We start from the raw sequence: 144,179 nt of genomic DNA on the forward strand, positions 1-144,179 counted from the left end.
CATGCATTCAAGCCTGACCTGGGTATAAGAGATGGCTGCTCATAAATGCAGAGGAATAGTCATGAAAACCATTTTTGGCAAATAATAAGTGATGGGGCTGAGCAGAACTGCAATCTCTAAGAGGAGAAAATCAGCAAAAAGGAAATCGACAGATTTATCCAACCCTAGTAATATTCAGTTGGTAAAAGGTAAAATATATACATTACTCCAATGGTCATTTATTTCTTTCCTTTGTTTCTGTTATTTCTTTGCCATTTTGATGCCCCTCAAATCCTGCTATGCTGCATCATCAGGGTGGCGGGAGGTGGGGTATTCCTGGGAGGGATGAGTAAAGAATGCCAGGAGTGTATGTAAAGAGTATATACTTTCTTCCTGCACCTATGGCATGAAAATTTCTTTCTTCCAGCTGCCTTGCTAAAACTAGCAGTCATCTATATCAGCCAGCAGTGATATAGAAAGATGTTGGAGGGGGATAGCCATTTTACTGACAAAGCCAAAAGGATAATTTCGTACTGTGCAGGAAAATACAATTGTAAGCCACTCTTATATTTTAGCAAGAAAATCACATGGATAGACAAGATAAAGTGGTTGACCATATAGTACAGGATGATATGGCACTCAACATGCTACTGAGAAAGAGCTGAGGACCTTTCACAGCACTAATGGTGTTTATGACATGGATAGATTAAAGCCTTTGGGATGTCTAGTTGCTGATGTTGCCATGCAGGAAAAGAAAATCCAAAATCTGCAAAGACAGAATTACAATAGACACATGGAACATAAGGAGCATGAACATGAAAGCTCAGCACAGTGAAAGATGAAATGAATCCACTATGCACTGACATCTTAGGCATCAGCAAATTGAAATGGACTGGAATTGGACACTTTCAGCCAGAAGATCATACAGTTTACCACTCGGGATACAAAAAACAAAGAAGGAATGGTGTTGCTTTTCATTAGGGAAGAAAACTATTTTCCCCTCTCTGTGTTTACTTACAGTGTAATACACTGCAAAGTTAAGGGTTTTGGTCTTGGGGAAAGAGCGATGCATGTACATATTATGACTTGTTATGATAAAGTCGGTAGGGTTTCTTTCTTAAATGTTTGTATTTTGTGGGCCAGGCTTTCCATATCATAATCCTATTTTTTATTTGGGGATTTGCTTGTTTTACACAATTTTATAATCTTACCTAGCCTTATGAGAAAAACAAAGGTATAGTAGAACAATCCTACAAATGTCCTTTTCAGATTCTGCTAAATGAATTCACTAAGCAGATTCCTCTTGAGAAGAAACAAAAACAGCACTCGTGTTGAAGGTGACCTTCAGAAACGGTCCTACCATTGGACAGAGGGAGGTACCTATCTCAGAGAACAGATGTTAGGAGGGAGGCAGGCAGAAGCAGCAAAGTGTTTTGCCCATCATCGCCCCTGCCCCCTAAGCCTGCTGCTTTCAGGTGCCGTAGAAAATGATGTTCCAACTCAAGGTTGGAAAGATTCAATTGTCCGTCTAGTTCATTTACACAAATGGAATACAGAAAGGGCTGCCATGTTGCCTTTTGCATTAGCTAGAAAAATGTCTTTGGTCACTCCTGCCTGCTGCTGAAATTCTACTTTGACATTAATTTTTGCCTTTATGCATTTAATGAGAATGGGCAAGTCTGTTTTCCTTGCAACGTCTGAAGCACTGTTGTTTCAACATACTTTTGTTAGAATTTTTTAATTTCCTTACCAGGTTGGCTTCTGAGCTGGGATCAAAGAAACAGGCAGTTGCATGAAATCAAGTTCTTTATTTTTCACCCAAGAGCAAAGGCATTGACAGCAAGCTGTTAGGTGGGCGGCCGTGCAGGACCCCCTCCTTACAGCACATTATGTACATTCCATTCAACTCTTCCTTTAGAATACCACCCTTTACTCAGTTACCCATACTCCACCTTAACCTCATTCCATATTAGGAACTTCCTTCCATCCTTGCTAGGGCCCCTTGACCGTCATTGAACAAAGCTTTCCTCTGGAGAAGCTATCCTTGGAATGTACACCTTATCTTTCTATGGGCATAGCTATCTATCAAGGTCTGTTACAAAGGAAGAGTAAGAAAGCCAACAAAACTCTTCAAGGAAATAAAACATGGTTTCAGAGCCATAATAAAAGTGCAAATGTTTCTAATATATTAATACTAAATATAAAATATATTTGTATGTAAGTTCTATATATGTACAATCTTCTATCACTTTCCAGAGGATCCACAAATACATTACTGGCAGAGGCCATTAAAAGCAAATGAGTAGCTGAAATCACCAAAAGTACCTGTGACATTTTTAATTCTTGTCATGTTCTCATTCTAATGTCTGGTTAACATTGTAACGTTTCACATGTCATTCTCTGTTCCCTATCCCTTCACCCGGGGTTTTTCCATTCTGTTGCCCTCCCTTGTTTTGAGGGCTTGGAATGCATGTTTGGGTTTGCGCTCCTGTTCAAGGTTACTTTCCCAGGCGCGTCTACCGGCATTCAGCACCTGGGAGGGGGAGCGTCCTGACGGGCGACGGGGCGGGACCTGCCTACAAGCAAGGCTTTTAAGTTTGTATTTGGCGCGCTTTTGCTCATTCTCAGCTTTCTCTGTATTTGCATACTATTCCTTTAATAAATCAGTTATCTTTAAGCCCGAGCTTGTGAGACTGAGTATTTGGGTTTAGGCAATCATTACATAAAGCTGAGAATCATTTTATCCATTTTCCGCTAGCCCCATCCAATCATTGGATAAGAGGGAACGCTAGCGATGACAGAACCTCAACTTCGCGCGAGTGAGGGAAGCGAAGAAGAGCGGGAGGCGGTCAAAAGCCGGCCAGTGCTAACTTCGAGAGCGCAAAGAGCAGCCCGTCGGGAGTTGCGAGATATCCAATTGAACGAGCTGCTGATATCCATGCAGGAGAGTCTCAGGAGTGAACATAGAACTGTCATGGAAAGAGCACAGGGGAGGGGATCTCCACAATTGACCTGGGAGCACGAAGTCCCCTTGTCACCGAAGGTGGTGGTAACCAACCAACCCTCGGAGGAGCCGGTCACTCCGGCCCGTATGAGGGCATTAGAAGATAAAATGGATTTAATAGTGACGATCCTCAAGGATCTACCCAAAGAGGATCTACCCGGAGAGGCAGAGCCCACCCTGGAGGATTGGGAGGAAGAGCCGTCACAGTACCCCAGGCATAGTACCATGGTGACCCGGGGGAGAAGCAAGACTCGATCAGCCCGTCAAGGGGGGGAGCGAGAGGCAAGACCTCCTAGGGATCGACCACCCATGGGGGCTCGGCGCACGCTGACATTAGCGGCACCGCCACAGCCAGCTGAGCCGGCAAGATCCTTCCCACCATTTGGAGTGAAGTTCGATGGGGATCCCACCACGATCTCCTTCTTTATTACTAATGCCAAGCATTACATAGAAGATTGGGGTCGAAATTTTCGGTCTGAACATGGCAAGGTTAATTTCATTGCCAACAAGCTGAGAGGAAAAGCAGCGGATTGGTATGTGCAACTATGCCAAGCTGAGGCCACGGAGTTAGAGGACTTCGATGAATTCTTGTGGGCACTTAAAGAGCATTTCGAAGACCCCCTAGCTCAAGAAACGGCCAAAAATGACCTGCGGAAACTTTACCAAGGGTCCCTCTCAGTTGCCAAATATGCGTTGGAGTTTAAAGCTTTGGCAGGAAAAGTGGAAGACTGGTCTGAGCCAACAATCATCGAATTGTTCAAGCAGGGGCTTGAACCCGAAATCCTTCGATGGGCTCTGGGCAGAGATGATCCCAAAACGCTATATGGGTGGATTCAGTTGGCGGGAAGCGCAGAAAATGCCCTACGAACCTATGCCCATACCAAAGAGCTTAGACAAACCCGCCTCGCTAGAGGAGCGCGCACATCTGGACTTGCCAGCCGCCCCAAACCGAAAACCTGGGAAGAAGAGAGGGAGCAACGGTTCTCCAAGGGTCAGTGCCTCCGATGTGGGAAAGAAGGGCATCGAGCCACGTCGTGCCCGAGACGCCGTCCAGAGGAACGACAGACGAAACCCGCGATAAAGACGCCTGCTCCTGCTCCACCGCGAAAACTGAAGGCAGCCCTCGCGGAACTGGACCCTCCAGACCTACCCTTCGGAGAAGAGGAGGAAGAGTTGCAATTCGAGCAACCGGCGGGAAAAGCCTACCACCTGCCCTGAAGGGCGCCCTAGGGCAGGTGGAAGAAACCGGGCGTAACCATGATTCGGTGAGTGGAAACTTTCCCACACTGACTGTTAAAGTTAAACTGGGTTCACAAACCAAAACGGTGGAAGTGTGGGCCATGCTAGACTCGGGTTGCTCCCGTTCCCTAATGCACCCTGATGTCGTAGCAGCTCTAGAACTGCCCACGTTCCCTTTGCCAAGACCCATGATTTTCACCCAGTTGGATGGAACTATGGCGGGAGGGAAAGCAGTCAATCTTTCCACGGGACTGGTCGCCTTGCAGATGGGCTCCCATCAGGAAAAGCTGCCATTTGTGGTAGCTCCAGTGGGGGGTCCTCTGGTAATCTTGGGGATGCCTTGGTTTGTGCAACAAAACCCTTTCATCAACTGGCTGCATAGAACTGTGACGTTTGCAGATGGATTTTACAAAGTACCCGAAAAGGACCTATTGGAGGACATGGAGGGTGGAGGGGTAGCGTATACCACTGTGCAAACGCTTCAACCTCTTGAGGGGCTACCCAATCAGTACCAAGATTTTGCTGAAGTATTTGGGGAAAAGGAAGCGGATCGCTTGCCACCCCACCGAAAAACGGACTGTGCCATTGAGTTTTTACCAAATGTAAAATTGCCTCACCCAAAAATATACCCAATGTCTCCCAAAGAGCTTACCACGCTAAGGGAGTTCATTGACAAAAATCTGGCTAGGGGTTTCATTGAGCCGGCTAATTCCCCGGTAGGAGCTCCTGTCCTATTCAGGCCAAAAAAGGATGGGTCATTAAGGCTTTGTACCGATTTCCGCGGGCTCAATGCGGTCTCAATATTAAATAAATATCCTTTGCCCCTGATCAAAGATATGTTATCACATCTGGCCAGAGGCAAAATTTTCTCAAAACTGGATTTGAGAGAAGCTTACTTTCGCATTCGCATAAGAGAGGGGGATGAGTGGAAAACGGCGTTCAACTGTCCTCTTGGGGCTTTCCAATATAAAGTCTTACCATTCGGTTTATCTGGGGCACCCGGGGTTTTTATGCAGTTAATCAATGAGGTCTTGCATGACCACCTATTTAAGGGGGTACTGGTATATTTGGATGATGTATTGATTTATACTGAAACCATGTCAGAACATATCCACTTGGTGAGTCAGGTATTGGCTAAATTGAAAAAAGCAGAGTTGTACGCAAAACTCTCAAAATGTGCATTTCATCAGTCGCAAATTGATTACCTAGGCTACCGAATTTCAGCTCAAGGCATTGAAATGGACCCTGCAAAAGTAGAAGCTATTGTAGCATGGGAGCCGCCCCGTACCAGGAAACAATTACAAAGTTTCCTTGGATTCTCTAATTTCTATCGGGCATTCGCCCAAAATTTTGCAGAAATCGCCCTCCCCCTTACTGAACTGTTAAAAACCAAAGGACAGGGGGATACGCGACGTTCAAAGAACCCAGGCGCGCTCCTAAAATGGACACCAGCCTGTCAGCAAGCGTTCGAAACGCTCAAACAACTTTTTACCACAGAACCAATTTTACAGCATCCACACCCCTCTAAACCCTTCGTTGTACAAGTCGATGCTTCTGATTTTTCCATAGGCGCAATTTTGTTACAATCTGACCAATCTGGCGCTTTAAAACCCTGTGCCTACCTCTCTCGCAAATTCACTGAAACAGAGAGACGATGGCACGTTTGGGAAAAGGAGGCTTTTGCTGTAAAAACGGCTTTAGAGACATGGCGACACCTATTGGAAGGTACTTCCAACCCTTTTGAGGTCTGGACTGACCATAAAAATCTGGAAGCTCTAAGCACCAGCCGAAAACTCAGTCCCAAACAGCTGCGCTGGGCTGAGTTCTTCAGCCGCTTTGACTTCACTCTTAAATTTATACCAGGCAAGAAAAACTTTTTGGCTGATGCACTCTCGCGCAGACCCCAAGATGCTGGCCCAGGGCCAACGGTCCAAGGCACCGTCTGGACCGACAAACAATTAAGTCTGGCAGCGGTGACTCGCAGCCAGACCCGAGCACAATCGACTCCGCCTCCAGTCGCTCAACCTTCCAGCGACCCGCCTCCCTTGTCAATTCCCTCCGATTTGCAACAACAGTTGCTCTCCCACCTTAAAACAGATACTTGGTTGCAAGCCAACAGACACATGTTAACTTTCACCGATGATCTTGCCTGGCGCAACGATCGCCTCTATGTACCCGAAGCAATGCGAAAAACCATCCTCCAGCGCTGCCACGATGACAAGCTAGCGGGGCATTTCGGCTACGTGAAAACTTTGCACCTCGTTCGCCGCCAATTCTGGTGGCCAACTTTACTCAAAGACTTAAAGGACTATGTCACTGCGTGCCCTGTATGTGCGGCGATAAAGCGCAAACCGGGCAAGCCCCAGGGTCTCCTTCAACCCGTGGCCACGCCGTCTGTCCCTTGGCAGGATATCTCCATGGATTTTATCGTTGATCTACCCCCGAGTCAACGCAAAACTGTCATTTGGGTCGTCAAAGACTTTTTCTCCAAACAAGCCCACTTTATCCCATGCGCTTCTATCCCCACCGCACAACAGCTGGCACGCCTCTTCCTCATCCACGTGTACCGCCTCCACGGTATCCCCGCCCGTTTGGTGAGTGACAGAGGCACACAATTTACGTCACAATTTTGGCGGGCATTTTTGAAACTTTTGGGTACGAAACAATCACTTTCTACTGCTTGGCATCCGGAGACGGACGGATCTACAGAGGCGGTTAATTCTACATTAGAACAATACCTCAGAGCTTTTGTTAACTACCAGCAAGACAACTGGGTCGATCTACTCCCATTTGCTGAGGTCGCTTACAACAATTCCATTCATCAAACCACTGGTCAAGTTCCCTTTAAAACAGTCTTTGGACGTGAATTCGTTCCGATTCCTGAACTTCCTCATCCTCAACCACTCCCAGCCACCCTCGCTGGCTGGGCAGACTCTCTCAAAGACTCTTGGTCTAATATTCTACTCGCTCTCCACCATGCCCAAGCTACCTATAAACGCCATGCTGATGCAAAGCGTTCCCCAGAACCATCTTTTGCAGTCGGCGATAAAGTCTACTTATCAACTAAGTTTATCAAGTCCCCACAACCCTCTAAAAAGCTTGGCCCTAAATTTGTCGGTCCTTTTTCAATTGTTGCTCAGCTCAACCCTGTTACGTTTAAACTTGATTTACCTCACAACCTTAAACGTTTACATCCTGTTTTCCATTGTAGCTTACTCAAACCCTGCCTGTCATCGGACCGTTGGCATCCGCAACCCACCCCTCCACCTCCCCTCATGATTGACAACCAGCAGCACTTCGAGGTGGCCTCTATTCTTGATTCCAGACGCCAGCGCTCTACTCTACAATACCTCGTCCGCTGGAAACATTTCCCTCATCCTGAATGGGTTGCTGCTCCGGACGTGCATTCTCCTCGTCTCGTAGCCCACTTTCACTCTGCCTATCCTGACAAACCGGCTCCCTGATTTCTTTTGGGGGGGGCAATATGTCATGTTCTCATTCTAATGTCTGGTTAACATTGTAACGTTTCACATGTCATTCTCTGTTCCCTATCCCTTCACCCGGGGTTTTTCCATTCTGTTGCCCTCCCTTGTTTTGAGGGCTTGGAATGCATGTTTGGGTTTGCGCTCCTGTTCAAGGTTACTTTCCCAGGCGCGTCTACCGGCATTCAGCACCTGGGAGGGGGAGCGTCCTGACGGGCGACGGGGCGGGACCTGCCTACAAGCAAGGCTTTTAAGTTTGTATTTGGCGCGCTTTTGCTCATTCTCAGCTTTCTCTGTATTTGCATACTATTCCTTTAATAAATCAGTTATCTTTAAGCCCGAGCTTGTGAGACTGAGTATTTGGGTTTAGGCAATCATTACAATTCTTTTCTCTGGATGATGCTAATGAAATTGCAATACTTAAAGGTTTACTGTTGTTTGTCTGTCTGTCAGTCAATCTCTGGCCTTCAATTCCCACTGGTGCACAGCTTGTTATACAGTATTTAACCCGGTGTCCAACCATGAGACAAACTGAGTTGAGAATATTTTTATAGATTATAAAATAAAAGTATTAGGCTCTGAAATGATGGATATGAATCTGATGGAGAAATGTTCCAAACAAGTTTTCATCAACAGTAATCCTTCTCAGCCCTACAAAGTATGGATGAGGAGGAAGAAGAATGAAGAACTGGAAGGTAAAAATAAAAGAACCAAGAAAAAGATTGCAAATAACAGATACCAGATGCATGAATACGGTATATACAGACACAATCATAGACATACACACAAATATATACATACATATATACAGTATACTGTATGTATGTATACACACACACACACACACAACTATCTGTGCTCTTCACTGGAGGCACACTGAAGTGTCAGAAGGTAAAATCAATCAATCATTTCCAACTATTACCCAGTTTACTAAATTTTTTTCCCTTTTTGGTTTGACTTGCCCTTGATGAATTTGTTGCTGAAAGTTGCTGAAAGCTTTAGAGGTAGGTAATAAATGTAATTTTCACTAGATTTCTCATTTCATTGACCAAAGTTCTTTTTGATCCTCTTTTTTCTTTTTTGGTACATGGTTTGTTCTGTTCTGTTCTATTCTATTTATATAGCTGCCCATCTCCTGCAAGTGACTCTGGACAGTTTACAAGATTAAGAGCAAAGAAATACCTCAAACATAATCCCCCCTCCCAAGGATAAATTGTTAGCCATCAATAGGAGCAGAGCTCATCTCCCCCTTGACGCAAATGCCTTGGGGAACAGCCAGGTCTTCAAGGCCTTGTGAAAGACTAACAGGGTTGGGGCCATCTGAATTTCTGTTTTCTTCTGGTTGAAAAAAGGTTACAATATATTCATATATGTTTATCCATGTCTATACCCTAATGTATGCATTTTTCTTTACACTGCTTACATGCACATTTTTGCAAACAATTTTTCTATAGTAAAATCATTTCTTCTCCTAATGGATATACATTTTATGTGCCTTTTAAATGGTAAAATTGTATAAATTTTGAAAAGGTCAATTTTCTGTCTTCATGTGCATTCTAAATTCCTCTATATAACCAAAAGATTTGAAAACTAATGTATTTGTCCAAAAATCCTAATGGACATTTCTGATCCATCTCTACTTTACAAAAATGCCATTGTTATGTTGATCATTTAGTGACTAGAAAAATGAAAATCCTACGTCTTAATGGTAACTCAGCCCATGAATTTTAAGATGATTGCTCAGCAATATAATTCCAGAAAAAGAAAGAACTTAGGAGTGTCCATTTTCATTTTATTCAGCTTTTATCTCTACTAAAATTAGATTTCTTTTTGGCTTTTAAATATATCTCCCTAGAGGAATCTTTTCTTAAAATTCTAATTTTTTAAAAATCCATGTGATTTTTTTTTCACCAAAAAACTTCATTGGAAGCATAGGAATGGTTAGCCAACTAAATTTTCATTTATGAGTTGGTATGGGGGGTGATGATCAGATCCTTTCACATAAGAGTTCATAAAAATCTGATTTCTCAAGTTTTCATAAGCAGATGTAACTTGTTATAAACAAGATTACACTTCCTAAGCCAAGGATCGGCCACATGGAGTGCTGAGAAAACATGATAAGGAAAATGTCTGAAGAACCCAGGCAGAGTTAATACAGTGAAGGATTCTCTAGGAGAATGAAGACAGCAGAAATCTGTGAAAGCCTACAGAACAAAGCCACAGGTTTTTGGACATATGATGACACTAGGAAATCCCAGGTCAATAGGTTAGACTAGGAATTCGAAAAAAAATCTAAGACAGCAGGGACAAATCACTTTTGTAGTGTAGCCATGAAAACTACATGGATGTGCCTACAAAATAACCAGTAGCTTTAGACTGTTTTTTTGCAGATAAAGGTAAAGGTTCATATGCTGGAATTGGGGAGAGATGGGATCAAATAATGGTGCTCAGAGCTGCCGGTATGTCTGTCAGACCCTGAACGATGCCATAAAAGACCCCATTAAAAATAGTAATTATAAAAATCACTTCAATCTTGCAAGATCCCCCAAATCTCATGCTATCCCATGAGAGAATGCCAACTATTTTGGCAATCTGACATAAGACATTACATACCTTTGGGCCATTTTTATTAATTTATTTGCTTTACTGCCTAGGCCATTGCATGACAGTAACTGGGGCTAAGACTGTTGACCCCTTGAGTGATTTAAGCACACAGAATGGATAGTCTGGTAAACTCCCATTATAGTTGTTTGTAAATCATTTTTCTGTTAAGCAGATTCCTAATTAATAATACACGTTGGTCAGTTCAGATTTCAGTCAGAGAAGATAATGACTCAGATAAAACCTCTTACAATTGGAAAAAATATATTTATTTTGAGTGAGAGTTTGGAAGACGTAGCACTTGTCCAACTGAGGGAATGGTGCTAAAAGGAAAGGAAAAAGAAGCAGCTGGCCATTTTTGATAATGCTGATTCTTTTTATCAAATATTAAATAAAATTAGGGTGCACCCTTGGAGAGCTGTCCCAGTTATTCTCTGACGGTCTGCCTGGCACAACTCCCTGTTTGCTATACCTGTATGTTTATAAATGAAGCAAATATATTACATTTTCAGACTCCAGTGGTCTCTCTTGCAAAGGAGCTTTTCATTGCTTGGGGAAGTTGGGGAAATGTAACACTTGCTGTTCTGAAAGCCACACTGGAATGAGACTCTGTGAGTATGAGTGTGTGTGTGTGTGTGTGTGTGGCTGTTGTTCAGTTAGAATACCAGGGACAGAATAGTAACGTTCTATTCAGGTTTCACTTATGCGTGTTGCAACTTTAGAACCATCTAGGGATAAGTAGCTTGTCAGCTAAAGGCATTTTCTTATGTTGATGAGGAGCTGCTCACATTGTCAGCTATCATTGCTTTTGAGCCTCATTTTGGCATGATGGAAATAAGGCAAAATCTAACATCTGTATGAGAAATGAACGGCTGCCAGAAGCCTGGCACTCACAGAAAATGCTGCAGTAGGAAGTTATGCAAAGAACAACATCCTCCTTGAGACAGACCTTCCTGAAGGTATCCAGAAAATCAAAGACCTAAAAATAGAAGAAGATGAAATTATGGTTTCATTCGATGTCATAGCACTCTTCGTGTCCATAGATCCAGAACTAGTGAAAGAATCTGTGGCAGAAGTATTACACAATACACCCAAATACACCAAAGATTGAAATACCCACAATCATGGGCCTCATCAACTTCTGCCTCACAACCTGCTTTGATGGACAAATATATCAGCAAATCAGAGGAACACCCATGGGATCACCACTCTCAGAACTCATAGTGGAGATTGTATTGCAGCATCTAGAAACTATAGCGCTCCCATGCATGCTACCAAAAGTATGGATCCAGTATGTAGACGACACCTTCATCATCATAATAAAAACAACAACAACAACCAGAGAAGACACATGAAACAATCAACAACATCTTCAAAGGATTAAAATTCACAAGGGAAGAAGAAAACAACCACACACTACCCTTCCTGGATGTCCCCATCAGCAGAGGAAATGACAGCAAATTAGAAATGAAGGTCTATAGAAAAACAACCCACACTAACCAAGTTCTCCACTACCAAAGTAACAACCCAACCTGCCACAAGAGGAGCTGTGTAAGAACATTATTCAAATGAGCACAAATGCAGTGCAGCAACCTGAAACACCAGAAAAAGGAAACAGATTGCCTGTACAACATTTTCCAGCAAAATGGATACCCACACAACTTTATCAAAAGTGCCTGACCACTCAGCCTACTACAGCACAGCCAACCCAAGCTATGCAAAGGATACCACTGCCATACATCAAAAATATCTCAGAAACAACCAACAGACTATTACAACTACATGGCATCACCGTAGCACATAAACCAACTAAAAGTCTTCAAAACATCCTAAGTAACCCAAAAGACCCAGTAGCCCAAGAAGAAGAAACAGGAGTCATCTACAACATACAGTATAAGGACTGTAGCAACCACTGTGTAGGACAGACAGGCAGAAGACTAGCAGAGCGCATCCACAAACACCAACTGGCAGTCAGAAGACACAAGGAAAACTCCTCAATCTCACATGGACAGACTCAACCACAGTTTCAACTGGGAAACTGTGAGCATCCTAGAACAAGCCAAATCCAAAAATGCCAGAGAATTCCTGGAAGCCTGGCACTCAGACAAAGCAACCATCAATAGACATATAGAAATAAACCATATTTACACACCATTCAAAAGAGACAACAGAAAGTTAAGAAGAAAACAAAAAGACCAGAAAAATCCCCTCCAGCAACCTACACCCAGATAAACAGGGATTAACACCAGACAAACAATCAAGCAGAAAACAATTCCCTAATCAAGGAACTACTAAGGAAAAAAACCACACCCCCACAAACACTGGCAGGGCAAGCTACTGTATATAAACAGGGAGCAAACCTCACACTGACTAGCACTGATGATGTTACTTAGTTGGGCAATGAAACATCTGCAAGCAAACAACCAAGCTCAGAGAGCACCAAGGACTCCACAGTTCAACCTTGAGCTACAGACATTCTCTTCTATTATCCTCTTCTATTGGAACAGACCTTCCTGAGTTGACCAGTCAAAGCTTCCAGTTGCCTGTCTGAGAGTTGTTGCTTAGGCTAAGCTTCATGTCTAACAGATCACACAATATTTGGGCATTCAGAATAACATGGGCAGAAAGTTCATTTGGTCTGCATTTTTAATGGATGTAATTCCCCCTTTCTAAACTAATGTGTGCACTGAAATACAGTTGTGTCTCTAAGATGTACTTTCCAATTATGTGATTCATTTTATCAAGTAACAAAAACATAAAATCTACAGCAATATCTATTGTAATTAAAATAATATACACACAGGCACTGCATTAGAGAGTATAGAGAGAATAGTACGGAAAAAAAGTGCATTATAGGAAAAATGTTTGTTCAGATACCTGTATATTAAGAGCAATGGGCCTCAAAATTTGAACAAATAATTATTTCAACTTCTTTTTTAAAAAATGCAACTGGACACAGAAATTAGACAAAATAAACTTAAAGAGCAAAAAATGGGGATTGAATGAAACTTGTAAATTTTCAAACTATCCTCATCTGAAATTCTGCCTTTTCCTGAACTTCTGGAGTGTTTACTTCATCTAAGCTTTTGAAGCTTCAGAAATACAGCTAGGGAATTTAGGTTTTATTTCTTTTTTCCATGTATTTTATATCCAATATTTTTCGCTAGGTAAAGCAAGCCACCCCCCGCCATATGTGCTTCTTCTATTTCCTTTGGGGGGGATTTACCATGATGTCAAAGAATCTCATTCTACTTCCTTGTGTTCTAGATCAAACAAGATGAAAGAAAGAATTACAAGGTGACAATAACTAGTCAGCATGGATATTTCAAGAACATTTTTCTGAGTAACTGCCTTTCATTTTCTTATGATTAGGTTATTTTCTTAATAGATTGTGGGAATGCTGTAGATATAATTCATCTTGATTTTAGGAAAGCATTTGGCAAAATGGTAGGTGTTCTTTATTTGGGTGATGGGATCACTTGTGTCAAAAGCAAAGCTTCTTGGATGCTAGTTCAAACCAACTTTCCATGTTCCAGCTTTGTTCTCGCCCATTCCACTTTCACTACAAACAAAAAAGCAGTGTATTAAGAAGTTATTCATAATGGTTCAATATGGGCTAGTCACTTTGGCCACTTCAAAGGTATCTGAGTTGCTCTCTTATTTGATGGAATCCATGACAAAAGTAAAACCAGTAACATATTTCTATTAAAAGCTCAAGATATTTTTAAAGTAGACGTTTCTGGGATGTTCCAGACATGGACTAAAGAACTAAAAACTCCAATAATGCCCCATGAATAGCTTCATGTCCTTAAAAATGTTAAAATGGTATTAACAGATTTGAGCTTAAAATTGATTTATCAAAACATTGTATTTAGAGTGTATTGGACCCCGCAGATTATGAATGTGAAAGGATGGACATCAGATTTTCTTTGCTGGAAGTTTAGAAAATTAAAGGCTTAATTGACCCATATGATAGGGTTCTAGGTTCATTTGGTATTTTTGGAATGGAATATTAATGTATATAAGTAGATTTATGGTGAAATCTTTAAATATTAGAGATGTTAATGTATGTTGAATACAAAGAATTCCAAAGCTTTGGAATCTGTTTATCTGGAATTATGGTTGCATTGTGCATGGGAGGGAAAGGTAGCTAAAAGAATTATATTGAAAAACTGGAAAAATGATATTATTTCGGATGTTAAGGAATGGTTTTTGTAAATGTGTAACTGAACTATATTAGAAAAGGCAATATTCTCTACTAATTAAAGGATGAAGCAATATGTACAATTTGTTAGAGATTCTATGACCTTTTCCAATAAGGTTTTGTATTTGATTATACTATATATGGTATTTATTAGCAAACCAGTGACTATTGGTTAGCTGAATACTGTATATAAGGTAGAATTTTTTTTCTTTTCTTAGTCTGATTTTTTTATATTTCATTTTTGTTTTGGTTTCTGTTTTTTTTTTTTAAGTTTCAGGATTGTTCTGTTTAATTGTGCAGTTTTTAAAGTATATTTTGGTGTTTTGCCAATATTTTGTATTTTGAAAACAATCTTTTTTTTTTTTTTTTAAAAAGAGAAGTTTTTCATGTTAGTCTTCAGTATTCAAGTATTTTACTAAATATGTTATGGTCTGAGAATATGAATATATATGAGAAGGTGAAAATGAATATAAAATATAAACGTAGAAAATGCCTCACTGACTAACTAGGCCAGCATTCCATCTCCAAAGCATTTGGGCCACTTATAAATAAGATAGGACAGCAAGCTCTTTCCCCTAAGTTCTGAGATACACTGTCTTTGTACATGCATGTTTTATTTAATCATTCACATTTTGTTGTGTTCAGTTTCAGGATTTATAAACTCAAATGGGGATTCTTATTGCTGGGAATTAGGCAGTGTGATGACTGACAGACAGACAGACAGACAGACAGAGGTATTATGTGGAACATCCTTGTCTGAGCCTTTGTCCTCAGCATGTTTGGACAGTAGCTTTCGGCAAGTACATTTGTATACAAGCACATACATTGTATGTGAAATGCACACATTGGGGTGGGAGAATCCCAGGATTAGATTCAGTTATAGTTGACAACCCTAGGTTGAAAAGGTGAGGAAGTATTTATTTATGAATTTATAAACCATTTCAATCATGGCTTGTCTAAGTGTTGTACAAAAGGAACAGCCAGTGCAATAGTAACTATAACATGCAATAGCTTACAATAACAGAAAAACAATCTATCATTATGGTAAAAATTATAATTAACATAGTATTCCTGGCACTGGGTGCTCTTCAACACCCTATTCCCAAAGGCCTTCTGGAACAGCCAAGCTTTTATGAGCTGAATGGCCAAGAGAATAGGAGCTATCCCAGCTATTCTCTTGGGGAGAAGCTCCACAGAGACTGCCCATTTTTGGCTTTTCCCATCTCACCTCTTGATAGGTGGGGACCTTCAGCAACACCTGTGTCTTCAGAATGGGCAGGTAGAATCTATATGGGACAGGCGATCTATATGGGACAGGCGATCTTCAACATACCCAAGCCCTGGGTAAATTGGGCATTGCATTCTTTGTCCGTATAATTTTTCCCCATCTCCTCTTCCTTTTGAAAGAGCAAATTATCTTAAACTCAGGGTCATGTAATTCATCCTGAATTACAGTAGAACTTTTTGTGCCTAAGATCCTGAAGGCAGGCTAACAGCCTTAGAAATAAAGGCTAACACTGAATGTCAGCATTTTGTTTTCCTTCCATCTGCTTTGAAGTAATTTCCATAGGATTTTCATAGTTTTTCTCTATTCTTGGCATCAGATGCACATTGACATATGGTTAGGTAATATCTTCTGTAATAATTCATTTCACAGTTTACACTCTAATTAAATGTTTTTTAAAAAAAAAAACTAGCAATATTTACTATAATAAGAATCCTACCATTTCTCTATCAGAATCTTCACTTTTAATTATTCAATGAATATTGTTTAATATGCATGACAAAAGGGAATTCCTACAATGCTGATACACACTTCAGAAAATGGGACAAAGGCAATTTAAAAAGAAATATTTCTATATTTTTCTCTTGGAATAAAAAGAAGTTAAACAAGTTCAAAATTTGGTAGTGGTTAGAAAATATACAGTACGTAATGATATAATTCAAGATCCAAGAAACACAACCCTCCTTCCTTAACTGACAACTGCATATTTTTCAAGGATATCTTAGGAACTGAAGAATCTCATAGACGTTTTAGAACAATATACTGAAATTTTGAAAATGTTTTCCAGTTATGTGCATGAAAATTCCATGCAAAATATTAAGTATCATGGGAATTCCATTCATTCTTAAAATTTATTGTTCCCCAAAGGGTGAGGTTTAAAGGTTCCCATGTATTAATACCCAGAATGCATCACAATTGATGTGGCCTATGAATTCAGATTAAAAAAATCTGTATATATATCTTATTCATTTTTAATGTAATTTAATTTGAGAAATATGAAATAAAAATAAAAATAATTAAATAATTAATCAGTACCATATAGTTACCTGATATGCATTCAGGTACGTGGCGCTGCAGGTTAAACCGCTGAGCTGTCGATCGGAAGGTCGGCGGTTCGAAACCGCGCGGCGGGGTGAGCTCCCGTTGTTAATCCCAGCTCCTGCTCACCTAGCAGTTCGAAAACATGCAAATGTGAGTAGATCAATAGGTACCGCTTCGGCGGGAAGGTAACGGCGTTCCATGTCGTCATGCTGGCCACATGACCCGGAAGTGTCTATGACAACGCCGGCTCCAAGGCTTAGAAACGGAGATGAGCACCGCCCCCTAGAGTCAGATTCGACTGGACTTTACGTCAAGGGAAACCTTTACCTTTACCTTTACATCTTTCTGCTATAAAGCAAAATATCTTTATCTAATATTTCATATGTTAGATAGGAAGGTCATTTTGACTTACATCATTTGGATGTTTCAGGAAGGAGGAGAGGGGTTTCAGAGAGACTTAAGCGACTGAAGGTACAAAACACATGTTGGAGACATTGTAGACTTCCCCCTCCATTTTCCCCATTTCTTAAATTACACCCATACCATAGATTGACCCCTTTAGTCTCAGCGTGGTCATAATTCAGCCGCTGTAACCATCCCAGCACCAAGTTCATAGTGAAAGAGCGAAGATTGGAAGCAAAGCATAAGAAGAACTACAAGGAGCAACAGACAAGAACTTGTTAGGGAGTGGAAGGAGCAATAAGCCATGGAGAAATTCAGATTGATTACCCAACAAAGAATGCAGGATAAACCGAGAAAAGGGGCTTAAAATGTTTTGAATGATGAATATGTTGTGCATGTAGTATACTGTTAGCAACTCTCATTGAAGTAAATAAAAATACATCAGAAATGGAAAATAATGGCAAAAGCAGCTTCCCATTGTCAGTATGGTGATATAACATCTTTGTATGGATACAAGTGGAAAACCTCCAATGAGCAACTGCTCCTGGTGTTAGACAATGTGGAGCATCTCTTTCCTTTTCTATCTGTACATCAATTATCTATCTCTATAGTAAACAAAGAAGAAGAAACATTTAAAAGGCTATGTGGCATTTTCACAAGGAACAAGACTGGAAAGTTGTAAGTTTTAAGGTTGTTTCTTGCTGCCCTTACTTTTTTTTTTGTGCAAATGTATTTTTAAAAGAACTTTAGGAAGATTTTATAACTCTTTCCCTGGGACTGTAAATCAACTGTTTCCACTCTCTACAATATTAAGAGATTCATCTACACAGACCATTATTTCCCTAGATTGTACACTAGTGAATTGAAAAAAAAAATCACAATTATTTTCAGAGAACATCAGTTGTACTTTCAAGGAGCCTTCTGGCACATATAGCTGGATATGGAGTAAGTTAATATGCTTGCCATAAGCAGAAGTAGCCATGACCTTTATGCTAATGGACCATTGAAGCATGCAAACCCCCTCTAAACTTTCGTAAAACTCTTTTAATAAGGTCCAATCCAGTACCTCTACTAGACTCTTCACTGCTTGCAAGCCTATACACCAGAGTTTTAAGGATCCAAACAGAATCAAGGAAGCTCCAGGGAGGGCTTCAATGGAATGCAGAAGATCCTAGAAGAGTCCTCGTTTGAAGTTCCTCAAATCAGATGGACCCTCATTCTTCTCTCTCCTTATTCTACTTTTTTCATTAATAATCTTTCAGGTCAGACACAATCCTCATGATCTCATGGATATTCTATGCATACTCTATGCAAGCCTTTTTCAACCTTTTTACTCTGGAGGAAGCAATAAAATTTCAGGTTTCAGGGAACCCCCTGCATAAAAATAACAAAAAATTCTATATCTTCACAATATAATTTGCTTCTAACCTACACGTTTTACAATGTTCACAACAACAGCAAAGCTGAGTTGTAGACAGCTGAGTGTAAAAATTCCCACCACTGTAGGTGCTAGCATTGCATGGCATGTGAAATTTTTTTCCAATAATGATCTCTCACAGAACCCTAGTTCCACAGAACTCCAGTTGAGAAAGGCTGCTTTATGACCTTTATGTTTTCTTGGCAACAGTATAGAAATGGTTGGCTACTGCCTTCTTCCTAGATCTTTTTTTCAACTACCTTGTCTAGCCACTACAGCTGGGATTTCCTGGTGATATTAACAATTCTGACCCTGCTCAGATTTAATTTCCTTTAATTCCCAAGCACTTTTCTGAGACAGAAGTATCTAACAATAAATTTAAAAATTGTTCTATTTACTTTTTTTATAAACACACTCTTTTTTGCAACTAGAAACTGAAACTAGAATATACACCTGTACCAATATCAACATATTTCAAAATGTTGTGCCAACATTCAGTTTTAAAAATGCACAAAATGTCCATTCTAGAGAGAAGTATGCACAAATATATATCTTATTAGATAAAAATCATTTGTCAAAAATGTGTTTGCTAGGAAAAAGTGCATTGAAACATGTCTATGGAGAGAACCTGTCTGAAAATGCATAGATTTTCATGCAGATTTTTTTATTCAGATTTCATACTGAAATGAGGCTAATCAAAACTTGGAGTTAGTCAGTTCTTAGAGAAAATAAAAATGACAATTTCAAAGGGATTTTGGAATGAGAAGAGAAGGAGAAGCAGATTAAAATGCAAACAACTGTTCTTTGATTCCTTATATACTGTAACTGACATCACTGGCCTTTCTGCTGGCCTTTTTACCATCTTATACTGTATTTTATGGTGTCTTGGCATGTGACCTGTAAATAAAGATCATTCATTCATTCATCTCTCCCCAAAGAAATAGAAGAACTTTTGAAACCTCTCACAACCATCAGAAAAAAATGTTTCTAAGGAATACCTCTGATAGGTGGTTCAAAGCATAGTTCCAAAGAGAGAGATAATCTACCAAAACAACAACAATTATACAGTTGACCAGGTAATTAATAATCCTCAACACTTTTGAAGGAAAACTTTTAACAATGAAATCAAGTACAAAAAGAGGTATTTTAAAATGCTGTCCTTCCCTCCATACTGCACTATAATAAACTTTATTAAATAGATTTCCACAATATACATGAGAATTAAACTTATATTCTAGAAACAAGAAAATAGCATGGTAGCAATTTTGTATGTGTACTAAACATGGTTCATGGCCAAATGTATGATACTTTACTTCAGAATTTCATCGATTCTCCAAAATATGGCACGTTAGCAATACATTAGCAAATGATTTTGAATGTGACTTTATAGGAATTATGCCTTCCTGCATTGCTTTTTTGCGTTGGAGTGGAAATCCTATCCTATTGCTCTTCCCCAAATAGTTGCCCAGCCAAAGCAAAGCAAATTCTAGAACCCGCCAGCAGGCTCTGAGACCCCAGTTTTGCCTCCCTAAACTCCAGAAAGTTGGAGGCATCTGTGGCAAAATGATAGTCTTCATAGTCTGGCTGTGGAGCTTTGCTTGAGTCCAAGAAGAGTCAGAAGTGCTGTACAGTAAGTGGAAAGAAGATTTCACTGTTATAGCAGCCAGGCCAAATCTGGGCTGTTTTCTTTAGAAGGCAGATGATTTTACAATTGGCTTGATCTGCAGTAATGGAAATTACAGAGAGGTTGCTGGAAGGCTACAAACCCTATCTGCATACCTTTCATCTGAAAGGCTGAAAAGTCATTCTGGCAAAGAAATTTAACAGGAAAAAAAAAACATTGGCCTGCTACTAAGCTACAGACCTTCCTCCCTCCCTCCCTCCTTCTTGTAGGATACAGATAATATTGTAGATACAGAATCTATGGAGGACACAATGGAAGTTAATAAGCTGTGTCTTAGCAAGGCATTTCCAGAGTTTGCTATCTCAAATCAAGGCTTAGCCAGCCCCTAAAGTGAGCTGTCTCTGGAGCTTCAGAAGCAAGGGAAAGAGGCAGAGTCCGCCCTTTGATCTATATTTAACTTCTGATTACCAGATCTGATTACCTAATAGCTGCTATCATGGTTAACAAAGTTTTATTTTTGAGGTTACTGAAATGGCTTTAGTTGGTAAATTTACTGTAGCAAAGGTATGAACATATAGTTTCTCTGAGGCCTTTATTCAGACCTTCAAAATATATTGATTGTGTGAATTATGGTGATGGGGACTGCATTCAGTGCGAATGGAGTTTTATACCTATATGGCTCTTCTACACAAAGTGCACATTCTGAGTTTTTTTCTGATCTGTGACATGTTAGCCTTGCTTTGAAGCTGATGAAATACCTACACTGAAGATATCTCAGTCCCAGTTGCAGAATCTTGTGTATGATCAAATTTGGTGTTGACAGGAAGGAGTTCGACTTAACAAGTGATCTGACTGAAGAGAGGAAATTTTCCTCTGTCCCGATGAATAATTTAAAAGTGTCTTAATTTACACAATTCTAAGCTTTTTAACAGCTTTGGATTCTATTGGAAATCCAAAGAAAAGTAACCATTTCCCCTGACATAGCAGTGAGGTAAAGACCCTTTAAAGCAGCTGCTTTTGAGCCTTTGAGAGGAGGCATAGGTTTAATGCTCTGAAGAACAATGCTTTGCTCATGCTAATACATTTTCCAATGCTTTGCCGAGCCCTAACTCACAGCTTTGCCATCATTCATTGGGGATTAATTTGTGCTGTGTGAGACAGCAGGCTCAGTCACAGGCAGTTGGCCTCATAAGTGTGTTCCTTCTGTCAACTTGTGATCACAACTGAAGAACAAGTGGCTGCCTTAAATTTTACTAGGGTTCATGGGCACAATCTAGTACTGCCATCATCAACTTTTGTGCCCAGAGCATATGTGATTTCCTGAGGCATTCAACTATGAGAAAAACTTACTTAGTAACCCTTTTAGATTTATTTTTCGATACCTGACTTGGAAATGACTTTTCGAGGTTTTCAAAAGCTTATCTCAAGCACATGGTCGGCTTTGAAGCCCTTCTGTCTTGGGTCAAAATCTGAATCAAGAGAGTTCGTAGCTTGCCTGCCTCGTGAGCTTTCTCCTCAGTTGTCTTTCATTTCCATATGATGCAATAGCTGCCAGAACAGTTGTGGGAAAAGCGACAAGGATAGCGTCGGGCACTGGAGCAGTTTTATTCCCCGTCTTCATCTCTTCCGTCAACATTGCCTTGCAATGTAGTGCAGTACCTCATTAAACTCTGGGAACAGATGGGGACCTTTTCATATTGGAAGCTGCTTATTTGATTCAGGCACTGAACTGATTTGATGCAGATTTTGTGGAGAAAAAATACTATTTGTGTCATTCCAAGGAAAGCTGGGCTAGGACATGAGTTCACATATGTCTAATCTTGTATAATTTGTTTATGTGAACATCATTCCAGTGATATACCACAAACACTAGTCGAAAAATCCATGTGAAGTAGAGAAATATTTTGATTGCCTGAATAGCTGCCTTCTGGGCTATTTGATCCATTTTGCCCTGGCTACAATTTATCCGAATTCCATCCAGTTCTGCTCAATCCAGTTTGCAATTCCATACTTTATTTTTAGCATTGGCTGCAGACTTCTAAGGACTGGGGCTTGGCCCATCTTCTCCTGTTTTTCCTTTCCTGGCTTCCAACTCCTCTTTAGACCTTTGATTATAACATTATTTGCCTCTGGATATCGACTTTGTTCTGTTGGCATGACCCTTTGATTGTTGATGCAGCCCAGCCTAGCACTTGGCCTGTTTGATTTTTTAAATGTTTTTTTTCCCCAAACATCTACACATTTCATGTTTGCCTCTTTGTTCAGACTCTTCATCTTTCATCCTTTCATCTTCCCCTTTCTCCTTATTCTCTTATTTCTATTCAAATGGCTATTTCAAAGTTTACCAGCAGACTTATTTGACTACTTCCATTTTCTGTATTTTCAACAATTATTTCAGGAATCTTTGCTCCTTCTTACAAAACATTTACCAAAACATGCATTTCAGTCTCAAGCCTTTGGCCCTGTAGTTCCACCAATTTATATTCCATTAATTAAGTGAACATTTGCATTTGTCCCCCATGGGCTGGCTCACAGTGTTTTTCTAGGATACAGAGAACAGAGTTGAATCCAAGATACCTGGGCTGTTTTCCTAAGTTACTGTATATTAATTGAGCAAGTTGCTTGATGCCTTTCTGTTTTTATGCTAACAATTTGTTTAGGATTACACAAGCAGCCATCCATGAAGATTAATTCTGAGTTGGCAACAGGTCTGAGCCACAATGGTCAGATTAAAAGTTTTATCCTGTCTAGTTGAGAACATTTTGCCAATAGGCCTAGGGCTGGTTTCCACTGATTTGTGGGAGGAACTTTCCATTTTTTTTTTCATAAAGCTTTATTATTTTTTCAGAATATAATTAAAACACAAAATAGAGAATATAGAACAGATAGAATACAAGTCTAAAAAAGAAACAAGAAAAACTAAAACAGTGCAAGAATTAGACAGAAAAACATAAAAGACAGGTGACTTCCGACCTTCTCCAACACAGATATAAAAGCACATAAAAGTTAATCTCTTGCTATTAATTAAACCTTTATCTAACATTATTTCTCTAAAATCAAACCATTTAATCATCAAAACCCAAAATCAGAACTTCATTTTTTTCCGTTACAAGCAAATAGTCCAAAAGCCGCTCCCAGATAGAAGCGAATCCAGTTACAGTATTTTCTCTTATCAATGCTGTCAGTTTAGCCATTTGTGCTAGTTCTATTAACTTAATCATCCAATCCTCCATTGAGGGAATTTGTGCATCCTTCCATCTTTGAGTGTATAAGTCTTGCTGCTGTTATCATATACAAGAACAGAGTTCCATGTTGCTTCTCAAGCTGTTGCTCCATCAAACCCATGAGAAACAGGAGGAACTTTCCACTTCTCATCACTTGATGACTTACAGCTGAGCATATTGTCTAACCCTAATCAAAAGTTCTGGACTGGGCTACTCACACGGCTGACCACATTGTTAGTGGGATTAAAACCAAGATGCCCAAAGTCACCCTTTAGGTATTCTTGTTCTATATGACATGGATTAGACTGCTTTGCCACATGCAGGATTTCAATCTCATTGGAAGCAATTCTATGGCTGCATCATTCAGACCACACTCATTGCTTTATAGGTCCTACTCTTGAAAAAGTTGATCCCATTCAGCTCCAGGAACATTTTAAAGTCCCTCTTTCCTCCAGTCAGGGGAAAAAAAGGGAAGCTAAACATTGTGAGCATGAATCTTTATTAAACAAACTTGGGTTGCCATTTTAAATAAGGTTTTAATCACTTATACCTGTGCCACATTAATGTTCAACTATCTTTTCTGTTGTTTGGATAGGAAGGCTATAACCCTGATCCAGCCAAAGTCAAACACATTGGTGAAGCCAGACAGTTACGTTTCGAATGGATCCACTGAAATCAGTGAGACCAATTAGTCATAACTAATTTAAATCCCATTGCTTTCAATGGGTTTTGTTTGAGCATACATAAGTTGAAATGTAACAAGCTGGTTTCAGTGCAAAGATCAAACAAGTGTTTGGCTCTCCCGCAGAGGCTGATGACATTTCTACGTGTTCATTCAGATTATGCTGCTTATTAAGAATAATAGACGTGTTGTCCATGGATTAGTACAAAAGGAATTATTCTAGATTTTTAAAGTTTTAGTTCTATTTGTCCTTGAATATAGTTGCAATTTTACATTATACCTATTCTTGTACCTAGAAATGCATGCACATGCTATTAAATAATAGTCCAGTAAGAATATAAAATATTCTACAGTTATTTTATGTGAGCAGAACAAGACCTATTTTTTCTACAAACATATAAAATACCCTTTATATAAAGTTATTTAAAAAGAGAGGGAGAAAAGGTTACAGAATATCAGTATGTGTATGTGTTTATTCTTAAAAGCATGGCTCAGTTGACAGATCTGCAATTTCCATCCACAAGGGAACAGAGTGTATTATTCTCCTGGTATCTTCCCCCACACACCCAAACAGATACACAGCCTTAGATGTTTTGTGCTAAAGGCCATAAAACTAAATAGGAGAGCCAAGGTGATTTTTCCGTGTGAAGTGCAAACCTGTCATGGGGTTTGTGTGCCTGTTAGTTCATGAAAGGGCTGGTGTTACTCAGGTGGTCCATAAAAGTGAGATGATTTGGCAGCAGACCAAGGAATGTGCTCATCCAGCCATTCTGGCAACAGAAGCCAAACAGCCATTCTTCCCAACCTATTATTAGATTTGCTGCACTTCTTAGTGGCAGGAGACCTGCTAAGATGAACCAGCTGGCTATCAGTTTCAAAGCTCACCCAATTTCCTTTCAAATGCCTTGGAAGGCCCTCTCTTTTTTGTGTTTAAAGACATTGTGAGATTATACAGACACAGATCCACCCACATCCACACACACCACTCAGCTTGAAGCAGAAGAACAATGAAGTACTGTGCATCCAGAGTATTTTATCCTTTTCAAATGGGTTAAAAATAGAGGAAAGTTAACAACATCTATGTTGCTTCAGAATATTTCTATTCATTGCAATCCAGTAGATGCCTACTCAGACTGAAGACTTTTAGAAAGCCTTCCTTGTAGGGCTGGGATTTCCATTTTGATGGTGGTTGGAGATGGAAAGAATAACGCATCGCTTCATGCATGCTATGCTCAAAATAGCAATTTAAATTTATTCATTTAAAATGGGGGAGAGGGGGATCAAATAGGCATCTGCCTGCTGCACGTTTTGTATAATGTGTAGTTTATACAATGTTGGATCTTATATCTCACAATGTTAGATATAACCATCCTGTCATTTAAAAAAAAACAATTTGTAGCTATAAATCACTACCTATTTATGTAAGGTGTGAGTCTATTAAGGAAGCCCTGTGGAGCATAGATGGATATATTCCAAATTCTGTCACCATATGGAAAGGCCATATTGAACAACTTGGAATTAAATTGTATTTATTTTAAATGAATTGATAGATGGGTGGCTTAAACATTTCTGCAATTTTAAGCAAACTGTGTCCTTCTTAGCTTAATGAATGTATTAGAGTGCAGTTACTGTTTGGTTTTGGTTCACACATTTAAATTTTGCAAAACATTTTTTTCCATTTTTAAAATAAAAAGTACTAAAGCGTGTACAGAAATACATATTTAAGTCAAAACACATATTTAGCTATTTATTTCAGTGTAAAATTTCATTCTTTTTAAATGTTAAAACTGAGTCAGAAGAGCCTTAAATAAGGAATTACAAACACAGGTTTGTAATAGATCTGTGTAAAGAGATGACAGTTTTAAAGTGACCTATTCATAATTTTTTGAAATAATTACTTTTCTGCAAACTGAATCAAATGCTATTGGTTTCTTTCACACAAACATTGGCTTCCACTTTTCCCAATGTAGGAAGAGTAGAGGCTTCACAATATAGAGGTTCTTGGGTATGAACAATTAATTTTACAACTTTTTACCGAATTTACATTTCTAGTGGTTGCTTCCCTCTTTGTTAACTTTTTCTTGTTAGATATTTGGGTCTCCTAATTAGTGTTTCTTTCTGGGTGAATTTCTATTAGATTGTCTACTGTTATTCCTATGAAATACTTCTTGGGCTCAAGTCTATTTTTCCTAGCATAATGATTGATATTTTAAATAGAAAATAAAAGCCTTTTTCAAATACCCATATCTGATATACTACCTGCATATTAGGTTCTGAGGATGGCTAAATATCAAGCTGTTTTAATGCCCATGCTGTGCCTATTCCAATTCAATGTTCTATTATGTATCTTAGACTATTCTATCTGGGGATTCTGAAGTGGGTTTAGAAAGATGGTTTTCGAAAAAATGCTGGAAAATGGTTTTTCAAAGCAATTCCAGAAAATATTTGTTTCCTTCCTCTGTTGGCTCATAGAGTCGACAGAGTGTATGTGTGTGTCTAACAAATCATTTATTCCAATCCTTTGCCCTAAGGCAAAACACTTTACAGAGAACGAGCATCAACAACAAAGACCTGTCCAAGTTTTCCATCAGAAACCGTCTAAGGTTCTCCCAAGACAGTCTACATTCTACGCTACTTTTGAACTATTCTTATATTGGGGAGGTTTTCAATGTACTTTAGATATCAGTAGACAGGCTGGGTAGGGAGAAATGTAAATAAAAACTACAGGATTCTTAGCAAAGTTGCTCTTGGATATATTCCACATTAAATGGTAAAACAAAACCTCATAACTGATATTTTATCAACATGAATCAAAAGTCACTCTTAAAAGCATATAATTATGCTTCACATACAATCACGCACAAGTATTGCAAGCACATTATGCAATGAAAAGATAGGCTAGGATGGCTAAAGTAGAGTGACAAGCTGATTAAGTAAGGCAACAAGGAACTGCAATAGTAACAAAGTGCAGGTGCTAAAATACTGGGTCAGTTAGACCTGGGCCTAAAATGAAGATAGCCAATCTCTGTCACAATGTTGTTGAGGCATGCCTTCCCGGGGCACTATTTTCCCTCTGAGTCTACATTTTTTAGATATGTGTCCTATACAGAGCCGAAAGGAGGTCCTTTTCCCACTCTGAGCCCTACGACCTTATTTAGTAGGTTCTGGGAATTGATAATTGATAAATGAACTAGTTTTATTATTTGCACTGCTGGCCTAGCAATGCAACCCACCAATAGCTATTTTGTTAGAACCTCCTCTATGAAAGATGTTAGTGTGGGCTGTGCTGACCTTAGCTGAGTTCCTGGCAATCACCATTGTCCACACTAACATTGTTCATAGAGGAAGGGCTTACAAAATGGCCAGTACACAAGTTAATTAGCTTTCAGTCCCTGGTCCCGCCCATCCTCAGTGTGTGCAGAAGCATTTGTTGTGCTGCTGTCAGTCCCTGGGATGACTTCAAACATGGGTCCCTCTTTAATGACAAGCTGCGTGGCTCAAATTATGCATCTCCAAATAATGGGGCTTCAATGGGGCTTATCGCCAGGTCGGTCAATATAGGAGTATGGGCCCATTTACAAAGTATAATCCTGCATATTCCTTCTTGGAAATAAATTCTAACTGGGAATTACATTCATCAGTAAGCTGCTTTTAGAGTAACTAAAAGCTTTTAGGCCATTCACTGTAGAAGTTATAGCAGGCTAATATTGACAACTTTGAAAACTAATGGTGCTTTTTTTGTCTTGGCTATTTAAATGGCTATTTATGTATGGAATACAGTATATGAACATTTTCAGATGTTCCTACTGTTAGATGGTAAAGTTCGTCCTTAAAAAGGGCATTCTTGATTGCACATTGCAACATCTCAGCAGTTTTCTGAATGTTGCTATCACTAAAGATGCTCTCTTTCTCTTTTGTATTTCTTGCAACATAAAAATGGTTTATCCATGATGGGGGCCTCTTGGAGCAATGACAACATTATTCTGGAAAGAATGATCGATATCAGCTGATACTAGTCACCCTGATACACTGTATATGAATTAGTATCCCACTGCAATTTCAGATGTGCATGGATAGTCATGGTGAATTAGATAATCCAATTCATAGATAGATACAGATAACTGTATCTGTAAAGGATAGCAGCAGACTTTTAAAGTTTGGTAACTTTTCTTGTATACCCAAAGACATATACTTATTGTGTGTTGTTCATGAACCTACTTTTCCCATGACGCTACTGCGCATGCATGCACATGTCCTGACCTCAAGTTGAATTGGAACTACTCATCAGTGGCAAATGCTGCCAGTATTCACAGCATTTATAACTGCTTTATGTTGCGTATATATGTGAGCCTTTGGAGAGAGCTGAATCCAGTTTGCATTCTCTTTATCTTTTCATTTGAAGAATGAAGAAGAAAAGACATCCCCTTCAGAGCACACAGCTGGTAGCAGGAAGACCTAGGGGCTCTTCAGACATGGACCTGCAGGTAGGGAATTCTCTTCTGGCTTTTTTGTAGTACCTAGAACATTTAAGAAAACTTTTATCTTTCAGGATGTTTGATTTGATAGATTAGCTTTTTCAGGTATCCCAGGTGGGTTTCAAAATTGTCCAGTGCTTTTTTACTAGTTAATGACAGCACTTTATTTGTCAAATAATATATTTTCCCAAAAATGTACTGCTTGGAGGGATTCTGAAGAGAATCTACTTGTTCTAAAATTCTGCCTCTGGCTGTAAATTAAATTGAGGATATTTATCCTAGGAGCCAGTTTTGTACATCCATGGTCTGCTTTCATAAAATCAGGAACTTACTGTATATTGGTGCATGGCCAGAATGCAATTTCCTTGACTATCTATGAAACTGTAGCTGTGCAATTAGCATTTTTTGAAATCAGAATGTAGTTGCAGGACATTTTGTTGGCTCCAAACCTGGTCAAGTCACTGAATCAGGGATTTTTGGTAGTGCTCATTGCCTACATGTGGCAAAACCAATGGGTGTAAGACAAAAACGCACAACTTTGATCTGCTCAGGGAATGCAGCAGTCCATGAACAGGAGTTTGGGTGTCGTGCTCTAAAACTGTATAGAGTTATGACCTGGTTTTGAACAAGTTCAGAGTTTTTGAGGAGTAAAGGAGATGCAAGGTTTAGGGTTTTATATTAGCTTAATTGCATGGATAGAAGCATCAGCATTTTAAATAGTCGAGGCAAGGATTTCTGATAAATCTTCCACATATTTTGGAGATAGGGCAATGAAAAATAGTTTTATCAGATAAGTAAAGAGCTTAGGGAAATAAACAGTTTCATAATTTTCCTGATAGACTTATATAGAAGTATATGAGTACTTCATGAGAAAACAAGCAGAGCATGTTGACACCTACAGGCACATCACTTGACAACTGTAATGTCAAGGGATGCCCTAATTATGTGAATGAAGCCCCAGAAAGATATAATTGCAAATGGAATTTGTTCATATTTAAGCTGAATGCATATGATCAGGATCCCTATATAATTGGGATTCCTCATCACCCAAATTACACACCGGCTGCATGTGTATAATTTGTACAAGAAATATTTTTTCCTACTGCAGGCATTTCACACTCTATCACTAGATGTTGATGAAGTACCATAGAATTTTTGAGTATATACCTGTTACATACTTCTGCATTGGCTAGATACATTAATATATCTGACCAGGTAGTTAAACATCAGTGGAACTAATTCATCTATTTTGCATTCTATCATAAAAGGATCAGAGGTCCAGAGATCCAGCCTCCAAATGAAGCTGCCATGTGTAAGGATTTGGGGGAAGATCTGACTGCTGTAACAAACTTTGGTCTCCTACATGCCAATTCTGTTGGTACCTTAACATGACGTCTTATTAAACAGGGTTATGAATTCTGGAAGTATAAAAATGAAACTAAAATTAATAACTAATTAAATAATAAATATTATTTGAGGCCAAGCATGTACCGTACCAGGCATTCAAATAATCATTTGGTATTCATTGATAACAATTGGCAATTCACAGGCTAATGTATACCATCTTGAGCAGTTAGCAGTTTAAAGGTTAATACAGAGATCTCAAGCAGTTAACAGTCTATGGGGAATTTAATACATTCAATTCAGTGAGAGAAAGATGAAGAGCAAGTTAGTATGACAATCCTTGCCCAAGTGAATAAAACAAGCGGTTTAAAGTTATTAACAGTTTACACATTAACCCAGAGATCTTCAGCAGTTAACAATATAAAAGCAAACATAGATCTTGAGTAGTTAGCAGCATAAAATTTAACATAGTAATCTGGGATTATAATGGTTAATGTGGTTGACTGACTCTAGGGAAAGTAGTAAAACAAGTGATAAAACAAGTTTAAGATAAAGAAGGGGAGTGGGGTTTTGCAGACTTGAGTTCAATGACAGGGAAGACTCAAGAGAATATTACGGAGAGAAAACATTTTAAGGCTAACATATCTATGACTATAATGGTAAATGCGCCAGCCTGGTAGTAGGAAAAGTAGGAAGCAAGATAATGCAAATCTAGGAGAAAGAAGGAGGGAAGTGGATTGATTGAGCTCATGGGGCAAACTGAAGAAAAGGACCTACAGAGGAGAAGTTTCTGAATTTAGTTTCTGTATCAGTTAAGAAATAAAAAAGAAAAAGACTTACCTGTCTTTGCTCTGCATGTTGAAAGCCAGCTTAATTTCTTTGAGGTAAAAAAAGGGGGATAGAGAGAAAGAAACAGGGAGAAGAATTGTTGATTGCCTTATTCGCCTCCCACTTGCTAGATGATTGACAACCATTTTTATACTTTTCTTGAGTACTTTAGCAGACTGATAGGTGATAGACATGTTACTAGCAACGATTATCCTAAACAAAGGCTTCACTGAAGCGACCACATTCACTTAGCAACAGCTTCCTTGGTGATTATGTCTTGCCTTCAAACAATATCTGCAATTCTTTAAGGGTTAGCCAGAGTATGAGAAGCAGTTAGAGAATTCATGTATGATACCATAGGCATCACACAATGATCTCCAGCAGGGCCAATCTCTCCCATCTCCAGCTATAACCACTTGCAAGGCCAATTACTAAAGTGAGGTGAAGTGCAATAAATTGTTAGCCAAGAAATATGTTCCATCAAAAGAGATCAGAAGCTGTTTCTACTTGGGCTAAAATATAATATATTAGTACTTGATCAGCATGATCAGTTTCTAGTACTGCCTCAGTATCTAAATCTTAAGGAAGGAAGGAAAGAAGGGAACAAACAGACCAAACCCAAGAGTCAGAGAGGAATTATTGGAAGGAATGTGAAAGGCTGTATTTAGAAAGAGATCCCAGTAGGAAACTAAAATTACAAACACAGTGATTAATGAAGAAAAACATAAATTGAAAAAGGTCATATTATAAAAGATGACAGAATATACATAATAGAGTTCAGTGGTTTGGTTAATGGCTCTCCCTCTAGGCATGAACAACGGATATTGCCAGAAAGTGTTGATTTAAAAGGATTTTCCAGATATACAGTACCTCGTGAAAGTATCTTTCTACTAAATCTGCCACTGTCTTGCTATGATTCAATAATCAACAATGCAAATGAGAAGGCTGCAATAATGTTTGAACAACCTTAGGTCCTGTCTTCTTGAGAAGCTCATCTTTGGATTCTTGTTAATCTCTTGGGCTTCATGGTTCTGACTAAAGTATTATGTAAATGTCGAACCACTTAGGGGTTCAATGGGGCAGGGGAAATAATCAGGTAATACCATGTGATTATTGCTCACATTATCATGAACCTCCTTGGGGACCTGCTGTTAGAGACAAAACTGAAGATCAGGAACTATACCTCCATCAAAGCTCAGAACCATAATATGAAATGGCACAGTACACACCTACACAGGAACATGGTAGGGGTAGAACCCTGCCATCCAGAAATGTAGGTGCTTGTGAGCAAAGCCAGAGGACTGGTAGGCAAAACAGTGCACATCTGTTGAGAAGTCCTCTGAAAAAGAAGTGGTACGTTGAGGGTAGGGTAAAGTCAGGCAAGAAGAATAACCTTCCTCTCTTGAAGCACCTAACTGTCAGAGTTCATTCATGGCACTAAATTTTGGCTCTCCAGGAACTAAACCTTGCACTCAGTAACAGCAGGAAGTTCACAGACTCAGTGCGGCTAAATAAATTGCTTTATTGTATATGCCAGCAAGCAAAGCCTATACATATATCTATGCTGCATCAGAGGCAGCTTTACTGAAACACGTTTACATAATAATTCTGAAAGGGAATAATTGGTTCCTGGCTTGCCAGGTTGAGTCCTTACATCCCCTGCTTAAAACTATGCTGCAAGTAAGAACCCAAGGCTTTGTTTGTAACGACTTGTAACAACTGGAATGTTGTTCTGTATGTACTGGCCCTGAATTCTGCTCTGTATCTTGAAACCTTCTTAGGTAATTTCATTGTTATGGGACCTGACCTTTGGACTGTTGTTGGATTAGCTCTGAACATTGTGAGGCTTTTCTTGGCAAATGCTAGAACTGGAAATGGTCTAGGCAGCCACTCAAGGATTGCATTCATCTAATAAGCAAGTTCATTGCAAAAAGTAATGAAGCCTTTATGAAAAGAATTGGCTGCTATGCAACCCTAACCTTACATCTTATGAGTCTTTTTGGCAGTAGAGTAAAACTGAAAGTGATTCTTAGGAAGCTCAAGTCTAACAGCAAGATATATTGAGAAGAAAAGGAGTGGGTTGCAAGAATTCTGGCAGCTGAAGTATTTCCCTTTTGAAACTTAGGTAAAGGTAAAGGTTTCCCTTGACATTAAGTCCAGTCGTGTCTGACTCTAGGGGGCGGTGCTCATCTCCGTTTCAAAGCCGAAGAGCCGGCGTTTGTCCATAGACACTTCCGTGGTCATGTGGCCGGCATGACTAAATGGAACACCGTTACCTGCCCGCCGAAGCAGCACCTATTAATCTACTCACATTTGCTGTTTTCGAACTGCTAGGTAGGCAGGAGCTGGGACTAGCAACGGGAGCTCACCCTGTCACGCAGATTCGAACTGCCGACCTTCTGATCAGCAAGCTCAGCAGTTTAACCTGCAGCGCCACCGTGAACTTACATGTCTCTAAAGTAGATTAGGGTGGAAATTTCTTAATTTTCTCCAGGTATCTTTACTGATAATGGAGGAGCTTGCAGTTGCTTGTTTATGCAGTGGTCTCCTGAATTTTTATCATGGATATTGTCAAAACTTGTTTGGGGCTTTGTTCCTTGTTCTACTTGTCCAAGCTTACCATGGCCAGTTGTGGCACCACAGAGTTTGAGAACTCCTGGTGAAATATGGATTAATATTTAATTATGAAAAGTAAGTAGTACATTGATTCCTTAACCAAATGTAACATCAACAAAATGATTATTTTTGTGGGGGGAGGGAGGTCACAGAAGTTCAGTTTACTTCTAATTTAAGGGGACTGGGGTCTACTAAAGCTTGAGAACCCCCGGACTAAGCTGAAGGGCATGAATAAGAACTATTCATAGTGGTAAAAGATCAACTGTTCTTTATGTGTAAAATTAGAGTAACTGAAAGCCTGAATACATCCAGTGCTTACAATACATCTCTGGGGGGTGGGGGTGGGGAACACAAAAAAGAAAAGCCGAATGAAGGAAGCAGAATAATCCTTTCAGCTTTTCTATCTCAAGAGCTAATTGTTACAAAATCTCTCTGGTGCTCTGCTTTGTTCTTGTATCACTTGTCAGATACCTTGTCCTTTTTAATTGATTTTTTTTTTCTTTGCATTTCCTGGGTTAATGGTTTATGCAGTGAGCTTAAAAGGGAAAGTGGGTTTAATGACCCTGCTGAGATATAACTGAGATATAAATGAGACACTAGTGAATATTTTAGATTGGCAAAATGCCTGTCGTTATGATGAGTGGTATAAGTGTATGTAAATGTGAAAGGAGGTTTTGTACACTGCAAGGATCTCTGAGATCCCCATATATTTGTACCCTCTTGTCTACGGTACCTAACATCAAGGTTTGAGGGCAGTCTTTTTGCTAAGTCTAGCACTCATTTTGCACCCTACTAACTCCCCCAGAGTTGCTGTTGAAATTTGATAGTTGGCAATTCATTATTGGTGATGGCATCTCATTATTTTAAGTCCTAGAGAGGGAGCTTCATCTAAAATTTCTCAGTCCTTGGCATTATGACAGGGTTGACACGACCACTATGATGTTACAGTAGGTGGGGAAGCGATGATACAATGGCAAGAGCATTGCCAAATAAACAAACAAAGACCTGGTGCCTTTTTAGGGCTAAAGGCATGCTCACCCATGTGTTCAGATCTGCTCTTCCCCAACTTTGAGTGAATTACATTGTCTTATGTGCAAAGGACAAATTTTCATGATTACATATCATACTGACTTAGAAAGGAACCTGAGAAGCTTCAAAAACACTAATTTAATTGCTGCTGTTAACAGCAACAACAAAGTACTTTTCTTAAGACTAAAGTGATGAGGGATGGGACAGGAATACTGTGGACTGGCTCTATTTATCCATCCAATGATGTGAATTGCAATAAGCTAGCAATCAAATCTATGTCCTTCTATTGAAATCCAGCATTGTAAAGAATACCAAAGCAAGATGTCTTCAGCATGACTGCAGTAACTTTGTGACCTTGATTTTCTGTATTTGAGAAGGAATGTAGAGAACTTCTTGAATTGTCCATTCATCATTTATAATAAATGGAGTGTTTGCTTGAATGAAGAATGCAAGATCAGGCTGTCAGCCTTCCAGCTCATTTGGTTTAGCTTTTCTAAATTGAGTCAGCAAACTAAGTTAAATGTGGGGTTGATAACTTCACAATACTAATGTCTTAACTCTTAAGTGCAGAATTTCAGAGCTCTCAGTTAAGAAAGGGCTAAGAAATTATCACATTAGCCCAACAGAACATGGGTGATATTCTTCAGTTTTATCAGAAAACACATGTATGCTTACACACACACACACACACACACACACAGAATTTGTTTACAGGATAGCTTCCTGTATGTTAATTGTCAGCACTTGTAATTTCTTTTGATAGTTTTCCTTTTACATACTATATTTTTACTGGTTTTCTCTTTGAAATAGCCTTATGTTATTTGAAGAGTTCCCCATAACATATAAAATGTGAAGGAGCAAGGTGTGTGTGCAAACATGTCACAGTGATACAATATGTGTTACCATATTGTATGTGTGTAAGGCAGCTGCTATTGTTTGAGGTACTGATTGGTCCAGGTTTCTATAGTGATGGATACTTTTGTTGGCTCTACTTTCTATCAACATCTACTTTTGAAAAGCAAGTTCTGCTTTATTTCGACCTTCAATATATTTTTAAATCTCCCCATCCTGTATCAAAATGGCTTTAAATGTTATAGTTACCACTTCATTCCAGTTGGAAGAATATTGGAAAATATGAGGAAAGACAGCTCATTTACAAGATCCTTACTTAGAGTAGCTAAATGTGTCAATTGAACGTACTGAAAAGCACTGGGAATGAGATTATGTAAAAACTCTGCCTGTCTCTGGGCAAGCACCAGATCATGTTAGTTATTCCTTATGTCTGCACATATCAGTTTTTGAATATTCATTAATAAATCAAGCTACAGTCAATAGTAAAGGGAGGTGGTTACCCATCCCCAAACTTAAGATGAATACTTAAACATCAAAACATAAGAGGATGAGTGTAATAGTTTGGAGTAGAAGTGTTAGGAAATTATTAAGAACAACTTCATGATTAAGTAGCTCAAAAGGAAAAGTAAAAATGTTCCTTAGTTATTAAATTGCACTTGGACAAAACTGGCAGTACAGGGTCTATGAATGAATTTGCTTTTTTCAAATTATTGTCAAGTCAAGATGCAGTGTAAAAGAAGGTAATGGGTATTGTTGTGCATAATAATAAATTAGAATGGCTGGTTTGATATGGACAAGCAGCCTGTTGGTTCAAGGAAGGATCTCCTCTCCCTTTGGTAAGGAGGACAAACAAACTACAAATAGAAAGCTTCAGATGATGTTCAAAATCAGGTTTTGAAAGCTACAATAATTCTAATGTATTTCTTGCTTAGATGCTTGGCTTATTTAGGAACAACAAGCCAGGAGCCACAAATTTTCTAATTTGTGTTTTACTCATTTGTATTAACAAAGAAGTAAAAGAGGAATAAATGTGCTGTACACCCAAGCAGGCTTTCTAGTCAAGCTAATTTTGATTTAAGAATATGTATTGAACCCAGCATATTCTACTTCTCTAGAACTTCTTTTTTAAAAAGGTATTAAAAATGATACAACCCAATCCAGAGCTGCTGGCTATATTGTGGGGGGACATAGATTCTGTGTGGATATCTGATATAATAAAGTGCATAATTGTGGTTGTGCTGATTGTTGTTCCTCTTGTTCTTATTGTTGTTACCTCCTGGAGATCATCCTGCTAAGATATTGAAAGCCTAGCTGAGAAACATTTCACAGATTTGGACTCTAGGGCAGACCTGGACTCTTCTCCCCTTTCTTTTACAGAGCTGCTAAATGCCAAGATATGCAAGGAGATATCCCACTGTTGATTTCCATGAGCAGATGGAGAGCCAGGCTTGAGAGCAGTGGCATCATACCCATTGATGGCCTGTTAGCTACAAGAGGCAACGTTAGCTAGCTAGCAACCATCACCATTTAGGAAACTACCTTCTGGCTGACAGATGAGATGTCAGCACAGGCACAGCAGGGAGACTGTTTTATTGACTAGTCTGTGATGGATTACCATAGTACTTGTGGGAATCAGACCAAGGGCAGTTTTCCATAGTGGCAGTGAATTATATAGCAGGGGATGATGGATGTCAAGAGCAGCTACTTAAGAGGGCTCTCTCTGGCAGACAGCCGAGCATCACAAACACTAAGAGGTCATAACAGGCAATAAAAACAAATTCTGGGCTTGCTCTGTTTGCAGTGTTAGTGGCTAAAGTTCTGTCTCTAGCAAGGCCCCTATTTCATCTATTATATGTGGTCTAGATGCAGCTGTATATCAGCACTGTCTAATCTTAGAACCAAGCTGTTTCTTGTTTTATACTCACTGAATGATGCTATTAACCAGACCTGTCTAACTATCCCGTCCTATTTATCTATCCATCCACCCTTATGGAAACCACTGCTTACCCAAGAATAAGGCAAAATTATGCCGCTTACTTCTTAATAGACATGTTACAGTATTTGAAAATGATCAATTTCTTTTTAGTTCCTTGGGCTGCTTTTATCAGGACAACATTTCTCAAGCACTCTTCATTTAGCATCCCAACTTAATGGAAGATGCTTACGAATCAATATCTGCGTAAAATAGGGCTAAGGAAGTACTAAACAGGATGTTAGGAGGAACACTTCATACATAATTTCATAAGCATATTTCCACCATCTAGGGGACAGCAGATGTGTCAGAACTGTAAAATCCCAGCCAGCAAGAACTCGGGAACTAAAATTTTAGGAGTTAGAAATCAGCACACCTGGAGGATATCCAGCTGGGGAAAATTTTAATAACTGTTAGGAATATTGATGTAATGGAGACTATTTTGTAGACAACCTGTGCCTATTTGGGGGACAGGCCAGCCTGGATGATGTATACACATCTATTTGCAGGTTTCTTACTGCAGCTTTTGATGACTGCTGTGAAGCTACATGAAGTGTACAGTCATTTGTAGAAAGACATTGTTAATTTTTGCTCCATTTTCACAGATATGTTCTTGTTGATATTTGTTGAGCTCTGATCAGAGTGCCTGACTAAGTAGCCTTTTGTTTGGTTAATATCTGTTGTTTAGCTCACTTTTCTCAATTGCTTTTTCCAAGCATTTCATATAGTTGCTGTTCCCAGTCAAACCATGGCTGTCCTGAGAAGCTACCAAGGAACTATTCAGTAAGGAATAGATGTCCAGCTCTATAAATTTGCTTAGGACGCTCTTCTGCCCTTCTGACTACAACTTCCATCATTCCTAGATAGAATAGCTATTAGCAGTAATGGCCAATATCAATGGAATCATTGCTGAATATATTTGTAGTGGAAGGCTAGCACAAGCCTATATTATAAATTAGGAGGTAATTCTTGTGAATTGGCAAGCTTCCCCTCATTTCAAAGGTTTCCTGAGAAATGTCCTGCTCATAAAATAGTTTTGAACTGAGAAAAAAGAAGAATTTCCCCATTTTTTAAAACAGTAGATTGTAAGAAGTCCTGCTGGATCAGACCAAGGGTCTAGCTGGTTCAGATATCAAATAGATGACTCTGAGAAATCTGCAAACAGGACATGTAGGAACAGAATTGCCCTGGATATTGTTCAGCAACCGTAATCTTGATGTTTCTGATTCCAGATGTAGTTTATAAACATAGGAAGTAGATCATTCATTCATTCATTCATTCATTCATTCATTCATTCATTCAGTATATGTAGCTGCCCATCTCAGACCAGTGACTCTGTGTGGCTTACAAAAATAAAAACAATCGAACAATAAAAACTGAAATAACAAAGCCTCAGTTTAATTCTTCCCCAATAAAAAAAATTTCCAGGACAGGCTACTTGAAGGAGGAATAGAGAGCCAGTTTGGTCTAGTGGTTAAGGCAACAGGCTAGAAACCAGGAGACTGAGAGTTCTAGTCCTGCCTTAGGCATGAAAGCCAGCTGGGTGACCTTGGGCCAGTCACTCTTTCTCAGCCCAACTCACCTCACAGGGTTGTTGTTGTGAGGAAAATAGGAGGAAGAAGGAATATTAGGTAGGTCCGCCACCTTGAGTTATTTATAAAAATAATAAAGGCAGGATAAAAATTAATTAATTAAATAATTAAATATAAATATAGCCAAGAGATCTTAAAAACCATTGGTGTTAGCACAAACATGAAACAGGGCTCTTTGCACATTCAGGGCCTCAGGCCTGGGCACAAAGCCAGGTCTTCAAGGCCTTCTGAAAAGCCAAAAGGGTTGGGGCCATCCTAATCTCAGGAGGATGTTCCAGAGGGCAGGTGCCAGAGCAGAAAAGGAGCATCTCCTGGTCCCCACCAGCCGACATTCCTTGGGTGACGGGACCCAGAGCATGCCCATCCTGCCAGACCAAATTGGATGTGCAGAAACAACTGGGAAAGATGGTCCCTAAGGTAACCTGGTCCCGAGCCATGAAGAGCTTTAAAGGTGACAATCAGCCCCTTGAATTGCATCAGCAACCAATGCAGCTCCCAAAGCAGTGGTGTTACATGTGCTGAGTAGCCAACACTATTTACAACCTGGGCAGCTGCACTCTGTACCAGCTGAAGCTTCCAAATGCTCTTCAAGGGCAGCCCCATATAAAGTGTGTTGCAATAGTCCAAATGGGAGGTCACGAGGGCATGAGGGACTGTGAGTAATGCCTCCCAGTCCAGGAATGGGCTGAACTAGTGCACAACCCGAAGGTGTGCAAAGGTCCTTTTAGCCACGGCTGCTATCTGCTCTTCCAGCAGGAGCTGTGGGTCCAAGAGGACCCTCAAATTGCACACCAGGTCTGTCTGGGGCAGTGCCACCCCATCCAGGACCAAAGATGGAAAAACCTTGCCACTGGAAGGCCCACAAACCCAAAGCCACTCAGTCTTGCTTGGGTTGAGCCAGAGCCCATTGCACCCCATCCAGGCCCTTACAGCCTCCAGGCACTGAGGGAGGACATCCATGGCATCACTCAGACAGCCTGGGGAGGAGATATAAAGCTGGTATCATCAGCATACTGATGAAACCTCACCCCAAACCATCAGATCACCTCCCCCAGCTGCCTCATGTTAGGGTTGAGCCCTGTGGCACCCCACACAGTAGGGGCCGTGGACTGGACCTCTCCCGTCCTACCAACACCAGCTGGAACAAACCCCAGAGGAAGAAGGAGAACCAGTGCAGCACAGTGCTGCCCACCCCCAACTCCCAAAGCCAGTCCAGAAGCATACCATGATCAACGGTATCGAAGGCCGCTGAGAGGTCAAGAAGAGCAAGGATGGTCACACTGCCCCCATCCCGCTCCCGCCAGAGGTTATCCAAGAGCACAATCAATGCTGTCTCAGTCCCATATCCCGGCCTGAATCCTGACTGAAAGGGGTCCAGATAATCCGCTTCATCCAGAGCCCTTTGAAGCTGCCATGCGACCACTTTCTCAACAACCTTCCCTAGAAAGGGGAGCTTGGAGACTGGACGAAAACTATTCAGATTAGTTGGGTTGAGTGATGGCCCCTTCAGGAGGGGGAGCCCCCACTGGCCCTGCATCAAGGCCGGAATTCAACACAGAGGGGATGAGAGGGACTTTACTCGCCAGATGCTCAGCATATTCCTCACAACAGCCCTGAAAGTAGATCCCCGAATTACTCCCTCTACGGAGAGTCCAGGTCACCCAAAATAAGGCCACTGGGTGACTCTCTGCAGATGCAGTAAGAGTGGAGAAATACCGTTTCACTGCCCTTACTCCCATGAGGTAGGCTCTAATAGCGGCTATAGCTCGTGTTCAATAGCCATTTTACAATGTGTCTCCTAATCCTTGAAAAGAAACTGAGATCCATTATTTTACACTGATTGAGACACTTCACTTTGTATAGACTTGAGTAAGACCCACTGAATTCAGGATCTCTCTGTGATGCTTTGATTCTGAACTCTTATCTGCTTTCTTCAGTTTTACCATTCACTGAACAGGTGACTACATCACTGTGGCTTGGATGATGAAGCTGCATTGTTTATATAACAGACAGTAGGATGAGCTGAGATTGAGTGAAATTAAGTGTTTTCAACCACAAGACTTCAGCAACATGATAGCTCTTGAATTCAATACAACTTAAGTTACATTTGGCAAATAAAAAAATCAGTTGTGGTATTAATGGGACTCGTAAAGTAGCTTCCTCTGGGATATATGTTACTTCCACTCTTGTTAAAAGTTCCTTTGATAACTTATTCATTACTGTGCCTCTAAAGAGCCCTGAAATGCTTGTCTTGTTACATTAACTATGCAAGTCCTTCTGGAAATAGGTTTTAACCTAAAGTAATTTGAACTTTGGCGGTTTGATGTGTTCAGACTGGAGGTTGATGTAAAGTGTGTGATCTTTTAAAAGAAGCAGCAGAGGAGAAACAGCACAGCACAAGATTATGTGAGTTGGAGAAGAGAAAAAGATTGATGATTAGGATGATGCAAGGGGGTATCTTGCTTTTTTTAAAACAATCATACTGACAAAGCTGAGACATGGAACTCAGATTGACTCTCTTGCAGTTATAGTGGCATGTCAGATTGAAGTGATACTATCCCTTTTGGCTGGATTCACACAAGATGTTGAACCTTGAATCTGGGTTAACCAAAGAAAATTGCTATGTTTTCTCTCTATGCAAGACAAATAAACTAATTATAGCTTAATACTATCTGGTTCACACAGTATTCTAAGGCAATAGCGTTCTTATAATATGCTGGACCAGAAAGTACCGAACCCCTTTGGGTAAAACCTTTTTTTCTGGCATGTCCTGCAAACTAGCTTCTGAGGCAAAGAACAATGTAAAACATAGATTTCTATTATCCCTCTTGTTTTCAGAGATGCTGCTAAGACTAAACTACAAGTTGCAGAGGGGGAGGTGGGCAGATGACCCCAGACGAATGACAGTGATACTGTTAAAGATAGTTCTGGCCAAAAAGCTTGTACTGTAGCAGTTGCACATTTAAAAACAAAGTTCCTCAACTGAGAATTGACAGTCAAATGAAGCAGTCAGATGCTACAGCTGGGAAGGTAAAGCAAGAGAAGACAATGGAGTAGTAAGAGGCTGTCGCTGTTTACCAATCTGGTGCACTTACTGTTGAATATTTTTTAATCATAGAAGAATTTCAGAGGCTTGAGTTTTTAAAAAGACACCTCACAGGAAAAAAGGTGGGGGCTGCTTTTCTGAGTGGACCTTTGGTGCCTGGCTGTCTGGGTCTTATTCTCAGGAACCAAAAGTTATATCCTCATAAGGTCAAGAAGCTCCTGATTGGTTGATGTACATGGGACAGAATATATTAATGATGTACACCAGCTTCTTGCTGGTCGGTCTCTGTTGTTAGCTAGCTAGCTGGTAAATCTGTTTATTGTTTTACTTCTAAGTATTTTTTTTTATTGAATACAATCTTTTATAAATACATGCCTGGTCTCTTGTTCTTATTTACTTCTGCTGCATAAGCAAATCTGCCAACACTTACTAGTCCTGCTGTGCCTTAGCCAATATCTCATTGATGATGCTTTTGAGATAACTGTTCTTCCCCACACCAAGCTTAGACTTAGAAAAATATTGGACTTTGACATCAATATGATATTTCCTTTCTGGCTGGAAGGAGGAAGGTTTGTTCGGAGAACAGTTCTGCAAAACTTACTTGGGTTAGTACTTTTTGCAAGGGGGTGGGGAACTGGGGAAAATCCAGAGGAATTTTTTGAAAAGCCTAAAAGGTGGTTGACGTGTATTGTGGGGGTAAGGGCAGAACTGAACTCACATAAATCATTTTAAAATGCATGTGAATAATCTCAATAGAAAAGTGGTGCAATCATATTTCCATAGTAACTAAATCCAGCATAGGTATTGATTATAAGATTGGGACTGGAATAAATGTAAATCTCTGTGTTAATTCAGAGGTTGGGAATGGTGTCCCTCCAGATGCTATTGGTCTCCAATTCTCATTAGCCAAAGCCAGACCAGAATTAGAGCTGAGTAACATCTGCAAAGCCATGTGTTGCACACCCATTGGAATAATCAACTCTCTCATATTTATGTGTGTCAACCCTTTAATCACTAGCTTAAAATGTGTGATCACACCTATTCTAGAAATTTAAAGCATTTTTAAAAGCTGACCTCAGTCCAATTCAAGGATTTGTAATTCCGTAAAGAGAAAGCAATGTCCCTGATAAAGAATTTTGGGGATAGCTGTGATCATTAAAATGACTTTAATGTGGTTTAAAATTGGTGGCATGTGGATGGGACCTCCAAATTATCAGAACAATGCAGAGTTGACCTTTACTGTGTTCCCTGTTCTAACAGATAAAAGATTCATCTAATTCCAAAAGAGAATAATAGAAACAAGTAATTCTTCACACCCCCAGTGTGACATGCAAGTAAATTCTAAAACATAAATATTAATGGTATGTGTTGATTATAGTTTGGAGGTGAATTTTACTTTAGGGAATGTTTCCAAGATCAACACCTGTATGGGAAATGACTGGATCTCCTCCATTCAGTTCTTTAAAATTCCCATGGATTTCTCCAGCCCTACCTTAAACTCTTCCACAATTAAGTAGGTTTAACTCAGAACATTTGTAAAATGATATCAGAGTGTATACAGCTTCCAGTTTTGTCTTGTCACCAGTTCAGTTATGCTTCTCTGCCCATTCTTGCCACATTCTCTATGTAATTGCTGTTTTGATGATGCCTGTAATTGAATGTTCCTTCTCTAGTGATGAAAGTTATCCAGCTGCAATATCCTTTGTACTAATGCATGATATACAAAATGCAGCTAAACAGGGAAGCCCTGATGATATGCTCTCACGGGCCTTAATCAAGACACCTGTAGACTATTTATGTGGGGTTTCCTTTGAAGATAACCCAGAAGTTTCAGTTGGCATAGAATGAGTGGCCCAGCTGTTAGCAGAAGAGACCTGCTATTCTAATGTAATATCAGTATGTGAGTTTTTGTGCTGATTGCCAAGAGGGTTCTGAGCCCATTTGTGCTTTTTCTTACCTACAAAGCCCTACATGGTACAGTTCAAGGCTATCTGAGGGATGGTCTCTTCCAAAGAAATTCTACCTATTCTGTGCATCATCTGGAAGGGAGATGCTTAAAGTCCCTACCTTGTAAGAATAGGCATGGACTCTGAGGCAGATCTTCTCCATTGTGGCCCTGACACTCTGCAATATTTCTCCTGAGAGATATAACTGCCACCACTCACTATTAGCCTTCTAAGGTGGTGCTGAACATGATTCTCTTTAGCCAGGATTTTAATTCTGAATTTTAGTGGAAATATGGGCTGCCAGATTTTGTCCACATTTTATTTTGATTTTGTTGTATTACATGAGCTGCTTTCTGGATACTTTTATATAGACTTTGTTCAGATCAGATTTAAAGAAATTATAGTGAAAGATGAAATATATTGACTACACACTGATATCTTAGGCTTCTAATAAAATATTTTTAAAGTCCACATTAATTTTAACTTTATCGTACAATAAATATCCATGTCATTCAAACCTCAGGTTGTGACCTTCTAACTGTAAAAGTCTCTTGGTTCTCAGCAACATCCATTCTTTCATCCAGACCACACAAGAATTTTGGTTATAATATACAGATGGATCAATGGGAAAATATCTGGTTAAAAAGGTTGAAACTTACACTGTGTTATGATCTCAAAGAGAATTTTTTAAAAATGATGTATCATTGGTATATGACTCCAGAAAAAATATCTAGAATGTACAAAGGCACTTCTTTATATCTTTTTTCTTTCTTTTCTATTTTCCTTCAACTTTTTTTTCTTTTCTTATGCTTTTTGCTTTTTCTTTGATTTCTTTCTTTCTTTTTTTTCTTTTCCCTACTTTATATTAGTTTGTTTTTATCTTCTTGTTTAAAAGGTTCAGTAAACTTATATATAAAAGATATCTTAGGCTTCAGTGAATTGAATTGAAACTTGCAAGATTGATGTCAGCCTTGTGAGATAGTCTAGGCAGGAAGCATGCCCGGATGAACTAATTCTACTTTATTGTAAGGTTACATTAACAGAATCTTCCAAGCCAGAAAGTACTTTTTTCCCCCGTTGCCTTTATACCCAGAAACTAGGGAGGATCCCCTCTGAGACGTTTGCCATACTCACACACTCACATTCCTTTTGAGGGCTTTTGTTGTTTATTCGTTCAGTCGCTTCCGACTCTTCGTGACTTCGTGGACCAGCCCACGCCAGAGCTTCCTGTTGGTCGTCAGATGTTCCTCAGCCTTTCCAAAAGCAGCATGAACAAGAGATATTATTGCTGATATATGTTGGATAATTGAAAAAGCTAAAGAATACAAAAAATAAGTCAATATGTGCTTACGAAAATGGGAATCTGAGATCATCTCATTGTCCCCATGTGAAACCTATACACAGGACAGGAAAGCAGCTAGATCATGGTGAAACAAACTGGATCTAAGTCAGCAAAGGAATGAGAGAAGGCTGTATACCCTCTCCTTATTTATTCAATCTATGCACTGAATATACTGTATATTGACCAAAATAATAACAGCAGGTATAGCAACAAGCCTTAGAATTGACAGTGAAAATATTGAAATGATGGACAGCTTCTGCCTTTTAGGATCGACTACCAACAAGAAAGGAACCAGCAGTCAAGAAATCTGCCACAGACTAGCACTCGATACAGTAGTAATGAAGGCCTTGGAAAAGATATTCAAATGCTGTGATGTCTCTATAGCTACAAAGATCAGAATCGTGCAAGTCATGGTATTCCCTGTGACACACTATGGAAGTGAAAGTTTGCTTTGAAGAAGCAGGATAAGAAGAGTATTGACACTTTTGAACTTTAGGGTTGGAGGAGACTCCTGAGAATATTGTTTTTGTTCATCATCCATTAATTATCAAATGTACATGGCAACTTCTCATTTCATACTACAATGTTGTCCTCTTGCAAAGCATACATAATTTTTCATGAACTTTCTCAGCATCTCCACTTTTTTTGGTTTTCTGCTTTCCTAATGAATATATTGGCGTATTCATTGAAATCAGCCTCCATCACTCTTACAAGTGGCCTTACTTGCCTTAGTGATGTCGCTTTGTGGTCAGATCTCACTTTGCAGTAACATTGTTTAGTACACAATCAGAGATTGTTCAAACATGCATTTAGCTCAGGAAAGTGGAAGGAAAAGAGGAGTGAAAACTGTCAGGGAATAAACAGTAGTTAAGGGGAACAATGGCACTCATTTAAATCTCAGGTTCACAAAGACAATTGGGGAAAAACAGTATCACAAAATATTTTTTTTTTAAAAAAGGCCTACTGATTACAACCACAAATTGGCATCTGATGATATTCATCATTTGTATGTAGTATGATAATTTGAGCCTGGTCATTTGTGCCTTGACTGAGAATTCTGGATTGCCAGACTCAGCTGGTGCCTCAGAGCTAAAACAATGCAAATAAGAGGAGAAAGGCTGGTAAATATATGAACATATTCCAAGAAGACAAACACATAGACCATAGAATAAATCAATCCAGAATTCTCAGTCAAGTATGTTTGATCAATGGAGGTTGATTTCAATGAGTACACCAATATATTCATTAGGAAAGCAGCAAACCCCAAAAAGTAGAGATGCTGAGAAAGTTCATGAAAAAATATGTATGCTTTGCAAGAGGACATAATTGTAGTACGAAATGAGAAATTGGCATGTACATTTGATAATTAATGGATAATGAACAAAAACAATCTTTTGGGCTGGATGGAAATAAAATGAGGCTCCCTTCTGTATGAATTATTATAACCTTGTTTAAGGAGAATATCTTCAAATAGTTTTAATGTACACTGATTTCAAAATCACTTGCAAATATGTTCATCTATTCATCAGCCTTTCCCCTCTTATATGCATTGTTTTAGCTCTGAGGCACCAGTTGAGTCTGGCATATTGATTCCCCATAGAACTTAGAACATAGAAGAGTTAGAGTTCTCTATGTAATGTTGATCTCCTGCTTCAGAAAAAGTCACTTACCTTCTCTGTTCTTTTGCAATGCATTATCCTAGGCTGCATTTGGTGTCTGTCTGTTCTGCAGGTTGAGTAGATTGTGAAATATGCCACAATAACTCAACAACATGGCTCAAAGTGCTTTCGCTATTTCAACCAACCCCACTAATAAAAAAACTTAATGGTCATGATATAGAATAATCTTCCTAATGTTCAAAGTACCAGCTGAAGAAATCAACCCACATCCTTATTTTCAAGGCTCTGGGAATTACCTCTTACAAGTCTCAAATTAGTAATTTAATAATTATATATTTATTATCTTCTGCAGTTATTATCTGACTGTCGCACAATAGAAGTTTCTATTGTAGATTTTTTTAAAAAAACATTAATATCACTCTTCTCAATAGTTCAGGACTGAAAAAAGGCTTTGTCTCTTCCACACACACACGCTGTGTCAAAATTATTCATCCTATTAGGCTGAGAGAAACAAATGTTTAGGTCTGTAAACATCTGATGAGAACTTGAATCTGATTTTTTTCACTCTTGGTCCATCATTCCCAACACTGTATTCCAGTAAATTTCTTTTGAGTATGACAAGATCAAAACAGTAATTTAAAAATTCCAGTTTCAAAAGCAAGAAAGAAGATGGCCAAGTTTTCAATGAAGAATGGATAGGAATGCTTTAATTCTTGTCTGATTTGAAATTCACAGTAGTTTCTGTTGAGAAATCAAATTCTTATATGACACATAACTGAATCCAACCTTTATAAACATGCTGCATGTATATTCATAAATATCTGATTCACAGATATTTTTGAATTCAAAGGGAATAATAGAAAAGATTAAGAAATTAAATCATGATAGTTTATAACCATTAATTAACACTGTGACCTAAATGATTTACAAACTAAATCAGTTTTTTCTCAGCAAAAAGTCTAATGCTGCAAATTCTTTTGAGCTTTAATCTTTGTCAGACCTCTAGCAAATTTACTGTTATAGAAATGAAATGAAAATGCATGAGTTTTCCCTATCCCTTTCACTCCCCCACTTTCTCATATTGACAGAGAAAATGTGAAGTCATATGGTAACTTGTTTGACTGGACCCCGTTACATTGTTCCACCTGAGCTCCAATCATGTGGAGCTCTGTAACTACATTTAGTTAATTGTGGTCACAGCTTCTCTTCAAACCATCCAATTAAAGTTAAGACTGGAGTGGAATTACATTTAGCTGAATAAACAAAGCCAATTTTTCTCCTCCTTCAGTAGGCCCCCGAATCCCCCACAAAACTCTTATGAGGATCAGTGAACTCTCAATGGCAATCCACTTTCCTTAGACTCTGACAAGAAAGTCACCTTTCCCCTATTACAGTTTGGTTATTAGGTCTTTTATGGATCCAGAGTGCAGAAGTATGGAATAAAATCTTAATATGTTGCCCATATACATCATATAGTCTCATTCCTAGAAGTCAAATCCCTAGCCATGAAGCTGGTCTGCCAAGAAAGGAGCAGATATTCTATAGAGAAGAGGCTATATGATTGAAACAAATGTGAATGCAAAGTGATCTAGCAGTTGAATTACTGGCCAGTGTTTGTTCTCTTTCTCAGAAGAAATCTGTAGGTCTATTGTAAGGAGAAAGGGGTGAATTGGTGACAAATGATGATGGGAAGGCACAGTATCTTAATTTATATTTTATGTTCTGTCTTTTCTTAGAAAGGAAATAAAGCCCTGGCTGGCCATTGTTGTACTGTGAGTGGAAGGAGATGTATTCTGGTCACAAGGACCAGATGAATTATATTCTATAGTATTGAAGGAAGTAGCAGAGGTGACTACCAAACTGCTAACTATAATCTTGAGAACTGGAGAACTGGTGAGATCCCAGAAGACTGGAAGAGAGCAAATGTTGACCCAGGAAATTATGGACATGTCATCTTCAAGCAAATCATTAAACAGCATATTTGTTGGGTCAGAATGCAACATTTAACAAGAGCCAGAATGGCTGTGTCTGAAAGAAATCATTCCAGACTAACCTTATCTCCTTTTTCTTTCTTTTTCTAGCTTAATTAATTAAGGGAAGGCCATGGACATAGTGTACTCTAACCAGACAAAAGCATTTGGTGAAGTTTCTCATTATAATTAATAACACAATGAAGTATGGGCTAGATAATGTAACTCTTAGATATTTTCATATTGGCTGAATGACTATACTCATTCATAAATGGTTCTATACTGAATTAGACAGTAGTATCAGCTGGAATACCACAAGATTCTGTTTTGGGCTCGTCAACATTTTTATTAATGAACTGAATGAAGAGATTGAGTTAATGATGCAAAACTAGGAAATGACACAAAAGTTGGAGGAGTGGCTAACACTTTAGAAGGGAAAAAAAATATTCCCAAAGACCTAGACAGACGTGAAGTCTAGGCTGAAATAAGCAGGATGAAATTTAACATGGAAAAATGTACTGCAGAAAATATACATGAATAAAAAGCACCAGCATTGGACAGGGAAGATTTGGGTTGGCAATTGTATATGTAAAAAGGATCTGGGTATTCTCATGGATCAAGTCAAACATGAGCCAACAGAGTGATACAGATGCAATAAAAGAAAATGTTATTTTGGGAACATAAAGTTCAGATTACAGGAAGTAATAGTCCCACTCTATTCTGACTTATTCAGGGCCAATTTGGAATACTGTGTCAGTTCTTGGCACTACAGTATAAAAAGGACATCAACAAACAAGTAAGTCCAGAGGAGAGCTATTAAGATGATAAGGGAACCAGAAACTAAGTTCTGGGAGAAATGGTTAAAAGGTTAAAATTATCCAAGTTTATTCAACCACTCATTAAGGAGAAGTTGATGAAATTGATGAGTTTTATGGTCAGGTCCAATCTGAAATTGACAGAATATGCAAGCAAAATCAGCTGTTTCTGCTTGGTGACTGGAATGCCAAGGCTGGAAACAGTAAGGAGGAAAATGTAGTTGGACTGTATGGCCTAAGAAACAATTTATCCATTTCTGCCAATCAAATTATTTCTTCATTGCCAACACAGTCTTTAAACAACCAAAATGGTGATTATATACATTGTATATGACATCACCATCTTCTGAGGATAGTAAGGGACAGCAGCTGCCCACCTAAAAAAAAAAAATTGTGCTCCTCCTAGAAAAGCAGTATAGTTTATTGAAAGGTGAAAGGTCCCCTGTGCAAGCACTGAGTCATGTCTGACCTTTGGGGGGATGCCGCTTTCGTGACATTTTCTTGGCAGACTATAGCAGGGTGGTTTGCCATTGCCTTCCCCAGTTGTCACCTTCCCCAGCAAGCTGGGTACACATTTTATTGACCTTGGAAGGATGGAAGGCTGAGTCAACCTGAGCTGGCTACCTGAGAATCCAGCTTCCTCTGGGATTTAACTCGGGTTGTGGGAAATTTTGGTTGCAATACTGCCGCCTACCGCTCTGTGCCACACAAGGCTGTTATAGTTTAATGAACCAAAGCCAATTAGTTGCCAAATAGTCCCGGTGGAATAATGCCTAATTCTAAATGAAAGAAAAAATAAACAATAAAAAAATCTAAATTATTCTAAATAAATAAATGCTTTTAAAAGCATTCTAAGTTATTTTTTAATTTTAATTTTTTTTCAATATTTCTCCCCAACATACAAGATTACAGATAATCTTATAATAGATCTCAGGCTCCTTAGAAATGCTCTTTGATATACATGACAAGTCATGGTAAACACAGTTAATGAGTAAAATATAGTTCTTAAAAAACCTTTCCAATGTTTCCCTAACAGAAACATTATTTCCCATTTCCTATTTCCCCCTCATCAGGCCTAGTAGCGTCTCTAATTAGATCACTAATGTTTCTTTCAATTTTCAGGATATGGGAAATAAACAACATGATCTTCAACCTTTCATACAGATATACAAATATGAGTTAATACATATAATTGCAACTGGGTAGGATGATTCTCATGATTGGAATGTAGCTGATAAATGACACAACTTGTTCAAAGGGAGGAAACCTAATAGGAAGAGCAGAACAGTTGCACTATAGGTTAAAAATATCCACATCTGCAAGAAAGTCTGAGAGAACAAAGTTGGTGATCTGTTGAAATAAGTGGAATAAGGAAGAAAAACAGTACTGTTGTATAGTTTTTAACTACTCAGTTAAAGAGAAGATGTGGATGATATTTTCCAGGAACAAACTGAAGATCTTTCAAAGTGACATGAAGTGGTAATGCTAGGGAATTTTAATTAGTCTGACATCTTGTCAGAAGACAAAATATATGAAGTATAACCTCTCCAGGAAACTTCCTATTTGCTTTACCATCAACTTTTCTTAAAAGGATGTAGGAAAGTATAACAGGATCAATTTTTCTATAAGAGCCCCTGCCCTGTAGAACACCCTTCTCCTTGAGATCTGGCAGCCTCCATCCTCTTAACCTTCTAGAAAGTCTTGAAGAGTTGTCTTTTTCCCTAGGCATTGGGACAGTAGAGTTGGAGCCTGGGGGACTGTATAGATGAATGGGTGTAGTTGATGGATTGGGCATCATTTTCTTGATTTTTTGTTGCATTGTTTTTATCATTTGTGTTCTTATTGTTGTTGTTAGTCACCCAGAGTTGTGTGCCACAAGATGGGTGACAACATGCATGCATGCATGCATGCATACATATATCTATCATTGACTTGTTTCTAATCAATAAAGAATATTTAAGGCACTTCCAAACAATATGATTTCCACTTTCCAATCTCACCAAACTGTCTGAAATCAGTTATGCTATTGTCCTCATGTCTGCAAACTCAGAATACCGAGAACAGGTGGGGAACAACATAAGCCAGTCAGTGCTTTCCCTACAGCTAACTAATGGGAGAATGCAAAAACATTATTTAATCTGGCCAACTGCAGATAGGAGAAATTAACACAAAAAGAAACTCTGAAACAGTGGGTGTTCTTAGAAAGAAAATACTAACAGCAGAATCATGAACTCTGAAGATAGCAGAAGAGCCAATGTGGCTTTTCAAAAATAATTCTAGTTGTGAAGATCAGGGTGAGGGGCAGGCTTGAGTTTGTAGCCTGATTGTGACATAACTATTGAATCCTTATTGAGTGTGAATCAGTTCAAGTCTCCAGGGTCAGATGAATTACATTCCAGAATACCAAAGCAACTTCCTGAGGGTCTGCTAAATCTCTATCCATCATCTTAGAGAAATTCTAGAGAATGAGTGAAATGTCAAACTGGAGGAGAGCAAATGTTCCTATCATCAAAGGAAGCTCTAGTATGGAGCCATCAGTCTGATATTGATACATGGGAAGATTCTGAAGCAAACAGTAACAGCATCCACTTATGCTTTGAGATATAATGATTATTAGAGATTAGTGTGGATTTGTCAAGAACAAATCTTATAAAACTAAAATTATGTTATTTTTTGGTTGGGTGACTTTTGTAGTAGTGTGAGTGCTGTGGACACAATGTTTCTTGAGTTCAGCAATACGTTTGGCAAACTATCTCATATCATTCCAAAGAGTATAGTTATGTAGCTCTTTGGATCCTAAGCAGGAAAGGTATTTCGGAGATGGCTTGGGCACACTTGGTGCACCTGTTGGTGCTTCCTTAAAGAAGCCATACTTTTTCCTGGGCTTCATGATCCCAGGAAGACACATGTTTGAATTAAGGAGTCAACAACTGTCAGCCCCTCCTTCATTCAGATGCAATTTTTTCTGGGGTTGTGCAAGACCAAGAACAATGCAGCTTCTTTATGGAGATGCCAAGTGGTGCATCAACCACATTCCCTCCAAAGCATTTTCCCACCTTTGGATTAACTAGCTAAGTATAGGCTGGATGGCATATCTATTAGATAGATTGACAAGTGGCTTGAAAAATGGACTCTGAGATTGCATCAGTGTTTTCTTATCTGAGGAACTGAGTGAAACTTCTCAAGGCTTTTTAAAAAAAAATATATATTTTTTGACAATGGGTTGGAGGGATTGTTTATTGGATTTGCAGAAGACACAAAATGGGGTGGAATAGTTATATAATTACACAACATTCACATAATTCAAAATGATCTTTGGAGATTAAAGAAATAGGCTGAAAATAGCAGAATGACATTTAAACAGAGAAAAATGCCAAGGTTTTCCCTTATAAAAAAAAGTAATCTAATGTACAGAAAAAGAATGGAAGGTACTTGGCCTGGTAACAATAAATAAAAGTGTTAAATAAAATCAATGACAAAAAAACTCTATTTTTCTCATTATTAGATTTAGCTTAGTTTCTAAAAGTGTGGTCCTAGAACCCCTGGGAGTCCCCAAGACCCTCTCGGGGGTCCACAAAATCAAAATTATTTGTCACCCTATGTTGAAAAAAAATACAAAGGCACTTTTGGGGTCCTCCATAATTTTTAAAAGTGGGGAGGGGTCCTGAGAGAAAAAAAGTATAAGAAACACTTGCTTAGATTAACCATGGCCTCTGATTCCATAGGTGGTGCAGAGTCCTTGGTATGATCCAGAAAATGTCTCATTTTTGGTACTCCAGCAACAGAAGAAAGGGCAGTCTGAGACATTTGGGCCATATTGGAGACATTGCAGTACCACTGGCTTCTTAGAGCCAACACTTCCCTGACACACCCTCCAAATTGGGCAAGATGCTGTGCTTGGCTGCATCAAAATCTTAAGTTGCCAGATGAGTCTCTTAAGATACATCTAACAATAGACCTATTTTTCATAATGCAATAATATAAACTCTTCAGAGCAATGTCTAACACAGTAAGCACCATCCTTTTTCTGAACCTTTAACCCTGATGCAGTTACAAGTTCAGCGACTCTTCCTCTCACTGTTTCAAAGAGCCATGTGACCACATTAAACATGGAGGAATTCTGGTGAGGTTTTTTTGTGACAGATGTGTCTTCCCTGCATTACAGCTAGTCCAGATGTCAGCAATAAAATGGACGGTGCGTTTTTTTGCAGAAAGCAGGCACTCTAGCTTTGGCATCCCTCTTCATTTCTGCTAAATGCCAGAAGGTCTTCTGAATGCAAATTGCTTCATTAAGGATATGGTCTGTCTTCACTGTGTAGTAAAACACAGGTGCTTTTAAAGTCTCCCTTCCCTCATTCCATTCAGTTAGGGTACAGAGTCTCAAGAATCATCTAATGAAAACACTAAAACTTGCACATCACCAAGATCACTCTCAGTATGCTTTCACTTCATTGCTAAAAGAGACATTCTGGAGGCCAAATCTGCCACATAATCATGACACTGGAGTCCTTGGAAATCGTTCTCCTCACAGTATAACTATAGGCTGTGAATATTCAGTGCTGAGGAAAAGTCACTTTGCGCTTGAATATATTCAGAGACATTCTCTTTTACTATTTCTTTGCATTTGCATATAGTTTTGGCACTAATGAAACCCAGGCTTGACACCAGCAAGTGAAGAATCCAAATTGGGGTAGGGTGGGGTGGGGGAGAGGTGGTATTGCTCTTTATTTATTCACAATGTTCTCCCACTTATTCATATTGAATTCAAGCATCTCTTTCATAAACAGAAAAAAAAACACCCATTCTGGAAAGATGTTTTCCCAAATGAAGTTGGTAGTAAATTATAAGTATTCCATAAGAAAGCAGAGACATTTTCTTCTGGCAGTGCTGGGTCCCAAAACTGCATCATGCAGATATGCATACATGTATAGATATGCATCTCTCCTACACGAAACAGAGGGTCATTCCTTAACTGCTTTTACTAGGAACAAAAGAGTTCCCCTCCAGTTTCCCTTTATAAAATTTAAGGATGATCCTTTTCAGATAAGTAATAGCACATAAAATTATCTTTGGAACTTTTCTATTCCAAATCCCCATTGAAAAGATGGTTTGCACTGACCACACAGTCTTTATTCCAGTGAATACTGGAATAAAGATCATGTACATCCAGTAGATGTGTAAATCTGACAAGGAATCAAGTGAATGTGAGAAGCATTGGATCTGGGTTCAAAAACCCCAGATCAATTTGTGAAGAACTTCTGACCTTCAACAAATCACATATCTTGAGGCTAAATTTCTCTAAAAGATTATTAGAAAGATGAATGAGAACTGCAGCTATGTTTCAATAATTCTTTCATGAATGTCAATGAAAATCCATTTTGGGCTCTGTATGCCACATTTCTATACATTTAAAATTATGATTAATTCAGCAACAATAACGGAAGTTGTATCTGTTGGATACCTATGTAAGTTTTCAAGAAAAACATAGGTGTTTGGCTAATTATTGAAGATGTGGGACTGCAATACTATTTCATATGATGTAGCCTTTGATCATAGAGACTCCCTATTAGATATAAATTATTTCACAGATTTATTTAGTTCTAGAAGTCTCATTGGTTTTTACTGGTCCTAATTACTTTTGAACTAGATAGTAACAGTCCTGAAATTAAGCAAAAATTAACATGAGAAAACAGAAATTAATAGTAGTAGTAGTAGTAATAATAATAATAATATATCCATTATCTAGTTTTATAACTAAATAAGCATTTTATTGCCAGGAATCCTGATTGGAGGATGATTTAGAAATTTGGCATCTCTTACTTTATATATTTAGTTTCTAATTTTTCCTGTTGTTCACTGACTTAAATGTTAATTAATCATCTAACGTGACATGACTACATATGTATGACTAACATTGATTAGCATATAAGAACTGTAAGTTTTTGTGGATTTTATTTTATTTTTTGCATAAAATAAAAAATGAATAAATTAAACAATTCTGAGTCCCCAGATTAAGATAGAGGGAAAAGTTATAATGAAAAAACAATTTAGTTATTTTTTAAAATCTCCATTAAATCAAATGAGCTCTTTTTAATGTATTTCCCTGGAACAATGAGCAAAAATCAGCAAGTACTTGATCATTAATCAAGTAAAATTTGTTTGGCAAGTCATTTGCTACCGAACTTAAAATGGCTGTATTTTTCAAAAGGACCTCTAGCTCCTTAAGCAACAAGCGTGACTTCAACACTTGGTTTTCCTTTAATAATTATTTATAATTATTCTGCCCTTAAGTGGGGGAAAGAGAGGAATAATGACATGAATAATTGTTATGGTTACTCCAGGAACAGAGAAAGAAAAGCATTTCTCCTAATATGTCAGTAATAGAAACATATTTGTAGCCCTAAATTCTCCTGTAAAGCAAGTAGGTATGAAAGAAAGTTGCTTTAGAATAGGATTAAATCTTTTAAAAAGATTTTAAAAGATTTGAGTGAGTGAAAATAACAAAATGACTTCTATTAGCAGATCATGCCTTTAACAAATCAATGTGGACATATCAGGGCATCTGATATGTAACAGTCAAATCATTGTCCTTCATACCTGAATCTCAAGTTGTTGCTCTTCCACTTTGATCTCATTTTGAGAATTAATGAGACTCCAGCCAGTTTGGAACCACTTGAAGGCAGGTCTCAGAAATGCATCCTTCTCAAGACCAACACTTACCTACAATCCCTCTCTCTCAGCCCAGCTCACCTCACAGGGTTGTTGTTGTGGGGAAAATAGGAGGAGGAAGGAGTAGTTGGTAGGATCGCTGCCTTGAGTTACTCATAAAAATAATAAAGGTGGGATAGAAAATAAATAAACAAATAAATAGTTTATAGATTAACCAAGTTCTAGATATAGCAGACCACTTCTGAAATCTTGCCAAGAAAACTTCAGGGACCTTTCCAGGAGTCATCGTTGACTTGAAGGTACACACAGACGGATAGAAATGAAACCTGTTTTTTTCCATTAATTTATAGAACACGGTAAGTGGCAAAATAGTCAGGCAAAAAGGATTTCAGTCGCCTCAAATTACATGATCATCCACTGAATTACTCATTCTCTTATGAAAGGCCCACTGCAAGAATAGGCAGATTACCCTGATGAAGCAGATCAGTATTCCTTTTTCAACAGTTATCTGGACCATATTGCTTCTGTGCATAGAGGATTCATGAAGCGGTTAGTGCACATGGATTGTCCATTAGCACATCTTACTTTCTTTCAGTGTTACCTAATCGTACAGTAGCACATTTTACGTTAGCTATACATTATATTAAACACATACTTTTGTCTGTTTTAAATCTATGGCCAATTCAGCTTACTTTACTGGACAATCCTCAGGGTAATAAGAGGAGAAAGAAAGGAAAATTACATATCTCGCTGTACTTTTCCACTCTCTCTTCCAGCTTCTAAAATTGATACTGTTAGTCCTCTTTTCTTCCTAGACTAAAAGTCCCAATCATTTTGCCTTTCTTCTCAAGGAGAGTCTTCTTAGAAATGATACATACAATGTTGGCTTCTCATAGTAAGTTTAGCAAAAAGAGGAGACCTCTGAATCAGACCAAAGGCTTGTCCAGCATCCTGTCTAGAGACAGCGACCAACTGGATGTCTCTAAGAAGTACATACATAAAAAAGCCAATTTCCGTTTGTATCTTGTGTTTTTATTCCCAGTGTACTTGAAGTAGTTTACAGAACACAAATTACAAAATAATAAAGAACAGTTAAAATTCTATTAAAAATTAATAGGTAATGTATAAAAGAACAGGAGCATTAAATAATGGAGGAATTCTGTTGGCATTTACTGATAGAACTCACAGTCTATCGACAACTGTGATACTATCACAATACAACTGAGTTCTATCAGTAAATGCCAACAGGATTCCTCCATTATTTAATGCTCCTGTTCTTTTATATGCTTACAACTATAAGGCAGATGTGCTTACATCCGGATGTTTTAATCAGACACAAAGCGTCTTGGTGTCTAAGTGACACTGAGCCTGATTTGGGCCCACATTAAAAACAAACAACAACAACAAAACTGAAACCCTTTAACCTTGAGATTATTGCATCATCCTAAATCCATTAGGGCAAGTCATCCTGCCACAAGCTTCTAATGGTAACAACTGACAACAACAAATTTATCTGAGCTTTGTGCACTGATGATGTTACCTAGCTAAGGCAACATCTGCAGGAAATGAAACATTTGCAGGAAAATAACCAAGCTCAGAGAATACCATCTCTCCCCCTCTCCCACAGAATGCAAAATCACAATGTGACAAAGGAACACCTCTTATACAGTTGAATTTGGATGAGGATTTTAGTGAATCGGATATCCAGAATCTCTAAGATAAAGTATCTGGTCAGAAAGGTGAATGAAATGAAAGAGCTTCTGGGAAAAGAATGACAAGCTAATTTGATGGAAAGTCACCTACATTCCTTGCTCTAATTCAAACTCCCTTCTTCCTTTTCCCAATGTACATCATGCACCAAAATGATCAAAGCAATCTGTCTCAAATCCCAACCAAAAACCATAGGAAATAATAAGTATTTCCAAATTACCTGGAATTGTGAGCACCTTCTTGGTCAGATTCTCCACCATTGAGAAGCATATTGTCCCTGTAATTGGAAACAATATACAGTCATCCTGAAGAGGATTACCTTGATTACTGCATTTCCCATGGTCTAATAATCTCCTTTTAAAACTGTCAATTATTACTCTTTGTGCTAGCAAATTACATGTTAATTATGCATTAATGAGTTCCATCCCCAAAAAGAAGAGATGCTCTGCTAAGGTTTGAGGACCACACCCTATCTCCATTTCTGCCAGTGCTTCCACTTTGCTGCCTTGGGACAAGGACAAAGGTAAGAGAAGGCAGCAGTGAGGAAGAACATTTTGCAAGAACTCTTTAAGTATTTTGCAGATAGGCAGTCTGAATGCTTGTAAGACTTTGCCTCTTTCAGAGTAAGCAACAGGATGCTTGTGCATCTTTTCACATACATGCTGTCAGTGCAATACTTAGGAGAATAGTTAGGTAATAGAAAAATGCATAATTTTTCCTTGAAACAAACCCAAGAATCAGTAGGTAATGTCTTGCTGATTTCTTATATGCTTACATTTCTCTTTCTCCTTGTTGGCATGAAAGCCCATTAAAGTAAAGCAGCATAAACTGCCAGTAGGGATTTTTCAGCTGTTCTGCACTTTTCCATGAAACGCTCCTTCCTGTTTGTTCTCTTGAACCCTTTCCTGGTTTTCGACAGGGTACTTTTTTTAAAATAGTAATTTTATTAAAAATGACAACTACAATGATTGAAAAACTAATACAAACTAAAAAAAAAGGAAAACAAAAAAAATAGAAGGTGCAGGAAAGGAAAAGAAAATAGAAGAGAAAAAATTATATAGTAAAGGAAAAGAAAAGAAATATATGAAGAAATGGCTTCCCGCTACATCACAACAAATATGAACAATTTTAGTAACTTACCACCTTCTCTTAAAACACAGCAAATGATCTCTTCTTCCCATATCCCATCCCTTATCTATAAACAAATCCTTAAAAACCTCATCATTTCAGTCCTGATCAGCAAAAGTCCATTAAGGGTTACTAGGGATAACAACATGTCTATTTTAACCTTAATCAAATAAACCAGCTTTATATTCCTTCCTTTTAACAATCTTGATCTTTACTCGCTTCAAATACTGTCCTAAAACTTGATTTATTTTCACTTTTTCTTTGTCCCTTCTCACAAAATTCTTCAAAGCTTTAACAAGCCTCTTTTGTAAATCCAATAGAGGAAGATTATCCAGGTTACTTGCTTGGTTTGTTATTTGTATATCCCTTTTAATTAAGACATCGGCCAGTTTTTTTTTTTTTTTTGTATTTTCAGTGTAGCATCTTTTTCCATAGTATTATTATAGCTTGTCATTTTAAAATCTACTTTCCAATCAGTCTCAGTCTTGTCTGGTAAAACTTGTTCCTCTTCCATAACATCTTTTTAAACACAGTCTATTTGTAGATGCAGACACTCTTAAAATTAATTCAATCCATCATTCAAAAATATCCTTCAATATGTCCAATGTTAAAATATTTTGCTCCATTCTGTATTAGTAAATCAAATTTAAGTGTCTTGCTCCTTGCACAACAACCTGAAATACCAACAGTGTATACAAATTTAAGCTTGAAGTAAGATCCCAACATTAGAAGAGAAATTTGTTCATTTTTTAACATGCTGATTTTGAGCTTCTGGACTCTATCAGAATGGTCACATGTGTTTGTTGCAGTGTACACATTTCTCAGCCTTACAAGGTAGACCAGACTAGGAAATACCAATGCCATAGATCAGGACTACATTTACTGTAACAGAATTTTGCAAGTCTGAAGGTGCTTCCCCCTCCCTCACTTTATATTTGTGTGAATTTGGGAGGGGCTTGTTTTCACAAGTTATTTTCTTGGCCCAGGCTCAGCCCTCTTTATCTGACTGTTGTCTTGGTATCTGCTCTTCCTTCTGTCGTTCAAGGCCATTTCTCATGACTTCTACATTATTCCAGGATTTGGTGATATGGTTTTCAGCTTCCCATCCCCAACAGAATTAGTATAAAGAGAAATGCACATCAAAACTGTATTTTTAGAGAAAAGGATAGAAAAATATATGCACAAAATGCATTTTATGGTTCTTGTACAAAGAGATTTTGTGTACTCTTGTAATGGTCTGTGAGAATTCCCTTCAGAGACAGAAGAAGGAGCTGCAGACTAGGAAAAGGTCAGATAGAGGCAGCTTAGTCTGCAGAAGCAATGGGGGCATGGCAAACATCTCAGAAGGGACCCTCCCTAGTTTCTCAGACTGTAAAGGTAAGGGGGAAGAGATGTACTTTCAACTTGCAAGATTGATATCAGCCTTTAGAGGTAGTCCAGACAAGAACCACCACCCATGAGTACTAACACTACCTACACATAAACAACATTTACATACCATTCAAAAGAGACAATAGAAAAGCTAGAAGACCAGAACATATCCCCGCCAGCAAGCAACACCCAGATATGCAAATATTAACAGCAGGATTAACACCAGAGGAACAATCAAACAGCACAATACACCCTAATCAAGGAACTATTAACTCAGTCAATCAGCCAAGCAGCAAACAACAGCCCAATCAAGGAACTCCCAAGAAGAGAACAGCACCCCCACCAACACAAGCTGGACAAAGCACAGCATATAAACTGAGAACGAGGCCCGCTCCCTCTTTGCACTGAACATGTTGCCTAGTCTGGTAATGAAACGTCTGCAAGAAAACAACAAGGCTCAGAGAGCACCAGGGGGTCCATAACACTACCTTTATTGTAAGGTCACAGTAACAGAATCTTGCAAATCCGAAAGTGAAAAAACTTCAATTTCCTAGTCTGCAGCTTCTCCTCCTCCTCTTCTTCCTCTTCTTCCTCCTCTCAAGGACATTCTCATTACAACTCTAGGAAGTATTTACTATCTGATAAGCAGATTTAAATGACAAAGGAATCAAAGTACAGAAGCCTCAACAAATCTAGCATTCACTTCAGCAGCATAGAAATTCAGCTTTAAACACCTGTCTGCTTCCCCAAAAGACTGCTGCCAGAAACTGTGGTTCTTTTCTCTTTTATGGTGATTTAATATAAACTAAAAAGTAAGAATTGAACCAAACTCACTTTAAGCTTACATTATTTAATTTAACCCAGACAAATGCAAAGTTCTTCAGTTAGGAAAAAAAAATCAAATACAAAGATGTAGGGCATCTGGCTTGGTAATAGGACCTGTAAAAAAGAAGTTGGAAAATAATTGATTGCAGACTGAATGTAACATGGCTGAAAAAAGAAAAAAAATGCAATTTTAGGTTGCATCAACAGATGTATAATTTCCAGATCATCGGAAATACTCATTATACTGGGAATCAATGGATAAATTGTCTGATGTGCAATCTATGTGAACACTGGTGTAAAAGGTAGCAGACAGCATATACAGATATAGTATGTAAGGGACAATTTCATCTCTCTTAGTTTTATTGCGACTATTTCTTAAATTCAAGGTGGAATTCAAGGAAATATAATTTATTTATACACCCTCAAACAATTTGTTCCATGTTACTTTGGGAAATGTTTTCTTCTATCCAATGTTTTCTTCCCTTTTCTCCACAAAGCCTTTTCCCTGTTAGTTCCTGATCATGCAGAGATTTGAGAGCTGAGAACACAGTGTTCATAGTTGTCATATTATATTATATTATATTTATTTATTTTCTATCCTGCCTTTATTGTTTTTATAAATAACTCAAGGCAGCAAACATACCAAATACTCCTTCCTTCTCCTATTTTCCCCACAACAGCAACCCTGTGAGGTGAGTTGGGCTGAGATAGAGGGACTGGCCCAAGATCACTCAGCCGGCTTTCATGCCTCAGGCGGGACTAGAACTCTCAGTCTCCTGGTCTCTAGCCCATTGCCTTAACCACTAGACCAAACTGGCTCTCTATTCCTCCTTCAAGTAGCCTATCCTGGAAATTTGTTTTTATTGGGGAAGAATTAAACTGAAGCTTCGTTATTTCAGTTTTGAAATTGGGATTTTACCATCACAAAAACCCAGAAATTCTCTTTTTTTTTAAATATTATAAAATGTTGTGCCTTATTTGGGATTGATGAGACAGGTCCATCTATGTCCTTAAGCAGAACAAAGTCATTGCTTCAAATGGAGTTTATGGAGACATCCATGATGGTTGCCCCAAGCCATTCCTCATGAACTTCTCCCCAAGCTATTTTCTCTACTGGAAGAGAAATTGTTTGTCTTATGTGCCTGTCCTGCATTCCTGCTGGTCTTATGTGAGATGGAGGAAGAAACTCCCTTTCCAGTGTTAAAGATTCACCTACCGGTCCAGTCATACAATAAGATGCTCAGGAGTATATACTGACTAAATGGATGAATAACATTAATATTTTATTCTATTTCCAATTTGCTTTCTTGGTTTATCAATTTAAGGTTATACAGAAGAGCTGTATAACTCCAGTTTACATACTGTACGTATACCTGATTTTGACATACCTACAAATCTAAAAATTGATGGTGCTAATTTGCAGCGGAAAAAAAAAATCCAGCCCTTTCAGTTGGTCCCAGATGGCTTTTATCATATAAATGAGCGCAGTGATGCTGGGCAAGTTATGAAGGTAAACTATTGCTTTTCTGGACAGATCTTTCTTGCTGGATCAGGGCAGAATGCTAATAACAAATTCCATCAATGGCCACAATGAGTTGGGATTTAATATCAACATAAGCCTTGACCTATTTCAACACAGGGTAATTTTTAGATGGCTAAAAAACAGCATTTTTAGAATTCCAGCCTGGAGGGCATGTGGTAAGGTTTGAATTATTTATTTGGGGTCAGGTTGTATTTCCAGTGTAGATTTCCTTTTGGAATAGCCAGTTTTCTCCCTACCTCTCGTTCATTCCTTGTCTTAACTAAAGTATCTATAGTAAAAACACCAAGAGTTGTCCCAGCCTGTGCCATTTGTTTGCTGATTTTTCAGCCTTCATGAGAACATATTTGCAGTTACAGTTGGCATTATAAAGACAGCATTTCCTTCTGTGCTACATTCAAGGTCATGTACCATGTTCCTTTCCTTTGCTCTATATTGCCAGAGTAATAAAAGTAGGTAATGCTCCATCTTACATTGAGTTGCAGATCTCATTTCTGCTGAACATCTGTGCGATATGAATGGGCCTATTATACCCCAAGCACCAATATTTTTTTTGGGAGGGGGGAATTATATTATCAACTTCATTCTTCCTTCTATCTTTATATTTATGTTGCTATGAGGCACCTGGGATATGCAGCGTTTGAAGCATGCATAATTTGAACTGGCATAAAGTACATGGAAGGCCATTTGGCTAATGGGAAAATAGAGACTTGAAGGAACAAAACCTTTGGCAATAAGCAGTGTCTCTTAGAAGACTGAGCAGAGCGTGTACTGCTCAGATAATGATGCAGCTCACTGTTGAGGCTGGTAGTCTGGAGGGAAGGGAGAAAGTGAAACACACAAGTTAGGTGGACTGTAGAAAAGTTCACTCTAGACTTTAATAGGAAGTTGGTTAGATTTCACTAGCATCCATAGCCAGTGAAGCATCAATAGATCTTTAGCAGAAGCATACAAGGCAGCCCCTGAAATCCTTGGCATGGCCCATCCCTGACCTCCAAAAATCATATTCAAATTCATAATAGATGTAGAAAATTATTAAATGCATGACTGTCCTTATTAAATGTGTTTAATTTAAATGCCAACGGGAATGAAAGAAAATTAAATTTTTCTCCTGGCCACATTGCCTGCTTTTGGGAAGAGTGGCCCCTGGCATGCCACCCAGATGTCTTGGCCTGGAAAAATTTGCACACTGCAACTCTATAGGAATAGAAGGAGCCAATTGGCCTGTTGCATTGTTTAGGACGTTGTGTTGTTCAGGCCTTTTGTAATAGGGGGATGGATGATTGCCAGCCACACAGCTAACTTACTTCGCATTCCCTTAAGTTTCTCTTATTGCTTGCAAGAAGTTTGTGAAACTGTAATAAGAAAATGAGACAATTCTTGACCAAAGTTTCACTGTATGGAGAATGTACTCATGCTTTCAAAGATATCCACCTGAATAGAAAGAGTAAATGCTCCAGGCACAGGGGAAACAGATTGAGGACACTTTTCAAAGTTTGCTATAAGGAAGGCAGTGCAAATGATTGCTTTGAAGGTAATAGTGTCGGTTTTCCTGAGGCTGGTGCCGTCTTGGATAGGAGCATCATCTGAATGAGAGATATTTCCATCTAATCCTGCTGAACGTAGATAAGTTTGCCAATTGAAACTGCGAAGGCCTGACAGCCATTGGCACTTGCTTTGTAATACCAAACGCCTGGCACTGAAATATCAGAAATGGAACAGTTCTCCCTGACAGCAAGAAACAAATGGGTTTGACAAAACATTTGAGCCATAGTCATTCGCTACTCAAACAAGGTGTCTCTTCCTACCAAGTATGAAATCTGCCTTGCTCGCTAATGTGCAAGCCTCATTTCACCAGTGACATTTTTATGCTACTCTCTGCTCCTCCTCAATCCAAATAGATGGGTTAACATTTTAAAAGTGCTATTGGTGTCACTTACACAGCCTCCCTGTGTTTCCTCTGATACAGCTCTTCACTTAAAAATGCAATTGTGCTGCAGAGTATAAAGAGCTGCCTTTGTTTGCTACATGGATAAGTCATCCCCAATTAAAACTCTTCCCTAGATGTTTCTGTAATTCAGGCCTGGTGGCAGTTCAGGCCTGGTGGCTTGAAGGAAAAACCACAAAGCCCGCTGTGTTTAATTTCCACCTCATTTATATCTAAATGAAATGGCATGACATTTGATTTCTCCCTGTTCCCTTCAAGACAACCTTCCTCTCTTTGGAGCACAGCCCCCGACCCACCACTCAGAGGTTAAGTAAGGCCTTATCCTCCCCTGCACCCCACAAAGACTTTTACTTCTTCTCTGGGTACTCAAGGTGGTATATACCATTCCTTTGTAACCTCACAACAAGCCTGCTAGGTAAATTAGGTTGAGAAACTGTGGTTGGCCAAAGGTTTCTCAGCAGGTTTCATGGTCAAGTGGGAACCTGAATCTGTCCTGAACCAGTACGCTAACCACGATACCATAGTGGACCTCCATTGGCTCTGTTTTGCTAGCATAGGGGCTGTCAAGTTAAATATAGAAGTTACAGTGAATATATAGAATTCCAGAAATGTATGTTAGTGACCATTTTTATAAACAAACTGCATTCATGTTTTCAGATATATTTAATGATATCAGTGTCTAGTTATTTTGCTTTTTTTACCTTTCTTTTTATACTGTTTTAGCCTCTAATATATTTTGTTTTTGCTGATATTTTAAATGCTAGCCTTTACTACTTTTTTTTGGCTCCTTTAATTTTTTTTTTTATCCCGCCTATATTATTTTTATAAATAACTCAAGGCAGGGAACATACCTAATACTCCTTCCTCCTCCTATTTTCCCCACAACAACAACCCTGTGAGATGAGTTGGGCTGAGAGACAGCGACTGGCCCAAGGTCACTCAGCCGGTTTTCATGCCTAAGGCGGGGCTAGAACTCTCAGTCTCCTGGTTTGTAGCCTGGAGCCTTAACCACTAGACCAAACTGGATCTCTTTGAATTGTGGTTTATTGTTTCCATCTTATTGCATTTAATGGACTTTTGTAAACCACTATTTTATTGAAGGGCAGCATGAAAATGTTTTAAAGGAATAAGTAATGAAACTTGCTTTTGATATATACAGGTAGTAATTTTTCTCACTTACCGAAAGCAATTGAGACTGTTGCTAAGTTGCACAGTCGTTAAGTGAAATGTCATGTGACCATGCCGACTTAGATCATATATTGATTAAGTCTGAATTGAATGTTTACCTGAATATTTTTTTCAGACATATTTTTTTCAGAAATCCAAATTTTAACATGGAGCAATTTCCTTTAAAAATTAATGGGACTTACTTCTAAGTAGAGATATTTAAAATTGTGTGTTGACATAAATAAATCAAGTTTCAAACTCCTATTCCAGGTTTAATTTTCTACACATTTCACCCTGGGAGTTGTGATTTACTATAATAAAGATAAATGAATGAATTTCTCATTCCCCAAGTTTTTCTTATGGTATCACTGTCATGGCTGGCATTTGTTTAAGTTCATGTAAAGATCAGATATTGGATGGGATTGTAAAGTTTCAAAAACATTTTACTTGTGACAGCTCAGAATTGGGTCATGGTGGTTATAACAATCTGCCTGAAAAAGGGTTGTCTGAACAGTGAGTGAATGGTAAGTTTACTGACTGATTGCTGCATCATAGATCTTCTCTCTCAGAATATGAATAATTTTCCCACATCCCCAAAATAAAAGACGATGATGTCGGAAGGGACCGTAAAAGCACTACCCCCGGTCTTCTTTGGATAATTAAGTTGTGCATGGAAGAGAGGTGCATATATCAGACTAAATCCACCCTATGTCAGATTTGTGCATCTTGTATACAACTACCACAAGTATATGCCAGTTTGGTCTAGTGGTTAAGGTGCTGGGCTAGAAACCAGGAGACTCTGAGTTCTAGTCCTGTCTTAGGCATGAAAGCTGGCTGGGTGACCTAGGGCCAGTCCCTCTTTCTCTCAGCCCAAACCACCTCACAGGGTTGTTGTTGTGGGGAAAATAGGAAGAGAAAGGAGTATTTGGTATGTCCACCCCCTTGAGTTATTTATAAAAATAATTAAGGCAGGATAGAAAATATAGATAGATAGATAGAAAGAAAACATGCCCAAAGACATACATTTTTTAACACAGTATATCCAAAATACTTATTTGTTCCCTTTGTTCTAAATAAACATATGGAAGCTTACCTGCAATGTGTGAGGTAAGAAATAGTTAAGAAATTGGTGGACTCCATGCATGACAGGCCCCTTTTGCTGTGATGGATTGATGACTCACTCTATTTCACTTGAAAAGAAATTGGTGCAGTGAGAGAAAAGAGAAAATGCTATCTTTTAAAAAACATTGGGCTTTGGAGACCTTCTATCTCGGAGCATGAAGAATAATGCCCTGCATCCCAGAGACAAACTTCTGTAATATATCTAACCACAGGGTTAGATACAGATTTAATCACAGTTAGAGTAGATCAATTGGAATCAGTACAACAAATCAGCCATTTTTAATTAAAGTCCTCTATTTCAGTGGGTGTGTTCTAAATTTGCCTGGATCCAACTCAATTCTTCTTGAGGTAGCAAAGACATTTCATCTTGAATGCCAGTGAGGATGGGACTCTTTAGCCCTATCCACACTGACCATTTCAGCTGCTCTTGTCCTGTGCTCATGCTGCCTTGACTCTAAATTGGCTTAAGAAAATCTTGCCTGGACTGAGACATTTTGAAACAGGTTGCAGGTTATTCAATCCAAACTGCTGGCAATTGCATCCTCCCATTGGACAATTCCCCTGCTGCTATACCCTCCCACCTTTGTGTACCAGGAAAGCAAGAACCAATCATTTTTCTTCCTGTGGTTGGGTCCTCCTAGACATACAATATATGCTTTTATATATGTATTTAGTTGTAGATCAGTGTTTTTCAAACTTGGCAACTTTGCTGACTGGGGAATTCTGGGAGTTGAAGTCCATGCATCTTAAAGTTGCCAAGTTTGAAAAACACTGATATAGATGGTATAGATATAGATATAAAAATTAGATGTATAAATACTAAGTTAAATTTGTATTTAGAAGGTTAAAGCAAAAAACAAAAATGCATATACATGCAGACATAACCAAAACCTTTTCTAAAATAATCATTTCTTACTGCAGTAGTACAGTTGTTTTCTAACCCTGACTGTTATAATAGTTTAGTCAATCTAGCTTTGTATTCCAGATGTCGATGGTTTGAATCCCACCAGGAACATTAAAAAAAATCCTAACTTCCTCCTCACTTTAATCATTTTTTAATTATTATTATGGTTAAGAAAGACAGTTCCCTCATTTCAACAATTTTCCTCTCGCCTCAAGTAGAAGAAATTCACCTGAGCTTCCAAATAGCCCAAATAAGCTGTAGGGAGCCCAGCCCAGAGCTAACATTAAACATTGACTCAGGCAAAGTAGCAAAGAACGGTTCATTTGGCCTGCTGCTCACTGCAGCGCTGGAGCCCACATAGGGAGGAAAAAATTACTTTTAAAGCAGAACCAGGAGATGTGCATGGGGGCTGCTTTGAGACTGAGAGGAGGATCATTGGATCCATTTCAACTGTCCTGAAATGGTGGCCAGCCAGTTCTCATGACAGGGAAAGAAGAAAGTTTGGATTTACTTTTATCTCAAGTTCGCTTTTGTTCTATATCTCAGAACTGAAGGAAAACGAACAAACAGTCAAGGGCCCATAATGTGCTGAAGGGCATTCAGAAATGAGGTGGGCTCAGGCTAGGCCTTCGTTTATATCCTCAAAGCAGTAAACGGTGTTTAAAAACATTTTTCCATTCTTCATGGTACATCTTCATTAACAGGAGGAGGAGGGATTAAGATTTGAAATGTACCAGACAGCAGTGGGTGTTGGGGCCATTCCAAACATATTTATTTCCCCACAGGAATCTTTGTAACCTTATTTTTGGTGACACTGGAATTCCATTCTTTCTTTAATTTATATGTGAGCTAGGGAGTGTGTGTGTGTGTGTGTGTGTGTGTTTCTGTGTGCGCACACACACACAGACACACATATATGCAGGTATAGATATATAATCTTAATTTATAAAAATTAAATGAAACAGGTTGGCTGATATAATGTGATGATTTCCCAAAAAAGGAAGACAGCGGGACAGTCATGAAACAAGTGGACAGATGGCAGAAATGAAGCTAGAGAATAAAAACCTCTGCCCGATAAAAAACAAGTACAGATCTGATTATTTGTTTTGAAGTAGTATCACCAGGTATACTGCAGTGAGCCTTTTGAAAGAGCTGGGCACCTCATGTGCAAATCCATCCTTCAAGTCAGCCTCCCTATTTTTAGTTATGGAAGGGAAAAAAAAATGTGCATGTTATCAATCTGAACAGCCTTTTTCTTTACTCCTTAATGTAGGGACAAGACAACTGGCAGGTGATGTATGGGATGATGAGCTTGTGTTAGCTAATGTGCCAGCTGAGGATGACAGGAAAAGAACAGTCTGCGGCATTAGGCTTTCCCACTTAATATTTACAAGGGCCCACAGTTGTCATTAGAGAGTTTGTGAAGGTTGTATATTGCATGAACTGAATTGCTGGTATGCAGAAATCAGGGTGTTTATGACTCTGGCACACAAACATTAGGGTAGGAGAAATAACACCCCCCACCCCCAGTCCCTCCCCACCCTAGATGTTGGCTTAGAATATTGGAGGAGTATAAGTCTCAGATGAAAGGCATATTAGTCTGGAAGAAGGATGATAAAGAGGGTTAGTTAACAAAGGGATGGATTACTAAGGATTTTGTTTATGTTTATTTTTTTTAATGTTCCAAATTTTTCTATAAATTGGATAAAACAAAATCTTCAGTTTATAACGCTTATGATGCTGAAGGAGAATTAGCAATTAAGCTGGGAGAGTGAAATGGTTCTCATTACACAGGCAGTAGATCAGCGCTTAAACACTTTTACTGGGAATCTGGTAAGAGAAGAGCGAGATGAAGCTATCGAAGTATGACAGATAGTGAAGTGTGAGTCTTGCCAAGCTTCTTTGGGAAACTTGTCACAACGCTTGTTTTATAAAGACTGCCACATCTTTAAAAAAAAAGTCCAAATTCTCTCAAAGCAAGAATGACTAGAGGGAATTTAACTCAAGTACCAGAAGAATATTTTCCCATTATTACTGCAGCTTTATTTGGCTGGATAAGAAATGTTTTCCAAATAGGTAAGAACACGGTGTATATAACTTAGTAAAGTGCAGAGAGGAACACAAAAATTTCCGAGAGTAGGATGGTCCTGGAATGCTGATGGAGGAGGTGTGTGGCAGGTAAATGAAATGAGGGACCTCTGAGTTTAAGGTGGGATTTTAAATATTTCTTACTGAGGACCACAATCTCGGGCTGCTCAATAGCCAAGGATACATTGTTGCTTTGACTGAGTTAGGTAATGAAGGAAGATGGATGAGTCCAAGTGATTGCACACCCACCTGAATTAGTGTATTTCACCCCTTCATCCAGGGCAGTAGAGAAGGAACAGGCATTAAATTTCAGAGGCATAACCACATGGGAGCTCTCCAAGCCGCAAAATATCTTGGGGAGCTTCTACAAGATTATGCCACCAAAATTCAATAGCCATTTCAAAACTGACTGCACTGGATTCCAGGGGTACAATTTGAAGTTGGCATTAAAGGGCAGAACTTTCTTTCTTACAACCAGAAACTTTTTAGAGGATATGGCAGGGAATTGTTGAATGATTCCCCCTCTTCTACTATCTCTCCCCAGTCTGATTTTGAAACCCAAGGGTCTTATTTACCAGTTCATTGAAGTTCATGAGAACCAATTGTTTAAAAAGTTAGTTTGGTAAAATATAGAACACAGGTGGGAGAAGTGAGTTGGGAAAGTTCTGTGATTCCAGGAAAGGAGAGCAACATTTTCAGTTGCAACACCTTGGCAAGAGTTGATGTTGAATTCCCACAGATATACAATGAGAAAGTGGATTCCATTCATTTAGAGATGGAGCTCCAGTTGGGATTCAAATGGAAAACAGAAGTGTAGAATGTCTACTGTTCCCTTGTCCTGCTTCTGTGTTCCATGAAGCAGATGCACACTGGCCCTGGTCTTTTGATGAGCTTCTTAAGTGGATGAGGTGATCAGAACTGTAACTGCAACTTTGGAGCAAGAGAAGGGGCAATTCAGGCCTGCAGGGGACACAGAGAAGAGAAAAGTGATGGTAGGAAGTCTGAGTGCCAAGGTATCTGGTAGGAGACAAAATGGGTACCTTTCACCCTTGTGAATGGAAGAAGAGTTGCCTTTAGTTTGCAATCCTATCTATATTTTCTTGGGAAGAAATCCCATGGCATCTTATGTGGCCCTTCTCTTGACAAGGCCTTCACAGATTGGAATTATTGTCAAACCAGTTGTTGCTTATTTTGATGATACCACTGTTGTAGCCTTATTGTTTCAGTTAACAGAAACCTTGACCACAAGAACTACAGGAAGTATGGCTCTTGGGACTAAGTCCTTGTCTTCTTCTTACATAAAGGGAACTCTGAAGATATTTCATCAGAGTTTGCTAGACCCTTCCAGGTAAAAGGAAAGCTTGAGGTAAAGGTTTCATATGAAGATCGCAAATGAAGGGCATACAGGAGATACAGCCAAGAAGAACATAGATTTGTATAACACACAACAATTGATCCAAAGTCATATTAACATTTCTACTGAAGTTGACCTGAAATGTGACCGTAGTATGACAAGACCCAAATCATACGAGCTAATATTCCACCTCTTGAATTGGATCTTCAGTAGCAGGGTGACTGTAACCTTACTAAAACTTCTCTGATGTGTCCAATATACATGAAACAATTTTAGTGTATTAACCCAGTTTAAAATGTAGGAGGTGACCTTTCATTGGTTTACAAAGGCAGGACATTCAAGTTCATTATTTCAAAGGAAATGTAACTAATATCAGTTTCATCAACTTCCTGTAAAACATGATTATTGGTCTAGGAACTATAATAAATTCCTCCAAGAACATCAGTAGCAGCAATAGCATCTGGACCAAATAACAAATGCTTAAGTTAAATAAATCACCAAGAAGCATTTTAAGGAAAATTAAACTCATATTTCTTTGCAAGTGAAATCATGTGGCACATCAAAATGAATGAGCACAGAATTCAGTCTACACCATTCTGAAATAATTCTTAACTTTAAAAACCATATAGAAAAATACATTCTAGAGTCTTGAAGAAATTGGGCTGCATATAAGTCTGTGTAATAAAATATACAGAGATATTCTGGAAGAGAAGGTTTGAGACCTCCAGCTTTCACTGTTTGGATTCAGCTGTGCTGCTATACATTTTAAAAGCTTGATGAATAACATAGGTATTATTAGCATGTAAAATACAGAGATTTATCTATGCATCCCTGTTCCAAATAGCCAATTTACCACTTTTATAAGGATCAGGTACCATTTTTATGTATGTTTTTATATCCAGTTAGGAATCTGCATATGTTGACTCAAGCTGGTTTAAGATAGCTTACTTTTTTTTTCCTCCCCCCCCATTTTTCCTTCAATGCTTTGTAAACATCAGTAGTATCTGCTCACCTTTCATTCTAAAGTCCCCTCCCATAAATGTTGCCCTCTGATGAGACCTCGGAGGTATGCCTTCTTGGTGGCCGCCCCAGCCCTTTGGAACATCCTCCCACCTGGGATCTGAGGGATCCCTACCCTTTTAGACTTCTGAAGGACTGTGAAAACCTGGCTGTTTCCCCAGTTATTGGGCTAGATTGGGGGGGTTGCACAAGGATGATTGGTCTGGTGCCTGGGAGGAAGGGCATTTTTGTTTTTAACTATATATATATATATATATATATATATATATATATATATATATATATATATATATATATATATAATGGATTGTTGTGAGCTGCCTAGAGTCATCATATGAGATAGATGGCCATATAAGTCCTGTAAACAAACAAACAAATAAATTACTAGATCGGTGATTGCCATTTACCCTGACTTGCCCTCATAAACATGGCATTTCTTTTTTCCTTCCCTGGAAGTTCACCAAAGTCTGAACCTGAGTATTTTTGGATTTAGATGTATTTTCTTTTTGGGGGGGGGGGATGGTATTATTGACAGGGGTTTAGTGGATTTTAAATTTAATTCCTCCTGTGGGATGGGGTGATCAATGAAACCATCCAAAGAAATGCAAATCATGGCAGTAGGCAATACTCTAAAAGGTCTGTTACCCTTAACAGTCAGCTCCTAAAATCATCCTCTGGTTGCCAAGGTCCCTTTCTATTCTTTTAGGAAAAGAAAGTCATCTCAAGTGCTTGTGAAATATGTGTGTCATGTAAACAAAACCTGCAATAACTAATTATGAGTTTGCTAGCATCCAACAACACACTGTCTGGTGAAATTGGGCCAGCACCATGCCGTCAGTGGGGTACTTCCAGTAAGGATAACAATGGTGCGTACCTGATGTTTGTTGTAGAAAATGTATGCATGCCTTTCTTACTTTTCTTCTTTCCTTTTTTCTTGTTTGCCCTCCATAGGAATTGAGGACAGCTGCCACTTCAAAACACTACTCTAGAAACTCCCTCTGAGCGTGCTATGGCTAGTCCATTTCGTCAGTTCCACAAGTATGTCATCTAATTGGTGACACAGTATAATCATCTCCAGACCCTTTTGGTATCTCTAGATGGCAGGCAGGGAAGATTTTAAAAACAAACAAGGTGAACCCTTTTGATCTGCCATTAAATTTTGCAGGTTGCTAGCTATAGCTGAGTGCTTTATAGAGCACTTAGGCAACTATTGACCTCTTAAGATACATCTGCATTTAAAGAAAGTATCCCTGTCTTCTCAAAATAACAGAGTTTTCTATTTCAGCCACCCAGGAGCATGATTTGTTTTAGAAGCAATTCATAGGTTTTACATCCACAACAAATTAGCCAATCGCTAATTGAACTTCAGAAACCCAAGGGGTAACATTTGAAGACTATCTTCTGGACAAAAGTCCATTTCTAAGTCCTGCAATAGGCCCATATGTTTCTGAATGTCTAATATCTTTCTGACTCTCCCAAGGGTTTCATTAAAATGCATTCATTTGTAATGTGTTTAACCCCTTCTTTTAAACCTTTGTGGTGAACATGCAGAAGTCTTTAAACAGTATGAAGGGATTCCAGCTATGAAATATGTCCTTGCCCACAGACACTGTAATCTTCATGAAAGTACATTGAATATTCAGCCAGGGCTTGACTTGTATTGGTACCTTTTTGTACAGGGGTACAGATAAATTTGGGGTCTTTTTGAAATGCACATTTTTCCTCATGGTAAATTATGAACATAGCCAAGTTTATATAAAGCCATGCTCAGTGGCAAATTAATAGTAAGACAATGCTGCACTCTGGGAGTGAAAGATGATAATGACTAAATGAGCAGTGGGAGATTCATTAACTCAACTGCACTGAAATGAATACAGTGCCTCGGTATGGACATAATTCAATTAGATTTTCATTAGAGCGTACCCAAATTTCATTTCATTTCACAGAAATTACTGTTCCATATCACAAATATTTCTATGAGAGAATCAATGCAGATATTCAATATTTAGCATTTGTGCCAAAGTGAGAGAGATTAACTGCCATGCTAAAGGGCTGAGTTTTCCTTTTTTTCCCCCCTTGGGTTTCTCTTCCCTTCACAAAATTTATTTTTCACACTATTATTTGATTTCAGTCATCACTGTATACAAATCTTATATACAAAGCAAGAGTGGCCTAACTTAATGACTGTTTCTTTCCATATGGATTTCATCCCAGCTTTGAAAATTTACTTCAGAAACTTTCTGCTGAGTGCCTGATCCTCTTGATCCCAAGGAATAAATTAAACAATTAATTCAGTAACTAAACATTCTTCCTGGCCCACTTATTAATTTGTCAGAGATTGATTAAGATTTCCTAGTAATGATTAGCCTTTGAAGATGTGGTTGTTGTTGTTGTTGTTTGTTTTGATGCCTTCGAGTCAGTGTTACTCCTGGCAACTGCCTGGACAAGTTCCTGCAGTTTTTTTGGCAAGATTTTGGAACTGGTTTGCCATTGCCTGCTTCCTAGAGCTGAGAGAGAGTGACTGGCCCAAAGTCACCCAGCTGGCTTTGTGCCTAAGGTGGGACTAGAACTCACAGTCTCCTAGTTTCTAGCCTGGTAGCTTATCCACTACACCAAACTTTGAATATTTATCTGTAATAATTTGGGTTGCAAAACTGCAGTTTTGAAGGAACATTCATTGAGTAGGTGACTCAACACTGAAGAGAAGCTGCTAGCTACTTGATGCCCTCAATATGATGTCCTCCATAGTGGTTGGAAAACTTAAGAATCATAGTCCTAGCACAACAGCAGGACACCAATTTGGGAAAAGATGACTTACCATTTAGATACTGTCCATGACATTGGCTTCTCTGTCTTACCCAAGGGTGTCTAACCTTTTGGCTTCCCTGGGCCAGACTGAGGAATTGTCTTGGGTCACAAATAAATATATAATACAGTTAATGTATATAAGTAATAAAACTTCATTTATTTTTTATATTTTTATTATAAATTTTTTAAAAAGAGGGCAACATAAAACTAGTGGATATTTGACTTTGTTTTTGTGAAACTAATGCATCAATGACTGGTTCAATGAAAGTGGTTGCAATTCTCAGTGAGTTCTAAAGGTGCTTGTCAGAAATTTTAATTCTAATTTTACTCTTCGTGTGCTTCATCCTTGAAAATAGTTGCTCACAAATGTATGTGCTGCCAAAAAGCGATGTCATGAATAAGGCGTGACTGTGAAGTGAGGGATATATTTCTCTGGGAAGATAGGTCTTATAACAGTCCTGTAGAGAGACATAATCATTTTTTTCTTTGAGTTGAATGTCTGAATGCAACTCTGTGCATTCCATTTGAAAATTTGGAGGTCATGTAGTTATGTCAACGGAAAATGGAGTCGAAAATATACCAAAATATTGATGATTTTTCCGGAAATCTTGAAACCTGTTCTCAAATTCCTGTATCAAACCGAAAAGCAAGGCTGCATATTTCTCACTGTTCAAAGGACTGTGTTTAGCCAATGTATTAAAATGTATAAAATTATTTTCCATAACTTGAGCTTGCCATACTTTAAGTTTCATTTCAAAAGCTGTTATGGTTTGAAACATTGCAATGGTAAGTTGGTTTTCACCTTGAAGACGCATGTTTAACTCATTTAAATGAGAACGGTCACATCCACTAAAAATGCTAAATCTGTGAGCCATTTTTCACTTTCGAGTTCTGGCACAAATTTTCTTTTTGATTCCATAAATGACTTGATTTCATTTCGCAAATCATAAAATCTTTTCAGCATTTTACCCCGACTTAGCCACTGTACTTCAGAAAAGTAAAAGATGTTCCCATAATCAGCATCCATACTTTTAAGGAACTCCTGGAATTGGTGATGATTCAATCCTTGGCCCAAAGCAGTGATGACAATTTGCATGACATTATCCATTTTTAAAGCTTTCACGCATAAATTTTCTTGATGTAGAATACAGCGATACTTCATCAAAAGTGAGTTGCTGGCGGCACTTGCATCATCTTCTACCAATTTTGTAAGTCCCTCGCTTTTACCAACCATCGCCGGGGCGCCATCAGTGGATATACCAGACATGTTGACAATGGTTAAAGAAAACCTCATTAATGTCATTTTTACTGCTTCATACAAATCAAGAGATTTACCTGTGTATTTTAATGGCACCAAAGAAGCCATTTCTTCAGTGACATTATATACCTCTAATAAAAATGGCAAGTTGAGCTGCATCTGTAGCATGCGTACTTTCATCCATCACCAAAGCATAAAATTTGAAATTAGCAGCTTTACTCTTCAAACCTCTTTTGATAGATTTTCTTATTTCTTCAATTCACCTGGCTACAGTCTGGTGAGACAAACTGATTTTAGAAAAAAAATGTTTTTTTTTATCAGGACAATTATATCTGCCATGCTTGCCATACATTGCTTAATAAACTCACCATTGGTAAATGGTTTGAATTTTTTGCAATTAGATTTTCTACCAAATAACTAGATTTTATAATAGAGTCCTTTTGAGTTGTGACTTCTTAAAAAAAAAACATTGTTGAGACCACAGACTTTTTTTTCAGTTCCGCTAATTTATCTTTATGACAAATTCCTTGACACGCGTCGAATTTGGCAGCATATTTTTTCCATATAATGCCATTTCAAATTGTAGTCTTTGAAAACTGACACATTTTCCCTACAAATTAAGCATAGTGCCTTAGTATTTGTCTTGACAAAAAAGTACTCATCTGTCCATTTTTTGCTGAATACTCTTCCTTCATCTGAGATTTTTCTTTCTTATCTTTTTTGGGTTCTGTTTCTGTTGAAACAACATTGAAGCCATGCTGGAATAAATTTATTTAGGAATAAATATAAATAATAAATAAATATATTTTTTAAGAAATAACACAAGCCCATCATAAATTGTTAGGTAGGCAAATAAACAAAGCAAAGTTTAATAATCAAATAAAAGTGTAAAATGGGTGAACTTAGGGGAGCCCAACACTACATGCACGATTGCATTCTGGACCAGTTGTAACTTATGGGTGGTCCTTAAGCCCCATGTGGAGCACATTGCAGTAATCCAAACGAGTTGTAGCTGAAACACCATTATCTGAGCAAAACAGTGTTGGAGTAAATTTATATTTCACTGCTGCCATAGTAGATCTCAAAAAACCCCATATCAGAATACAAAATGTGAGATTTGGTAGTTTCATGCATTCTGGGGCATTTTTCCCTCTTAAGAATATTTTTTAAAAGAATTTTAAAAAAGAAAATCAAAGTCCTATTTTATTTTGGAAATCCATGGACATAGTCTAGGGGCCCTGATGATCCATGACATAATGGATCTTGGATTTATTAGTTGTAACCAAATCATAAATTACTTAGCTATTAATTGGTTAGGCCTGGTGAGAAATGTAGAAGAAAACAGGAAGAGAACTGAAGGAAACAGACTATTGCTATTAACATAGACTTCAGCTGCTCTCAGATAAATGTTTATTGTGTAACTGTCCTTCTTCAACATCAGTCCCATAGTATTGACATCATTGGATCCCCCTGAAACTTGATTTGGACTGCTAAAGATCCATCAAAAGCTGTTTTCTAGCACCAAATGAGATGTCAGGGACATAGAGGAGCTAAATTTGTCAAGTGCAATGTGGGTTGGTTCCCCATTTTTCTACTTTTGATATGCACACTTTCACTTTCTCCCCAAAGGAGACCTCCAGCGCCCCATCTCCCAAACCCTTCCTTTGGGAGGAGAGGGCTGGGCAGGCAGCCCCCTGCCCTGGCTTTCCCACGTGGGGACCCCTCCCTGGCCTCACCTCCCTGGACAGCTGCAGTGCAGGCAGCCCCAGAAAGGAGGAAAGGAGGGCCAATCCCTTTCTAGACGAAAGGGATTGGCCCTATATTCCTTCTTCTGCCCTCCCTGGAGACCTTCAGCACTGCATCTCCCAAACCCCTCCCTTGGGAGCAGAGGGCTGGGCAGGCAGCCCACAGCCCTGGCTTATCAGTGCAGAGATTTATAGGCTAAGCCTTGCTAGCCCCGCCAGGAAAAGAAAGCAGCCCACCTTGTGCTTCTTGCCCGTTGCTGCAAACACCTGATGGCACGCTTGCCCCAGTGGCAATCCGGGGCTGGCCAACTGGTGACTCGCTTCTCCACCTTGTGGCTTGCAGTGCACCCACCACTCTTCCCAAGCCTCCTCTTTCTTTGACGCCCAAATCTCCCCTCCACTGCTCATACTCTACCTTGCACCTTCCCTTGGCTGCTGTCACCTGCTGGGCTGATCGCAAGGTATGAGTCATGAAAAAAATTGCAAAATAATGTTTTGGGGCCTCATTACTAGCTGTTCAGGGCCACATGTGGCCTGTGGCCACGGGTTGGACACCCCTGGTTTTACCCATTCCCTTTCAATCTGTAGATAATTTGCTTCAGAACATTTCATTAAAAACATGAGATGCCTTCAGTTATCCATTCTCCTTTGCACTTTTAGATAATCCCATGCACAGTGTAAGGCAAATACTGCTGTACATCCAGGAGACACATCTACTTTAAAAATAATTAATATGTTTTAAGCCAATTGATAAGATCTCATCACACCATACACTAAGGACTGTGACATGCAGTCCATACCATGTAGCAAACTTGAGTTTAGAGACTACAGGAAATGGACGTATTCTCTGAGTTTTAATCCTTATATAGCCAAAGTAACATCATCCATCTTCCAGGATTCAGCATAACCAACTCCACCTGGGTTCCAGCCCAGCTGTCACCAGAAAAGCATGTTGTGCTAAGGCCAGTTATTGGCTGAAAACTTTTCTGCAAAGACTTTGTATCCTCCACATGCTACATTATGGAACTCATAAAGTCCTGGAGAGCACATTGCTTATGTTTTGAAAATTGCTCACTTTGGGTTTGTAAATTCTGAGAACTGTTAGTGTACTCAGCAAAAATAGGCCAAAACAGGCAAAATAGGCTCTCTTTTCTAGATGCTTCCTGCTTTTTCTCTTTGTTTTCTCTCTCTTTTGCTTCTGAAAAGTAGTCAAGAGAGCCTGCATGTTATTTTTTTTTTTACAGAGCAAGCACCTCAGTTCTAAATAAACCCTGAATGTACAAACACAAATATTCCCACTGAAATGGAAAATGTTCATTGCTTCTTCTTTAATCGGTCCTATTGGCCTATTAGCAAACCATGGTCAAATCATATTGTAATTAAATGGAAAAATATGCAAAGTAGACTGTAAACTCCCAAGGACAATGTCTCTATGTGTTACATATTTATATGGTGCTACAGTATAATCAGATAATAAGAGAAAAAAGATGCTCACTCACAAAAATAACTACAAGAATAATAAATAATAACAGAGCATATGATAGCTTTCTGCAGATTAAAGGCAAACACAAATGACAGGTTAGTATTTCTTTTTTGTTGTTGTTGTTATCTCCATGTTATCTACAATGAATAAAATGCTATCTGATGCCATTTTAAATATCCCATATCTTATAAGCTCAAAGTGATTAATACCACCTGATGTTTAAGCTTCACTCAAATAATAACAAAGTTATCCACATGTCCAAAAAAGATGTGTCTATGGGTAACAGAGTATCTTGCAATATTTCCAAGTAATATTGAAGGCCCTGGTTAAGCAATTAATGTGGTCAGTGGCATTTTGAAAATAGTAAAATGGCTCTATACAACAGGAAAGGGTCCTTGAAAATGACTTCACAAAGACATCATGCAAGGTTTCGATTCTAACAGCAAATATTTCAAAATCTTGAAGGAAAACTGTGGGTTGTACCAAGAACTGAGGTGGGTGAATTATAAAATATATGCAAAAATCACACAGTATGCTACTTTACAGGACAGACTAGCTGGGGTACTAAAACAAACTATATTTAACACTTCAAAAATTGGCATATTTCAGCCAAATATAGATAGACAGACAGACAGACAGACAGACAGACAGACAGACAGACAGACAGACCTGGACAAAGAAATACTTTTGCCCAGTCTAAGAAAGCAAGCACAAACTATGTGATTAGCATGAAAATTGTCTATTGGGGTCTGTGATTCAGACAAGACCCAATTCATTTTGTTGATTTAACACAATTAGAAGATACAATTGGAGATTTGATTCAACAAAAGTGTGTTCCTATGTACATGTCTATAATATTACATGTCTATAATATTAAATGGAATGTCTATAATATTAAATGTCACTGCATCTTACCATCTCCGATTCAGAACATCAAATCATTTCAAAGGACAGGGCATCTGGGTGTTAAGGGGTGTCCACAATGTCAAAATGGCAGCTGTGACTGGGTGATCGAAGCCCCATCACTTTTTACCATGTGTGGATGTGAGGAATATTTAGAAATATATCAAAAACAAAACTGTCTCCCCCTCCCTCCCTCTCTCATCTGAAATAGTTAAAAATCAATTGACAATATGATTCCAAGGAATTATTTTGTCTGCCTTTTTCTTTGACCCAGCAGTGTTATTAGCTGAAAAGGGAGCAATTTGCCTTATCTCTTGAGACTATCACTGGGTGAAATGGTAGCCTCCAACTTGGCAGGTATCAAATGATTGAAAGATGTATTGTAAGCCACCCAGAGTCTGTAGGGAGTTGGGTGGTCTCCAGATCTAATACTGTTATAAATAAATAAATGCTCTTGTCCACTGAAAAGCAAACAAAGAAGCATGCGAATCCCAAGACCGTGAATTGACTTTTTTAGCTGCTCTTTACTTTTGAGTATCCATCTGGTCCCTTCTGTTGGGGCTTTTAATTGCTCATGTATATCTTTGTTCTGACCTCAACCAGTTCTTCTCCCATTATCTTTGTTCTTTGTATACCTTCACTTGTGTATTTAGTCTTCTGGATTCTAAATCTTGAGGTTAAAGCAGGCCAGAGCCTTTCATTTTATGTGCATAACACTTTACTTTCCATAGATATTCTAAATCTTTATGTCTATTACACATTAGCCAAGTTCCCTTATTTGCCCAACAGTGTTGTTTCTATGCTACCTTCTGCTGAGCAAGCTTGCCAGAAGAATGGTGGGATGTTTTTTTTTTTTTTTTCCCAATTCAATAGTGAGTCTAGCTTCTTTAACAAATCTACTCCTTAGCTATTTTGATATTTTATGATTTATTATTTAAATTTATATCACTGCCCATCTCCCCCAATGGGGGACTCTGGGAGGTTTACAATGAAAGTAATTATCACATCCTCTGCCAGCCACTATCTTCCCCCTTTCTTATTTTTTTTAATCTATGTAGATTTTAAGGCATGCTTCTCACATGTGGTGCTCTTCAGATTTCTTGTGATTTCAACTTTATGAAGCTGTCATTGGTTGGTATTTTAAGGTATCATGTTCCTGGCAATCTGAACAACACCAGTTCTTCTCAATTTTCTGCATAAAGACTCTCTCTCTCTCTCTTTGTGTGTGTATGTGTATGTGCATGTGTGTGTGTATGATTTATATCTATATGATTTATAGAAGGCTTGGAAAAAATATTCAAATACCACGATGTGTCTATACCTACAGGATTGTGCAAGGCAAGGTATTCCCTATGGAAATGAAAGTTAGACTTTGAAGAAACAGGATAGGAAGAATATTGACACTTTTGCTGTTGGAGAGGACTCCTGAGAATACCATGGACAGCAAAGAAAAGAAACAAATGGATCATTGAACAAATCAACCCAGAGTTCTCACTCGAAGAACCAGGCTCAAATTATTCTACTTAGACACATTATGTGAAGACCCAACTCTCTGGAAAAGTCTCTAATGCTGGGAAAGAGGAGGAAGAGGACAACCATCAGCAAGGTGGATGGACTCAGTTACAGTGATGATGATGGCACCATTGGAAGACCTGAAAGACCAGGCTAGGGATAGACTGACATGAGAAAATGTATCTGTTCTCACTAGTGGTCAAAAACAACGTGATGGCACATAATCAGTCAGTCAGTCAATCAATCAATCAATGATTTCTAGAGCAGCAGAGGCAACTAGGAAGTGATCATTATGGAAGCACTATCTCTGGCTTCTACTTATAATTAAATTGGGAGTAGAAAGCATTGGTTGCCTGAAACCAATCTTAATTCTCTTTTCTTAGCCTTGTTATTTCACTAGATGCAAATTATGCAAAAATCTCACTGGTAATGATGAAGCCTGTAGCTAAGTTCCAGAATCCCTGGTGGGAAAAAAAATGTGTTTTGCTGGGGAAAGGCTCAGGAGCTACTCCTGAACTGACAGGAGATTTACACTATCATACTTTTCGTAGATGAGGAAGTGATGTTTGAATCCCAACTTCTGTTAGGTCCTCTTTGAAGAAGGGCTAAATGTGATTGAAATGACAGCCACTTCAATTCATTTTTCAATCATTCCTCCATATTGATTTTACTTGTTCCCATTCATTAGAGAATCAACTTAGCAAAGGAAGTCATGAGCTCAATGAAGAGAAAGATACAATTTCAGCTCAGTTCAGGAGAAGCATGATTTATATTTTATATTTTATTTATATTTCAAATTTAGTCACCACCCATCTCATTCAAAGACCATATAGCAGTCTAAGTGAAAACGGTTATGACTTGACTTTATCTTTGAATATGCTATTCACCAGTTTCTGCATCTCCCTGCTATGACAATTACAAACTTAGAAGCCTAGGCTGGCCCAGCCAAAATTTAGTATTACGAGCTAGGGAAGGGTGTTTTTTAGAAGAAATGGTTGCAGCTTCTAACATAAGCTTATCATCCCACTTCATGACAAGCTCCTAAGAAACCTTGGAGCCTTATACTTTTCAAGTACTGCTAAAAATAGAAAGGAAAAGGAATACTAAGCATTTCTTTAAACGTATTTCAAGTATTGGAACAACACACATCATCATCATTATTATTATTATTATTATTATTATTATTATTATTATTATTATTATTATTTCTACATCAGTCCTGCAAGGTACACCAGTATTTTCCCTGTATTTTAGATAAGGATGGGGTGCAGGTTCCCAACAACTCCTGTGTTTGAGACTAAGATAAGATTTGGATATCATGAATTCATGAAACTCCAACTCATTTCAAAGTTTGATTGGACCTACTGCTGCTATTATTAATTCTAGTGGGAACAGAAAATCAAGTCTGGACTAGAAAACTTTCATCTATCTCTAGTGAAAAGTATGTGTTCAGCTGAATCTATTTTAATTTAAATTGTTCTTTGATTTGTTTCTCTTGGAATGTATTGGGGAATGCTGAGATGTCACTAATGTTAGAATACTTAAACATTATTCATTACAAAATACTGTTTGCCAACTGGGCAGCTCCACTTTTCCAGTGGTCATTTAATTAATGGATGTCTAATAGACCCATCTGCAAATCTTTTAACAATGCAATATTTCCACCAACTGAAATTGAGCTTGCCACTGCAAAAATGAAGCAGAGAGAGGAGGGAGGAAGAGGGGGGTTCCAATTAACGATACAGAGGCATACTTGATCTTAGGAGCCTTAAGGGTAATCAATAATGAGTTTCCTTTCTGAGAACACAATGTAGTTATAAGCACAAGATGATAGGCTTGAATTACTTGCATTCTGATGACCTTCTCCTATATTTTCAGCTTCTTAATAAGTAAGAAATCTAGCCAAAGTTTGTTCACAATAAAATTATGAAACAACTCTAGATTTAAACCCAAAAACTCCAGCCAGCTAGGTTATAAAGCATTGTCCAGTCTGTGTGAAAATTAATAAGTATAATATTAATAAAACAAAATGGGTGTTGACTGATATATATCTTCTGTCTTTTGGTTCCATGGACACAGGGCCACACTATTTCATTGCATGAGATATTATAAGGCTGACAGAAGAAATGGAATGGTTTCATTGGCTAATAAGAATTCTGAGCTGTGCTCCAGTCTAGTTCCCACCCTGAAATTTATGAGTCTCATCATTACATTAACAGTTAGGAATTTCAAGTTCAGTGATTATAATCAGCACAATTCGTGGAGAAGAAGAATTTATGAGCCTCATCAATTTAGCAAGAGAGGCTGGAAGAAGTGGAATGACCTGATTGGTTAAAAAGAAATGCAAGAGTAACAACTTCATTTCAGCCCCACTCACAGGGATCTAACAACTAAATAAATATATGTTTCATGTGGATGAAAAATACAAAGTAGGTAAGGATATGTTTTGATGGATTCTTTTCCAACAGTGGAAATTGGTATACTATGGGAAATTGATGAAGAAAAATGTAATGTGGCCAGGATCAGGGATTCAGCTGTTCAGAGTTTCAACTTGTAGAAGAAAGACAGGAAATTGTTGTCCCATCAGCCTCAGCCCCAATATCATTGTTAATGGGGCAGGTTTGCAAGGAAAGCAGAGTGTAAGTGCTTTGAACAGTTGCACACCTGGTCACTATAACGGCATTCAGCAAAATATTGCTGGATTTTCTCTGAAGACTTTTTCCCTCAGGAAGATTGGAGAGGATGATCCAGATCTGTTTCTCCCCTACACTATGGTTTACACTCAAAGCAGCAGTCATAAATATGGGTCATGCTGATGTGTTATTGATGAGTTTGTTTCTTACCCTAGCTGCTGTTTTTTTAAAGTGTGTTGTCTTTAAGATTTTTATGTGTTTTTTAAAAAATATTATTAGCCACCCAGTCATGAATTTGAGATGGATGGCCATATATATTGAAATAATCGATCAATCTTGGGGCTCCCTTCTCTTCTCCCAGTTCATAATATCTTTGTTGTTTATTCGTTTAGTCGCTTCCGACTCTTCGTGACTTCATGGACCAGCCCACGCCAGAGCTTCCTGTCGGTCGTCAACACCCCCAGCTCCCCCAGGGACGAGTCCGTCACCTCTAGAATATCATCCATCCATCTTGCCCTTGGTCGGCCCCTCTTCCTTTTGCCTTCCACTCTCCCTAGCATCAGCATCTTCCCCAGGGTGTCCTGTCTTCTCATGATGTGGCCAAAGTATTTCAGTTTTGCCTTTAATATCATTCCCTCAAGTGAGCAGTCTGGCTTTATTTCCTGGAGGATGGACTGGTTGGATCTTCTTGCAGTCCAAGGCACTCTCAGAATTTTCCTCCAACACCACAGTTCAAAAGCATCGATCTTCCTTCGCTCAGCCTTCCTTATGGTCCAGCTCTCGCAGCCATATGTTACTACAGGGAACACCATTGCTTTAACTATGCGGGCCTTTGTTGTCAGTGTGATGTCTCTGCTCTTAACTATTTTATCGAGATTTGTCATTGCTCTTCTTCCAAGGATTAAGCGTCTTCTGATTTCCTGACTGCAGTCAGCATCTGCAGTAATCTTTGCACCTAGGAATACAAAGTCTTTCACTGCTTCTACATTTTCTCCCTCTATTTGCCAGTTATCAATCAAGCTGGTTGCCATAATCTTGGTTTTGTTGAGGTTTAGCTGCAAACCAGCTTTTGCACTTTCTTCTTTCACCTTCATCATAAGGCTCCTCAGTTCCTCTTCACTTTCAGCCATCAAAGTGGTATCATCTGCATATCTGAGATTGTTAATGTTTCTTCCAGAGATTTTAACTCCAGCCTTGGATTCCTCAAGGCCAGCTTGTCGCATGATGTGTTCTGCATACAAGTTGAATAGGTAGGGTGAGAGTATACAGCCCTGCCGTACTCCTTTCCCAATCTTAAACCAGTCTGTTGTTCCGTGGTCTGTTCTTACTGTTGCTACTTGGTCGTTATACAGATTCTTCAGGAGGCATACAAGATGACTTGGTATCCCCATACCACTAAGAACTTGCCACAATTTGTTATGGTCCACACAGTCAAAGGCTTTAGAATAGTCAATAAAACAGAAATAGATGTTTTTCTGAAACTCCCTGGCTTTTTCCATTATCCAGCGGATATTGGCAATTTGGTCTCTAGTTCCTCTGCCTTTTCTAAACCCAGCTTGTACGTCTGGCAATTCTCGCTCCATGAACTGCTGAAGTCTACCTTGCAGGATCTTGAGCATTACCTTACTGGCATGTGAAATGAGTGCCACTGTTCGATAGTTTGAACATTCTTTAGTGTTTCCCTTTTTTGGTATGGGGATATAAGTTGATTTTTTCCAGTCTGATGGCCATTCTTGTGTTTTCCAAATTTGCTGGCATATAGCATGCATTACCTTGACAGCATCATCTTGCAAGATTTTGAACAGTTCAGCTGGGATGCCGTCATATCCTGTTGCCTTGTTATTAGCAATGCTTCTTAAGGCCCACTCAACCTCACTCTTCAGGATGTCTGGCTCTAGCTCACCGACCACACTGTCAAAGCTATCCCCGATATTGTTATCCTTCCTATACAGGTTTTCTGTATATTCTTGCCACCTTTTCTTGATCTCTTCTTCTTCTGTTAGGTCCTTGCCATCTTTGTTTTTGATCATACCCATTTTTGCCTGGAATTTACCTCCAATGTTTCTAATTTTCTGGAAGAGGTCTCTTGTCCTTCCTATTCTATTGTCTTCTTCCACTTCCGCGCATTGCTTGTTTAAAAATAATTCCTTATCTCTTCTGGCTAACCTCTGGAATTTTGCATTTAATTGGGCATATCTCCCCCTATCACTGTTGCCTTTTGCTTTCCTTCTTTCTTGGGCTACTTCTAGTGTCTCAGCAGACAGCCATTTTGCCTTCTTGGTTTTCTCTTTCTTTGGGATGTATTTTGTTGCCGCCTCCTGAACAATGCTGCCAACTTCTGTCCAGAGTTCTTCCGGGACCCTATCTACTAAGTCCAGTCCCTTAAATCTATTCTTCACCTCCACTGCATATTCCTTAGGAATATTAGTGAGCTCATATCTAGCTGATCTGTGGGTCTTCCCTAATCTCTTTAGTCTGATCCTAAATTGTTCAAGAAGAAGTTCGTGATCTGAACTACAGTCAGCTCCAGGCCTTGTTTTTACCGACTGTACAGATGTCCGCCACCTTTGGCTGCAAAGGATGTAATCAATCTGATTTCGGTGTTGTCCATCTGGTGAAGTCCATGTATAAAGCCGTCTCTTAGGTTGTTGGAAGAGAGTGTTTGTTATGCAGAGTGAATTGTCTTGGCAAAATTCTATCAGCCTGTGTCCTGCTTCGTTTTGTTCTCCCAGGCCATACTTACCTGTAATTCGAGGTGTCATTTGACTGCCCACCTTAGCATTCCAGTCTCCTGTGATGAAAATAACATCTCTTTTAGGCGTGTTGTCCAGTAGGTGCTGCAGATCCTCATAGAACTGCTCTACTTCAGCTTCTTCAGCATTTGTGGTTGGGGCGTATATTTGGATCACTGTGATGTTAGATGGCTTGCCCTGAATTCGAATTGAGATCATTCTATCATTTTTTGGGTTGTATCCAAGCACTGCTTTAGCCACTTTACTATTAATTATGAAGGCTACTCCATTTCTTCTGTGGTCCTCTTGTCCGCAGTAGTAGATCTGGTGGTCATTTGATGTGAAGTGGCCCATTCCAGTCCATTTCAGTTCACTGACGCCCAGAATGTCTATCTTTAATCTTGACATCTCACCAATAACCACATCCAATTTGCCCTGGCTCATAGATCTTACATTCCAGGTTCCAATGGTGTGTTGATCCTTAGAACATCGGATTCGCCGTTCACCACCAGCACCGTCGGCCGCTAGCTGTCCTTTCGGCTTTGAGCTAGCTGCGTCATCACATCTGGGGCTAGTTGAGCTCATCCTCTGTTCCTCCCCAGTAGCATTTTGACCATCTTCCGACCTGGGGGTCTCATCTTCCGATGGTATACTGACATATCTCTGGTTGTACTGATCCATTTAGTTTTCACGGCAAGAATACTGAGGTGGGTTGCCATTACCTTCCCCAGGGATCGCATTTAGTCTGACCTCTCTGTCATGACCTTCCCGTCTTGGGTGGCCCTTCACGGTTTAGCTCATGGCATCATTGAGGTGCTCAAGCTCCAGCACCACGACAAGGTAACGATCCTTTGCTGAAGTCATAATATCTAGTCAAACGAAAAGGTTATGAATAACTATTCACAGTTGGAAAAACAAAATATGGATAAATCAGAAGGATCAGTACACTGTTCCAGCAGGATTTTTCTTAGATCTCAGAAAAAATTGCCACCTAATATAGACCATTTTTCCACAGAACAGATATCATTCTATGGGAGCCTATTCCTGTCCTGTAAAGTATATTTGTTAACTATCTTGTTGGAAGTATAAATCCAATGGCACTCCATGACATACTGCCTACAAGGGGGCAAAAGAGTGTAGATAGAAGGTTAAGACTATTCTCTGTGTCCCCTCTTGATTTATCTCTCTGTCTGTTCATCATCTAAGGGATTGCTAATCTAAAGTATGGTGACCATATTTTCTTGGGAAAAATAAAGGACAAACCTGAAAAAGGGACAAATCTGGAAGAGGTTCATAAGGATTTTTTTTAATTGTTTATGTTTATAGCTTGGTTTTGCTCTTAAATTTTCCTTTGTAAAACAAAGTAAAAATTTACAAACAGGCATATTCTAATAAAAAATATCTAAAAAGCATAAAAAGTTATGATGTTCTAAGAAGCAAGTGTTAAAAAGGATTTCTGCAATCAGATTGTGCATTAAGTGGTACCATTTGCATGGAAAAAGTTAAATGACCAAAATAAAGGAGAAAAGTGAGTTTTTGAAAAATAAATTTAAGGGACAACTTTCTGAAATAAAGGATAATCAGATAATATATTATAAATTATGTTATTTAGAAAAGGGACATGGTCACTGTAATTTAAGGTCATTTCCTTCTCCCTTTCTCTACTTGCCCATGATTTTCAATTCTCCTCCTAATAGGATGTCGGTGGTAGGCTTTGCCTATCCTTATAACATATTTTCTGTAAATAAATCTCCTTTCTGTTATAATTAAAAAAAAATCTACTTCACTAAAAGGGTTCTGGTCAGAGTCCTGCTCTCAGGGATACTCAAATACAGAATACTTCAACCTCCAACATATATATAGTCTATATAAAACACTGTGTAATAGCTAACTTGGTTACATGATCATTCACATTTGTCAGTTATTCCTCCTTTTAGGAGAATGCAAAGATGATTGGGTGGCTTATAAATATGGTAAATAAATAATAACTCCTAGTTCTTCTGGCTTCTTTCCAAGCAAAGTTCAACAAGGCTGAAATCCCACTGGGAGGTGAATTTTCTGATGTGCCACTGAATCAGCTTCCAAAGAAGGTACAATATTTATTATGTGTTATAAGCAATGAACACGAAAAGGCAGAAATACATATTCAATGGTAGAAATAATTCAGAAATCCCTTGCTGCAAAGCCTTGTTTTTGACAGCAATTTTTGTATTTATTTAATACATGAAATAATTTCCACTCCTCCTCATGCAAAACACTATGGACTCTTACAAACAAAATAGTTTTTACTCTATGGGGTGCCCTTATTATATTGTATTCACAGCTGCAACCCTAAAGCCAGGTCATTTCAGAGAAAAGGAGGGTTTCTGTGGTGCATTTTTTTACCTGTGCTTTTCCTGTCAAATAGAAACTTGGGTTTATTTTAGAGTGTAAAAGGGATGCCAGCTATAGATCTCATCAGGAATTATGTTTAATATTTAGTAGAATATAGACCAGGTCTGGGCACCGCATGGCTCTGTCCTTGACTTTATGTGCCCCTCGCTTTGCATTGTGCATAGAATATGGAGGACTACTAAGAGGGAGCTTTTGCCATTATAGATGCAGGCATACACACTACTTAACTAGACTGACTTACACAATGTGGAAATATTTTCCAGTCATGTAAGCTCTTTTGACTCAACTCGATGCAACAGTACAGGGAAGGAAATGTGTACTTAAATTCTATGTCTTGGGCTTGTGTATGCTTTAAAAATGCATTAGAAGAAGTGTTGTGGGACTCATTAAAATACTACAGCTTTTATTCAGGCCCTTACATGCACCTGAAAAAAGAGTCACAGAGTGAATTCTTTAAAGCAGTTTCATCTTTTAGGGATAACAGAGATGTGTTGCACTTTTCCTTGTGCAAGGGCTGAAATACTTTTTCTGAATCATTCTTTGAACATATAGGGCCCTGCTTTACTCTTTTAAAGCAGAATAGCCATGCTTATCATTTGGGCGCAGATGAGAAATGATGCTTCCTAAATAAATCAAACAAACTTGTGAACTACTTGTCAAGCCCCATGCATCAGGGCAACATCAAGGAAGCAAGAACTATATATATTTCAGTAAGGTATATTTCATGCTTGGAGAGCCATTCTGGTGTAGTGATTAAGGCATCAGGCTAGAAACCAGGAGACCGTGAGTTCTAGTCCCACCTTAAGCACGAAGTCAGCTGGATGACCTTGGGCCAGTCACTTTCAATCAGCCCTGGGGAGAAGAAGGCAAGGGCAAGCCATTTCCAAAATTCTTGCCAAGAGAACTGCCAGAGTCCAGGCAGTCACTACCAGGACTCAACATTGACTCAAAGGCACTCCCCGCCCCTCCTAAGAAAAAAACACTTTAATATTAGTCTGTGGTAAATAGCCAATGTTGGAAACCATAAGAGGAATTTATAGTGAGTTCATTAAGGCGGAGTTTCTTTGAACAATTTGAAAGACTCCTTCCAAGGTTTCTCGCCATCTAGACTAAGTTGCCATTTAGGAGATAAGCTGTCAGTTGATGCTCTCCCTACTCTCTTCTTCCTTGCCCGAATAGATGCTTTCCCTACAGGGGTGACAGCTGTCGATACGCCACCCTTCCATATGAAGATTGAGTATGTATTTGCTCAAATATAGAGACTGAGTCTGTTTCACATGTCTTTTTAAAGTGCCCACTATACTCGCACTGGTGATCAGAACTAACACACCCACTCCTGAGTCTGATAAATTCTACTCATGATGAGGAGATTGAGATATTCCTATAAAATGACCAATACCCAGGTGTTTTGAAGGCAGTAGCAAATTTTTTGTTTAGAGCCTTAGCTGATAGAAACCATTTTGTCCCTTCTTCAGTGAAATGTTGACTTCATACAGTAGGGTTTCTTCTTTTTACATATGTATGTACTACAGTTAGTTACTTATGCATGTATTATTGATGTGCTGTATTTTTAAATTCTGTGACTTGGTCTTGGACTGTAAATAAATAAATAAGCTGCCAGTTGAATCAGCCACTGTCTCTCAATTGTTTATGTCTATTCTCCCTTCCATTCTTTTTCCAGTCTCCCCACAATCTCTTCCACACCAAATTGACTAGCTTGCAAGTTGTGAAGATGGGCTATCATCTAAGCTCATAAGAAGAGCAATTATTCTTTGTAGTGTTTCCATTAATCGGTTTAACTAATGGTATTGGGTTTGTTTAATATGGTTTTCATTATATTTTATTATATTTTTACCTTACTGGCTTAAGCTTCTGTGTGAGGATTTCTACCTATAATGGCTGCTTAAAACTATTTTGAAGAAACAGACTGATAAACAAAATGTGTGGTATCCAAACAGGAGGTTACTTTTCTTCAAGACATTCCTATAACTCAATCTGAAGACCTTTTCCAAAAAATTGCAAAGGTCATCTTCCCAAAGGCATTTGTATTCTTTTTAAACAGTTAACTTCCATATTACATTAAATAATGTAATATGGAAGTTAACTTTTTGCACTAATAATTTATAGCATCTTCATAGCATCTTTGCCCAGCTATCACTAAAGTGATTTAACATCTGTCTGCATTACTGTTATTTTGCAAACTGAAGGTTGGATGATTCTTGAAGACGCTTTAAGTTGCTAATGCAGAAATGACCGTAATATGTGTATGGGGAGAGTACAGGAACAATGATCCCAGGCCCCATAGATGAAATGGGAGGCAATGGGGGTGACAAGGTGTATGCGGGAGCTGTTGCAATAGCCTGACTTCTCTCTTGGGCTATCCATCAAGTGCCTAGGAAGAGTGAGGGGCGGATCTAGGAGTATGTGGGAGGGCAGACTGGAAGTTGATGGATCATGTTGGGCAGAAGAAGATACAGCAGGACCCCAAGGGCAGGCTGCTCTTGGCGATGCCAAACTCACTGTTTGAGAGTGATCTCAATGTCTAGCCGTGTGATCTCCCCTTGGGGCCAGGTTACCAGAAGCCTGGGCTGCAGCTGTTGCTGTGGAATGCCAGGTCAGCCTGTAATAAACCTGACATCATCCATGGTCTGATGGTAGATGAGGCAGCTGACCTGGCTTGCAACCCCTAAACCTTGGTGGGCCAAGGAGGATGCTTCCCCTCTTGGAGATGTGCCCACCTGGGTTTCAGGTTTGGCACCAGCTGCAATTCTGGGAAAGGGGAGGTGAGGTGGCAGTTGTCATCCATGAATTGTTATTGGCTTTTAGAGTCTCTGAAGCTGGGTTCTAGGGAATTGATGGGAGTGTTGCTGTTGTATCACTCTCCCTACTGCACAGCATCTTTCCTGCCTATGCTGCTAGATTCTGTTGCTGGCCTGGTGATTGAGACCCTGAGGCTTATGGTTCTCAGGGTTTCAATCTGCCGCCCAGCAACACTGAATCTGCCGGTTTGGGGTCAGGTATTGTAAATATGCAGATGATACCTGATTGTACATCTTGACCCCTGGGCGGCTGAGAAATGCAGTTGAAGTCCTAACCCAGTGCCTGGAAGCTGTGCAGTTCTGGATGGGGACGAACAGACTCAAGCTCCAGCCTGACAAAACCAAGTGTTTTGGTCTGGAGGAATTCCATCACTGATTCTCAGTGGAGTCACACTTCCTCATTCAAGATTTGTGCCCAGTCTGGACTCTTGGACTCTGAGCTCCTGCTCATAGAGCAGGTAGAAGCGGTGGTCAAGCAGATCTTTGCAGAATTACATCTGATGCACCAGTTAAGCTCTTTCCTGGACTAGGAGTCCCTTCAGTCAGTCATGCCCTGGTTACCTCATGATTGGATTACTATAATGCAGTCTACAAGAGGCTACCCTTGAAGAACATCTGGAAGCTACAGCGGGTCCAGAATGGGGTGGTCAGGGAAGTGATGGTGGCACCCCATTATGTGCATATGATCCTGCTGCTTTGTGAACTGCACTGGTTCTGGTGTCCTGCTTCAGGTTTCAAATACTGATTCACACACAGTTGCTGTGGTAGCTCACAGTTTACTCAAGGTTAAGAGATAACAGTCAAAGCATGCAAAGTCTCAGACACTTGCCTGAAGGATTTGCTTTTTAACAGGAACATGCAGAAGAATAGTCCAAAATCAGTCCAAGGTTCAGAGAGCCAGGTCAGGGTTGTCAGCCAGTCCAAATGTCAGAATTTCATGGACAGAATCCACATACAAGTGTCATGCAAGAGCCAGAGGTCAGACAGTTGTTTCCAGCAAAGGGAACATGAGTCAGGGCTGCCTCTTAAATCAGGCTGCAGTCACTAATCAAGAGATTTACTCCCTTGCTTGGCAAGGAACCCCATAGACCATCTCTGCTCAGCTCTGTTCTGTACTTGTCTGGTTTGGGGGCTGGGAGGACTTACGTCATCCTCATCTGACTTCTCCAGCTGCTCAGGTGGTGGCTGTGTTTGATCAGCCTCAGGTAATTCCTGGCTTTGTCTCTCCTGAGGCTGACATTCCACAGGCTCAGCTGGAGCAGCTTCTTCAGGGCCAGATTCAGATTCAGAATCTGGGTCCTGAGTCTGGCCATCACATCCAGGTGCAATTCAGGATGCTGGTTATCAACTTTTAAGCCATTCATGGCATGAGGCCTGGCTATCTGAAGAAGCACTTATCTCCAGCTGTCACTGGCTGTCTCATTCAGTCCAGCAGGGTGGGTGTACTCTGGGTCCCATCAATTAAAGAATGTCATCTTGCCAAACCCAGGATGTGTGCCTATTCTATTGCAATCCCTGCCCTCTGGAATGATCTTCCCTCAGGGATTCATGTCATGTGGCTCCCACTCTTATGTTATTCAGGAAATACTGAAGTCTTGGTTCTCCCAGATTTTGGGGACAGGGTGACTGTGGAGTCCCCTTCTTGTTTTGCTTTGTTTTGATCTGATTTTAGTCTCTTTTTTATTTTGCTCTTCTGCTTGGAGATGATAGATAGAAAGATAGATGATAGATAGATGATAGATAGATAGATAGATAGATAGATAGATAGAAAGAAAGAAAGAAAGAGAAAGAAAGAAAGATTTTTTTAGTGTAAGCCGGCCAGAATCAATTAGAAGTCAGGTGGCCTATGAAGGTAGGGAGGGAGGGAGTGTATGTTTCAGTATTTTAAGTAAGTGAATTAATATTTATTTTAGTTCAGGCAATACAATAAATCAGTTAACTGACAGTTCATAGTTATTTCAGTATTCCAGGTACTTTACCCAGTTCTGTTTAGTGGGCCACTAATTTCAATGGGCAAAAAACAATGGTGAAAGAATTACATTAACTGAGGATGCATAAGACAGAAGGGGGAGGTTAATTAATGTACTGCCCCCCAGCCTTTCAGAATCTTGAAAAGGTCTTATGATGATATAATTGTCTGAGCATTATTTTGTGTATTAAATTATTATACAAGTTGTCTCTACATTTTAGAACAAGGATAAAAAGTAGATGAAAAATTAGGGTACTCCAGAAATTCTGTAACATTCTTATTACCTCCAAGAAATAATATCGGTGACGAACCTAAGCAAAGTGGGAGAAGGCTTGAGTCAGAATGCCAAAGCTTTGTATTAGGCATGGCTATAAGGCTCCCGTTCTCAGCTTTGCATTCCCACACAGGCATGATAAATTAAATAAGTAGCTTTATTGCAAAGAATTAGGAAGCTATAGATAAAAGGAGGTTCTGTACAGCAGCACACAGAAACCTTGTCCTAGATATCAGTTCCACAATTAACATCCTAGCCTACTCCCGCTGGTATCTTTTCAAGTGAACAGATTTTGGACTGCTCTTTTATCAGCTGTGAAGCTCTCTGCCATTACACAATGGCTGTCTCTAGCATGAGAATCAGAGACTTTCACCTTGCCGGCTTCATCAGCCTTTATACATAATACCTGGATATAACAAGGCATTGCGAGTATCACCAGGAGAATGGGGTTAGCTCACCCACCTCCTTGTGGTCCCTGAGTGAACCTAACAAATAAGTTTTATCTCACTTCTTTGGAAAAAAAATAAAGATCTGGACATGGGAACATTGTTGTTGGTTTATGGGAATTTGTACATGGGAACTTTGTTGACAATTAACATTTGTCTCTGTTGGCCAATACTCTGAGTCTCACTGTCATAGCAATATAAAGAGGTTAAGAATACATTGTATCTCTGTGGGCATGTACAAACCCTGGGTTAATGATGACCATATTAATAGTAACATTAATATAATTAAAAGCCTGTTTGGAGTGTTGTGAAAGAAGGGAGGATGAGGAAAAATGTAACGTAAGATAGCAACCACACAAAGTGCTATCTGTCCATAATCATCAGAAGGGAACAGGGTGCTGGTGACATTCTTTATGCGATGGCAAAGTAGTTTTGAATAAGTCTTCCTGGGGGTGCAATGATTTTTTTTTTTTTTTCATATTTCAGCGTCCTCAGTGGTTGGTATGATATCTATGGTATTGTCCCTGCTGTGGCTCAATATGAAAGGTAGTCAAGCTTATCTTTTCTGGGGAAGTGACTTTTTTTTTTTAATGCCATGTCTTAAAAGTAAACTCTGAAGCTTTCTTCAGTTCTGTCTTTGCATGCAGGTGTAGTTCTCTTTGGATGATATGCGACATCTCACACTGAAAACTTGCAAAAATATTTTGTCAGGGAGAGATTTACTTCAGAACTTATGCTTAAAGTAGAAAGAGAGAGAGAGAGAGAGAGAGAGAGAGAAACACCAGAGGGATGGAGAAAAACATCCATATTTAGATATTCGGTTCACAGCTGCAAAGAAACCTATTTGTTTCTCATCTAACAGCCCTGGAATACAAAGACACTTACAAAGAAAGTTACTATTACAGTACTGGGGTGTGTGTGTGTGTGTAGGGGAATCTCAAAATGACATTGTCCTTCATGGAATGTCCTTTATGCAACCGAGTAGCAAAACAACAACTGCCAATAAAGCTTTTAACACCACATATGCTCAAATTGTGCCGGTTGTCTTAGATTTGCTATCGATGTGACAGGTCACAATGCAATTTAGAAGCAATTAAAAGGTAATGAATGTGCTGAACAGAAACCTCTGCCTGGGAGGTTTTTTTCCATGTACTGCAGAAAGCAGATAGATCCGTGCCCTTCAGAAATTTGGGCTGGTGAAACAGCAAGGATGCTTGATGGAGAGGGCTTTTTTAATGCTGGAAGGACTGTCTGCAGATACTTTGCTGAGGCTGCATCATAAACTTATTGGAAAGAGAAGCTGATATTGACCCTGATGTTGGGAAGCTGGAGGACCAGGTGTGCAGGTGAGGCAAGATGAGTGAAACAGAGAATGTCAACTGCAGTTTGGAGATTGTATTCGGGTATGGAACTCAGTTGCACACGTTCCCTTCAATTACATCAGTACTTCCTAATTCCTTTGTTCTTTATGCCTGGGCTGGGGGAACTGCTATAGGACTTTGGCAGGGAACTATATATGGCCCTTTTTAATAAAATATGTTATTGTTAGTCACGTGACTGTTGTGTTCAAGCCTTAAGAGCTTTAAAAAATACTATGGTTTTCACCTCAGAGTTTTGACCTAGCCAATCTATTGGTGCAAAATGGATTCTTTTTCTAACACAAGCAACAGGAAGTTATTTTAGGATTCATGTATGTGCATATTCATTTATTTGGAGGTCAACATAGCACATCCTTCTTCCATTTTTCTCCACAAGAACCCTGTGAGGTAAATAGGGTGGAGAGAGAGTGAATAATCTATACTTTCCCAGCGAGCTGAGGACGGTCCTGAACTGGAACTTCTCCACTCCTAGACCTATACCTTAACCACCACACCACACTGCCAACTGGGTGAAGTAATTCAACGTGAAATGATCCAGATAAAACTACAAAACACTTTAAAATGGCCACTTTCTATTAAACAAATAAATAAAGAAGCACCATTAGATGAGACTGAGAATGATTGCCCATGGAAACTGTTCAATGATAGAGGCAGCCAATATGATGTAGGAGGGAGAGCCAGGTTCTAGTCCTCCCCTGGGCACAGAAGACAGCAGGGTGACTTTGGGCCAGTCACCTCTCTTAGTCCTAGACTAGGAAGTGGAAAAACATCTATCAACCTGCACTGGACCAGCACAGTAGATTATGGGCCATGGCCTTCAGTGAAAGGGCTGGTTTTGAAAGTTTGAACTAAACATTCTATATCAATTTCTCTTGGCTTAAATTTTGTAGGGAATGGTGAAGGCAGTGGAAATTAAAATTTATTTCTTGGCACATTTTGGAAAATGGGAAGAGGTAACATTATTTATAATAAATTGCAGAGGTGTAAAACCAATTTTATTTTATAGTGCTCATCTTGGAAGAGGCAGTGACAGACTGTATTTTCAGGCGCAAAGTTTACTGCAGACACTGACTGCAGCCAGGAAATCAGAAGAGGTTTAATTCTTCGGAGGAGAGCAATGACAAATCGTGATAAAATAGAAGAACAGAGACATCACACTGACAACAAAGGTCCACATAGTTAAAGCAATGGTATTCCCTGTAGTAACATATGGCTGCGAGAGCTGGACCATAGGGAAGGATGAGAGAAGGAAGATAGATGCTTTTGAACTGTGGTGTTGGAGGAAAATTCTGAGAGTGCCTTGGACTGCAAGAAGATCAAACCAGTCCATCCTCCAGGAAATAAAGCCAGACTGCTCACTTGAGGGAATGATATTAAAGGCAAAACTGAAATACTTTGGCCACATAATCAGAAGACAGGATACCCTGGAGAAGATGCTGATGCTAGGGAAAGTGGAAGGCAAAAGGAAGAGGGGCCGACCAAGGGCAAGATGGATGGATGATATTCTAGAGGTGACGGACTTGTCCCTGGGGGAGCTGGGGGTGTTGACGACTGACAGGAAGCTCTGGCATGGGCTGGTCCGTGAAGTCACAAAGAGTTGGAAGCGACTGAACGAATAAACAAAAAACATCTTGGAAGCCACTGTTTGTATGTGCATACCAAAAATATCATGGAGAACATGAGATAATTATGGGGAAATATCTATGGATGACAATAAGTTAGTTCCATTACCCCAATTTTACCTCTTTATATTTATGATAAACCATGACTTGATTTAAACGCTTTTGGGGAAGAAAAGATCATGTGTGCTCATAATTTCATCCTGATTCTCCAAAACATGTCTTGAAGAATAGGAGTACATAAGGTCTGAGGGCTTACTGTAAGTATCTTAATACAGAATGTAAGAATTAGACAACTGCAGTGGGAATTTGCACAGAAAGACAGGAACAGCATCATGTTTTCTAATATCTTTGTACTAAGTGATGATACTAATTCATGTTTTCTGAAGACTGTATCACTTGTGGGGCACCTACACAATTTCCACAGGCTACTGCATTGCTTCCGACAGGATTAATGTCCTGGTAAATGAGGCAGAACTTCCTGCACAGTTAATTAATGATAGTATATGTCAAATACTGATAAGATCAAAATGATGGATAATACATGAAGGCATGAACTTCAGATTCAGATTTATTTCAGACAGAATAGGTTAAGGCTACAATAGTCTGAAAGCAATTATAAACATCATTTGCTAATGCAATGTGAACCTATGTTATGGAGTCCATTAGGCCCAATTTTATATTAATTTCTTTTATGACCTAACTATAGGCCTTTTGTTGTCAGCAGCTTAATTTTTTCCTGATGAAACCTTATTGAAACCCTCTACTGTAAAATTTTATGAACATAAATATCTATACTTCAGCCTTGCTGATGAATATTTGCAAAAGAGTTTTACTCAGGAATGTTGACTAGGATGATTACAAAGTTAACATTCAAATAGAATGAGAGTTTGGAACACAGCGTTTGTTTTGCAACAAAACAAACACTGATCCCTTATAATTAACAGGACTGTGAAGCCCATTAGAAGCAAATGAAGTACCTCTTTGATTCCTCTGGAAGGTTTGGCAAGGCTATTTCAAGGGTCTCCCCCATTGACTGACCCATGCTTCACAAAGTGCACCTCCAAAAGTTTACACAGCCCTCATTATTATGTTCTTTGTCCATTTTCAAACAACTCTTCTCTAGTCAAAATAACTTTTTAAATACTACTGACAATATACACCCCCCATTTTCCTTGTGTTATCCTCTATATAAGCTTCACATGAGACAGTTACATATAGTTTTGGAGCAAAAAAGGATCATTAGGCATCTGAAGGTTTCTCTGACTTTCATGATGCCAAAATCAACAGAAAATACCTATAATCTTACCTTCTATATGCAGCCCTCTGAATATTTTTTAGTCATTTAATGTAATTAAATTAATGTAAAGTAATCTAATGATTAATACCAGTTTTCATACAAAGTGCCCCTGCCCCCACCCAAAAGTTGTAAATTTTGGTCAGCTCTCCTCAAAAAGTAAACTGAATGAAATCATATGTTCCAATAATAGAGATTATATGTATCTCAGAATCGAACTGTTGGGTTTTTGGTGTCTGCTGAGCATGTTGTTTTCTTGCAGATGTTTCATTATCAGGCTAGGTAACATCATCAGTGCAAGGGAGAGTATGGATTTATCTATAGCAGCTTCCCTGCCATTTTGGGTGGGGATGTGGCTTCCTCCTTGATGGTTCCTTGATTGGGGTATTGTTTCTTCTCTGATTGTTTACAATGATGTGCTGTTTGCTTCCTTCCTTGACTTTTGGTGGTATCTTTTTTTTAAGTGGCACATAGATGGCATTGATCTCTATGTGTTTATTGATGGCTGACTTGTCTGAATGCCATGCTTCCCAATCTCTAGCATTTTGGAACTTGGCTTGGTCTAGACCACTGTTTTTCAAACTTTGCAACTTTTAGATGTGTGGACTTCAACTTCCAGAATTCCCCAGCCAGGTCTGGTCTGTTTGTCTAGTTAATTTTACTATTTTCAAAGGCACTTTCATAAAAGAAAAAAAATATTCTTCTGTTTTCTAAGATTACTATCCCCTTTATCCATTTAAAACTTTCTTAAATCACAGTCTTTTTAAGCTTTTTGCTTTTATGTCAAAATCTTTTAAGATAGTATTTTTTTTCTCAATTTCAAAAAGAAGGGGACTCACCAAGTGCTTTTATTCTTTCCTGCTGGTCGGAAGATCTCTCTTACATTGTAAATTAATTATCTCCAAAAGTGTTTAACAAAGTGAGGCTTTTGTGGGTCAAGCGTCCATTAAGGCTGCCCAGTGGTTTTGAGTGTGATGGTAATCCCTTGGCTCCCAAGCCACTCAACACACAACTGACCACAAGCAATCCAGTTTCTGTGGTCTCCTCATGAGGAGTAGCTATACAGAACACAAGTGGGTGATCTCTTGATCTCTCCTTCTCCGGAGAGAATTTTGTCAGCCAGAACTTGCTGCCTGGCCGCTGATCTTCACTACAGTGCTCACAGAAATGCTCATAGGGATGTCTAACCCACCACAGGTCCTCATTTGGAAGCTCTAAATTCTGTTTTTAGTGTAGCCACTTAGGTTAAATTTAAAATGGGTAGAAAAAGAATGGTTTGATAGGACCAAACCATTTTGGAAGCTAGGGTGGCTATATTCCAGCCTAGTCTGCAGTGTCAAACAAGATTTGGGGACCATAGTGGTTCAAAGCCACTGTAGTGGCAGTGGCTATTGAAGGAAAAAACCTGACCTGAGAGGAAGCTTGGCCCAGTGAAATGGCTTCAGCTTGCTAAAATGAACTGACCTGGTACAAAGAAGGTCAAATATAGGAAGAGCTTAAGCAGAAGTGAAAGCTCAAGGAAGATTTGCAAGGAAGTTGACCTCTGAACCTGCAAATGCTTGCTGTTAATAAAAAAGGGAATTCGGATCACTAGGAAGTGGGATTTAGTTGCTATGGGGTACTGCTCTGGGTCATGTAAACAGGATCACTATATAAGCTCTTGCTTTGCCCCTTGTTATTGAGCAGAACCTTGCATTTCCCCCCTGCAGTTACAATAAACCTCATTCAAAGTAAAGAGTGTGGTCTCCACTCATGAAAAAGGTTAAGGAGCTTGTTTGTCTTATCCCTTCACTGTCCCTTAGCTGATGATCAGTTTTTTGCTGGTGGTGCTGTTATCTTTCAAAGACCAGAGATCTAATTCTGATTCTAAATTACTCACTTTTATAATATATTTCTTGAACTCTCTTTTCCACCTGAAGCCTTTGGGAAGAAGTGACCATGATAAAAATATAGCAACTTCTCCTCTCAATGCTAACAGTAAGAGATTGATCATCAATTTCTCAGAGCCCTGTTCTCAGGTTTTGAATTATGGACCCAGAATAAAAACAATAGAACTATCCATATGAGCAGTATAGACAGTCCCAGTGTATCTTATACAAGTAGTCCTTGACTTATGACCACAATTGGGACCAGAACTTCCATCGCTAAATGAGGCGGTCATTAAGTGAGTCATGTCCGATTTTACAACCTTTTTTGCTGCAGCCATTAAGCGAATCAACATGTTTGTTAAGTGAATCCAGCTTCTCCCACTGACTTTGCTTGTTGAAAGCTGGCTGGGAAGGTTGCAAATGGCAATCACATGACACTGGGACATTGCAACTGTTGTAAATACACACCGGTTGCCAAGTGTCTGAATTTGGATCATGCGACCATGGGGATGCTGCAATGGTTGTAAGAGCAAGGATCGGTCATAAGTTACTCTTTCCAGTGCTGTGGTAGCTTTGAATGGTCGCTAAACAAATGGCCATAAGTCAAAGACTACCTGTATTTCACATTTGCCATGCCTTAGATAAACTGAGGTCTTTTTATATACCTCATCAGATATCTAACTGATAATACAGATTTTATAGAACTTGCAAGAAAGCAAATGCTCATTTTTCCCCCATTCATAACTGAATGGATGTCAGATGTAGTTTATAGGAACAATTTTCAATCATTGTTTTTCTGATATCTCTCCTCCATCCTCCCCCCTCTCCCCAATTCTTTTTCATTTATCAGAGGCTTTTGTTGGTCTATTAATATTCCGTCTCTTTCACTAAAAAAACTTTTAAAAACTGGGCTATAATGAAGTGCAAATAACATGCACCTGGTTTTTCTCTTTAAACAAACATTCACGTTTTCATTGTATTTACTTGGCTGTGGCAGTTCATGATCATTTTCATTGGTTACCAGTTTACACAGATTTACAGTCTCATGCATAATAATAGTCATGCAAATTCAAAACCAATTCTGAATGTGCAGAGAAATAGGTTGAATGCTGTGACCCTGTGCACTCCATCCATTTATATTCTTCTCTCCCTGATTAGCTCCATGTTGTGAATCATTTCAATTTTGTTTATATATAATTTTATTTCTTAATGATAGGCTGCTTCCCAGGAATGTGTTCAAAAGTTGAATAGAATCAGGGATTAAGCTTGGCTGTTTTCAATATGTGATTTGCAATTCGGGTCAGAAGTATAGATCATCTGACAAATGCAGTGTTTGTCTCCTGAACTAGTTTGAAAAGGGATGGGCCATTTAAAGGGCACCTTAATCTTTACAGGATAGTCGATATTCTGAAAGACCCCAAACAATATTTGAGATCCACCCTTTCACTTTCTTCTCCATGCATTCTGTTTCAGCGTAAATTTTTCTCCATTGGCTTTTTGTCTGTTGAAGCCGGTGGCGCAATACATGATAGAAGGGATAGGATATTGAACTGCTTCCTGGGATATGTTGCTTAATTTTACTGCCATACATGAAAACTATCAATCCATCTGATCATTTCACATTTCAGACTGTACTTTAGGTGAGCAACCCCCGCTCCCCAGTGTTCAAGGCCCAGGCAATTTGTTCATTGCCTTCTCTATAATAGGCCTCCAGGATAGTATTAAACGCTTCTCTTTCCCACACATTCCTCCTTGCAGTTGTTCATACAGTTGGTGTATATGCTTTGTACATGCTTTAACTTCACAAAGTGTCTTCACTATATAATGGCTTTTAAAATAAATTGCAATGGTCAGAGCTAGGTAGCTTTTTTTTTTTTTAATCACTTAATCATGTCCGATTCTTGGAAACTGCCTGGACAAGTCCCTGCAGTTTTCTTGGCAAGGTTTTTCAGAAGTGGTTTGCCATTGCCTGCTTCTTCCTAGGGCTGAGAGAGAGTGACTGGTGCAAAGTCATCCCCTGGCTTTGTGCCCAAGGTGGGACTAGAACTCACGGTCTCCCAGTTTCTAGCCTGACACCTTAAGCACTACACCAAACTGGCTCTCAGGTAGCATTAATCACTCTTTAATGAGACAGTGGTGCTTCTCGGTCAATAATTAGATATACCATGTAGTTCTTCCCATCTTAGACTCCCTCAAGTCATCCAAAATGGTGCTGTTCAGAAAGCTATAGATCCACTCCTTGTTTAGTGACCGAGTTTTGTTCCAATGACCAGGTTGTTAAATGAAATGGTGACTAAGTCAACACATGACCGAGAGAGAGAGAGAGAGAGAAATGCTGCAAAGATCACTGGTTGCTGCCATCTCATTCAGATAAAGTTCTCTCGTACAGCTATGCAAGCATTACTCTCACTCGGGTATGTATTGTTGACAGGAACACGAAATTTGGCCATAAATGCCTGCATTAGTCGGAAAATGAATTTTTAATTACCGTTTATTACCATTGTATTTGTGAACGGTCGCTAACTGAGGTAGTTGCTAAATAAGGAATGGGTATACACACATTTGCTTTGAAATAGGTTGCCAGCACCACCAGCATTAATGTGATCTGAAATTCAGAGCAGAAGTATGTATTCTGTGACAAATGCAGTGGTAGCATTCTTGCTATGGCAGCTTTGCAATGAAAGCACATCCTGAATTTCAGGTTATTGAAACTTTTCTTCCCAGGAACCAATGATGAACTTTCCCATGCAGACATGCACTGCAGCTTTCTGAGATTTTTTACAATATGCAAGTACTTCTTCCATATTTGGCTTTCTTCCTTATTTTATATAATATAATCACCAAAGCTATGCCTAACATTTCTTCTGCTTTTTTCTTTATTTTCAGTGAAGCTGGTGGAAAAAAAATGGGGTTGGACTTTTATTTTAAACAGGAAAAATTGTGAAATTCTCATTGGTAGTGCAGGATTCTTTCACTTACTTTGTCAAGAAGGTGGCCAACTTCTATTTTGTGTGTTGACTCCTTCAGGGCATAATAATCTCTTTAGCAGTTTAAAGGCTTGCTGGCTTCTCAAATGTTAAGGAAATTCTTCCCATGGGCCTTTTCAGACCAAGGAGTGTAGAAAGTCAGGGAGGCTGCAAAATGATGCAAAGATGTATAATAACCAAACAACATAACCACCAATTTTTTTCTAAAATCCTCTGTGAAAAGGGATAGAAAATCAGAAGGCAATTTTTTAAGGAAAAAACTCTGGAAAGTGAGCAACAGATTTCAGCAAATTTAAATACAGACAAGGCACAATTGGGGCAGCCTTACATCATCTCTCAGGAAGTCTTCTCAAGAGCTTATATTGAAGTCTTCTCAAGACCTTATATTGATCTGTAACAATTATTTCCTGGGATCCTTTTAATTCAAAGAATGCAGCAACCACACAGTGACATTCATAATCAATAAAGCTACCAAATTCTTTTGATCTTCAAATTCACCCTGGCTTAAATGAGGAAAAGCTGTTTTCTTTCTTTCTGTTCATTTTTAATATCTTGACTCAGAGGGCAAGATGCAAAACATTCATTTGGATTGCTTTCTTTGCACTGCACTGCCAGGTTAGCAAAGACATTAGAAGAAGTCAGTCTTTGGTAAAAAAAAAAAAAAAGCTGATTCTGATTTCTGCAGAAAAGGTCAAGGCTATGGCTTCTGGGTAAATTTTATCCGCATATCTACAGAAAAGGAAAGGCTGCAGGCATTCTCTGACTTGTATCTTGTTTCTGCTTTATGTTATGTGTCATAGAGTAATATCATATAACCCCAGTTAATGGGATGTGTCATCAATTTTTATTAAAACAATTTATTTCTACTGCCTCTGGAAACATTCTAAATGGAGAAAGAATGAGAGCTACCTGTTGTAGAACGTTTACAAATAGAGGTATCTTGGAGTGAGCTTTTCTCCCCAAAAGATTATCTTCATTGCTCAATAGGAGATACCTGCCAATCACCAATCCTATAAAGTGCAAACCTTCTGGGAAAAAAGATAAATCTATCACCTCGGATACTGTCATTTCAAAAGGGTGCGAGGACTACAGTCTGATGAATGGAAGAGGCTGGTTGACTCAAGTAATAAAGCTTGCCCCGTATTGTATCACTTCAGGTTGTAAATAGGTAGGTGTCAAGGAGAGGAGGTACTGCTCTTATGAGAAGCATCCTGTTGACAAATTCAGGGAATTGTCATTCAGTTTTTTTTTTTTTAAATAATCAGCTAATGTCTCTTACAGTCTGTTCCTCTGAACCTGCCACCTTTTCAGACTGTAGGCCAAGCTCATATGCACTGCAGTAGCTTTTACCTGTGAGCAGAATTTGACTGTGTTCCTGCAAATGACCCTGCAGGAAGTAGTTACCATGACAATTTATTGAGACAATTTATTATTTTATAAATGGAAATACAGAAGAGAACAATTAGCATATCAGTCTTGTTAGCTTCAAAAGTGTTAACCTCTTTTGTTGTTAAGATTTTCCTCCTCTTTTTCTGCAAAATCATACATTCAGTGATAAGTCATTACTCCTTAAAAAGATAAATAAAAATTGGGAGAAAATGTTTCAGGGTGCTTTGGAGTTTAATTTTAGTGTAAACCTATCTCCTGGGCTTCAGATAAAGGCCTTGTAATTATTTGTGTAAGGTTGAATACATTTTACAAGGAAACAATGTAGTGATATAATTTTGGCTTGATTCTTGGAACTTTTTCAGGCAGGAATCCACCTCATGTGTAGGAATACAAGATATTTTATACAGTCCCTCTACAACCTAAAATGATAAGTGATGTATGCTTTCCAGATAAAAGTCAGATAGCATAACTGTTCCTGCTCCCCCCCGCCCCCCCGTAACTCATCGTGACAATCTCTATGGGCAGAGATAAATATAGACCAACATATAAAAACAGGCCTCATACTTAAGGCATTTTTAGGCTTGTGGTGGAGGATGAGCACACAAATGGACTCCATAGAAACAGGTTGGGGAGTGGGAATGGGCCACAATTTGTCCAAACCAACCCTTTGCAATGTGCAGGAAAACCAGTTAATCCATCCTCAAGATGTGATTGCCCAGAGATGAAGAGCCCATATCTTCTGTAGGTAGATAGTTCCACTGTTGTGTGATCATGCCATCATGAAGTTTTTTCTTTCTATTTAAACAAAATCTAGGTAGCTGCAACTTATGCCCTTTACCACTGGTCCTAATTTCTGTAGCAATGGAAAATAGTTCCTGGTCATCTTTCCTATGGCACCCTGTTATGTACCTGAACACTAATATAATGTTTATCTTCTGTCTTCTTTTCCCCAGACCCCCCTCAGCCTGTCCTAATGGAACATTTGGATCTTTAATTTCCTGTATCATCTTTCTTGCTTTCCTCTGAAATTCTAACCTGGCACAATCTTTCTGGAAATATGCTGTCCAGAGTCATACATAGTACTCCAAGTGTGATCTCACCAGTGTGGAATACAGGAGAATCAGGACTTCACAGTACTTTTAATGCTGCCTAGAATGGAGGGAGCCCTTCTAGCAGCTGTCACACTGCTGCCTCATGCTTAATTTGCTGTTAATGATCACACTTAAGTCTTTCTCTGATGTAATGCTTCCCAGTCTGTTTTTCCCATCTTTCATGTGTGCTCTATATTTTTTCTTCCTAAATTTATTCTTTTACATTTCTTCCTACTCAAGGACATGCTGTTCCTCTCAGCACAGCTCTCCCACCTGTCCAGATTAGATGGCAGTCTCATTCTGTCATCTTGAGTGTTGACCAGGCCTCCCAATTTTGTGTCATCTGCAGCCCATTGATTCTGTTATCCAGGTTATTAAAGATATTATTTCACTGAACATATGGATTCATTTTGGTGTACATTTTGGTGGCTTTAAGATGGGTGGACTTCTGGGAATTGAAATCCACATGGCTTGAAGTTGCTACAGTTGAGAAACACTGCCCTAGGGACTTCGGTTATCTGTTGAGACCCCCCTCGAGATGCTCCAGCAAGTGAACTGAAGCCTCCTTCTGAAACTCCTTCCAAGAGGATTGCCTGATGAATGCCTTTTCAGGGCCAGGCTAAATCATTCCTCTTTTGCCAGGCATTTTTATAACTTTGTCCTCATTTTGATTTTATGTACACACTCTAAACTGGAATAGTGGATTTTATATGTTGTATATATGTTGGCTGATATTTATTACTTGCATTTTATTGTCTTCATTGTTTTGTTACTTTTCTGTTTTTTGAAAAAAGGTTTTTAGTAACTTACAATGTTTTAGTAACTTTGCAATTCACTCAGACCCTTTCAGTTGTTGGGTAGGTTAGAATTATCATAAACAAACACAATGGAATTTTGAAGGTGACCTTTGAAAGGTGGATCAAAGTTTCCTACTGATGGGGTCTTGTTTTCCTGTAATGAATCAGATAATATTTTGTATTCTGCCATAATTCTGGAAACTTTGGTCACCCAATGACAGTGATTGGAACTGGTTCAAGGAGAAATGATTTTCATTCAGTGAATGATTAACAATTGAATTCATTTTCCCAAGATCTAATGAGAGCTGCTACCTTTGCTTTGATCTTCCCTTGTCACCAATATATACCCACTCAAGCCTTCATAGCCTTCTCCATATAGGGGTCTTCCCCTGTAGACTGCAACTGTGGATGATGCCATGACTCACGTGTGCCAAGACACAGAAGAATAATTGTTTCTCCATGATACACAAGTGGGAATGCTGGAGGAAATAATATTAAGGAAACATAATACAAAATAGCTAGTGGTTGGATTCATGGGTAGATTGAAACTTTATTTCTATAACTCTGCTCTTCTCTAGACATTTTAGTGTAGTTATTTAGATATAAGCATATCATAATATGCATTTAAACCTGTACTTAATGTATTACTAAATGTGTGTCTCTGAGAAGACATATTTAGGTTTTTTCTTTTCTTTTCTTTTCTTTTCTTTTCATTGTGTGCATCTTTTAATTGCAGATAATAGAAAGAAAATATGGGAAAATCCTAATAAAGGTTTGGATATTGCAGTTTTCCCTAAGCTAAACATTTCGCTTTAGTTTTCTAGGCACTTGGTTTTTATTTGCAGGTTTCTGAGTGTCACTTCACTCAGAGTTCTGTTTTCCTGTACAACTTCAAGAGGACCAGGCAATGAGGTATGACAGTGTGCCTGCCAACAGTACAGATTTTTCAGGGTACTTTCCAAGGTTTGTATGGTGCTGTAAACACACAAACATATGCTGCAATCATTTAGATGCACTAGGATGTGAATTTACCATCTTTGTCTCTAGCAGGTTTATGATCAGAGAAACCTATGGCTGGGTGCCTGAAAGTACAGGGGCAGAAAGCTTTTCTTAAAACATTGCTAATGTTTTACTTTTTGATTCATGCACTTTTTGATTCATGCATAGTCCTTTTTCTTTTTCTGACAAGTTTCTGTTTGATGTTCAGTCCCTTGGTTTGTAAGAGAGTATATCCAGTTCCTTCCAATACACCATATTGTAGAATCAGCTGCTTTTCCTGACAGATAGCATCTGATCAAGTGCTAACATTGCTCATATGTTAATTGTTGTGTTCTTGTCCAGAGCTGCTGAGCAGTCTTTTTTTGTCTGCTGGGAAAAAGGCACTGCTTCCCTTGTTGAAAGTGGGTAGTATTTAAAACAAAATATTATCATTTTCATGGTATCAGTTGTTTTCATGTTGTTCTCACCATTTTCACAAAATGCATTAGATTTGACAAGAACTGTGTCATGTTCATCGTTTCAATGTTAAACGTACATCGTAAGGTTTCACATGTCATTTTGCTGATGCGTGTTTAGGTTGGGAGGGGAGGAGGATTCTGTCTCCTGGGATGTTATCTGTATTCAGCTGGATTGGAATGTGTTTGGGTTATTTCGTGTGTTCAAGGTTTTCTTCCCAGGACATCAGCAGAAATTGTTACCAGCACCTGGGGTGGGGAATTTGAAACGGTTTGGGCGAGGGGAGGGATTACGGTCGCACCGAGGGTTTTTAGTTTGTATTTGGCACGCTTTTGCTCATTTTCAGCTTTCTCTGTATTTGCATACTATTCTTTAATAAATCAGATATCATTAAGCCTCTACTTGTGAGTCTGGTTTTGTTAGGGTAGGCAATCATTACAAACTGACACAGAATTATACTTCCAGAGTTGAATTTAGCCACTTAGGACTTCGAGTCCAACTTTCTACCCAGGACAGAAATCCAAATTAAAGGATCCAAAATAGATGGCTATCTAGCCTCTGCTAGTACACATTCAGTGAAAGGAAGTTCAGCATCTCCGGCAGTAAATCCTACTGCGAGGTAAGCATGTAGCCTTAATTTTGTGGCCTCCATAGATCTTTCAGCATCCAAGCTCAGTATAGAATGCAGATGGATATATGGGGGCTTGTGCTGAGCTAAAAGCCTGACAATCAACTATCTGGCTATATTTTTTCTCCTGAAATCATTTTTAAAAAAGGAATCCATTTGTGCCATTCTTGCTTTCGACTGGAAGGAAATATGTGTATTTAATTTCAAATGTAGAAACTTTCTGCCATGCAGATTCCAAGTTCAGTTGTTGGAGCAATCTATTTATTTCTTTAGTAGAGTTATAAGGTCTGCCCAACTCAAACAGTGTGACTCTATGTGGTGTACAACAACAACAGTAAATACAAACAATAAACCAACCCCCACAAAACAAATTCCACATAATATTAAAACATGCACAATATTTAAAAATGAAATACAAAATATACAAAGATGACCAAACACAATAATACTAACAAGTAAAAGGGGACTCAACTCAACAGGACCCAAATGCCTGGGGGGAAAGCCAGGTTTTAACAGCTTTCCTAATGGTAAGCAGAGTTGGGGCTTGTCATATATTGTGGGGCATTCTAGACAATATATGACAAGCCCCAACTCTGCTCACCTTTAGCAAAGCTGTTAAAACCTGGCTTTCCCCCCAGACATTTGGGTCCTGTTGGGAATTCATTCTAGACAGAGAGCCAGTTTGGTCTAGTGGTTAAGGTTCTAGGCTAGAAACCAGGAGACCGTGAGTTCTAGTCCCACCTTAGGCATGAAAGGGGCAGCCACCAAAACACATGTTTCCTAGGTCCCATAAGGTGGTAAAGTTTATAAGAGGGAACCTGGAACATGCTCCTCTATGGGAGCATGTGGGACAGGCTGATGTTCTTAGGAGAAGGAGGCCCCACAAGTAACCTGGTCCTGTGCCATGTTGGGCTTTAAAGATGATACCCAGCACCTTGAATCACACTCCAAAGTCCATTGGAAGCCAGTGCAGCTCACAGAGTAGCAATGTTACATGGGTGTAATAAGCTATGCCCATAACTATCCACACCACTGCATTCTGGACCCACTGAAGCATCTAGATGGTCTTCAAGGGCAGCCCAATGTAAAGTATGTTGCAGTTATCCAATCAGAAGGTTATTAAGTGTGAATGACCATGAACAGGACCTCCTGGTCTGGGTATGGGTTCAATTGGCACACAAGATGCAGTTGTGTAAATGCCCCTCAGGCCACAGCTGTTGTCTGTTCTTCAAGTAGGAGCTATGAATCCAGAGAACCCCCACATTGTGTCCCAAGTCTGAACAGAGTAACATCACCCTATCCAGAACCAAAAATGGAAACACTCCAACTCCAGGATCCGGAGGACCCCAAACCCATAAGCACTAAATCTTGACACAGTTGATCTGCAATCTGTTATTTCCCATCCAGACCCTCACAGCCTTCAGACACTGGGACAGAACCTTGACAGCTTTCCTTGCTGGCCAAGGTCTGAGATGTATAACCAGGGCCACAACTGGGGTGGGGGGGCAACTGGGGCATGTGCCCCAGGCACCATGCTGGGGGAGCGCCAAAATGAGTGCTGGGGGGGTGCCAAAATGAGCTCGGGTGGTGTGCCAAAATGGGCGCAGAATCCATGTGTGCCCTGGGTGACACAGACCTAGTTGCGGGCCTGTGTATAAATGGATATCATCTGCAGATTGATGACACCTCACCCTATATGGACTGTTCTTATGTCACCACTGACTGATTTACTGATTGAGAACCATGGTGGGGAGCCTATGGCCTTCCAGAAGTAGCTAAAGTGGTGACCCAAACCAGCATGGTTAATGATAAGGGATAGAGGCAATTTAGTTCAGCAGTATCTGGAGGGACACAATTAACCTACCACTTCTTGTGAAGATATTACACATTCTGAATATTTAAACACCATTGGAAGTCTAATATGTTTTCTCTAATTTCTTTTAGTATCACATTCTATTCTAGCCCTAAAAAATTCTATCTGTAAGAAGATGACCTCTTTTTCAGGCTTTTAAAATCCACTTTATTAAGAGTTATCATTTCCTGATTTGGGAATATGCATCAGGCTTTTTTTTTTTTTAAAGGAGTTTATTTCCAGCACAGTATTTCCCAGAGCATGACATTTCTGTAATATCCTTTAATAATCAATTAAGCCTGAAATGAAGCCTGAGATGGACTTAATGTCTTTAAATCCTACTCACATCTTTTGAGTGAGGAAGGATCAGAATGAGGACATATTTATTTATTTTCTATCTCACCTTTATTATTTTTATAAATCACTCAAGGCAGTGAACATACCTAATACTCCTTCCTCTTCCTATTTTCCCCACAACAACAACCCTGTGAGGTGAGTTGGGCTGAGAGAGAGGGACTGGCCCAAAGTCACCCAGCTGGCTTTCACACCTAAGGTGGGACTAGAACTCTCCTGGTTTCTAGCCCATTGCCTTAACCACTAGACCAAACTGGCTGTCTGTTTCTCATAGACAACAATGGAAACAATACCAAAGAGCTTAAAAGTTACACTAGTGTAAATTCTGTTGTCAATGCAGCAGTTTGATTTTATTTATTTTAGGAGACAGAGAGAGAGAGAGAAGTGGAAATTTCTTATCACATATATTTGTTTTAATTGTCAAAATAGCAACAAAAATATCTCATTCTAATTAACATAAAAGAACTAAACCACAATCAAGCAAAATTTAACAACCCTAATTTAGATATTCTCTTGACAGATTTGCCAATGGAAAGGTTGTGTTTTCTTTATCTGATCTGCCTGGAGAGCAGACTAGCAGAGGAATTATTAAATGAAGGTGCCAAGTTACTTAAAGTGGTTTTGCAGTAAAACATGGGGAATAACTGATCCATCCCCTCCAGACTGGGGCCAAAATGATTGAGAAAATATATTATTATATGTTCTTTTTAAACTGCATTAGGGAAAACAAGAAACTTCAACAAGGAGAAAAAATTCGTATGTGGAACAGATGAAAGGTTTATAACACAAGTGTCTCTTAAACACTTTTATAATAATGAGGGGAAATACTCTGATCACTTGAGCTGATGACCAGATTAAAATTCTATTGTTTTACTTCTAAACCAGTTCTCAGAGTTGAATAAAAGTAGATGTTGGACTGCGAGGCCACAATATTTAAGATCAGCACCAATCACTTTCTTCCAAGACAACATATAATTATTACAGAAACCGAAGATTCCTCCAAGGGCCTATTTTAAATAGTTGATCTAGCATCACCTGCATTTGTATTGGTGGCTGTATGGAGCTGTCAGCATGCCCCCTTTCTCTTCCCTGTATAGCTGTTTTCAGGATGTCTGCTTCTAAGGAGAGGAACATGTGCATTAAAGTCTAAATCCTACTCTGCTTTGTGAGGAGCAGTTTAGTTCCTTTCTCCATCTCTGACCAGTGGTGCTCTGAAACATCAGTTCCCCAGTTCCTCTCTAATGAATCATGGTCATGGTAAGCAATAGCCAGTCCAAGAAGACCAGTGAACTATTGTTTCCTGCCTCCATGGATGGACTGGTGAAATGCTTTAAAAACAGATTCATCAGTGTACCAGTAAAAATAAGGACTTTTCTTCTTTTCTGGAAAGGGAAATTGACAAAAGTTCTGCCAGTTTCCCTAGACACCAAGAGATGGGAAGAAAGGCTCAACTGTGACTGTTTTCCTCCATCAGTCCACCACTGGATGTGTCAAATGGAAAGGTGTCAAGTACAGGTATTCCTCGCTTAATGACTGTTCAAAGTTGCGACATCCTTGGAAAGGGTGCTTTATGGCCTGTAAAGCACTTCTGGCCATTGTAAAATATTGCCCCCAGGGTCACATGGCCACATTTCAGGTATTTACGACCAGTTGTCAAACGCTGCGCAATCATGCGATTGCCATTTGCAGTCTTCTCTGCTGGCTTCCTCAGAAAGTCAGTGGGGAAGCTGGCAGGGAAGGTTGCAAGTGAAGGGGACAGAGGGGAGCAGAAATCCTTCGGTGGGCTCCAGAAATGGAGCTGAAATGTTAAAGATTTCAGCTTTGTTCCTGCAGCCACATGAAGGATTTCCCCTCTGTGCAGAGAGGGGAGGGGAAACCCTTTGGTGGGCTACAGAAACATTTGAGAGTGAAAGGGCTGCCTGCTGGGAGGGGCTGAAATCCTTTGGCAGGCAGCTCTTTTGCTCTGTCCGCTTAACAACCTGGGAAATTGCTTAATGACCACAACTGGGAGTGCTGGGATTGTGATCGTTGAGCAAAGCAGTCATGTGGGTGTCTCACTTAATGACTGCTTTGCTCAGCTACTGAGATTCCAGTCCCAATTGTGGTAGTTAATCAAGGACTACCTGTACAAAGGAGAGCCAGTGGAGGAGAGGCTCAGACAAAATATCTATCCATGGAAACTGCAAGTCTCAGAGACACACCCATGGAAAGGAGAGTGATTGGCACTTGCTTTCTTGTATGAATGGGAGAGATAAAGTAACAGGGAATCCATTAACTGGGGCTGTGGTAACAGCTGTCTGGATAGAACACCTGGCCTGTTTTGTTGCCAAAGTTGAAGAATTGATTGAAATCTGGGCAGCGATTTCTTAAGTTGGCTTCATTTCCAGCTGGTTTCATTACATGGGACAAGCCATTTAAGGCTTTGTGCATAGAACGTGGACTATACTGAGTACAATAGTGAACGGGCAGTGTTATTGTAAGGCAGCCTTATACATTCCTAAGTGAACGTATAAAACCGCTAGGCCAGTCCTTCAATGTAATGTTCTCCAGACATATTGGAATCATAACAGGTATAATTTCAACCGGTATAGCGGTTAGAATGGCCTTTTGCTACATTGCCTGGGAATTCTGGAAAATCTGGTTCTATCATATGTCAAATGCATCAGGTTGTAGAAAACCACTCCTGACTGTTTTGAGCAATCGTTCTTAGGTATCTATTTCTTTTACATATTTTCCATTTCAAAGTAAAGTCTCCCCCCCCCCACCAAATCAGTGCCTTTGAAATTGAAGGGTTGTCTTCCATTTATAAAGAACACTGTAATAAAAGTATGTGTTATTGAAAGCGAGCAGATGGGCAGGAGGTTGAGGAATGCACTACAAATAATGAAAGCAAGTGGCTGGAACTGGAACAGGGGCAGGAGAGGGGGAGACAATCACTGTCATCACGTTGGGGTGGATGAATCTTGCAATGGAGAGCCCCTCTCCACCTTTGAAGGCTGCCCTTGTGATGGAGAACTCTGGAGTCAAACTCCTCCATTGCATGGAGATACTCCACGGATAGAAGAGCTTTTCAATTGCAGAAACTCGTCCTTTATAAATGGAGGGCAACGAGAGGAGAGTGGAGCTAGGATGATGCCTGAACAAGGCTACAAGTCCTGAAGCAAACTTGAGAGTGAGAGAGCCATCAAATTCAATGGGAATTACTCAAGAGGAAGCCTGCATAAGCAGGCAGCTTTTCACATTCTTTTCTTTGTCTCACTTCATGTTTGTGGGAGCATATGCAGAGGGTGATCCATTCATTTTACAAATGGAATGGTTAATTAATAATTAATCTCATTTTCATCCTTTTTGTGGGGGAGTACAATCTTTAGTCAGGATGTTGTACATTGTGACACATTTGAGGGGTCAGGGAGAATCTCCAGGACCTGATAAGCAAAACTAGCTGACAAAGTTGGAAATGGGGACAGTGCATAGGATTTTTTCTTCTGCCATCTTTTAGTCTGTCTAATTGTATCTTTTTAGGAGGATGGTCATAAATTCTAGATTGTCTTCCTTTTGAGTAAATACAGGAACTTCTGAATAAATGCATACTCACATCACATACACAGATGCATGCAGTTAATTATCTGTATGTGCAAGAAGGCTATGAGTTACTTATTTTATTTTTTAAAAAATTATATGGCTGCCCAACTTACTTATGAACTCTGGGGTGGGGAGACTAAAAAAAAATGAAAACAATATAATAAACCTCTATAAATCAGAATTAAACAGAATAGTGCAATAACCTTCACTGTATATCAAACTCAACCACACAAATCACACCTATATTGGGGTCATCTAGAATTCTAGCCCAGCACCTGAGAGAAAAGCCAAGTCTTCTCAGCCTTCCTGGGGTCCAGGAGGGTTAGGGACCTCCAGATCTCAGAAATGAGGCTGTTCCATAAGGCAGGCACCATGACAGAGAAAGCATGACTCCTTAGACCCTCAAGATGACATTTAAAAGGAGGGAACTGGAGAGCATCCACTCTGTCGGATCTGTCAGGACTGCTGGAGATGGTCCCACCCTGAATAACCTGGACCCAGTGCCATGCAAGGCTGTAAAGATGATAACCAGCACCTTGAGTTACACTTGGAAGCATACTGGGAGCCAACTGCAGCTCACACAATAGCTGTCAGACTCCTCTGATCAAAAGGTTCACAGAATCCCTTATCGGAGCATATTCCATCACTTCCTTATCAATGGAGGTAGACTCTCTGTCACTGGATGGGAGGGGTGTTGAGTTGGAGTGTGAATTGCATTATTATGGCTACAGATTTATGATGGTTCACATCAAGGCCAGTCAGTAGAGATACACCAGCAACACCACCTGGATGGGAAGGGGGGTGGCATACTTTCATGGGAAAGGAAGGCAATCAAGGGAATGTAGTTTTAAATGTATGTTTTAGCAGGAATTCTCCATTCGCAGCTTTACCTCTGTCCTAGTCATTTTGCTTCATTAAACAGTTAAAGGATCCCAGGCTCCTGACTGTCATTGTGTGAATACTCGAATGATCTAGTGCTGACATTAAGCTGCAAATCCACTGTATTCGAGAACTCTTCCTGGGAAAGTAACTCAGTTGAGAGTTAATGAAAAAATGCTGAAACATGGAAGATCTAAGGCGAAGGAGCCATCGCCCTCAACCTCCACTGAGAGGACGGTGCTGTATGCTGAAGAGGAAGAAGAAAAGGTAGAGTCAGAAGGGAGCTCTGGGAGTGGGGAAAGCAAGTGCAAAATGGAAACCTGGCTCAACACTACAGAGCTAGAGAATGCACTCCTTATCCTCGACTTTGTGAGAGAACCCGAGACTCCATATGCGATAGTGGAAGAACCACAGATGGGCCCTTCGCAGTCGGGTGCCAAGACAGCAGAAGGGAGAGCACCCCCACCACTGGAGGCACAAGTGAGGTTGTTGAGCCTGGGGTCTCATGGGACTGTGATAGACACCGATGGGACCCCGCAAGCGATTCGTGGGTTGGAGACGAGGATGTCCACCATGGAGGTGATGATGGAGCATGTGTCAAAAACCCTTGACACTATGGCATATCCCCTGGCGGAAATTTCTACCCAGCTCTCCAGGGTGGCATCGCCGGACCCGCAAGAGAGATGCTACATCATAACTCCCACCAGGGGGTTCAACTCCCCAATTAGGTGATGAAGGAGTGGGGGCCACGCGGAAAGCCAAGAGGAGCTGGGGGGACCTCTAGCAGGTGAAACGGTGCCTCTGGGGACTCTGAAGGAGATACAAGTCAAATTCAATGGATATCCCCAACAGCTGGCATTTTTCTTGACCGTGTCCATTTATATGTGAGAATTTGGGTCTGGCTTCCCCATGGAATACAAGAAGGTGAGCCAGGTTGGCACGAGGCTTTGCGGAGCTGCAGCAGATTGGTATGTGCAGCTGCATGATGCCATGGCACCTGAGCTACACAGTTTGAGGGAGTTCATGAAAGCCCTGAGGGAGAGGTTCAAGGACCTGCTAGACAAGATGAGGGCAAAATCAGCTATCCAGCAGCTCAGGCAAGGGGGAAAAAGTGTGGCAGAGTATGCCATGGAGTACAAAGCCCTGGCAGGAAAAGTCATGGACTGGTCAGAGACCACCAAAATTGATTATTTCAAAGGTGGCTTGCAACCGGAGGTCCTAAGATGGGTGCTATGCAGAGGGGATCCCCCCACTCTAAAAGAATGGATCTGCCTGGCTGGGGAGGTCAAGAATACTCAGTACCAACTTTGTAGGCAAGTGAGACCGCAAGCAGCAGGGAGGAATACCGGGGCTCTGGGCCAATTCCCCTTTGCACAACGAAAGCTGTTCTGGGAGAAAGAGGACTCCAAAGACCATACCTGGAAGAAAGACAGCTGCTTCAAATGCAGTAAAGACATGCATTGAGCAGCGGAGTGTACCCGCCGACCACCAGAGGCAGCCAAGGAGGGAGTGAAACCAGCCAAGACTCCACCAACTAAATGCAAAGGAGCTGCCATGACCATGCTGGCCCACAGAGACCCAGATGTGGGGCCACTGCTGGAGTCAAGTGAGGACTCGGAGCCAGAAGAACAGAAGCCAGTGGGAAATGAATTTCACCTGTTTTGAATCGTGCCCATGAGCAGGTGGAAAATCCAGTGCGCAACATGCCTGCTTCTGAGGAGGAGGAAAGGGAAGGCCCTCTGGTGAGTGATGACTGCCCCACATTGCTAGTCAGGGTTGAATTAAAAAACTTAAGAACACATCACAAAGCCATGTGGCAATGCTAGACTCAGGGTGCACCAAATCCTTAATACACCCCGCACTGATCAACACACTAAGCCTCAAAACTAAGAGACTTAAACAGCCCATCGTTTTTACCCAAATGGATGGTTTCATTGCCCATGGGGGCTCCGGAGAGTTTCGAACTGAAACTGTAGCCATGTGTAGCCCTCATAGTGAACTATTCAATCATACTGGGACTACCACAGCTAAAAATTAGAAGACCACGAATAGACTGGGGGATAGGCACTTTAATATTTAAGGATGGTGTTAGCAACCCACCATCCCTACCACCTGAAAGGAGGGATGCCCAACTGGCAGGAATACTATTGAATCAGATACCTGTGGGGAAGCCAGAGGCAATGGCAGCCATACCAGATGAATACTCAGACTTCCTTGATGTGTTTGATGAGAAAGAATCTGACCAATTGCTGCCTCACAGAAAAACGGACTGTGCCATAGAAATTGACCCAGGAGCTAAGCTGCCTAAGCCGAAAATGTACACTATGTCAGAAACTGAGAAAAAGGTCCTCAGGGAATTCATAGATAAAAACCTAGCTAGGGGCTTTGTCAAACTGGCTAACTCCCCATTACCCGCCCTGGTACTTTTCTGGGCAAAGAAGGATGGCTCCTTGAGACTGTGTACCAATTACCGCAGAATAAATGCCATCTCGGTAAACAACCAGTACCCTCTCCCTCTCATGAAGTACATGCTGTCAAATGTTCGAAAGGAAAGGTGTTCACCAAGCTTGATCTTAGAGAAGCCTACTTCAGAATCCGCATCAGGGAGGGGGATGAGTGGAAAACGGCTTTTAATTGCCTGCTGGGATCATATAGGTCCTCCTTTTTGGGTTGGCTGGGGCCCCTGGAGTATTCATGCAATATATCAATGAGGTCCTCCATGAGCATTTGTACAAAGGGGTTCTGGTGTATTTAGACAATATTCTGATCCACTCTGAAAACTTAGAGGAACACATCCCACTAGTCAGGCAAGTGCTGCAAAAGCTGAGGGATGCCCAGCTGTAGGCTAAATTTCCAAGTGTGAGTTTCACAAGACTCAGCTAGACTACTTGGGCTATCGTATCTCCTCAAATGGCATTGAAATGGACCTGGATAAAATACAGGACATAAGGGGTTGGGAACCACCCTGCACCAGGAGGCAGCTTCAAAGTTTTCTCAGTTTGCCAATTTCTATAGACAATTTATTACTCCGTTTGCTCAAATTGTCCTGCCTCTAACAGATTTACTTAAAACTAGAGGGAGGGGGGAAACACGGAAAGTGACTTCCTCGGGGGTGAAGCTTGCTTGGTGGGATGACTGCCAAGCTGCATTTGAGCATTTGAAAGCTCTATTCACAGAGTAACCCATTCTGGCTTACCCAGACCCAAACCGCCCCTTTATTGTACAGGCAGATGTCTCTGACTCCACAGTAGGGGCCATTTTGATTCAAAAAGATGAAAACAATTTCCCCCACCCATGTGCATACCTCTCCTGGAAATTCACTGACTCTGAGCGCAATTGGCACATATGGGAAAAAGAGGCTTTTGCTGTCAAAATTGCCTTAACATATTGAAAGCATTTGCTGGAGGGCTCCAAACAACCCTTTGAGGTCTGGACCGATCATAAAACCCTCCAAGCTTTACAAACCCCCAGAAAGTTGAATGGCAAACAAATCCGTTGGGCTCAATTTTTCAGCCGTTTTAATTTCACCCTTAATTTCCTCCCTGGAAAGAGGAATTTTCTTGCTGATGTGCTTTCTCACTTTCCACAATATAATACCACTAACTCTGAAATTGTGGATACTGTTTTTTCCCAAAAACAGCTTGGAATGGCTTGCGTATCGCTGAAACAAGCAGTAGCTGGGAAAGTGAAAGTGCAGGCAGACCTGAAAGAGGAACTGCTTCAGGCGCTCCCTAACGATCCCTGGCTACAATGTAACAAACCCCAATTGACTGAAATTGACAACGTTTGGTATTGCAACAATAAAATCTACGTGCCTGAATCTTTGCGCAAAACCATTCTATACCCTTCCCATGACATTAAATCTGCAGGGCATTTTGCCTTTACCAAAACTCTCCAATTGGTGAGGCGCCAATTTTGGTGGCCTTCCCTTTGCTCTGATGTGCAATCCTGCATCACCTCATGCCATGTCTGTGCCCAAGCGAAAAGGAAGTGGGGGAAGCTGCAAGGACTTTTACAACCCGTTACCTCCCCCAAAGCTCCATGGAAGGAAATCGCCATGGATTTTATTGTGGACTTGCCAGAGAGTAAAAATAAGACAGTAATTTGGACTGTCATTGACTTATTTTCAAAACAGGCACATTTCATTCCTTGTGCAGGGATCCCCACTGCCCAGCAACTCGCAAAATTGTTTTTGACACACATCTATAGGATCCACAGATGTCCCGACTGTGTGATCTCGGATCGCGGTGTCCAGTTTACTGCTAAATTTTTGTGCACATTTTAAAAATTAAATGGAGTGCAACAATCCCTTAGCTTGTCTAGCCATTCTCAGATGGACGGGGCGACTGAATGGGCTCAATCTACTCTAGAGCAATTCCTGTGCTGCTACATTAGTTTTCAGCAGGATGATTGGGTTGATCTCCTCCCCTTTGCTGAGGTGGCTTACAACAATGCGGTGCATCAAAGCACTGGATTTTCACCTTTCCGCATTGTCTATGGCCAAGACTTCATTCCAATTCCTGAACTTCAGCTCCAATCTGTCCCTGACTCTTCAGTTGCCGATTGGGCTACCCAGGTAGCCACGGACTGGCCGATCATTCGTTAGGCTCTGGATCATGCCCATGATACTCATAAGAAATTTGCTGACCGCCACAGGTGCCCAGAGTGGAAAATGAAAGTAGGTGATTTAGTCTACCTTTCTACAAAATTCCTCCGGTCTCAGCAACCTTCAAAAAAGTTAGCCCCTAAATTTGTTGGACCTTTCCCCATCGCTAGAATAATTAATCCAGTGACTGTACAATTGCAACTACCTTCAACTCTTAAGCGACTTCACCCTGTCTTTCATTGCAGCTTGCTTAAACGAGCTCCAGACCATTCTAAGTGGCACCAGCCTGCACCAACCCCTCCACCCATCATGACTGATGGCCATCAACATTTTGAAGTCAAAGAAATACTGGACTCTCGTCTTCATCACAAAACATTGCAGTATTTAATACAATGGAAACACTTTCTAGATCCTGAATGGGTTGATGCAAGTCATATAAACCCACCTCTCCTAACAAAGAAATTTCATTTATGATACCCTTCCAAACCCTCCCCTTACTAAGAAATTTTCCCCACCCTATACCTTCTCTTCTTCAGCAAAGGATCGTTACCTTGTCATGGTGCTGGAGCTTGAGCAACTCAATGACACCATGAGCTAAACTGTGAAGGGCCACTCAAGACAGGAAGGTCATGACAGAGAGGTCAGACTAAATACGATCCCTGGGGAAGGTAATGGCAACCCACCCCAGTATTCTTGCTGTGAAAACTAAATGGATCAGTACAACCAGAGATATGTCAGTATACCATCAGAAGATGAGACCCCCAGGTGGGAAGATGGTCAAAACGCTACTGGGGAGGAACAGAGGATGAGTTCAACTAGTCCCAGATGTGATGACGCAGCTAGCTCAAAGCTGAAAGGATGGCTAGCAGCCGATGGTGCTGGTGGTGGATGGCGAATCCGATGTTCTAAGGATCAACACACCATTGGAACCTGGAATGTAAGATCTATGAGCCAGGGCAAATTGGATGTGGTTATTGGTGAGATGTCAAGATTAAAGATAGACATTTTGGGTGTCAGTGAACTGAAATGGACTGGAATGGGCCACTTCACATCAAATGACCACCAGATCTACTACTGTGGACAAGAGGACCACAGAAGAAATGGAGTAGCCTTCATAATTAATAGTCAAGTGGCTAAAGCAGTGCTTGGTTACAATCCAAAAAATGATAGAATGATCTCAATTCGAATTCAGGGCAAGCCATCTAACATCACAGTGATCCAAATATATGCCCCAACCACAGATGCTGGAGAAGCTGAAGTAGATCAGTTCTATGAGGATCTGCAGCACCTACTGGACAGCACGCCTAAAAGAGATGTTACTTTCATCACAGGAGACTGGAATGCTAAGGTGGGCAGTCAAATGACACCTGGAATTACAGGTAAGCATGGCCTGGGAGAACAAAACGAAGCAGGACATAGGCTGCCAAGACAACTCACTCTGCATAACAAACACTCTCTTCCAGCAACCTAAGAGACAGCTTTATACGTGGACTTCCCCAGATGGACAACACCGAAATCAGATTGACTACATCCTTTTCAGCCAAAGGTGGCGGACATCTATACAGTCGGTAAAAACAAGACCTGGAGCTGACTGTAGTTCAGATCACAAACTTCTTCTTGCACAATTTAGGATCAGACTAAAGAGATTAGGGAAGACCCACAGATCAGCTAGATATGAGCTCACTAATATTCCTAAGGAATATGCAGTAGAGATGAAGAATCGATTTAAGGGACTGGACTTAGTAGATAGGGTCTTGGAAGAATTATAGACAGAAGTTTGCAACATTGTTCAGGAGGTGTCAACAAGATACATCCCAAAGAAAGAGAAAACCAAGAAGGCAAAATGGCTGTCTGCTGAGACACTAGAAGTAGCCCAAGAAAGAAGGAAAGCAAAAGGCAACAGTGATAGGGGGAGATATACCCAATTAAATGCAAAATTCCAGAGGTTAGCCAGAAGAGATAAGGAATTATTCTTAAACAAACAATGTGTGGAAGTGGAAGAAGACAATAGAATAGGAAGGACAAGAGACCTCTTCCAGAAAATTAGAACCATCGGCGGTTAATTCCAGGCCAAAATGGGTATGATCAAAAACAAAGATGGCAAGGACCTAACAGAAGAAGAGGAGATCAAGAAAAAGTGGCAAGAATATACAGAAGACCTGTATAGGAAGGATAACAATATCGGGGATAGCTTTGATGGTGTGGTCAGTGAGCTGGAGCCAGACATCCTGAAGAGTGAGGTTGAATGGGCCTTAAGAAGCATTGCTAATAACAAGGCAGCAGGAGATGATGGCACCCCAGGTGAACTGTTCAAAATCTTGCAAGATGATGCTGTAAAGTTAATGCATGCTATATGCCAGCAAATTTGGAAAACACAAGAATGGCCATCAGACTGGAAAAAATCAACTTATATCCCCATACCAAAAAAGGGAAACACTAAAGAATGTTCAAACTATCGAACAGTAGCACTCATTTCACATGCCAGTAAGGTAATGCTCAAGATCCTGCAAGGTAGACTTCAGCAGTTCATGGAGCGAGAATTGCCAGATGTACAAGCTGGGTTTAGAAAAGGCAGAGGAACTAGAGACCAAATTGCCAATATCCGCTGGATAATGGAAAAAGCCAGGGAGTTTCAGAAAAACATCTATTTCTGTTTTATTGACTATTCTAAAGCCTTGGATTGTGTGGACCATAACAGATTGTGGCAAGTTCTTAGTGGTACGGGGATACCAAGCCATCTTGTATGCCTCCTGAAGAATCTGTATAACAACCAAGTAGCAACAGTAAGAACAGACCACGGAACAACGGACTGGTTTAAGATTGGGAAAGGAGTACGGCAGGGCTGTCTACTCTCACCCTACCTATTCAACTTGTATGCAGAACACATCATGCGACAAGCTGGGCTTGAGGAATCCAAGGCTGGAGTTAAAATCATTGGAAGAAACATTAACAATCTCAGATATGCAGATGATACCACTTTGATGGCTGAAAGTGAAGAGGAACTGAGGAGCCTTATGATGAAGGTGAAAGAAGAAAGTGCAAAAGCTGGCTTGCAGCTAAACCTAAAAAAAACCAAGATTGTGGCAACCAGCTTGATTGATAAATGGCAAATAGAGGGAGAAAATGTAGAAGCAGTGAAAGACTTCGTATTTCTACGTGCGAAGATTACTGCAGATGCTGACTGCAGTCAGGAAATCAGAAGACACTTAATCCTTGGGAGAAGAGCAATGACCAATCTTGATAAAATAGTTAAGAGCAGAGACATCACACTGACAACAAAGGTCCGCATAGTTAAAGCAATGGTGTTCCCCATAGTAAGATATGGCTGTGAGAGCTGGACCATAAGGAAGGCTGAGAGAAGGAAGATCGATGCTTTGGAACTGTGGTGTTGGAGGAAAATTCTGAGAGTGCCTTGGACTGCAAGAAGATCAAGCCAGTCCATCCTCCAGGAAATAAAGCCAGACTGCTCACTTGAGGGAATGATATTAAAGGCAAAACTGAAATACTTTGGCCACATAATGAGAAGACAGGACACCCTTTAGATGATACTGATGCTAGGGAGAGTGGAAGGCAAAAGGAAGAGGGGCCAAACAAGGGCAAGGTGGATCGATGATATTCTAGAGGTGACGGACTCATCCCTGGGAGAGCTGGGGGTGTTGACGACTGACAGGAAGCTCTGGCGTGGGCTGGTCCATGATGTCATGAAGAGTCGGAAGCGACTAAACGAATAAACAACAACATACCTTCTCTTTCTTCTTAGACTTGTTTTATATTGTTTTTTTGGGGGGGCGATATGTCAGACACCTCCGATCAAAAGGTTCACAGAACACCTTATTGGAGCATCTTCCATCACTTCCTTATCAATGGAGGTAGACTCTCTGTTGCCGGATGGGAGGGCGTGTTGAGTTGGAGTGTGAATTGCATTATTATGGCTACAGATTTATGATGGTTCACATCAAGGCCAGTCAGTAGAGATACACCCACAACACCACCTGGATGGGAAGAGGGGTGACATACTTTCATGGGAAAGAAAGGCAATCAAGGGAATGTAGTTTTAAATGTATGTTTTAGCGGAAATTCTCCATTCGCAGCTTTACCTCTGTCCTAGTCATTTCACTTCATTAAACAGTTAAAGGATCCTGGCCTCCTGACTATCATTGTGTGAATGCTCGAATGATCTAGTGCTGACAATAGCAGTGTAACCCAGACAAACCTCAGGGTGCTCAATACAGCATGTGCTACTACATTCTGGCCCAGTTGGAACTTTGAATATTTTTCAAGGGCAGCCCCATATAGAGCACATTGCAGTGATCCATTTGGGAAGAGAGTAGGGCATGAGTGACTGAACTGGAGCCCCTGGCCAAAGAACTTGTTTCAACGGGGTGCTCTGAATCACAGAGACAGCACAATTTATGTTGTTGAGTCATGGGCTGAGGTGATTTGCTTTCTTGAGGTTTGATGGTGACATGATTTGCCCCATCAAAGGCTTTCATGTAAACTTGAAGCCTTGTCTGGCAGTTCCCTGAACTGAAAGAGGATTCTGAACATATATTTAATGTGCAGAAACTTCTTTTGCCTCAAAAGCAAGGTAGAATGAAGTAGTAGAATGAATGGGCTGCTTTGGAAAGCAGTTCTGAAGGCTTGCTTCACTTCCTGAGTGTATGAGCTATCAGTCAGGGGAACAGGCTACCACATGAAGTCTTGTGTTTTCCTTCACTAAAACTCTCTAAACAGGCTTGATAGTCATCTGTCAGAGATGCTCTAGTCATCCTGGGCTGAGCAGGGGGGCAGATGAGGATGAGCTCTAGGGTCATTTGCAACTGACGAATCTATGATTCATGCAAAGTACACTTTTGAAGCTTTGAACAGCCCTAATTGACTGCCTGCCTGCCTGCCTGCCTGCCTGCCTGCCTTCCCATTCTCCCTCTTGAGCCTATAAAATGATTCTCAATTTTTAAATCCCATAAAGTGTGACTGAGGTAAAACTGCCTTGAAATTCAGTATAAAAGCAAATTCTCTCACAACGTTGCTCATTCCACTGTTACAGTGTTCTGGTGCTCTGTGTTGAAGAAAGATGTGAAATTGGTTTGCATATACTTTGACCTCTTTTCTCTTGGAATCATAATTCTTCCTGGTGTAAATGATTGTAAAATGTTTTATAATACAGCATGTGGAGGGGAGCCATATGAAATAATTTGCAATTGTAAAACACTGCAGTTGGCCAAACTGCTAGCAATAATAGAAGGAAGGCCAATTATTGGACTGTAATGAAAGGGAACACCTTGCTCAGAAGCATATCAGCTTTTGGAAAAAGGGTCTCCACCCTTTAATAAAAAGAGAAAGACAAGCAATTCAAAATGGGAAACCAAGAGCTGTTACGATGCATTTGTCATCATGACAGAAAGAAAATGATTTTAGAATCAACATTACTGATGCAAAGCTTTCATCACAAAGAATCTGCAAAGCATGCGGTGTGCACATAAGGCAATCATCAAAACTTTATACCTTTTGTCTCTAGCAATACTTCTCATTCAAAAAGAATAGCAGCACTAAACACATACTGGAATGACCACAGAGCAGCTTTTTTGCAGAGGTATCAATCAATGTCTCTTTTCAAAGTAAATCATGGAGTTATAAAACTAGAAGGGATGTGATGGAGAAGAGCGTACAGAAATAATCCAAACAAATCCACACAGCTTCCCTCTTAGCACTAGCAATAAGTGACCAGTTTCCAAAGATCATCTGCCAGTGGGCAGTTGACAAGTATGAGAGGTGGTCTCTTCTCCCTACAAAGGAGGCCCATGGCAGGGTCTGTTTTCACAGGGCCAGGCAAGGCAACACAACTTGAATGTGAGGTTTTCAAGTTCTGTGGAATGTGTGGATAAGGCTTAATACAAACATGAGCAAAAGGAAGACAGTGCCCCCTTTGATCTAGGGTTGCCATCTTTATTCATTTGATTCTCCAGTTGAAGCAACAAGAATGTGGAAAAATAAGCAGGGGAAGTCTGATTTAAAGAGCAATGTGTAGCAGGTGGCAACTCACCCATTACAGTTTTGCAGGGAAATAAATATACATTTCTCGTAGCCTGCTTAAAGAGTTTATGGCCAAGTACTTACACAAAACATGCCAACTCTAAAATATTTCTTGCATCCATTTTGTCAGTTTTCTTAAGGACATAGAGTAGATTTTTGAAGGAGCCTGATTGCCCTTCAGATCTCCAAAGTGTCCCTATTTCACCATTTAAGCTCTTTCCAGAGCGAGTGATTCAACACATTATCTCTTTGCAGTGAAGTGGACAAGAAGATTCATTTTCCTTGAGAATTTTTATAGTTACATTAATCACAACATAACATTAGGAGCTAAGATGAAATAAAGCAACATAATGGTTAAATAAGCTGCATGAAAATTTCTGAGGGAAAGCTGCAGTCTTTATAAGTCCCAGAAAACAAATTCTTAAATTATAAGTTACACAAAGATCTTTTTAAAAAATGGAAAAGAAAGAAAGGTATTTGTACAGCATTTATACACTGCAAGAATGGATGGGCATTGATAGCCTCTAGAGAAATTCCTTCCCTCTCTTCAAGAGTTGACATCCAAGATATGCAAGGCAAAAATGTCAATGGATTTTTGAAGTTTAATATGATTTTGGAGTCTACAAAATCTAAGTGCCCAACAATCATATTTACAAATATTTACAAATACATATAATTATGAATTGAAGAAATACCTCTGGACCTAATGCAATTGGAGAAATCCTCCAAGTTTAAGAGTTAATCCCTCTGATTAGACTCCTCATTTAAACCATCTGTTTGGGCAAACCAGCTTCCAGATGGCTTAAAAGGTTATCAGGAAATAACCAGTATGCAGATACATTTACAGGGAAGAAGCATCTTTTTCCAGTTGTGGATTTTTTTACTTCTGATGGAATGGCCACATATCTAAAATCTCCCATTATGGATTATTGTCCACTGGACACATCCCTAATAGTCCTGGAAGCATGTACTAGACTATATATTGACAAAATGCATTCATAATCTATGTGAATGGTTTCCTTTATTCTGTATAGTATAGAAATATGAACATCATGTAATGGAAGCATAATGTGCTTTTTCCACGTGTGAAACTAAAGGGGCAATGAGCCAATCAAAACATTTTCCTCTCACATGGTTTGTAAGAAAAGGTTATCTTCAAGCTTGGGAAATGGATACTGAAGTGGAGAATGTGCTTCAGTTTAAGCAAGCATAAATTGATGTACACTAAACCAAAGAATTTGAACATCAGGTATATACTGTATATTGATGGGTCTGAGGTGGCAATGATGGGATTAAGTGAGATCTGGAGGTTGTGGTGAGCAGCTCAGTGTATATATTGATTCTGTGTGCAGTTGCTGTAAAAATCAAATTCCATATTTGGGGCCATGAATAAAATTGCCAAAATCATAAAACATTTAGAAAATGTATAGTGCCACAACACTTGGGAAACTCTTACGCAATTCTGATCCCTTTAATTCAAGGGAGAACAGATTAGAAATAGAAAAGGTTAAAACTGTCCTAACAGCCAGGAAACACGCTGAGACAAGGAACTGGTCTCTAATATTTATTGCTAGTACTTAACAGGAATCCTAACAAACTGAAGAAGCGTGGGAAAACCCAGACATATAACCCCCAAGGGTTAAGGCGGTCCCGATCTGTGTCTCTTTGAATGGCTGAACAATTCATCAGTGCTACGCATGCGCTTGACAGTCTGGATGGGAGCCCCCTGCTCGCCATCCTTACTCATGACAAAAACTGCCTTTAGAAATTGAAAGATTTCTTAGTTTAAGAATTGTTGAATAAGGGACAAATATGATAGAGGTCCATAAATGTATGGATACTGTAAAGAAATGGAGAGATATTTTAAAACTTTTTTACAGTGCCGAAACCCAGGGTCTGCAACAAAAGTAAATGGAGGTTCCAGATTGAAGTAACTTTCTCTACAATGCAGAGTTGAACTATGGGATTATTGATACAGAATATAGTGATAGCTTCCAAAAAGATTTTGATGGAATGTAAGGGTGGCCTTGGAATGGGGGGGGGGGACACGCGGCCTAGGAAACAATCAGATAAAAGGGGGAGGAGCCTGCAACTGAGTAACGGACAAAGAAAGAAACTTAGAAAGGGCCCGCCCTAATTACTCTGCCAGAAAATAGGGAGAGTGGGAGAGTTGTACTTCACACCTGCAAGATTGATGTCAGCCCTCCCAGGTAAACCAGACAAGAAACACATTAGTGAGATAAGCTAATTCTACTTTATTGTAAGGCTACCTTAACAGAATCTTGCATATTTTCCTATTACTTGAAGTAAAAGGCTTTGACATCAAAAACAAGTTATTTGGCCTGTTTGAAAAGCCAGAGGTGTTGCCCAGCCCAGCTCTGGCCTCCGCAGCCAACAGCCACCCAAAGTTTGCTCTGTTACAGTCTTGCGCAAAAGAATGAGAAAAGGCTATTCTCTGAGAATGCCCATCTCTGCCACTCTGTGTGCAAATTCCCACTCCTCATAACATTCAGAATATGAAATTGGCAAATGTCTCTCACAGAGATTTAAAGCAAAGTACTGGGTAAACTTTTGTTTTTCAACTCCCCTCGACTATGTGGAAAGCAAGCCTATTTTGTTAAGACTATTCAATATGGCACAGACTTCTTTACCTTGAAACATTTCTTGTTTATATACATACCTATTATAGCTCAATGGCAGCCTGCTAATTGTGTTGTAAATAAGGGCTGCCTATGTTCCCTACACAAGAAGCTGCATTTATTTTATCTGGAAAGAGTGTGCAAGAAAGAGGGGGAAAAAAAACCCACCAGCACATTTACCAAAATGACATCACATGTGTTAGAAGCCTGGGGCTTTTCATTATATTTGACTTCATAAAACAGAAGGGTTAGCCTTCTGCCAGAATTAGCTGCATGATATACACACCATAGTAAGTCTGCAGTGCTCAGCTTCTTCATCCTGGAAAAGCAAGCAAACTAGACAATTTAGGAGTACATCACATCCTGTGACATTTTTACAACTCTCTGTGTGTGTGTGTCTGTGTGTGTGCTATTTTAACTCAGACTTATTCTGGGCTACTGGACAGCCTTTGTCACCTCTTCAGGATGCCAGCCTTTATTCACTTATTCAATACTGGCTTATGTGAATCATTAGTGTATATATATAGTCCTAAAAGATTTAGGATCTGGATTTGTCTTCTGGCTTGAAAAATGACATTCTCTGCTATTTGTTATTAATTACTATTATTTGCATAGTCTGTTTTTCTTCTAAACAGACCAAGCCAATGTACAAGCATTCTACTCTATATGCTGACCCCAAGAGTTAGATTAAACTTTCATGACTAAAGCAAGAATTTTAACAACCAAGCAGGATTTGAATCCAGGGTAGCAGATCAAATGAAAATATGTCATGCTGGTTCTTGGATTTGTCATCACTTCTCCTCCTGTGAGATGAAGAATGTGAGATATTAATTTAACCTTTGAGTACAAAGTCAAGTACTGATGTATGTATCAGAAGTACTGATCTTTTCAAGCAGACTAAATTCATTTAAGGAACAAGCTGTTGAACTCCTTATCTGAATCAGGCCTACTGTTCTACCCCTTATCACCACTGTTCAGGATCTGGGACTTGTGTCTACCTGTGGGTCTGTTGAAAGGCTCTTTATGGTGACTCTTAGCAAGTCCACCTGCACTGCTGTTCAAGTATAGCAACCTCTTTTGAATTCAATAACATTCAACCCAATATTTTATTTAGTGACCACCAGTCACTAATAGCTGAAAATATTTATGATAAGAGCACAGACTTACCCTCAGAATTACATTGAAGAATATAATTCTGAGTGTTAAGTCTGTACTTTTATCATAAATATTGAGATCCGTGCTTCTGATAAATTTGGCTACGACTCCTATTATCCCATATTATTAGCATGGAACTCTAAACCATCAGAAAGAGCCTAAGTTAGAAAAGGCTACTTAAGGCCATAGGAGCTTTAGTACACAACCTCCAATCTTTTGCTTCCAATAGAAGTCAACAAATTGGTTCTAGGGAACTCATAAGTGAGTAGAACATGGATGCCTTCATTTACTTCTAGTATCTGACAGCTAATGGCATACTGCATCTTTGAACAGATAGTTTTTGCTTAGCTGTTCTGGTTAATTGGTGTTGAATTGCAGATTGTGAAATGCTGCACTATGGAGTTGTTTGCCCACTCTAGTTAATGCACCATGTCCTACCCCACAATATTTCATGTTATTTCCCCATATACTTGTCCATTTTCACTGATCTATTTTGTTTGTTTTTCAACATCAGTGAGTTGCTACCATTGGAAAGATCATGTGATTACGTACAAACTCAGGGCCATGCCATGGGTCAAATTTAATGCATAGTAGGAATGTAAAGTAATAACTGAATAACTTTAGCTGGGAGAAATTTTGAGCATTTCAGCTTCATGACAGTCCCGCTGCACTTTGTGGCATCATACACACTACAATAAAGGTAATTGATATATGTGTTACTATAACCAAATATTCATGACAAATGTGTATAGAGAAGTATTCTAACTTTATCAGTATACTGCATATACCTCGGAGTTGCTGAGATACAGGCAACACTATGTCGGTTTGCTAGGTGACCTCTAGTTTAGAGATCCTAGCTTGCACAGCATAAACATGCTTGGATAAAATTGGCTTTAGTTGTACTTTTGGAATATTGGCCAAAATGTGCAAAAACTGACAGTACTATCCTTACCATTAGCAGGGAGTGCTGCATGTGGCATAGAGATGACAAAGGCTACTAACATTGTCTAACCTTCTCTATCTTACAGAAAAGTAAGTCATCTGATGATGATCATGGCATATGAAAAACTGTTAAGAGGTGTGCTAGTGGGGGACACAATTGTACACATACTTTGAATGCAGATAATGCAGTATTGCTAGCCAAGAATCTTAACAATTTGCAGTGAATGTTAGATTGTAGGATGCAGCAAGGAATATAAATTTGAAAATTATCCAAGACAAATATAGATATTTTTGGGTGGAAAAATTTCAAGTTGTGCAAGGTAGAGGACAGTATGTGGTATGCTGAGAGGAATGAATGTAGAAGAAAAAAACAGCCATGTATGAGAATGTGCTCCTTGGTTTGTTATATAGACATGGGACTTGGGTATGTCAGGAGAAACATAAACACAGGTTGAATGCAGTGGGAATGGGATGCCAAAGAAATGTGTGTGATAAAGAAAGAAGAGGTAGGGTCAAGTTTGATTGGATGCTGAATAAATGTGAACTGATTACAGAAGAGAGAGAGATCAATATGAAACAAGTATGTTAAAGTGGTTTGGTCATATGGAGAGAATGAATGAGGATTGAATTGCAAAACAAATACAAGGTTGAGAGGAAGAGAAATTCAAAGCAATCATACCTCAATGGAGTTGATGAGAAGGATACTACTGAAAAGGATACTAAAAAAGAGAGGAAATAAATTCAAAAACAAAAGTGGTATATGTGCATGGAGGAAACAAGCATGTTTTAAAATAATAAAAAAGTATAGAGTCATAGTGAATGCTGTTCATCAAAACTACTGTACTTTTAGTTATGTTTCTTTTTCTTCTTACCTCAGGGCATTCATTTCTTTGACTTACTATTGCTTTCTCCTTTTCTACACTCTGCTGCATAATGTTGCCCGTCCCAGGAGGAAATAGCATGATGTGTATTTATGTATGTGTATAAGTTAAACTGATTTCTTAGAAGGAGCCCTGGTAAAGCAATCACCCTGGATAACTCCAGTGCTATTACACAGAGTACGGTGTATAAAAAGTGATAAACTAGAGCTACTTTTTAAACTATTTAAACACTACGCTTCTGTGTGTAATGGAGTCAAAAGCTTGGAAGCATCCACAGAGGTGAATAATGTTAGAAGAAATGTGCTGTGCAAAATCAAAGATCTGTCCCAGAATGGCCTCTCTCTGTTTGGGACTACAAGTTCCACAGTTCCTAACATTACCTCAAGTTGACTGAAGGTGAGTTCAAAGACACAGGTTCCCTATGTCTGCTCTGTTTAGCTCAACTTCATTTTACCAACAGTCACACATTAAAAAAAAACGGTGTAACTCATAAAACTCATGGAAAAGATATGAAAGCAATATGTTTGTCTGCCCCTTGTTTCTTAGCAACTGGCATAAGCAGCAGCCCACTCCCTTTGTTCCTTGAGGGTAATACATAGCCTAACGATCAGCTGCAATTGATAACCTTACCCCATCCACCTTTAGAGCAGTCCAACTTGGTGGCCATTCTATTTGTGGCTAAATTCTCTTTTATCTGCCCCAATTTCCTCCCTCTTTATTGGCTTATATCTCCCTATAGGTATTAGCTGTGATTTACACTAAATAAAAGAAAAGGTATGTACCTCCAAGAAAGGATAACTCAGTGAAACAATGAGAAACAATTCAGACGCTTAAAACTGGCTTCACCGAAAAGTCTAACAATTATCCCATAATAGATAAAAAAGACAACGTAATAGCAGAAAGATACCAGCAGAGAAGGTGTGCGAGAATAAAAAGATCTTCAAGGTGAAGAGGTAAGAAAAGCAGAGAGGAGGGCAATCATCTGAGCATACTTGGACTAGGACTTCTACTCATGGTATCAGAATTTGGGTAGGTGAGAAACATGTGCTTCCTTAAAAAGTCCACAATGTTGTCATCCTTCTTAATAGGAGATGAATGTTTTCATAGTGATATTTTAACAAGGCTGTCTGAACTGGTTGGCAGTTTTTGTCAGGGTTGGCCCTATATAAATTCTAAATGTCTTGCAGATGAAAGGGCACACATACACTTGACATCTCTACATGCATTAACAGATCTAGTGATGTCCCCGCTATAAATCTTATTTCCCAAGAATGTAATCTCACACATTTATGATATATACATGTAATAATATCAGAAATGCATTATGTGTCTTAATTATATCTTGAACAATTACTAATTAATAAAAAATATTTAAAAAAAGAAATGCACACTAATTATGCAATTACATGCCCACACACCTGCCCACACAAATATATTGCTTTTGTAGCCATTGCTTATTCAGTGGTAATTACATAATAGATAAATGCCTGAATTTTAAAGCTCATTGGAATACTTTTAATGTTAACTGACCTTTGGTATTGATTGCAATTCTTTCTGATGCCTACTTTAAAAATAACTCAAACAATTAATGAGTTCCAATAGACCATGCTGGGTATTTCTGGTGTTACAGATCTCTTATACTCCTGCAGGGGTTCTTAGCATGCCTTTCTAAGAAATGAATAAAATTAGAACCAAGTTCTCATTGAAGTTATAAACCTATGCATAAATAGGTTGCAGCATAGCTTCATATTGCAGGTAAGAGTTTGCTTAATGCCCTCCAAGAGGAAATAAAGCATCTGGTATCTAGATATGGTACCTAGATATGGTATCTAATATTCATTATTCTAATCACATTAAGTTTGGTGATCTTTTAGATGACCATTCAATTAATGGGAGATATGACTTGGTCCCTAAATCTTCCAGGTGCTATTACAATTTCTAAAAGTGTTAATGGGTTAATTTGTCATCTTTTCAGGACAACTGTTTGTTTGTCAGATGTGTATCCCATCTTTTTCTAGGAGCTTAGTGTAGGAAATAGACCAGGCCTGTCTTAAGTTTTATGTCAATGATCATGTGAGATAGGTTGGATTGAGAGATCCCAACATCTTTCATAGCTTACAATGACCAATTCTGATTCTCCCTAATCCTACCACATTAACAGCTAAAAAAGCCTACTGATATTATGAAGAACAACTAGAAAACTCAATAGTTTGTTCCTCAAACTATTAAATAAACTACTTCTCTAATAATGAAGATTTAGGGTACAAGCCACCTGGAAGGTCTCTTTCATCAATTTCATTCAACTGTCCCAGAGCTTGCTTGAATGAATGAATTCTCTCTCTCTCTCTCTCTGTGTGTGTGCGTGTGAATCTTGAACCTCTGAATGTGTAGCTAAGTGCTGGGAAACTAACCAATTTATAAAAATGGATGACCAGACCAAAGATGAAGTTATTATTTCCTATGTTTTGGAATAAGTAATTAGAATGAGTTGGTTTTATTTCTTTCCCTTTCATTTTCTAAATATATCTGTTTCTCCTCTATGGCTTATCATTTCTGCTAGGATTGCTGAGATGAAGAAATAAGCAATGGTTAATTTCTTATTTTTCAATGTGTTAAATCCAGGTATTCTTGAATCTACTCTATGGACTTTCCTGGGTGAAACCTGAAATCAGTACAACACCAGGTTAAGCTAAATTTGAATATATACAATCTCATTGCACAGTAAGAGTTTTGAGGTGCTGTTAATAACTTCTTCATGAATTTTTACTGGCTAAGGTTTCCTTCATCATGTAAATGAAGGTATACTATTACAGATTTGTCCATCAAACTTTACTGGAATTTTTTTAAAAAAAAATTAATACTGTAAATTAAAAGTTCAGTCAGATTTCATCATAATTACTGCCCTTTTCACCATTGATTGACAGTCACCTCCTTTTTAACACCTTTTTAAATCTTTTTAACTATATGTTGAATAATATTTGGAAAACGTTTCTAGACAGACAACAGGGATACCTTAGGAGATCTGATGTTCCAGAGGTCACCACTATGGGCAAGCAGCTATGGTTTGCTCCCAACATGTTATGGAGCCCATTCTATTTTCTCCACAATGGTTATCAACATTCTAGTTTATCTTGTTCATATTTTATAGCATGTACATCCAGAGCTGCTGTTTTGGGAGAATTTCTTCTGACCCAGACATAAAATCTCCCTTTATAAAACACAGATACATTCATCGTGTTTCCAGGACATTCGGAAAGCATGAAAAAAAATCACATTTCTCATTTGATATTTGCATGCCATACTTTGGAACTATTGAATGTTTGAAAGTGCATGCATGCAGTTGAATATGGATTTATATTAGTTTCAGTGAGTTTGACTGCATACATTTGTTTTGTTTTCAAGTTGCAGTACCATATTTTCTCATCTTGAGTGAGACAGAACATAGCCTAAATTGTATGGGTGTCAAAAACAGAGGAAGAATATAGCTGCTGTCCAACAATGCACAGAACCAGAACTTTATAAATATATCAAAAGTTGTTTCACTTTTTATAGACTTTCCATAGTAGCAGTGCACACTTGGGTTTTACTACTTCTAGTTATGGTCCAATCAAAAGTAAGGATTTTAGATCTTCCTGATTTCAACATGAGATAATAGCTAATGCTGCAATCATATATCAACTTCCTTGGGGATATATTTCACTGATCTCGATGGGACTCAATACGTCTTTTTTTGGAAATAATATATTTTAGCATAAAAATGTCTCTATTTCCATACCTATTTTCCTTCTTCACCAGTACCAAAAGCCAGTTCTAAAGATATACATCTACAAAAGTGAATGCATACTCATTGCAATGCATATCCGAATTATAACTGTTTATCCAGAGTGATTTTTCCCCCCAGGGTAAATTGTTTATTTGTTCAGTACTTCATGGACCAGCCGCGCCAGAGCTTCCTGTCGGTCGTCAACACCCCCAGCTCCCCCGGACGAGTCCGTCACCTCTAGAATATCATCCATCCATCTTGCCCTTGGTCGACCCCTCTTCCTTTTGCCTTCCACTCTCCCTAGCATCAGCATCTTCTCCAGGGTGTCCTGTCTTCTCATTATGTGGCCATAAAGCCGTCTCTTAGGTTGTTGGAAGAGAGTGTTTGTTATGCAGAGTGAGTTGTCTTGGCAAAATTCTATTAACCTATGTCCTGCTTCATTTTGTTCTCCCAGGCCATGCTTACCTGTAATTCCAGGTGTCATTTGACTGCCCACCTTAGCATTCCAGTCTCCTGCGATGAAAACAATGTCTCTTTTAGGCGTATTGTCCAGTAGGTGCTGCAGATCCTCATAGAACTGATCTACTTCAGCTTCTTCAGCATCTGTGGTTGGGGCATATATTTGGATCACTGTCATGTTAGATGGCTTGCCCTGAATTTGAATTGAGATCATTCTATTGTTTTTTGGATTGTATCCAAGCACTGCTTTAGCCACTTGACTATTAATTATGAAGGCTACTCCATTTCTTCTGTGGTCCTCTTGTCCATAGTAGTAGATCTGGTGGTCATCTGATGTGAAGTGGCCCATTCCAGTCCATTTCAGTTCACTGATGCCCAAAATGTCTATCTTTAATCTTGACATCTCACCAATAACCACATCCAATTTGCCCTGGCTCATAGATCTTACATTCCAGGTTCCAATGGTGTGTTTGTTTGTTTGTTTATTTATTTATTTATTTATTAATCAAATTTATCACCGCCCATCTCCCAAAAGGGACTCTAGGCAGTTAACTCTGGGTGTTGATTCTTAGAACATCGGATTCGCCGTTCACCACCAGCACCGGTGGCCGCTAGCCGTCCTTTCGGCTTTGAGCTAGCTGTGTCATCACATCTGGGGCTAGTTGAACTCATCCTCTGTTCCTCCCCAGTAGCATTTTGACCATCTTCTGACCTGGGAGTCTCATCTTCTGGTGGTATACTGACATATTTCTGGTTGTACTGATCCATTTAGTTTTCATGGCAAGAATACTGGGGTGGGTTGCCATTACCTTCCCCAGGGATCGCATTTAGTCTGACCTCTCTGGCATGACCTTCCCGTCTTGGGTGGCCCTTCATGGTTTAGCTCATGGTGTCATTGAGGTGCTCAAGCTCCAGCACCATAACAAGGTAATGATCCTTTGCTGAAGCCCAGGGTAAATATGCAACCTATTTCTACCACTTGAAAAGTCCCTTTGCATGCCTGCCATAAAGCACTGCTACACGTATCAGCCTGCTACACTTATCAGCCGAGGGAGAACAAACCCGTGTCAGCTTTGCAGCTTTGCAGACAGAGAGAATGCTTCAGCACATTCCTTCACAAACTGTTAGAGCCAAGGTCAAACTGATAAGACACCTGGACTGGGAAGGGGAGATCAGGAGTGAGAAAGAGCTTGTTTGTCAGACATGGAGGAGGGATGATGTCACAGAGAAGGAATTACTTTGAATGCTTTGGCACCAAAATATTATTCAGAGCTTTGCAACTGTCTTGAGTAATCAGATTTTAATAATTGGATTCTTTAAGTTTCTAATGAGTTGTTTGGAGAATTCCTTAAGTTAGATTCTGGTACTGGGACTGTCACAGCAGGCAAATAATGGTTGGTAAATGCAACTTTGGATCACTGATTTATTGATTTTCATAATTGCTCATTTCTGGAGCATTGTTCTCCACAATTAGTTTAAATTGACATGCCAGATTGCACATATAATCCACCGTATGTTGCAGGGCAAGCAAATAATATTAGTAAATAATTTCCTTGTTTGGATATTTACCTGAAAACTGGCAGATAAATATGGGAAAGCAGAAAACGCAGACATCCAAGCCATCCTTCTGAATTTTCATCACAGTGGATGCAAATAAGGCTTCATCTCTCATTTTTGTTAAACTCTGATAGACCTCCACACTGAGGTAAAGGAGCATAACACTTAAACTTGGACTTTCTGCAGTCATTTCACAGTTGCTTAAAGGGCAATAGAAAGGGACAAGCGGCAACTGAACTGGTGTTCATGAGCAGGCTAAAGTTGCTGTCTTCTTGTACAGAGAGGAATCAACAGGCTGATCCATTTCTACTTTATCTTAAGCAACTACTTGTAAGCGGTGGCATGAAGAAGGTAGTGCTCCTAAAAATGTAGCATTTTGTTTCATGATATTCCACAATGGAGACTTGTTTTTGAAAAAAAAAACATAGAAATGTTTATGCAATGATTGATATTTCTTATGCATGTGATATGCTTAGATTGTTTATAGCTTTATTTGCTCTCATTTTCTCTTTTGTTTGTCATGGTTTATTGGTACAGCAGGTCCCTTTTGTTCTGTTTTTGGTATTCTTGTGACTTTTTGTTTCAAACTGGTAATAAACCAAACATACCAGATAAATAAATGACTGTATTTTGTAAGAAAATCCAATAAGCTCTACTAATCTTTAAAATTAAAAAAAAAATACCGAAGAGTTATGAGGCATATGATAACGAAAGAAAAAAGACAGAAGCAAAGAATCACTTGGCCTAACAAAATGGACTCAGCCCAGACAAAGCAGTAGCTTATTGCTAAAATCACCCTTAAAGATTAGTTTATGCAACTTATGGAAAAGATAAGGGAAACCTTAAGGAACAGGGGTTAGAATAGGGAAGTAGACCTTAACATATGCCAAAGCTTGCTGAACAAATGAATTAAGGCAAATAATAAAAAAGAGGGGATTCAAGTTACCAGGAAGGGGGATTTAGTTGCTAAGGGGTGCTGCCTTTGCTCAAGTAAACGAGATCACTATATAACATTGATATGCCCTAATGGCTAATCAATAATAAACTAATAAAGATCACATTTTGCCTTGCCCCCTATTAATTTGTATTCTCCCCATGTGCAGTTATGATAAACTTGGCTCAAAGCAGGGAGTGTAGACTCCACTCACCAAAAAAGATGAGGGGTTTGTTTTTTCCCTTTCAGTAACTATAGACTTGTTCAGACATACACCTGTATGTTGAAGGACACAGAATATGGAGGTGGCAGGGCTCAACTATGCTTCCTCACTTTAGGGCTCCAGGTGTTGAGCAGGGATGTTGAAAGTGGTGTGGTAGGAACATCCACTGGAAAGCGAGTCAACTCTTCACATGATTACAGTGATTTTACAGATTTTACAGATTTTAATCTACTCCTACTATCAAGTCAGACTAAAAATGACCAGAAGCAAAGAACAGGGGTGGAGGAACTAGGAAAGCATATAGATGTCTTGAAGAAGCAGAGAATACTGTGGTAGGAGTTTTTGCTGCAATATCTGTGATTTTCAGCAGACATTTGAAAGGTTTTAATTGCAGTTTGCAATTTACAAGTCATCATTACCACTGCACATTAACCAAGGCACAGAACATTGAAAAGTTGTTGAAAAGGCAGGAGAAGTGGGCGGGGGGGGGGTGAGAAGAAAAGCTCAAGCAGCATGTGGTTGAACAATGAACACTACATAGACATAATTTATTTTAATTTTTCTACAGCTGAGAATGTGTTAAGGAAAGTGAATATCAACTCCTCTAATGGGTACCCAATTCAACATATAGTTTATAAGCCTAGGCCAAACTAGAAATTATGAATAGCTTGAATAGCTTTGTAAGTCACTGTATTACATTCAACATTATGATATTCTCAAAAAACCCAGGCATAAATGGCATATTAGTGGCAATGTTACTGAGTAAGGGAGACAATATAAATTCCTGGGCATAATATTTCAGGATTCAGGGACATGGAATGCTCAAACCCAGCAACAGTTGCCCAGGATCTTTATGGCAGACAGTCACATCCCTGTAAATACAAAGACTTTCATCATGTTGAAAAAGTACCATCAAAATTCCTAAGTGTGATTTTTAGTATTCCTTGTTGTTTAGTATTCCCAAATGATGTGCTGTAAATTGGCATTGTTTTCAAAGAGTTGACAAAGTAGACTTGTATATTGGCTTAAGCTTAAGATAAAATATAGTCCAGAAGGCCTAGCCCTCTTAATTTTGTATGATCAATATCCAAGTGGATAATTTCATTGGAATCAAAACTAAGGGTTTATAGTCATTCTCAATTCTTATGGCATCCACTGGACATGCAAAAGCCAAACTAACCATAAAATGGGATGGAAAGTCAATAAACAAAATGAGCTTAGCAGAACCACCCACTGATGTGCAGTTGGAAATCCATCTACATTTGTTGCCCAACCATCTTTTCAGTGATATTTTTGTAAGGCACTAGTGTGCCTTTTTTTTGGCCTTTTCAGTGCCTTTTTAAAAATTATTTGTGCCTTTGAGTTGACTCCTGGCAACTGCGTGGACAAGTCCCTGCAGTTTTCTTGGCGATATTTTTTCAGAAGTGGTTTGCCCTTACCTGCTTCCTAGGGCTGAGAGAGAGTGACTGGCCCAAGGTCACCCAGCTGGCTTTGTGCCCAGGGTGGGGCTAGAACTCATAGCCCAGTGTCTTAACCACTACCGCAAACGGAATCTTGTTTTAAGTGTATTACCCTCTGCAATTATATAATGTAGATTTACTGATGTCCCCTATGATAAATGTGCATGCCCTTCTGGAAATACTAAGTCAGTGGCATATATAATGTTCTTTCTATAGGGGCACCCAATGTTTACTCATTACACCTATTCTAAGCAAATATCCAGGCAGATACCTTTTATGTCAACCTCCTTATCAGATTTAATCCCAGACACCACTATAACGTGGCCAAATTTGTCTCTGCGTCTCTGGCTATTGGATGGTAACGAAGGTGTTGTAAAGGTACACCTTTATGCTCGGGTTCAACTTTTCCCTTGTTGCCTATATTCCAAACTTGGCTTGTTCTTTGCTCCTTGTGCCTGTTGTACGTTCTTTTCCCTTCTACATTGCTGACTTTATTAAATTAAATAAGCCAAACCTACAGTTTCACATTAGTAATGTAAATTCTAATTATTAGAATTTCTTATACCTTACAATCTAGTTTGTTTGATCTGCTGATTACTTTTAATCTTTGGTTTCATTTTATTCATTTTTGCTAGTGTATTTTATCATCTAAACTGTATTGTTCTTAGCATATAGTGTATATTTTTGTAACATCTTTTGTTAGATCTTAGTGTTAAAGTTTTACAGTTCTCTGTTAGTAAGCCCTATAAGATTAATATTAATCTATTTTATCCCTTAAATTCTAATTCCTCTAACTTCATGTAGCCCAGTTATGGTCTTATGTCATGACATCTATGAGAAGATTACAGTAGCCTAGATTTTTCTGATCTGCTGACAATTGTTACTTTATTTTAGCTTTATTTCATTCAATTTCCGTTACTCCTGTTGTTTATACCGGATCACCATATTTTAGTCTTTATAGTTTTAATACCAATAGTAAGTACAATTCTTATAGTTACAGCCTAGTACTACAAAGTTTTGCAATTCTATGTTAGTAATCCCTATAATTATGTTTCTAATAGGTTATTCTACACCTAAACCTAAATCCTTCTTGGAGTGGTTGCAATTCTATATATTTTATGATTGAAATAAAGATTGCCTTCAAGCCTGCCTTTTTCCCAGATTTTTTTTCCCCTTTTCTTTTTGAACTTCTCAGTCTAGTCTACAGACCTGGAATTTCATGGACAACTTCCTTCCAAATAGTAAATAGATTTATCTGTGCTTAACTTTTTGGGATCAGCGAAGGTCAGCTAAGTATTGCTAAGCACTGTTTCAGGAGTTAAGGCTAGTTACTACTTCTCTTTATCATTCTGAATTTAAAGGCGTGCACGCATTCCTGAATTAAGTCAGATGATTGTTCTGCTAAAACAATGGTATCCATTATAATAATCCACTAAGGCCAATAAGTATTTGGCACAATCCATATCTACTCTACTGAATATCACTAATGAAAAGATGTGTTACTTATTTGGTCTTCATTTTAGACTCCATTTCTTAGAGTAGTGGCTTTGGCAGAAAGATCCATTTTCTCATTTTAGTCTAAAGAATATTACCATAAGGGAATTATTTTCTTGCACTTACTCTGATCAAAACTGCAATCCATCCCATTAGAATCTGAACACTGCATAATGTTTAGAAACTCCTGACAGAGGAAGTAGAAAGCTTTTATCAGTACAATTGCCATCACAGCATTTAACTAGGTAAAAGAAATAATATATGATTTTGATTTCCCAGGGACCAAACCTAAATGCAATCTATAACTCCCATCATATAAACTTACATTTAGCTTAGCACTTTCTTAATACAAACAAAAGCATAGCTTTGTTTTCTGTATGTTTAAAGAGAAATTTAACCTGTATGCCGAACTGATCATGAGGAAGCTGGAACTTGAAGAATCAAAAATTGGGGTAAAGATCGGAAGAAGGAATATAACAATCTTTGATACACTGATGACAAAGAAAGATATCAAAGAAGGCCTGAAACATCTGATCAAAAGGATTAAAGAAGAATGCAATGTTCTTCCTGAACATCAAAAAGACCAAGCTTATGACCACTGTGAGGAATGGAAATGTCAAAATAACAATTGACTGTGAAGAGATCAAATGCATGCAAGAATTCACTTTCCTAGGATTGCAGATGGATCAAAGCAGTGAATGCAGTCCATAAAGTGTCAAATCACACTGGGTCACGCAGCAATGATGGGCATGAATTGAGTATGGAAAAGCAAGGACATCAGCCTGGCAACTAAATGCAGATTAGTTTGCACTATCATGTTTTCCATAGCTATGGTTGTGAAAGTTGGACTATGAAAAAATTAGACAGGAGAAAATTGACTTGTTCAAGCTGTGGTGTTGGAGAACTGCACATTCCTTGGTCAACAAAGGTGACAAGCAAGCAAGTACTGGAGTGTATAATACCAGACATATCACTGGTGGGCAAAAGCACAAAATCCCGCCTTACTTATTTTGGCCATATCATGTGATCAAACTCACTGGAAAAGGCAGTAATGGTTAGAATGGTCAGCAGTAAAAGGAAACGAGGCTGCCAAAAAAACACGGTGGCTAGATACCATCAAAGCCAACACCAGCCAGAGCATAAAACAACTAAAAGAAGCCATACAAGATCAGAAAATGTGGAGAGAGCTGGTCCATAGAATTTCTGAGAATTGGACACAATTGAACGGATAGCATCATCATCAAAGAGAAATATGTTGGGCTGTATTGTGTACATACTATTTTCAATAACTATGGTTACTGAGATTTTTCCCCGTTTGTTTATTTAATTAACAGAACCAAAAAGGAACATAAAATAATAAAGTGGGGGGAGCAGAACAGCCAAAATATATATGATGGCATCTCA

Source organism: Candoia aspera, chromosome 3 (assembly GCF_035149785.1).
Source record: "Candoia aspera isolate rCanAsp1 chromosome 3, rCanAsp1.hap2, whole genome shotgun sequence".
NCBI lineage: Eukaryota > Metazoa > Chordata > Lepidosauria > Squamata > Boidae > Candoia > Candoia aspera.